The sequence below is a fragment of the Rhinatrema bivittatum genome, chromosome 13, assembly GCF_901001135.1.
Source record: "Rhinatrema bivittatum chromosome 13, aRhiBiv1.1, whole genome shotgun sequence".
Taxonomy (NCBI): Eukaryota; Metazoa; Chordata; class Amphibia; order Gymnophiona; family Rhinatrematidae; genus Rhinatrema; species Rhinatrema bivittatum.
Genome location: NC_042627.1, coordinates 2,202,540 through 2,325,399, shown reverse-complemented (window position 1 = coordinate 2,325,399; position 122,860 = coordinate 2,202,540). Strand labels below are relative to the sequence as shown.

Below are 122,860 nucleotides of genomic sequence, written 5' to 3'. Positions count from 1 at the left end.
TATATATATATATATATATATATATATTTAGTGACACCTTTTCATTGGACTAATTTATTACATTTCCTGTGGTTTGCTGAGAGTGTATGTATATATATATATATAGTGACACCTTTTCATTGGACTAATTTATTACATTTCATGTGGTTTGGTGAGAGGTGTCATTATATATATATATATATATATACATACATACATCCATACATACATACACTCTCAGCAAATCACACGCCCTGAGTCCAGCCTGATGCCTCTTGCCATCTCAGCGGCAGGTCCGAAAGGGCTGGGAATGGTTGGAGGACTGTTCATCACCAACCGTCCATAAGTTGGTTCCAGAGGCATGCAGGTCCGGCTGAGGGTTGGGCTGTCTCTCGCCGCCCACGTTACACCTACCCTTGGCGCGGGGTCGTGCCAGGGGCACACTGCCTCTAAGGGGGACCGCTCTCCCAGTGCTCCCCGTAACACATCAGTGTTAATCCCTTCATGTACGTCCCCCTGCATTTCTGTACCCCAAATGCACAACCCTGCACTTTCTTGCATTGAATCTTAGCTGTCACACATTGATATTGCCTCACATTTTCTTAGTTCAGTCCTTGTTCTGTCTTCTGTCACTGGGGTATCCACTCAGTTTCAGATATTAGTGTCACCTGCAAATAGCGTAATCCTTTCCTACTAAATCTGCTGCACGTTCGCTCACAAAAATATTGAATAGAACCAATCACATGATAGATCCCTGAGGACTGATCATCTTTTTTTCCTTGGAGTGAAAACCATATTTTACTTTTTTGTCTAACACAATCGACTATCTTATGACCCATCTCTAGGCAGTTCAGCTTTATTTATGAGTCCCTTAAATGGAAAATGGGAAATGTTTTGTTGAATTCCAAGTATACCACTTCCAGTGTGCATTCCTAATCGAATTCTCTGTGCACCCAATGAAACTGATCATATTTTTGGACACAATTTCCCTTTGGTAAGACTATGGTGTCTTGAATCCTTCAACCTGCTGGACTGCAATATCCTTTAGTTTGGTAAAGCTTCTATTATTTGCAACAGCAACTGAGGCCAGACTAACTACCGTAGCTTATATTGTCAATATTCTCTCTAATATCTTTTTTTAAATGAAAAACTGACATCCGTCCTACTCCACTCTTTAGAACCACTCCTGTCTCCAAGGATGGATTGAATAGATTCATCAATGGAGTTTTCAGGACCTCTCTGATGCCCTTAATATCTGAGGATGTATCACATCCAGCCCCATGGCTTTGTTCAATTTCCGTTTTTGTAGCACTATTCACATTCTTTTTGTTTTTTTGTAAATGAAGTGACATCTGCCTTATGTACCCCTACCAAAAATCAGTGGTCCTTCTCCAATGCCTAAAAGGCTGTTTATAGAGTTTCTGCTTATTCCTTCTCAGGGGTTTTAGATATAACCTGAGGTTGTGATTCATGAAGAGGCAAAGAAAACAGTTAAGTGTTAGTTGAGATGCTGTTTATTGATTGTAGAAATAACAGAAGTGAAGTTTATAGTTATACAATTATAAATGATTACATAATTGTCTCATGAGTCCATGAATGAAAGGTAAATAATAAGGTAAAACAATCAGTCAAAAAGAGATGTCTAATGTTACTCTAAAGTCTATCAGACACTAGAGGATCATCCTATGTGTCTCATCTCCTGCATGCAGTACTAATAAGCATAGTAACATGCGACAATGCTGCAATGTTTGATCTCTGTTTGAGTAGCAATTTGCAGAACCAAATGTCAGGGTTTTTGAAAAATATCACCTATTCATTAAGCTAGCAAATCTGAGCCGACTCTCTCCTTTTAGTACAAACTGCTTATGCACCCATGTTTTTGGCTGTCATAATTGCCCACCTAAGCAATTTTAAAGGAGCTGAAACCCCCTATGCTCTAATGGAACAACATTTAGATCTTTTATGAAACCTTTTTGATGGTCACCGGTGTGAGAAGAAATGTGGAAGGAAGACAGAGAGCTAGGATCCTCCAGGCCCTTTCTTGGCTCTCAATTAGCTTTCTTTGACTGGATGCATTTTAGAAATGATGGGGGCTCTGCTCCCACACTGTGCTTTTCTGCTATGAATGAGGCTCAGCTGCCTACATTATCTGCAGAGCCATTTGGACAATGTGAAATTACTTAAAGCCAGAGCCCCTCATAGTGCCACAGTTGTGTTTTATCCCCTGGTTGATATTACGTTTTGTAGTGTTTTAACATTAACTGGTCAAGTAGTATTTAGAAACAACGTTCACTATTCACAATTTCCAGTGGAAAAATACCTTGGTATAAGGTCAAGAAAGGGATCCTTAAAGTACTGCTTTAACAACTCCACTTATACAGTGTTAAGCAAGCACAGTCTAACCTCAAATCTCCAGGTTTGGAACAAGGGAGGTAACTGCAGGGCTGGAATATGTAAATAATGCATGGAATATAGAGGCTGGTGTTCAAAAAAAGGCTATTCTTAGGAGCCTAAGTGTAGGCATGCTATGCATTTGCCTATGCAGAGACCCTCTTGGGATCTCCCTTCAAATCTGGCCCTGGTATATGGCCGGGAGGGAAGTAAGAGTTGCACTTCACCATTCCCTATTTGGCTTCTGCCTGCTCTGGTGCAGGTGGGGTTAGAGATCAGTGTGGCATTTCTGTCTAGCTCTTGAAGGACAACTTTACCTGAATATTTTGTAGAAAGCTCCTATGGAGGACTTTAAATGGATAACTTTAGAGCAGCAATTTGTGCGGAGCAGCCTGACCACATAAATCTAGTTGGAAAGCACTCAATGTGCCACTACCTGGCTGAATATTTTAGCCTGCACTCACCATGCCTCCCATTCCATCCCCTTTTCTCTGGGTAACTTTTTGTCCACCCAAAAATAGACAAACTTACCCATAAACAGGGATTGTATTCATAGGGTAAAAGCTGATTTCTGAATATGGATCTCCAGGCTATTCTTCCCCTGCTGGTATTTGACTTTAATCTTATTTCTAACTTCATGTTTTGGTATTGTCGGATTACATTTATTATCTGTATCTAGAGCACCCCCAGTAAGACAGAAGGTAAAATTAACAGCAGAATAGGCAGAAGACCCGGAGAGAACATGGAGCAGGAGACACTGGGAGAGCCTCAGTATTAATATCTACAGCAGAATAGGCAGAGGAGCCAGAGGGGACATGGAGCAGGAGACACTGGGAGAGCCTCGGTATTAATATCTACAGCAGAATAGGCAGAGGAGCCAGAGGGGACATGGAGCAGGAGACACTGGGAGAGCCTCGGTATTAATATCTACAGCAGAATAGGCAGAGGAGCCAGAGGGGACATGGAGCAGGAGACACTGGGAGAGCCTCGGTATTAATATCTACAGCAGAATAGGCAGAGGAGCCAGAGGGGACATGGAGCAGGAGACACTGGGAGAGCCTCGGTATTAATATCTACAGCAGAATAGGCAGAGGAGCCAGAGGGGACATGGAGCAGGAGACACTGGGAGAGCCTCGGTATTAATATCTACAGCAGAATAGGCAGAGGAGCCAGAGGGGACATGGAGCAGGAGACACTGGGAGAGCCTCGGTATTAATATCTACAGCAGAATAGGCAGAGGAGCCAGAGGGGACATGGAGCAGGAGACACTGGGAGAGCCTCGGTATTAATATCTACAGCAGAATAGGCAGAGGAGCCAGAGGGGACATGGAGCAGAGGACGCACTAGGAGAGTCTCAGCACTGGAAAGGAAGACGTTTGTTGAGCTAAGCCTTGCAGCTGAATGCGCTGATGTGCTCGAGCAGTGGTCCATGTCCTTCCTGTCTGCAGATAGAAAACTCAGTGATGTCTGTTTTCAGATTTGGCAATAAAACTCACGATAAGAACAAAATTATATGCCAGAGTTCAGGATGGGGAGGAATCGGAAATAGTGAAAAGTTACAGGATTTTAGGTTGCAGCAGGCCCAGGTGCAAGGGAGCTGTTACATCCTCAGACCTCATCCAGCCCACAGGACATAGAGGGTGTGGGGAGGGCCCAGTAAAGCCACTTTACGTTTATGCAGATGCTAATTTTAGCTCTTACACATTAATATGAGGAGGGATTTCTGGAAGATAATGTTAAAGGCTTGCGGCAGAGCACATTAAACTTTATTACACAGGCCCCTTAGTCCAAGCTTTCATTTAATTTTGGAAAAAATGATGGCTTTAATTCTAGCTTGAATTCAAATCTTTTTGGTTCTACTTCATGAAAGTTTGCAGTGTGCGTCTGCTCACATGCACCACATCTCCTCTGGCTCAGCGGGAATGGTCAATTACAGGCAACTCCAAGCACTTTCTTCATAGCTAATCTGGCTAATTCCCCTAGAAGTAGATCTCAGGGCTCTTCGTCGCTTCGTAATTGTCTTTGCAGCTTTCGCAGAAATCCCCCGCGATCCCCGCAGCACACTGGCAAACCCCGTTAAAGTTACAGAACCCTCCGTCTGTACAGATGTAGGAGCACAGAGCTGCAATAAATCACAAAACAAATATTGACTCACATGAGGTGAAAGAACTCCCTTTCCTCTGCATGCCACTTACTGAATGTATTTTTAGGTTTAAGAGATCACTGGGCTGCCAGTTAGTCCACTTGAAGGCACAGAAATAAAGGTTAATAAATAAAAACAAACACATTGCAGAGATAGACAGATGTCAGCTGATCCCTTTTTATTGGACCAACTGAATACACTTCTTGACTGCCTTCCGAGAGCTAATGATCAGATCCTTTGGAACGGACAAAAAGGATTCCTATCACATTATGAGATGTAACATCATCTTCTGATCACCCACCAAACTCTCCCTGCTCCTTCCCCCTTTCCTGGAAGGCCTTTTATGATTCACTTTTGGCAGCCACTATATTTCCCGCTAATGTCTTCTTTTGCTCATTTGTTTTCTGACCTGAAGAAGAGAGTACGAGCTCTTGAAAGCTACTCAAGAAATGTAATAAATTAGTCCAATGAAAAGGTGTCACTATATATATATATATATATATACACACACACTCTCAGCAAAGCACAGGAAATGTGCAGGAAAGATCTCAATGTCCACACAAAATTCAGTAATATCATCTTTTCATTTTAGACGGCAACTCCACAGTGTATATATATTACAGCATTTAAAGGTGCAAAAAGGGTTTGATTTTCTTTGCTAATGTTTATTTTGGTTTTAGAGATGAAGGATGAAGCACGTGGGTATGTATTTCTGGGCTCATTTTATAACAGCTTGCATACATTTGTGGGCCCTTGACCAAGTTCTGTGTATAGGTTTGCTTTTGAAAATGTATTCCGGCAAAAGTGCATGCACAGAATTACATCGGCTGTTTGTTATGTGCTGGTTTGATGAGAAAATGTGTGTGCAGACGTTTTATTAAAATGAAAAAGAGGTTGACAAGTCCCACCCTTGCCCAGACTGTACCCGTTGGAACACCTCCTCCTCTGGAGCATTAAAGCCCACGCAAACCTTGTGTACACGCGTGCTCGCTTATGCATGCAGCACTTGCAGAGTTTTCCTAAGAGCCACTTTGAGTAAAGCAGTCCCTTTGCAAATGATCCTCGTAGACTGGAATTTTAAAGAGAGGAAAGTCTGTGGGTACATTTTACTTGCAGACTCTCCCCACATTTTCAAAGCAAAGAATGCGCATACTTTTGCTTAAAAGTTCTTAGCAACTACATGCACAATCTTCCCTGCAGAAAGTTACACCTTCTCGTAGCGCGGAGTCATGTGCGCACCCGGATTTACCTGTTTACATTTTAAAAGAAAAAGTCTCCATCTCTTCCATGTACATCTGAACTCCATACCTGCAACTCTTATTTTTTTCTGCACTCAGAAATGTACACATGAAATTGAATTACAGTACATGCCTACTTTTTGCAAACAAGCAATGGACATTTTTCTAACAAGCTATTTACGTACACACAACAGTGTTGTATGTGTGAAAATGTCTTTGAAAAGTACCCCCTTAAAGGACAATTTTCAAAGACTTTTAAATGGGCAAAGATGTTTACCCGTGTAAAAATGGCTTCTTAAAATGACCCCGCAGTGTGGATAAAATTATGCCTACTCTTTCACAACACACACAGTTTTAGCTATGAGTAAAAGGAAGGGGATTAGGTTAGAGATAAAAGGTATGCATGGTGATTTAGAAATATAGAAGATGGTAGCAAATAGGGACCTCATTAGCCCTAGGCAAACAGACCCATGCCCAGAGTCTCCTCCTCAGTGTTCTGAGTTTCCTTCAGCAACTGTTGGGCCATGAACAAAAGGAGAAGCATAGTGAGGCCACAATGGATATCATCCTGCGGGAGCTGAAGAAAAGACTTAACAGGCCATCATGGACTCCATCTACGCTTGCTGAAGAACTGGTCCAGAAGAGAGGCGAAGGTCCAAAGTGAGACCCTGTATGACCGTATGTGTGGGAATGAGGGAGAACATGTGAAATCAAGTGTGTTTATGTGTGTCAGTGGAGTGTGTGAGAATGAGAGAGAGGAACTTTTTGAGGGAATCTGTAGGAATGTGTGTGTGTCAATATGTGGGTGTGTGAGAGGGAATCTGTGGTGGTGAGAGCCTGTGTGTGTGTGTGTGTGTATGTGTGTGTGAGAGAGAGCTTGTGAGGTTGAAAACACATGAGTTTGTGCAGGTGAGAGGGAACCTGTGGGATTGAGAGCCTGTGGGTGTGTATAGTGTGTGTGTGTGATGAAGCCTGAGTGGTTGAGAGTAAATGTGTGTGTCTGTGAGAGTGGGAGCATGTGGTAGTGAGATCCAATGTGTGTATATATGTGTCTATGAGAGTGAGAGCCTGTAGTAGTGAAAGCCAATGTATGTGTGTGTGTGTGTGTGCGTGAGGTATCTCTGGAGTTGAGAGCATATATGTGTGTATGAGCATGTGTGTGTGTGTGTGTGAGAGAGAGATAAAGTGTGTATGAAAACATTTGTGTGTATGTGTGTGTATGTGTGATTAATAATTTGAATAACATCCAATAATTTAAAAATCATACAAATTTGTAAAAATTTGCCAAACACTAATAAAATATTTAAAAACAGTAAACACATCAAAAAACACCCAATAATTAAAACTCATAAGGATAAAAATCCCCCAATGTTAATACCTAGAAACGTTTTGATTTCCAGTCACCCTGGGGGGTGGCAGGGGGAGGAGGGCACACAGACTTTATCCTTTCTCTGTCACATACACACATTATGGTGTAAGCTAAATACATGAAATAAATAAATACATATGTATAAAGGCATGTGTGTGTGTGTGTGTGCGTGATAGCATGTGCATGAGATGAGTACGTGTGACAGTATTTGTGAGTGTGTTTGAGAGAAAGAGAGAGAGAGGGATTGTGCGCGACAGAATGAAAGTGTGTGTTACACTTTTGTTTCAGTTCAATTTGTTTTTGTATTTTTTAATTTTGTTTTTCAATTTAATTTTTTTGTTTGTCTTTTAGCAAAATAAAAAAAAATAATGAAACCATAAAAAATACCACCATAATAAAAAAAAACAAAACAAAACAGTAGAACTGGACCGGTGGTGGCCCTGCAAGCAATTTCTAGCCCTGTAAAATTGAACCCAGGACCTGGGACTGCCTGGCTGGGCTGAGTCTGGTCCTGCTAAGATTTCCCTGGGCCTCTCCTATAATTAAAGAGAGCATGGGGCCCAGGCTTACCCGGCTAGACCTCCTTGGGCCCAGCCAAAACCTTGCTGGGTATTTCCCACCTCATATTAAAATGATCTGGAGCCATAACGTTGGTACCATCCTCGGGCATCATTGTTAAAGTTCTAGGAGCCGGGGCAGGAGTGAGCGGGCTTTGCTCTTGTACTTAAGGATCTTTTTAGAGGAACCGTGGAAAAGGGTAAGTAGTGGCTGGGAGGGACGTCCCTGGCAGAAAGTCTGCAGGAGGGCGCTGGGCTCCATTTAATTTTAGGGGTGGGAGTGGAGATTGAAGGGGGCTGGGCTGTCCTCAGCTCTGCCCAGTCAGGCAGGCCTGGGACCTGGGTTCAATTTAACAGGGTGGGAGTACGGGTGGAGCTGCACAGAAGGCCTGTTTTTTTCTTTACAGTGAGCACCAAAATACCCAAACGTTATTAAGTGTTTTCGTAGGAGGCCATTTTTGGTTTGTTCCATTCAGAACAAACTGGAAATGGCCTCATCTGTTGCACTTTTGGCCTTCATTTTATAAGAATGAACATCCCTAATGTGTTCACATGTCACAATCCAAATGAGAGAAACATTTCCGAAATATCAACAATTTGAGCAAGATGCTTCTCTTCAAGACGTTTAAACTCAAGCTGCAGTAATAAAGTGTTTTAAACGTTGCACTTCCTGCGAAGGGGACTTCAACGTGTGGGGCTATGTCTATAAAGAGGTCTTGTATGGGGCCTATGATTAGCTTTCTTACGGCAGCTTGAGGAGAGAAGTGCGTTGCTCAGATTCTACACGGTACCTTCCCTAATGGGTGCCAGTGGATTATCACAACGAGCTTGCAGGTTTGTACCCTTGGACTGCTGAGGAGTCTGAAATGTGTTCCCCTCATTTATTTTTCCTTTAAAATAATTCTTAAAATCTTTCTAGTCCTCAATGCTATTTTCAAGCTGCCACGTTTCATCAGAATTCTTCGGATTTGCCCGTTCATCTCTGCTCTCACCTGTCTCGCACTTTTCCCCGGTGTAGCCGGGATCACAAAGGCATCGATCAGGGTAGACGCATTTACCATGTTCACCACAGTCCTTGTTGCAGGTTACTAGAGAAAGCACAGAAACACCCAGTTTAGTCATAGCTTAAATACAAGTTTGAAACAATACTTCCTATCTCATGAACCGTGATTTGCGATGAATTAATTCAGTTCCAAAAAACCTGGAACTAAAAGCATGAAATGCTAGGATTTGGGGGATCAAGGTAAATGAAAAGTTCAGTTAATTGCTATTTGTATTGATAATAATAATAAAAATAAACCAAAAATCTGTTACAGGTTCCAACTGGCACAATACAGGGAATGGGCCAATGAATCCTGGTGCTGAAGAGAAGATGGCTGGGAACTTAGCCACACCTCGTCTCCCACTTTGAATTGTGGAGCCAGCCTGTTGCATGTCTTTTGGCTTGGGATGCTGTATTGGTAATCAGGCACTGGTCTGATCTCATCATTTTTTAAGTTTACAAACAGCCTGGGATGCCACAGAAATGGGAAGAGGAAGAGCACCTCGAGGATGTTTGCCATAAATTTATTTATTTATTTATTTTTAGTTTTTATATACCGATGTTCCTGTATAATATACATATCACACCGGTTTGCAAGGAACTCAAACTAAACTCAAACTCAAACTAAACTCAAATTAAACTCAAACTAAACTCAAACTAAACTCAAACTAAAAAATTACTAGAAAGAGAAAGGAGCTGGTCATATTGCTAACGTGATTGTTTTTATTTTTTATTTTTTTATTTTTATTTATTTTTTTATTTTTTATTTAAGCAGTTTTAACAGATATATAGACAGTAATCACACATGTCAATGATATGGTCCCTATTAAGGTAATTACTGTTAGGAAATAATATACAAAGATTTCTAACTACATAGACCATTTATAAAGAAATCTGGAGATCCTAAATATTCATTATCAAAAGGAGCAATTAAGGAAATGTAAACTTCTTTTACAATAGCTGAGTCTAAATGAAATTCTCTATACCCAATAACAATCTGCAAAGTTTATTTTGGAATTTTAGCATCCAAAAACTTTCTAAGTTCTGAAGGTTCTAAAAACACATGTCTCTCACTCAGATATTTTAAAACACATTTACAGGGAAAATAAACAACCATCTGAGCCCCCAAGCTTATAACTTCTGGTGTCATCTGTAGGAAATTTCTTCTCCTCATTTGGGTAGTTCTGGTTACATCCACACTTTTTGTGAGAGGTAAAGTTTTTCTCGGTTTTGGAGGAAAAGCTTAATTATGTTATCTCTATCTTCTGTTTTTTGGAATCTTACACACAAAGTTCCTCTTGACTCTATTTGTTCTTCCATCGATTCTTCTAAGAACTCTGTGAGATTATTCAATTGCTGTGATTGATTTATCCGCTCAGCATTTTCCTTCTTTTTTGACACTATATAAAAGATTTTTTCTATTGATGGATTTTTTTCCTGGGGTAATTGTAAATTTTCCCTTAAAAATCTTTTAAATTGTTCTACAGAAGGAAAATTCAAAATTCTGATATTATTATATCTTAAATTATTCTCAATAATCTCAATCCTTCTGGAATTCGCTACTTCCCCTTTTATTATTCCTGCTTGTACTTCCTGTACCTGTTTTAACTGTTTTTTTCAAGGCAATCAAATTTCTCTGAGTGTTTCTTTACCTTATCATCTGTAGTTTTAACCTGTACTTGTACTTCAGACATTTTTGTTTCCAAATTATTCATGGATTATTTCAAATCCATTAGAACTGCCCATATACTTTCTAAGGTAACTTTTTGTGTTAATCTGACTTCAGAACTTGATTTTTGGGCTATAACTTTTCCAGTTTGAAGGCAGCTTATACTTCTCATTTCTGAGCTTGCTGCCTCACCTCTACCACCTTTTGGAGTTGATGTTCGAGGATGCGGGGTCAGTAAATTACCTCTGCTATCTTTCTCCACCACCTCCAACAGGATATCCCCACTTCCTCCTCCTTGTATATCTGCAACATTATCTCCGCTTTCTTCCCCGATGTTAGACGGCACTTCCACATCGCCGGTGGATAATGCCATCTCAGAACCGGAGTCTAGTGCAGGTATAGGCGGGTCAGGTTTCATGGGAGCACCAGGGCTTAAAGAGGTGTGGTGTTCCTGTGGCGCTATCGCCTGCTCCTAGCCAGCACCAACCGCAGAACCTTGTCCCGGTGCTGTAGCATTTAGTAAGGTGCGAAAGCTTTCAATCAATGGCGGGGAAAGGGGAGGACTAGGTACAGTCTGATCGTAGCCTGCCCTTTCTCTTTATATGTGGCATTTTTTACAAAAAAATAAAATTTTTCCATAAGCTCTCCCAATTCACACCCACATTAGCTATATTAGTTCTCCAGATGAAGGCTGAGAGAGGGAAGTAAAGTATAACTTACTAAGTTTGTATCTGAGGCAATAGAGGGTAAAGTGACTTGCCCAATGTCACAAGGTGCGACAGCAGGACTCATACACTGGTCTCCTGGTTCGTAGCCCACTAGGCTACTCCTCCACTCACTTGTTTTGAGAGAATTCTGTGTATGGCAGTAGACGGGCCCAGTTCTCTTGGCTTGGGTTGACATATAGTCGGAGAAAGATCTTATGGACTTGGTTCATTCATTCAGCCTGCCCATTTCCTTGTGGGTGGTATGCTGTGGTAAAATATAGGGTGATACCACATTTTTTAAAAAGGCCTTTTCAGTAGTGAGTGGTGAATTGGACACCTCATTAGAGAGAATATGAGATGTCAAGCCATGTAACCTAAAGACATGTTGCAAGAAGATACAGCCCAACTCAAAGTTCCCAGGGATGCCCATGGATGCTTGGGAAGACAGATCTCCCCTTGTTGTAGGCAGAAGTCAAAGTAGAGCTAGGGGCATCTGTTTCTTGCCCAGCTCTTTTCCCAATCTGTTTTTATTATTAATTAAATAATCCTCAGAATTTACGCACTCAAAGCATCTCCCAGGATGCCCTCCCTCCATTGTCATGGAGAGACTCACAGGAAGTTGCAAATAAAATTAATAAAATAATATTTATGACAGTCAAGTCTCACGTTCTCTGTACTCAGAGAGCAGATTATCCCTGGTAAGATGCGTTTGCGGTTCTTTGCATATTAATACTTATAGCCATCAAGTCATCCTGAATCTAGCATCTCCATCCAAACTCTCTCCGTATGTTTCTGGCTTTGACATGCCACACGGGTCTTACCAACTGAGCAGTCCTTTCCTTCGTATCCGTAGTAGCAAGTGCAGGTGCCGGGCGAGCTGCACCAGCCATTGTTACAGCAGCCACAGCTTGCTATACAAAAAACAAAACACAGAAAATGAAGCTCCGCAGCTGTTTGGAAACAGAAATTATTTGTCACTGTTCTCCGCTATTGATGGGATTATTCCATGTAATGACATGAAAAGCCATTACATGCTCATTTGGATTAACACTTTGTTACTGAATCATTTTTTGGCACTTTTACAATGTTTTACCTGGTTTAAATACTTTGTTACTATATGTGCCTCCCTGTAATAAACCGTTGCGATGGTAAATAACTTAACGATGGCATAGAAAAGATTTTAAATAAGTAAATAAATAATAAATTAAATTAAAACACGAGTCCAGTTAACGAATGTGGGGCTTATGTAATTCAGACCCGTAGTTATTAGCATCTGCTCACAAAAAAATAAAATCTAAACACGAAAACACTACCAATCATGGTTTGCAAATAGTGATATTTTGGGCACCCCCGTCTGGCCAGCAGAGTAATCCTGCAGAAACCTAAGCGGCGTCCTTGGCATCAATAGCAGAGAAGCTCTGTGATCCCTTCTGCCAGTGAAGAGGCACCTCCTTCTGCAGGGATGGGGGTGGGAGGGCGAGAACGGGAGGTGCCCCAGAGAGGGTAGTCTCTTTGAGTCATTTATTTATTTAATGCTTTTTTTTATACCGACATTCATGATGAAAGTCATATCATATCGGTTTACAATCATAATTGTAAAATAGCATTATTTGCAGGCACTTGGTAAAGGCTTATTTGCATATTATAGTCTCTCATTTGCATTCATGGTCATGGTAGCCACTAACTCCATTAGGGTCCCCTTTAACTTACATAGTAAGGCCTTACGGCCTAGCAGGCAAAACAAAGTCTTACTCTGCTCATTCAAATTTATTGCACAGTCCCTAATAACCAGGATTTTCCAATGGCAGGACATGGTGAAAGCCTTTTATTTTTGGTGGTTGGTAGAGTTTTCAGCAGCAGGTGCCTTGGTGACACCCATAAAATGACACGCCTTCTTTTTTACAACATAAGAACTGATGTCACATATAGCACATTAACCCTGATTTTTCCAGCAGCATTTCAGCAGCTAATCTCTTATGCATATCAGTTGTAGAAAAGCAACCCTCTTAACCATTGACATGCTGAACGATATACAGTCCGGCTTTCTAAGCATATGCCAGAACCTGCCAGGCAGTCTATCTGTTGAGGGATCCTATGCAGGCCCCTCTCTCAAAACATATACATTTGGCTTCTTGCTTTAGCATACAAATAGACAATTTATTATTCCCGCTTTTCAGCTACTTTCAAACTGGATTACATTCAGCTACTATAGGTATTCCCCTATCCCTAGAGGACTTACAGAGATGGTAACTTTAATACTGGCACATAGGCATACATGCTAGCTTGTGTCCAGAGTTTCGTCCCTTTAATAACATAAGTGCGTATATGCATGCATGTTTTAAAATACGCTGGATGTGCGTACATGTGTGCACGATTTTATATTGAAGCAGGCATGTGCGTGCAAATGCTGCCTCTACTGCTTAAATGGGGGAATTTTATAAGGGACACGTGCCAACATAAATGGCCATTTTCCAAGTTGCCCAGGTAAGGGATAGGATTTCCTAACATCCCTAGTTAAATAGCCTCCCTTCTCCCTTCTTAGCCAAGACCCATAAAACCCCACTCATCTTTGTAATGGGGAGTTGGTGCGTGCTAACCTGAAAACCACATTTTCCCGAAATTTTGGATATAATCCCTTTGATTTTCGGGGTCCCCGAACCAGGATGAATTAGGCAATTTTGTTGATTTCTGAGCATAAAAATTTGCATATTGGATGCACATTTATTTTTTGCATTGGGAATGAATAACTAATAGCCTCATTCCCAAGCATTTGCATGTGATGAGAGCTATTAGTTTCCCGGGCGTTGGACATGCGTTGTTGAGGCGCTATTCTCCTTATTACATAAGGGCATTAGATTGCACCTTCACAACCCGCATCCAACTGCGGGTTAAACAGTGCGCTTGGCTGAGTGCACTGTATTGCATCGGCCCCTACGTAACTGAGACTCTAGTGCTCTACTCTTAAACTAGCACCAGACCTTCTCAAGTTTTATGTACCCCATTCTGCACTCGGGCTGTCTGCTGCCGGTATTCAAAATGGCCCCGATAGCCTTTGCCCTCACTATGTCACAGGGGCTACCGGTGCCATTGGTCGGCCCCTGTCAAATGGTAGGAGCACAAGCTGGCGCCGGCCGTCCATTGCTCCTACATGTGAAAAAAAAGCACCAGTCCAAGAACAGATCCCTGAGGCACTCTACTGTTTACCCTTTTCCACTGAGAAAATTGACCATTTAATCCTACTCTCTGTTTCCTGTCTTTTAACCAGTTTGTAATCCATGAAAGGACACCGCCTCCTATCCCATGGCTTTTTAGTTTCCTTAGAAGCCTCTCATGATGACTTTGTCAAATGCCTTCTGAAAATCCAAATACACTACATCAATTGGCTCACCTTTATCCACATGTTTATTAACCCCTTCAAAAAAAGAAGCAGATTTGTTAGGCAAGACTTCCCTTGGGTAAATCCATGCTAACTGTGTTCCATGGTATCTGAAATAGCATTTTTTTGAACTAAATGTTATGATTCTCCAGTTTTTTCTGTCCTTTATTTCCTGGCTACTCTAGCCCCCAAGTTCATTCTCCCTGTTATTTGTACCTGCGCTTCGGCCTTCCTGTTATATGGTTATGTTCAGTTAATCCCTAAGTTTGATGTAAACCGGCCTGATATGAAGCTTGTCATGAAGTTCGGTATAGAAAAATGTTAAATAAATAAATAAATAAATAATGTGATAGGGGCCGACCAATGGCACCGGTAGCCCCTGTGACATAGTGAGGGCAAAGGTTATCGGTGCCATTTTGAATACCAGCAGCCAAACAGCTCGAGTGCAGTAGATCACGCCGGGACCCCTGCTGGACCACCAGGGACGTTTGGTAAGTCTTGGGAGGGTCAAGAGGCTGATGGGTTTATTCGTGGGGGTTTATTCATGGGTGTTCGCCATAAGTTTCGTGACCCCACGAATACAACGAATAGGGACATATACGTTGCGGATTGCCAATATGTCGAAAACAAATGCACACCCCTAATACTGGGCTTGATGGAGACTTGGTCTGACTCAGTATGGCATTTCCTATATTCTTATGTTATGTACTCCCACCTCAGCGTGGAGTCTCTTCTCTGCCTTTGGACATCTGATCATTTTCGTTTGCCTGTGCAACCTTACTCTGCTCTTGGTCCTTGCTTGTTTATCCCTGTCCTTGTTCCTTGTCTTGGGACCTTTGTCTGTGTAACTTTGTCCTTGTTCATGTTCCTTTGCCTGTCTATTTTTGCCCTTGTTCTGTGCCTAACTCATGTTCAATTTAAGCCATGTTGTCGTTTATCTGTCTTGCCCCTCGCCTTGTCCTTGTCTTGTTTGAGCCTATCCTATCTGCATGTATTGTATGCCCTGTCTTGTCTAGGCCCTCCAGTGTCCTCCATTATCCATGTGTTTCCTTGCCATGCTCCTATCCTGTTCCCTGTGGGATTCTCTGTTCCCTGTGGCCCTTCCAGTTACACTTCTTGCTCCTTGTAGGCCTCTTTTCGGTCCTTGCCTTGTACCTTGTCCACGCCTCCCAGTGGCCTACCCTGTTTGTGTATATTCCTTGCCCTGCCTTTGCCTTGACCCCAGCCTGGCCTTGACTTATCCAGGCGTGTCTAGCTTGTTTAGACCCTGCCTTGTGCCCCTGTTCCTGTTTTGCCTGTGTTTTACCCTGTTCCTGCTTGTGTGTTCTCTCACTGATACACAAAATGATTAACAATGATGAAATTATCGGTATTGTTGCAGCCCTGCATTTATATGTTCCCCAAAGAATGCTCAGGTCATTGAATAAAGGTTTACTCAATGTTCCAACTTTAAGTTGGGCTCATCTGGGAGAGGGTCTCGTGCTAGAGCTGTCTCTGTGGCTGGACCTATTACGTGGATTGAAATGCCTGAAAAATGAAGACTATCTCCTGATGAAATGAGCAATCTATTGTGAGGCACAGGCCTTATAGTGCGCATGCTATGTCATCTGCAAGTAGTATTTACTAATAAGGGGATTTTTATCATTGTTGTCATGGATTTAATTTTTTTTAACTATGTTTGTTTTATATTTGTTTACTTTTATCTTTTGTGGAATTTTACAATATTTTAGTTATGTTCATTTTATTTCTGTTTAATTTTATTATACACAGATGATTATCCATGCTTTATTTTGTAAACTGCCCTGATCTTCTTGGAAGTATATAAATATTTCTTGCCCTTCATATGGTGCTGTTTACCTCCATCTTTCCTTATGAGAAACATAGGGGTAACCTGCACAGCACGGCAGACTGGATGGACCATTTGGTCCATTTCTGTCATCATTACTGTGTTACTGTGTTTTGTAAATAAATAAGCAAAATAAATAAGTAAATACCCTGTTTCTGTCTGATGTAGCCTGCCTTGTGTCTTGCGGGTGAAATCCCTTTTCCAGTGCATAACTTGTTCATGACCCAGTGCTCAGACTCTTGAAGTCCTGCCAACCAGCAGAACCTGCAGGCTCCACCCTAGTCAGGTAGAAGATCCACGTATGTTCCTGCCTTGTCCAGCCTTACCTTGTTGTGTTCCTGCCAGGGCCTGTGCAAGATTATTGGATGCCTTAGCTGAACCTTCTGCCTTGCATTTACTCCCCCCCCCCCCCTACGGTGCTGCTCCCCTGGTCTCAGCCCGACTCCTACCTCATTTGCACCCACTCTGGGCCGCAAGCAGAATGGGCACTGCTTGTGGCCTGCCAAATCTCTACTCCTCTTTGCCGCGAGTGGGATAGGCTCTGTTCATGGCCCCACATGGCTGCTCTTTGGCACCCCCCCAGGAGGGATCAGTTCCGATCTATCCATCCCTGAGATGGAGGCATGCTGGCCCTGGTTCCTGCCCTGCTTTGCTTTGTGTTGCCCTCTGGTCAGCATTTCGTCTTCTGACCTTGCTTGATCTTTCCTGTCTGGACCTCTGCCTGAACACTGACCATGCTTCATTTCTGCCTCGATTGCATGCTACAGAAGACCATACGTATGACCTGTCTGCTCCTGACTCCTGCTCCCCCCCTGCTTGGGGGCATCCCCAAATTGGCCAGACTGACCATGACATGCAGGAATCTGGGGGACTCTAGTCCTGCTAGCCCAAGACTGTAGGGCATGTAGTAAATATAGGGACCAACGGAAGTATTGCTGAGAGCCTGGTTATATAAGCAGTAGCTTGCTGCTAAGTTACTTCTAATCACCTGACTGCATGTGGCTAGTGCTGGTCGAATAACAATATCCCATATTACCCTGCTCATTTTCAAAGCCAACTAGATTTTATATGCATGCATTGCTCTGCTAAAACAGACCTGATCTCAGTTCATGCAAAAAGTGTGCATAGAACCCAATTTTGCTTGTGCCTTTCTGTGACCTGCAAAGAGGCGTTTTGGGAGAGGGGCGAAGTTGGCATTTATACGTATACATTCCTATTTTTAATGAGAATAAATTTAATTGCACAGGTTACACTTTCTGAACAGTCAAGGTAGCTTTGAGCGATGTAATGCTCGCATGTGTTGGGCCAATTATCTGTGTTATTTCAAAGCAAACTTATACCTGTAAATTCACTTCAAAGGTACTTGGTAAAGTCTGTGTGTATAATGCACAGTACCTTGCCTGCTTGAAAATGGGTTTCCTAAATGATTCATCTTTCCTTTCAATTGCTTTTCCTCCCTGTGTTGTTACAAAGTTTTTGTTCATGCACCTCATGTACCATTCTCCCCCTCTCTCACCAATTGAGCAGTCGTCTCCGCTGTATCCCTGGTAGCAGGAACAGTTGTTTGGGCTCTGGCACCAGCCATTATTACAGCCGGAGTCACAGATCGCTGCAAGAAAACAGAATAAAAAAATGTAACTTCTGTCTTGTGTAGAATCTGGAAGCTCTTTTATTACTATTCAAACAGTGCTTATTTGCTTAATCCTTTCAAAAAATAGGATTATAGAGAAGACATTTTTCTATATTTAAAGACAGAGAACAAAATATCTTTTACTAATGGAAAGCCCATTAGGTTTCAGCATGGGATAGAAAGCAGAAACATCTCGCAATAACCTGCTTCATGAGTGCAGTGGATATTTTGAGTGATGGGAAAGGTGGGTCAGCAAGCAGAGGTTATATAAGTGATTCAGGGAGTCACCAGGGGTCGGAAGGTCTTCCAGGGAGCACTGGCAGGCAGCCATGTGCCTGTGCACTCAGGTCAGCAAGCAGAGGTTATATAAGTGATTCAGGGAGTCACCAGGAGTTGGAAGGAATGTCTTCCAGGGAGCACTGGCAGGCAGCCATGTGCCTGTGCACTCAGGTCAGCAAGCAGAGGTTATATAAGTGGTTCAGGGAGTCACCAGGGGTCGGAAGGTCTTCCAGGGAGCACTGGGAGGCAGCCATGTGCCTGTGCACTCAGGTCAGCAAGCAGAGGTTATATAAGTGGTTCAGGGAGTCACCAGGAGTTGGAAGGAAGGTCTTCCAGGGAGCACTGGCAGGCAGCCATGTGCCTGTGCACTCAGGTCAGCAAGCAGAGGTTATATAAGTGGTTCAGGGAGTCACCAGGAGTTGGAAGGAAGGTCTTCCAGGGAGCACTGGCAGGCAGCCATGTGCCTGTGCACTCAGGTCAGCAAGCAGAGGTTATATAAGTGATTCAGGGAGTCACCAGGGGTCGGAAGGAATGTCTTCCAGGGAGCACTGGGAGGCAGCCATGTGCCTGTGCACTCAGGTCAGCAAGCAGAGGTTATATAAGTGGTTCAGGGAGTCACCAGGAGTTGGAAGGAAGGTCTTCCAGGGAGCACTGGCAGGCAGCCATGTGCCTGTGCACTCAAAAGCTGCATGAAGACAAGTTGAAGTCATTTCTACAAGGGAGCCAGTTGCATCCAGATTCAGGCGTCTGCCCTGCTTCAGATTTAAGGAACAGAGGAGTTTCTCTAAGAAACTGGATCACCAACCAAGTAGCAATCTTATGTGAGTGGGAGAAATTGATTTTCCTGGCTTCAGGGGGATCTGAGGGAGAAAATACCCTTTCTGGGAACCAGAAGTCCCTGAAGTTCTGCTCAAGAACAAGAACCCAAGTTTGAGAAAAAAATTATGGCATGGATTCCAGTAAATGTCACAAAGAGCTAAATTTTTTTTTATTATTAATACTTTGCAATCCGCTTTAATATTTTTGTACTTTTGAACTGATTTATTTAATTTCTTCAGTGCAATTAAGTCTTTGATTTGGAACAGAACACTTGGGTCTGGGCTGTTTTTTCTTGATTTACAGATTAGTCTGTCCCTCATAGCTGAATCACCAAGTTGGAAAGTGCTTAGCAGTCTCTGAAGCATAGCCCCTTGTGAAGTGAGTGGGGGTTTACCCTTATAACCTTCTATATGTACGTAATCTGTAAGAGGCTGATATTCAGAGGCATTTAACCAGATAACGTTTGAGTTTTCTGAAAGTTATCTGGGTAAATGCCGACACTGGAATATCACCAGCATTTTTCCAGATAAAACTTACTTGGATAACTTGGGAGTGTTCTGAGGCCATTCCAGGTTAAGGAGGACTTAGCGAGATAACTTATCCGGATATCTGCGATATTTGGAGTTAGCAGAACCTTGGGTGTGGTCAGATCATTAAAAATTTTTTTATTTACCTAACTCCTTTTTGTTCCTCTGATTTAATATCGCCACAATATTAAGTTGAAGGAAGTACATAAAAGTGTTATTTTCTGCTTTTCTGTACAACGTTTTGAGGTGCTGAGAAATTAACACCTGCTCCAGGAAGGCATTCATTTCTGAGCACATACATTTGCATATAGGATGCACTTTTTTTTTTTTTGCATTGGGCATGAATAACTAATAGCCTCCTTCCCAAGCATTTGCATGTGATGAGAGCTGTTAGTTTCCCAGGCGTTGGACATGCGTTGTTGAGGCACTATTCTCCTTATTACATAAGGGCATTAGGTTGCACCTTCACAACCCGCGTCCAACTGTGGGTTAAACAGTGCGCTTGGCTGAGTGCACTGTATTGCATCTGCCCCTACGTAACTGAGACTCTAGTGCTCTACTCCTAAACTAGCAGCAGACCTTCCCAGGTTTTATGTACCCCATTCAGGAGGGATTACACATGAACCCTCTGAGCCTTCCTCTCCTCAACATCACATAATGACTCCTTGTCCATGAATGTCACCTTCCCAAACTTTATGGGACCCTTAATAGAAGTCACTTATCTGAAGGTTTCTATCATTTCCCTCCTGTCCTTTTTTCCCCCTATAGTGAGTACATTTTGAATGTTTTAATTGTCTCTTTTTAATGCTTTTGTTGCAGTTCCAAGTTTATTTTCCATAAATGCTTCCAGTTCCAAGTTTATTTTCCCTGTTTCATTTCCCTGTTCCAGTTCCAAGTTTATTTTCCCTGTTTCATTGTAACTTTCTCACACCTTTCAATTGATTCTCTGTATTTAAAGTTCAAATTTTTATTGGAAATTTGTATTACGTTACACTATATTTTGCACACATTGTTATTTGTAAACCGGGTTGATGTGATCCCTATCATGAAACTCGGTATAACAAAAATAATAAATAAATAAATAAATAAATAAATAAATTTACATTTGTAAAATGCATTCATTCATAGAGACATGAAGCAGTTGTTAATTAGAGCTGGTTGGGATCAAGTTCTTTCTTTATAGATCAGTTGTGTACAATTTTCTTCTATTTGGGCACCAAATGTGCCCGCCTCTGTCACTGAATCTCCAAAATTTGTATTCTCCAGTGAACCTGAATAGCTATTCATCATGTTCTCCAATTTGGACTTAAACATAGTAAAGTTAATTGTTTGCATAGTGCTAATGTCAAGGTCCTCGCTCTGAAGAGATTATAATATAAATTTGCACAAAGGTAGGTTAAGTGACTTGCTCAAGGTCATTTGGGGGTCTGATTTAATAACCTTTTTCCCATATACACCTGGAAGAGAATTTTCAAAAGACATTTAGCTAGATAAATACTGATTTCCTGGGATAGCTTGGCTGTGTGGAAACTGTCTGGCCTTTACATGGCTACAGGCACATGCACACTTTTAGCTGGATAAACCCTAGGCAGTCCCTAGGAGGGTGGTTAGATATAGGAAGGGAAATAGCACTCGTAGATTAACATTTTCAAATCTAAGTACATTATCTTCAAAGGAAAGGCGCCCACAGAAAAAGCAAATGCAAATCTCTGTGAGGCTTTTATACCTGGAGCAATTTTCAAAAGGAAAGCACTCAGGGGCGTTTGCATCAATGCCCTCCAGTTTAAAAAAAAAAATTGTCCCACATTAGGAGAAAAGCCTTAGTGAATTAGGCAGTAAGTGGCACATTGTACAAACTCTGACCCTGACTGCAGTATTTTAAAGCCAGTCCACAAAGCTAAATTACCGTTTTGTTATAATAAACATTTTCAATTATGCTTGCAAGACAAGTAAAAAAAGCAGGAAAGGTGATATTTTCAGCAGCAGCTAATATGATCCTATCGACCATCTTTACTAGTGTATTTAGCATTGACAGCCATTGGATTCATGCTGAGGCCTTCCTTCCTGATTAAAAGGGAAAGCAGTATGTAGAGTTCCTTCTTGCAAATCCTTCATTTCTCTGTTTCCCTTTAATGCTAGAAAATAAGAACATTTGTCCTTGGAACTCACCGTATTCACAGAATTCCCCTGAGTAGCCTTCTTTGCACTCGCATTTCCCATCCAGACACTCCCCATTCTGACAGCGGGCTGAACAATTAACTGTAAAACAATAATTCAACAGAAACAGTGGTCTTGGGTTTTCAGTTGTTAAGATTATTGAGCCAATACATGTAGGAAAATCGGTTCTTACCTGCTAATTTTCCTTCCTGTAGTACCCACAGATCATTCCAGACTCCTGGGTTCCCCACCCCCCCAGCAGATGGAGACAGAGAAAGTTTTACAGGCACTGCCATGTAACCTAGTTTGCCACCTTGTTGGGATTCCCGGCCTCGAGCCACCATGGCCGTGCCCCTTTACCTGTCACAGATGCCCACGCTGACTCCTCTTCTCGGCGGATCGAGATGGCTCAGCTCCGGGCCATGCGGCAGTGGCCTGCCCATGCGGCCCTGGATGCCGCCGACTCCATCTCTGCATGCGTCTCCTTAGGGCGCGCGGCTCTGTCTCCTCCTCTTAAAGGGGCCACAGCAGGAAACCTCTGCACAGCCCTGGAAGATGACATCACTGAACCTGGGTATTTAAACCCAGCTCAGACTTCAACACCTTGCTTGGAACAGGTCCTGCTCCGTGGTGACTGCATTGTTGCTAGTTCCTGCCTTTCAGTCTCTGGTCCTGATCCTGCGATCCAGTTTGTGTTCCTGGTCCTGTGTTTCAGTTTGTGTTCCTGATCCTGTGTTCCAGTTTGTGTTCCTGGTCCTGTGTTCCAGTTTGTGTTCCGGGTCCTGTGTTCCAGTTTGTGTTCCTGATCCTGTGTTCCAGTTTGTGTTCCTGATCCTGTGTTCCAGTTTGTGTTCCTGGTCCTGTGTTTCAGTTTGTGTTCCTGATCCTGTGTTCCAGTTTGTGTTCCTGATCCTGTGTTCCAGTTTGTGTTCCTGGTCCTGTGTTCCAGTTTGTGTTCCTGGTCCTGTGTTTCAGTTTGTGTTCCTGGTCCTGTGTTCCAGTTTGTGTTCCTGGTCCTGTGTTTCAGTTTGTGTTCCTGGTCCTGTGTTCCAGTTTGTGTTCCTGGTCCTGTGTTTCAGTTTGTGTTCCTGGTCCTGTGTTTCAGTTTGTGTTCCTGGTCCTGTGTTTCAGTTTGTGTTCCTGATCCTGTGTTCCAGTTTGTGTTCCTGGTCCTGTGTTCCAGTTTGTGTTCCTGATCCTGTGTTTCAGTTTGTGTTCCGGGTCCTGTGTTCCAGTTTGTGTTCCTGGTCCTGTGTTCCAGTTTGTGTTCCTGATCCTGTGTTCCAGTGTATCTTCCTGTTCCTGTGTGTTCATCCCATCTCCACTCCTGCACCCGTCCTTGGACTAAGTTCCTGGCTTTCACTTCTGCTTGGTTTCCTGACTCCGCTTCTTCGCTGCCTGCCCTGACCTCCGGCCTGTCTCTCCGTCCTGCCACTTCGCTGCCTGCCCTAACCTCCTGTCTGCTCCTAGTCTCGCCTGCCTGCTGCCAGCCTCGACCCGGTCTGCCTGACACCGCCTTGCCTACTTCCGGACACCTCTTCAGGCGTGGCCTGCACCTTAGTCCTGCCGGTCCCAGCACCCAAGGGCTCAACCTGAGGGGAACGTGGGCTGGTATAGATGAAGCTCCTGTTGGGTCCTCCCCATCTGTACCACCTCCTGATGATGAGGATCACTGGGGGCTTGCCCTTGGTGGAGACTACACCCTCGTCGCAGCTCAAGGGTCCATAGGCACAATACACCTGTAGTCCCTCAGTATTGACCTGTACCAAAACCAAGATAGTAGAAAACCACTACTACCAACCACTAATAATTGACCCCAGAACGAGCAGTGGGAAGTGAAAACTTAGAACAGATAAACTTGTCCCCATTAAAAAAACATGAAGGATTAGAAAAAGAAGGACCAACAAAACCTATGTCATTCTTCAGATTAATTGCCATAACAGATCGAGTGGACTCCAAATCTCCCTTCCCCAACTGGGCAGGACTCTGTACTGATCTGTGGTACTACAGGAATGAAAATTTACAGGTAACTAATTTTCCTTTCCCTGTACGTATCCAGATCAGTCCAGACTCCTGGGATGTACCAAAGCTTCCCTAAAAGGAGTGGGACTATGAGAGTCCTGCCTGAAGTACAATCTCAGCAAAGCCGATGGCCTCTGGGGCCCGGACATCCAAACGATAATGTCAGTAGAAAGGTTGGAACCATGCTCAAAGAAATCCCCAAATCCGAAATTCTCAAGAAAGGCTCCCTACATGACAAGGCTTGAAGCTCTGAAATCCATCTAGCGGAACAAATCACCACCAAGAAAACCACCTTCAACATCTGATCCTTTACGGTAGTCCTTTTGAGAGGCTCAAATGGCACCACACACGTGCCTTTCAGAAACAGGTTAAGGCTCCAGGCGGGACAGTTTCTGAACCAGAGGATGCAAATGCTTGGCTCCATGGAGGAAATGCACAACATCCGGGTGTGCAGACAGTGCCACTTCATGCACCTTGCCCCGGAGACATCCCAAGGCTGCCCCTGAACTCTGAGGCAATTGAAGGACAAACCCTTCAGCAAACCTCTTTGCAAGAAATTAAGAATATTCGCTATGGTAGCTCACATAGGAGCAAGACCTTGCTTCAAGCACCAATCCTCAAACACCTTCTAGACCCTCACATATGCCAAGGAGGTGGAAGACATCCTAGCTTGCAAAAGAGTAGCAATAACTTACTCAGAATAACCTTTGTCCCTTAAGTGTTTCCTCTCAAAAGCCAAGCCGCCTGATCTGAAAATATGGGATCTTGATGCAGAAGGTTCGAGAGATGAGTGAGCCTCAATGGGCTGTCTAGCACTAGACTGACCAGATCTGCAAACCAGGGCCTCTGAGGCCACTCCGGAGCCACTAGAAATCACAACTCCCAGATACACCTCCATGCACTGCAATATCTTGCCACACCAGCAGCCACAGCAGAAACACATACAGCAGAATGTCTCTCGGCCAAGGGAGAACCAAGGTGTCGACTCCCTCTGCTCCATACTCTCTTCTGGGACAGAAAAAGCAGGCCACCGTGGCATTCTGCTACATCGCCATTAAGTCCAAGGAGAGCTTGCCCCACCTGGAACTGATGAGAACCACTACATAGTCCAACAGCTCCCATTCTCCGGAATCTAGCTGTTGACAGCTGAGGAAATCCGCCTGCATATTGTCAGTCCCAGCTATGTAAGAAACCGCTATCAACGTCAGATGCTACTCTGCCCAGTGGATCAGTTCCCAAGCTTGTTGAGCCATTGCACAAATCTTGTACCACCCTGCTGATTGCTATAAGCCACTATCGTCGCATTGTCGGACAATATTCTGACCTGATGGCTGTGCACAAGGGGATCATAACATAAGAAGATAAGAAATTGCTATATTGGGTCAGACCAAAGATCCATCAAGCCCAGCATCCTGTTTCCAACAGAGGCCAAACCAGGCTACAAGAACCTGGCAATTAACCAAACACCAAGAAGATCCCCTGCTATTGATACCAGTAATTGCGAAGGCCATTTCCTAAGTCAACTTGATTAATAGCAGTTAATGGATTTCTCTTCCAAGAACTTATCCAAACCTTTTGTAAACCCAGCTACACTAATCACATCCTCTGGCAACAAATTTCAGAGTTAAATTGTCCATTGAGTGAAAAAGAATTTTCTCTGATTAGTCTTAAATGTGCCACTTGCTAACTTCATGGAGTGCCCCTTAGTCCTTCTCTTATCCGAAAGTGTAAATAACCAATTCACATCTACTCGTTCAAGACCTATCATGATTTAAAAGACCTCTATCATATCCCCCCTCAGCCGTCTCTTCTCCAAGTTGAACAGCCCTAACCTCTTTAGCCTTTCCTCATAGGGGAGCTGTTCCATCCCCTTTCTCATTTTGGTTGCCCTTCTCTGTACATTCTCCATCACAACTATATCTTTTTTGAGATGTGGCGACCAGAATTGTACACAGTATTCAAGGTGCGATCTCACCATGGAGTGATACAGAGGCATTATGACATTTTCCATTTTATTAACCATTCCCTTCTTAATAATTCCTAACATTCTGTTTGCTTTTTTGACTGCTGCAGCACATTGAGCCAACGATTTCAAAGTATTATCCACTATGATGCCTAGATCTTTTTCCTGGGTCGTAGCTCCTAATATGGAACCTAACATCATGTAACTACTGCATGGGTTATTGTTCCCTATATGAAACACTTTGCACTTGTCCGCATTAAATTTCATCTGCCATTTGGATGCCCAATCTTCCAGTCTCGCAAGGTCCTCCTGAAATTTATCACAATCCGTTTATGATTTAACTATTCTGAATAATTTTGTATCATCTGCAAGTTTGATAACCTCACTCATCGTATTCCTTTCCAGATCATTTATTAATATATTGAAAAGCACTAGTCCAAGTACAGATCCACTACCTGTCTGCAGTGAGCCTCCGATTTTTCCCGAATGAGCCAGTCATCTAGATATGGATGCACTAGTACCCCCTATTTCCTGAGGGCAGCTGCTACCACCACCATCAGCTTGGTAAAAAGTCCTTGGAGCCTTCACCAGCCCTAACGGCAGGGTGAAAAATTGAAAATGCCTGCCAAGGATCTTGAAAAGCAGAAATCTCTGTTGGTCAGGCTGGATGCCTATGTGCAAGTACACCTTGGTCAGATCCAGGGATGTCAAGAACTCTCCCTTTTGCACCACTGCAATGACTGAGCAGAGAGTTTCCATGTGAAAATGAGGAACCTTGAGAGTAACATTTACTTTCTGCAAATCCAAAACTAGACGAAAAGTTCCTTCCTTCTTTGGAACCACGAAGTAAATGGAGTAATGTCCTGTCCCTTGTTCTTCTACAGGAATGGGAACAATAGCTCTAAGTATCCGTAGACAGTCGAGGGTCTATTGTACCACTTGTCTTTTTTCTGGGAAGGAGCAAGTGTGAGCAGAACAGGTCCCGAAGTGGGCGAGAAAATGCTAAAGCATAACATTGTTCTATCATGCCTAAGACCCACTAGTCCATAGTGATTTTGGCCCATTCCTCGTAAAAAAAGTGAACCAACCCCCTATAACCAGGACGGAGGAGTGGGCTGGCCTCACTTCATTGTGCGGATTTGACTCCAGTGCCACCCTGGCCAGAGCCATCCCTGTTTGGCTTTTGCCCCGAAAGGATTGGTTCCAGGACTGTTGCCTTCCCAAAGCCGGTCTCTGAGCCCCTGCCGATGACTTTCCTTGACAAAAAAGCCTCATCCCCCGGAACCAAAAGTGTCCAGAAGAATTCTTTGCTCCTCTATTTTTTATTTTTTTATTTTTATTTAAAAGTTTTTTATATACCGCACATGGGGTCACTTACGTGTCCGTCTAGGAGGACCTCTAGGCTTGCCTTCGGGTAACTTGTGAACTTTATTCTCACCCAGATGCTTTTTCAGCTCTTCCAAATCTTCTCCAAAAGCAGCTTGCCCTTAAAAGTTAATGCCCCCAAGACTTGCCAAAAGTCCCTGGTGGTCCAGCGGGGGTCCTGGCGTGATCTCTTGCACTCAGGTTGTCGGCTGCCGGTATGCAAAATGGTGCCGATAGCCTTTGCCCTCATTATGACACAGGGGCTACTGGTGCCATTGGTCAGCCTCTGTCACATGGTAGGAGCAATGGAGGCATGCTGGCCCTGGTTCCTGCCCTGCTTTGCTTTGTGTTGCCCTCTGGTCAGCATTTCGTCTTCTGACCTTGCTTGATCTTTCCTGTCTGGACCTCTGCCTGAACACTGACCATGCTTCATTTCTGCCTCGATTGCATGCTACAGAAGACCATACGTATGACCTGTCTGATCCTGACTCCTGCTCTCCCCCTGTGTGGGGGCATCCACAAATTGGCCAGACCGACCATGACATGCAGGAATCTGGGGGACTCTAGTCCTGCTAGCCCAAGACTGTAGGGCATGTAGTAAATATAGGGACCAACGGAAGTATTGCTGAGAGCCTGGTTATATAAGCAGTAGCTTGCTGCTAAGTTACTTCTAATCACCTGACTGCATGTGGCTAGTGCTGGTCAAATAACAATATCCCATATTACTCTGCTCATTTAATGGCTAATTTTCAAAGCCAACTAGGTTTTATGTGCATGCATTGCTCTGCTAAAACAGACCTGATCTCAGTTCATGCAAAAAGTGTGCATAGAACCCAGTTTTGCTTGTACCTTTCTGTGACCTGCAAAGAGGCGTTTTGGGAGAGGGGCGAAGTTGGCATGTATACGTATACATTCCTATTTTTAATGAGAATAAATTTCATTGCACAGGTTACACTTTCTGAACAGTCAAGGTAGCTTTGAGCGATGTAATGCTCGCATGTGTTGGGCCAATTATCTGTGTTATTTCAAAGCAAACTTATGCCTGTAACTTAACTTCAAAGGTACTTGGTAAAGTCTGTGTGTATAATGCACAGTACCTTGGCTGCTTGAAAATGGGTTTCCTAAATCATTCATCTTTCCTTTCAATTGCTTTTCCTCCCTGTGTTGTTACAAGTTTTTATTCATGCACCTCATGTACCATTCTCCCCCTCTCTCACCAACTGAGCAGTCGTCTCCGCTGTATCCCCAGTAGCAGGAACAGTTGTTTGGGCTCTGGCACCAGCCATTATTACAGCCGGAGTCACAGATCGCTGCAAGAAAACACAATAAAAAATGTAACTTCTGTCTTGTGTAGAATCTGGAAGCTCTTTTATTACTATTCAAACAGTGCTTATTTGCTTAATCCTTTCAAAAAATAGGATTATAGAGAAGACATTTTTCTATATTTAAAGACAGAGAACAAAATATCTTTTACTAATGGAAAGCCCATTAGGTTTCAGCATGGGATAGAAAGCAGAAACATCGCGCAATAACCTGCTTCATGAGTGCAGTGGATATTTTGAGTGATGGGAAAGGTGGGTCAGCAAGCAGAGGTTATATAAGTGATTCAGGGAGTCACCAGGAGTTGGAAGGAATGTCTTCCAGGGAGCACTGGGAGGCAGCCATGTGCCTGTGCACTCAGGTCAGCAAGCAGAGGTTATATAAGTGATTCAGGGAGTCACCAGGAGTTGGAAGGAATGTCTTCCAGGGAGCACTGGGAGGCAGCCATGTGCCTGTGCACTCAGGTCAGCAAGCAGAGGTTATATAAGTGATTCAGGGAGTCACCAGGGGTCGGAAGGTCTTCCAGGGAGCACTGGCAGGCAGCCATGTGCCTGTGCACTCAGGTCAGCAAGCAGAGGTTATATAAGTGATTCAGGGAGTCACCAGGAGTTGGAAGGAATGTCTTCCAGGGAGCACTGGCAGGCAGCCATGTGCCTGTGCACTCAGGTCAGCAAGCAGAGGTTATATAAGTGGTTCAGGGAGTCACCAGGAGTCGGAAGGAAGGTCTTCCAGGGAGCACTGGCAGGCAGCCATGTGCCTGTGCACTCAAAAGCTGCATGAAGACAAGTTGAAGTCATTTCTACAAGGGAGCCAGTTGCATCCAGATTCAGGCGTCTGCCCTGCTTCAGATTTAAGGAACAGAGGAGTTTCTCTAAGAAACTGGATCACCAACCAAGTAGCAATCTTATGTGAGTGGGAGAAATTGATTTTCCTGGCTTCAGGGGAATGTGAGGGAGAAAATACCCTTTCTGGGAACCAGAAGTCCCTGAAGTTCTGCTCAAGAACCCAAGTTTCAGAAAAAAAATATGGCATGGATTCCAGTAAATGTAACAAAGAGCTAAATTTTTTTTTTTTATTATTAATACTTTGCAATCTGTTTTAATATTTTTGTACTTTTGAACTGATTTATTTAATTTGTTCAGTACAATTAAGTCTTTGATTTGGAACAGAACACGTGGGTCTGGGATTTACAGATTAGTCTGTCCCTCATAGCTGAATCACCAAGTTGGAAAGTGCTTAGCAGTGCTTAGCAGTCTCTGAAGCATAGCCCCTTGTGAAGTGAGTGGGGGTTTACCCTTATAACCTTCTATATGTACATAATCTGTAAGAGGTTGATATTCAGAGGCATTTAACCAGATAACGTTTGAGTTTTCTGAAAGTTATCTGGGTAAATGCCGACACTGGAATATCACCAGCATTTTTCCAGATAAAACTTACTTGGATAACTTGGGAGTGTTCTGAGGCCATTCCAGGTTAAGGAGGACTTAGCGAGATAACTTAGCAGAACTTTTCTTAATAACAATGCTGTTGTACAAAGTATTTAGTACAATAGATGGTCCACATTGAAACAACCATATTTACAAATTGTTATTAAGAAAGGTTCCCCCTGAAGAAGCTAGAAAATAAGAACCTTTCTCCTTGGAACTCACGTGTGTCACAGAATTCTCCTGAGTAGCCTCCTTGGCACTGGCACTTCCCCTCCAGACATTGCCCTCCGTTCTGACAGAGGCCTGTACAATCAGCTGTAAAACAACAATTCAACAGAAACAGTGCTCTTGGGTTTTCAGTTGTGAAGATTATTTATTTATTTATGTAAGGTTTCTTATATACGGGGCGGCACGTCAGTAACATCACCTCGCTTTACAGTGGAACATGATGCAGCAACAGGCTTTACAATGAATTATATATACAACAAGGATTGAAAGAACATGGCAACAGTGATCAACATAATATATTTGGTTAATATTTACACCTCAAAATTGGGAGCTAACCTGAATAAAGGATGTATAGGAGTTTCTTTGGGCTTCTTCTTTGGGAATATATATAATATTACAAATAAGAAGGGAATGGAGGGTTCCTATTGATAGAGGAGAAGAAAAGAGAATATTGATTGGGCGTATATAAGGAGAGAGATGGAGTCTTATCGAGTAGTCATGTATTGAGCCAATACATGTAGGAAAATTGGTTCTTACCTGCTAATTTTGGTTCCTGTAGTACCCACAGATCATTCCAGACTCCTGGGTTCCCCCCCCAGCAGATGGAGACAGAGAAAGTTTTACAGGCACTGCCATGTAACCTAGTTTGCCACCTTGTTGGGATTCCCGGCCTCGAGCCACCACGGCCGTGCCCCTTTACCTGTCACAGATGCCCACGCTGACTCCTCTTCCCGGCGTTCGAGATGACTCAGCTCTGAGCCATGCGGCAGTGGCCTGCCCATGCGGTCCTGGATGCCGCCAACTCCATCTCTGCATGCGTCTCCTTACGGCGCGCGGGTCTGTCTCCTCCTCTTAAAGGGGCTGCAGGGGAAACTACTGCGCGGCCCTGGAAGATGACATCACTGAACCTGGGTATTTAAACCCAGCTCAGACCTCAACACCTTGCCTTGGCAACAGGTCCTGCTCCGTGGTGACTGCATTGTTGCTAGTTCCTGCCTTTTAGTCTCTGCTCCTGTCCTGCGTTCCAGTCTCTGTTCCTGATCCTGCGTTCCAGTCTCTGTTCCTGATCCTGCGTTCCAGTCTCTGTTCCTGATCCTGCGTTCCAGTTTGTGTTCCTGGTCCTGTGTTCCAGTTTGTGTTCCGGGTCCTGGTCCTGTGTTTCAGTTTGTGTTCCTGATCCTGTGTTCCAGTTTGTGTTCCTGATCCTGTGTTCCAGTGTGTGTTCCTGATCCTGTGTTCCAGTGTGTCTTCATGTTCCTGTGTGTTCATCCCATCTCCACTCCTGCACCCGTCCTTGGACTAACTTTCTGGTTTTCACTTCTGCTTGGTTTCCTGACTCCACGTCTTTGCTGCCTGCCCTGACCTCCGGTCCACTCCTAGTCTCGCCTGCCTGCTGCCAGCCTCGACCCGGTCTGCCTGACACCGCCTTGCCTACTTCCGGACACCTCTTCAAGCGTGACCTGCACCTTAGTCCTGCCGGTCCCAGCACCCAAGGGCTCAACCTGAGGGGAACGTGGGCTGGTATAGATGAAGCTCCTGTTGGGTCCTCCCCATCTGTACCACCTCCCGATGATGAGGATCACTGGGGGCTTGCCCTTGGTGGAGACCTCACCCTTGTCTCAGCTCAAGGGTCCATAGGCACAATACACCTGTAGTCCCTCAGTATTGACCTGTACCAAAACCAAGATAGTAGAAAACCACTACTACCAACCACTAATAATTGACCCCAGAACGAGCAGTGGGAAGTGAAAACGTAGAACAGATAAACTTGTCCCCATTAAAAAAACATGAAGGGTTAGAAAAAGAAGGACCAACAAAACCTATGTCATTCTTCAGATTAATTGCCATAACAGATCGAGTGGACTCCAAATCTCCCTTCTCCAACTGGGCAGGACTCTGTACTGATCTGTGGTACTACAGGAATGAAAATTTACAGGTAACTAATTTTCCTTTCCCTGTACGTATCCAGATCAGTCCAGACTCCTGGGATGTACCAAAGCTTCCCTAAAAGGAGTGGGACTGTGAGAGTCCTGCCTGAAGTACAATCTCAGCAAAGCCCATGGCCTCTGGGGCCCGGACATCCAAATGATAATGTTTGGCGAAAGTGTGCAAAGACTTCCAAGTAGCCACCCTGCAAATCTGTTGTGGTGACACTTACTGACATTTGGCCCAGGACGCCGCCTGGGAGCGAGTAGAACGAGCCCTTAAACCTTCTGATACTGGACGCCCCTGACAGATATACGCAGAGTCAATAGCCTCCTTTAACCACAGTGCAATTGTGGCTTTTGATGCCTTATGCACTTTCTTTGCACCTCTCCACAGTACCAAAATGTGATCCCATAACCAGAAGCAATTAGTTACTTTAAGATACTGCAACAATGTGCGCTTAACATCCAATAGCCGTAACTCCCTCATATGAGGCGCCATAGACTCCAAGTTCGGGAAAGCCAGGATCTCCACTGACTGATTTACGTGAAAAGACAAAACCACCTTCAGCAGAAAGGTTGGAACCATGCTCAAAGAAATCCCCAAATCCGAAATTCTCAAGAAAGGCTCCCTACATGACAAGGCTTGAAGCTCTGAAATCCATCTAGCGGATCAAATCACCACCACGAAAACCACCGTCAACATCAGATCCTTTACGGTAGTCCTTTTGAGAGGCTCAAATGGCACCACACACGTGCCTTTCAGAACCAGGTTAAGGCTCCAGGAGGGACACAGTTTCTGAACCAGAGGATGCAAATGCTTCACTCCATGGAGGAAATGCACAACATCCGGGTGTGCAGACAGTGCCACTTCATGCACCTTGCCCCGGAGACATCCCAAGGCTGCCCCTGAACTCTGAGGCAATTGAAGGACAAACCCTTCAGCAAACCTCTTTGCAAGAAATTAAGAATATTCGCTATGGAAGCTCGCATAGGAGCAACACCTTGCTTCAAGCACCAATCCTCAAACACCTTCCAGACCCTCACATATGCCAAGGAGGTGGAAGACGTCCTAGCTTACAAAAGAGTAGCAATAACTTACTCAGAATAACCTTTGTCCCTTAAGTGTTTCCTCTCAAAAGCCAAGCCGCCTGATCTGAAAATATGGGATCTTGATGCAGAAGGTTCGAGAGATGAGCGAGCCTCAATGGGCTGTCTAGCACTAGACTGACCAGATCTGCAAACCAGGGCCTCTGAGGCCACTCCAGAGCCAATAGAATCACAACTCCCAGATACACCTCCATGCACTGCAATATCTTGCCACACCAGCAGCCACAGCAGAAAGACATACAGCAGAATGTCTCTCGGCCAAGGAAGAACCAAGGTGTTGACTCCCTCTGCTCCATACTCTCTTCTGGGACAGAAAAAGCAGGCCACCGTGGCATTCTGCTACATCGCCATTAAGTCCAAGGAGAGCTTGCCCCACCTGGAACTGATGAGAACCACTACATAGTCCAACAGCTCCCATTCCCCGGAATCTAGCTGTTGATGGCTGAGGAAATCCGCCTGCATATTGTCAGTCCCAGCTATGTAAGAAACCGCTATCAACGTCAGATGCTACTCTGCCCAGTGGATCAGTTCCTGAGCTTGTTGAGCCATTGCACAAATCTTGTACCACCCTGCTGATTGCTATAAGCCACTATCGTCTCATTGTCGGACAATATTCTGACCTGATGGCTGTACACAAGGGGATCATAACGTAAGAAATTGCTATGCTGGGTCAGACCAAGAGTACATCAAGCCCAGCATCCTGTTTCCAACAGAGGCCAAACCAGGCTACAAGAACCTGACAATTACCCAAACACCAAGAATATCCCATGCTACTGATGTCAGTATTGCAGAGGCCATTCCCTTAGTCAACTTCATTAATAGCAGTTAATGGACTTCTCCTCCAAGAACTTATCCAAACCTTTTTGAACCCAGCTACACTAACTACACTAACAACATCCTCTGGCAACAAGTTCCAGAGCTTTATTTTGCATTGAGTGAAAAAGAATTTTCTCCGATTAGTCTTAAATGTGCTATTTGCTAACTTCATGGAATGCCCCTTAGTCCTTCTATTATTTGAAAGTGTAAATAACCGAGTCACATCTACTCGTTCAAGACCTCTCATGATTTTAAACACCTCTATCATATCCCCCCTCAGCCCTCTCTTCTCCAAGCTGAACAGCCCTAACCTCTTCAGCCTTTCTTCATAGGGGAGCTGTTCCATCCCTTTTATATTTTGGTTGCCCTTCTCTGTACCTTCTCCATCACAATTATATCTTTTTTGAGATGTACACAGTATTCAAGGTGCAGTCTCACCATGGAGCGATACAGAGGCATTATGATATTTTTCGTTTTATTCACCATTCCCTTCCTAATAATTCCTAACATTCTGTTTGCTTTTTTGACTGCTGCAGCACACTGAGCCGACGATTTTAAAGTATTATCCACTATGATGCCTCAATGTTTTTCCTGGGTGGTAGCTCCTAATACGGAACCTAACATTGTGTAACTACAGCAAGGGTTATTTTTCCCTATATGCAAAACTTTGTATTTGTCCACATTAAATTTCATCTGCCATTTGGATGCCCAATCTTCCAGTCTTGCAAGGTCCTCCTGTAATGTATCACTGTTCGCTTGTGATTTAACTACTCTGAATAATTTTGTATCAGCCGCAAATTTGATAACCTCACTCGTCATATTCCTTTCCAGATCATTTATAAATATATTGAAAAGCACCGGTCCCAATACAGATCCCTGAGGCACTCCACTTTTACCCTTTTCCACTGAGAAAATTGACCATTTAATCCTACTCTCTGTTTCCTGTCTTTTAATCAGTTTGTAATCCACGAAAGGACATCCCCCTCCTATCCCATGACTTTTTAGTTTTCGTAGAAGCCTCTCATGAGGGACTTTGTCAAACGCCTTCTGAAAATCCAAATACAAGACATCTACCGGTTCACCTTTATCCACATGTTTATTTACCCCTTCAAAAAAATGAAGCAGATTTGTGAGACAAGACTTCCCTTGGGTAAATCCATGTTGACTGTGTTCCATTAAACCATGTCTTTCTATATGCTCTACAATTTTGATCTTGAGCATAGTTTCCACTATTTTTCCTGGCACTGAAATCAGGCTCACTGGTCTCTAGTTACCCGGATTGCCCCTGATTGGACTCCTCTTCCGGAAGCTTTATTCCTAGTTCCGCTAAAATACAGGGGATCAGGGGCCCCAACTGTTCCTTGCTGAACAGACAAACCACCTTAAGATCATCCCCATCCCAAGGTGGGCCTTCCCCGTGCCCCTCGTCGGGATCCTGCTCCACCAGGGAAGGATTCACCTGAGGAGGATCAATTTGAGGCGGAACGCAGATATCAGAATCCTCCGAAACGTAATCCACCCTGGCACTCTGCAAAGGCTTCCCTAGTGTCCTAGATCTCATCTTGGGTAGGGGAACAGAGGAAGCCTCATGACTTGGCCCCTGCCACCCCGCGGCTTTCTGGGCCACATAAGCCTTATGTATTAACAATACAAAATCTGGCAAAAACGAGGCAAAACTATCAGAATCCTCTCCCAGCAGGTCATCTGTCACCCCCACCTGGGCCCCCCAGGACCCCCATGTCACCATGGAGCTCAGATTGGCTGGGGATAATGGAGGAGGAAAATCATCCTCCCCCACTGCGGTCTGAGTACCAGCCACCAATGTGGCCCAGATGGCCACCATTCCCACGCTGACTGGATATGGGCTGACTCTTCGTGCAGCCCCAGCAAGGGCCTCCCAGACCTGCACTGCCACTTGGACTCCTTGCACACAATCCTGAAATTCCCTCTCCCTCTGAGAGACAGAGAGAACAATGGCCAGTCCAGGCGAGCCGCTGGCACGAATCCCCACACATAGTTCATGTGCTGCCACGCGGCATGCCAACAAAAGCACCCATACTGAGGAAGTCCGTCACCTGAGGGAAGGAGCAAAGATTAGAAAAAGAAACAAAGACTCACTTCCCTGCACCGAAGAGTGGCAGAAGGCTCCTTGCATCTCTATTGGAGGAGGTTGAAAGCTGGAACCACCAGCTTTCAACCTCTGGCAACTAAGGACCTAGCAAACTCAGGGTCCCCAATCCCCTGCTTGACCACCTCAAGACCCGGAAGGATGGCCCCACTAGGGCCTAACAACTTCCTGGGAGGAATCTCCAAGTTCTTTTTTTTCTTTTTTTTCTTTTTTAAACTAAGTTCAGACTGCAGGTTTTGCACCTCTACCATCTGCTGGAGACAGAGAAATACTGAGGGACTGCAGGTTTTGCACCTCTACCATCTGCTGGAGACAGAGAAATACTGAGGGACTGCAGGTTTTGCACCTCTACCATCTGCTGGAGACAGAGAAATACTGAGGGACTGCAGGTGGCACCCTAGGTTATATGGCAGTGTCAATAAAACTTTCTCTGTCTCCATTTGCTGGAAGGGAGGCAAAACCCTGATCTGGGTACGTACAGAGAAATTGCTCTTTTGGCTACATTTAATTGTACCCAACGCAATTGGGTACAATCCTACAATCCTAAGACCACAACATATATAATAATATTTATTTATTCATGTATTCATTCACATTTATTTATAGCCTTGTTTTCATGGCAATTCATGATGATTTACAATAACAAACACTTTTACAAAAAACAATACCAAAGCAGCAATATATAATTTCATTTTTTAAAATAATAGTAACAATCTAACAATCCATCACCCCCAATAATATCATCACAAATCATAAAAACACTTCCTAAAATTATCATCAGTATCAACCCCTTCCATGAAGATTCCTTCCATCAAACTCCCCATCCCCCTGTCCCATAGCAGCCACTCTGCTATTTCTAATCAACCTTGACCCAGAATTTCTTAAAAAAACTGTCAGACCAAGAGTCCATCCTGTTTCCAACAGTGGGCAATCCAGGTCACAAGTACCTGGCAGAATTCTGAATAGTAGAAAGATCCCATTTTGCTAATGCCGAGGGATAAGCCTTTACCACATCCTCTGGCAATGAATTCCAAAAACTGAACTGAAATTGCTTTCACTATCAAATTGCCAATATATGTTATGTTGAAGATAGGCCTATAATTTCCCTCCTGCTGAAGATCTAATGAGAACTTTTTTTAAATCAAGGGATAAATTACAGTTCTTTTAAGTGAATGAGGAACAATTCCATCATGAAGAGAGGCAATGCTCACTTGGTTTTCTAATTAAAAAAAGATGTATAAAGATCAACCTTTGGGCATTCATATGACAGATGAAATTTAATGTGGATAAGAGCAAGGTGATGATTATAGGGAAAATAACTCATGCTGTAGTTACATGATGTTATGTTCCATATTAGTAGTTACCCTGTAGGAAAAAGATCAGCTCAGTGTGCTGCAGCAGCCAGAAAAGCAAACAGAATGTTAGGAATTATTAGGAAGGGAGTGGCAAATAAAACTGAGGATGTCATAATGCCTCTGTATTGCTCCATGGCGAGACTGCATTTTGAATACTGTGTGAAATTCTGATTGCTGCAACTCAATAATATAGTTGCACTGGAGAAGGTACAGAGAAGGACAGCCAATGTGATAAAGGGAATGGAACAGCTCCCCTATGAGGAAAGGCTGAAGAGGTTAGGGCTGTTCAGCTTGGAGAAGAGACGGCTGAGGGGGGATATGATAGAGGTCTACAAATTCATGAAAGGGCTTGAATGGAAAATGTGAATCGGTTATTTACTCTTTTGGATAATACAAGGACTAGGGGGCACCCCATGAAGTTTTAGCAAGTAGCACATTTAAAGCAAACTGAAAAATTCTTTTTCACTCAATGCACAATTAAGCTCTGGAATTCATTGCCAGATGATGTGGTTAAGGCAGCTAGTGTAGCTGGGTTTAAAATAGGTTTTGATAAGTTCCTGGAGGAAAAGTCCATAAACTGCTAATAATCAATAGGGAATAGCTATTGCTTGTTGCTAGCACTAGTAGCATGGGATCTATTTGTTTAAGTACTTGCCAGGTCCTTGTGACTTGGATTGGCCACTGTTGGAAACAGAATACTGGCGTCGATGGACCCTTGGTCTGACCCAGTTTGGCACATTCTTATGTTCCTATGTTATGTAACCTCCCAATAAGTCATATTGAGGTTAATATTCGGTCATTGGAAGGAGTGCAAAGTTAGCTAGATAAACTTAGCTGGCTAACTTTGCAGAGATATTCAATAGTGCAGGTGGATAAGTTTCTCCCTTGGTTTAAATATTCGACAAGAGTAGGGCCCAGAATTTCAGCAAATTTTTCAGGTATCAAATCTGATCTACATCACTCTAATTTAGAGCAGGTATTAAACAATTTCATACCCTGCCCAAAGTTTCCAATCCGAATGTTACCAAACAATGTTAAATGTTCATGGAGCTGGCCTGATGCGCACCTCCTAAAAATCTAGTGTTACAATAGTGCTCCAGCCATACAAACATATCTAAAGAGTGGCTCTTGCACAACCTGAGAATGATCCAATGTCTGGAACAGACCCCCCAAAGAAGCAGGAGTTTGATAATCTGATCTTTAGGAAGAACATTAACATTTCCCAAGATTAATAAATCACCTCTTGCAATGTAGGGAAGATGGAGGTGTTGCTGAGTGACTGATTACATAAACAGGTATCTTACTGCTTCATAAAGAAATTCTGAGAGCCCGAGATGTGGCTTCTGCCGTTTCTTTCCTCTAATAAACAACAACTCACTATCGCACATTAATCTGTTTATTTCAATATTTCATCTCATCCTTTCGAACGCTTTCTGTTCATGCCCTACCCCCTCTCCCTCACCATAAGAGCAGTCGGGTCCTCCGTATCCCGAGTTGCAGGTACACATGTCCGGGCCTGAGCAATAGCCATGGTTACAGCTGGAGTTACACATTACTGCAAGAAAACAGAATGCAAAATGTAACTGGTGTGTGGGATGCAGTCAGCTTCTCTGGAAGCCATTTTATATTACCCTTCATGAAGTAATCCTTTCAGGAAGATAAGAAAAGACATGATTTGTCCCTAATCATGTCCCTAATCATGTCCCGTCTATATGTAGGGAGGTTTAACAGTCCCATACTGTGTGGTGTGTGTCTCTGCAGTGAGGTCAGAGTGGCTATAGTCTTTGTCAGACATTCAATAGGGGGGGGGGGGGGGTGCCTGAAGGTTTTGGAGGTTGGATAAAAGTCAGAAGTTTTTAAGCTTTTTCTGGTGATGGGATCTGGTGCCTCGTTTGGAGTCTCTGCATGCTGACAGAAGGCGAGAGGGGACAAGTTGGGATCCTATTTTCCACACTTCATCTACTGGAGATTGCCCATCTTCTTGTTCAAGAGAAATGTGTCCACATTCAGCAGCAAGGCAGGCCCCAGCAGGATCTTAGCCTATTAATGTGAGATGACAGAGAAACGTTCTCACTGGAGAAACAGACAGAGGCCTGAAACGGCTCTCGGTCTTGTGTAAGGAGGAGAAACCAAAAGGTGAGTTTCTAACTTTGGACTACTGGAGAAAGGAGTTTGGGGAGTCAGAGAAAGCTCTTGCTTGCATAATTATGGAGTTTATACCTGACTGTGGATTTCTTTTCTGGATATGATTTGGATCACGTAGCCTTGCAGCTAGAGCCTTTTCTTTGCTGCTTTGCAAACTGTGGAATAGGCTTAACACTTGAATATCTTGGCTTTTGGGAAAAGATTTCAAGAATGTTTTTCCCATATGGTGGCTGACATTTCTTTCTTTCTAAGGCTTGTTGGGGTAGGTGGGTAGCTAATGCAGATTGCTCTAAATAGGAAACAAAGGCTTGGGAAGGCCTCTGGACTTGAGCATTTTCAAAGGAGCAGTCTATGGCAAAGGATGTTGGTGGATAAGTGCTTTTAATGTATTTTTGCTTGGATGCTATTGAATGTATTTTACGAAGCTAATTTTATGACAGTCTGCTTTAAAAATTCAGGGAATCACACAGATGCTGGCATGGCATGCGTGCACACATGCACACCTGCCAGGGAGTAGGCGCATTTGTGCATTTAGACACGTATTTTCCAAAATTGAAAATAAACACATAAATGATTACCCTGTCCCCAACTCCTAGCCTGGAAAAGCCTCTTTGCTAAATGTGAAAAGCACACGTGGAATCTTTTCCTTTCACACTTTTATATCAACCCAGTCAAATTTTACCTGCATAAAACTGTGTTTTACATGTGCAAATGATTTTGAAAATGCACCCCTATATATGTTGTTTAGGTGTAAACTGCTTCAGCCATTCTGTTAAAGCTGGGGAGGCAGAATAAAACATTAAAAAAAAAAACCAAAAAAACATACAATTTGTCAAATGATCAACTTTGATCGAGCGCTTGAGCAAACTGTTATTTTGGAACAGCCTCAATTAGTGTGGATATGTCTCGCTAGGGATTTCCCAAGCCCCCCCCGAAACCCTGCAGAAACCCAGGGAGCCCATGGACGTATGGTGGTCCCACAGCTTCCCAATGAGAGATGGAAAGGGGGATACACATAAGGACAGAGAAAATGCACATACGGATAGGAAAGACACATCTGTGTGACAAGCACATCTGTAGGTGTTTCTGGGTTGCTTCTGCACAACCGCTGCACCGATTATCATACGTGAGCTGCCATGTGAAGGTCCAGGATACGTTCAATGCTGGAATCTAGTTTTGCAAGGCCTTCATTTCTCTTTTGTTATAATATTAATTAGTAAGATTATCTTCGGAACTTATGAGTTTGACATCTTTCACCACTGTAGCCTGGTAGGGATGTGCAGAGGGACAGCACAAGTTATATTCGGTATTCGTGGGGGGGGGGGGGGGGGGCAGATACATTGCATTCGGCAAGGGGGGCCCCCGATCCGTTCATTCTTATTCGTTTCCCGGCTAAAATTCAATTAACTACAACCCCCCACCCTCCTGACCCCCCTCCCCCAAGACTTGCCAAAACTCTCTGGTGGTCCAGCGGGGGTCCGGGAGCCATCTCCTGCACTCGGGCCGTCGGCTGCCAGTAATCAAAATGGCGCCGATAGCCTTTGCCCTTTCTATGTCACAGGGGCTGTGAGCGCCATTTTGAATACCGGCAGCCGAGGGCGTGAGTGCAGGAGATCACTCCTGGACCCCCGCTGGACCACCAGGGAGTTTTGGTAAGACTTGGGGGGGGGGGGGGGGTGTTTGTTTAAATTCGCTCCTTTAGACGGCCGAATAATTCGGTGAAGATTCTTTGCATTCGTGGGGAATCGCGATACGTTTCGCTTCCCCACGAATACAACGAATATGGCCCTGTACGCTGCGGATTCCCAATACATTGCAAACGAATGCACACCCCTATGGGGCACGCGAGCAAACCCCGTTGGGTTGCCACGTCCCTCCATTTTCGCAGAGACCTTTACAGGTGGCTGCATAAAGAATCACAATTAGTGTGATTAGTAATTATGTTATTAATTATGTAATTATGTTATTAACCCCCATATATCTTAATCCAAGTTAATTCAACCTGTTCATTGTAAGACATTGACTTGTCATTGTTATTGTTTAGAATGTAAACCGAATTGATCAGTAATTCTGTTATTGGAAAGTCGGTATAGAAAAATGCTAAATAAATAAAATAAATAAATTAGTGGTTCCTTTACCTATAACCTTCAATAAATACACCGATTTCAATTAGTTAACTCAGCACTAATCTGCCTAGCGAACCCTCTCTCTGCTCGTGCATCCCAAGCTTTCATTCTCACCAGTCTGGCAGCTCTCTCCACCGTATCCCAGGCAGCAGGAACATATTCCCGGGGAGCTGCAATACCCTCCATTCTGACACCCATTCTCACAAATCGCTGTGGGGAAAACAAAACAAAACATTGCATGTAACTGTTGCATTATTTGTAATCAGAAACTCTTACGTTATTCTGTCACTCTTTACTCGTAATCTAATTTCTGATTTATATTCCGCCTTTCATGACTGCTCAGTCACTTACATTCAGGTACGCTAGGTAATTCTCTGTCCCCAAAGCATTTGCAATTTAGGGCTTTATGTACAGGGATGGTAACTTTAATTTGGCTGCACGGGTGCATATGTGCGTGCATATGCTGGCGCGTGCCCATGACGTGGCCATTTTGATATCATACGCGTGTATATGTGCAGATGGTATAAAATAAGCTGTACACACATACATGTGTGCGCAATTTTATGTGAACATGCGCATATGCTGCCTCTACTACATGAGTGGGGGAAGTTTAGTAGACACTCACGCGGACGCAATTACCAGCTCGTTCCCAGTTCTTCCAGGTAAAGGATAGTTCTTCCTAACCCCCCTAGCTAAATAGTTTCCCTTTTATACTGTTAGTCCTGATCCTTAAAACTCTGCTGACCTCGTATTGTTTTGTTTTATGACTTACACGCCATCCATAGCGGTAAAAAAGTTACGCGCACATTTCATGTTAAAGTCCCGGAACGCCCATGCCCTGCCCAGGCCACGCCCATGCCCTGCCCCTTCACAAAAAATGCATGCGTGTGCTGGGAGGTACGTGTGTACGCACGTGCTTTTTAAAATTGGCGCGAAGCGCTGACCCGACTTGGGTGTGTATGTCCGTGCTTTGGCACATGCCAGGCTTTTAAAATTGACTTCTAAGGCTTTCCCCCCCCCCAAAGACACAGAATGTAAACCAAGCCCTAACGTTTGTAGTAGATCTCTGCAGACCCAGGTACTTGTGCATATGGGGCCACGTGGCGGTATTTGAAAGTTACTCTCAGTGCATGGACTGGGACAGGTAAATGCGAATCAGTTGTGTGGCAGACCTCCCCCCCCGGTGTAGCCACAAGATGTCACTATCCCTTTGGCATAGGACACTTCTAAAGGAATCGTCCCTAGCCCTTAATACCTCCCACCCGGAGGCTCTGGATTGGATGCCCAGCCCTTTTTGGACTCATGGGTTTCAGTTTAAGGAAGCAGTTAGAGAGTAGGGATGCATGCTTTTATACTCCAGTAAGCAGTTAGAGAGTAGGGATGCAAGCTTTCACACTCCAGTAAGCAGTTAGAGAGTAGGGATGCATGCTTTCACACTCCAGTAAGCAGTTAGAGAGTAGGGATGCATGCTTTTACACTCCAGTAAGCAGTTAGAGAGTAGGGATGCATGCTTTCACACTCCAGTAAGCAGTTAGAGAGTAGGGATGCAAGCTTCCACACTCCAGTAAGCAGTTAGAGAGTAGGGATGCAAGCTTTCACACTCCAGTAAGCAGATAGAGAGTAGGGATGCATGCTTTCACACTCCAGTAAGGCCTCCCGGCATCACTCAGAAGAAGTTACTTTTAGAAGCAATTTCTCATCGTGAACTCCTTGCCAGAGGGTCCTTCTTATTCTAAGTTACAGTGAGATATGTTTTGGGGCGAGAAGGGGACTGAAGACCTATGAGTCCACTCTGAACCCTAGGTGGGCAAGAACCAGTGACAGATCCCCACTGGGAGACACTGTGAAGGCTGAAGATGGATCAGTTTAAGCTTTGAAGTATTTTTTGGACATGAGAGTAGTTAGGAGGTTTTCGGATCCCCCTTCCCCACTGTTAGCCGGCATTTGGACGTGCGTTTTGGATGCGCTAGCTTTACCCCTTATTCAGTAAGGGGTAATAGTGTGTTCAAAATGCACGTCCAACCTCCCCGAACCTAATAGCGCCTGCAACATGCAAATGCATGTTGCAGGCGCTATTAATTATTCCCGCGTGATTCAGAAAGCAAAATGTGCAGCCAAGCCGCACATTTATTTTCAGAAATTAGCGCCTACCCAAAGGTAGGCGCTAATTTCTTTGGGCACCAGGAAAGTGCATAGAAAAGCCAGTAAAAACTGCTTTTCTGTGCACCCTCCGACTTAATTTCATGGCGATATTGAGTCAGAGGTCCCGAAAAAAAAATTGAAATAGGCCTCGGCTCGTGGGTTGAAAACCGGATGCTCAATTTTGCCGGCGTCCGGTTTCTGAACCCGTGCATGTCAACGGGCTTGAGAACCGACGCCGGCAAAATTGAGCGTCGGCTGTCAAAGTCTCTGACAGCCGCCGCTCCCGTCAAAAAGAGGTGCTAGGGACACGGTAGTGTCCCTAGCACCTCTTTTTACCGCCGGGCCTAATTTTAATAAATGAAAATACTGAATCGTGCGTTTTTTACTGTATACGGCCCCGTTTGACAGGTAGAGTCATCCCCCTCTCTATGGTTGTCTGTGTATTCCCATGCCACTCTGCCTAATGCTACGTCTCTCATCCTATTCCTTCAGATCCTTGTGCCACTGAGCCTTATGCAGATTTTTTTTTTTTTTTTTAAATTTTTTATTTATTGAATTTTTCAAATATTTCAAAACATTGAAACTTTAACAAGTAAATAGGGAAGAAACAAATACACCATTCTCAAGTAATACATTCCCAAAAAGCAAATAATTCCCATATTATAAGTAAATGGGAGACCAGGAAAATATAGCAATAATAGAGGAAATTTCCAAATAATATTAACGCACGGTTATTTGCTGAATATACTACTTCAAGCTAACACTTCAGGATATTAATCAGAGTGAGAGTCTAGATATACACGCAATTGATCCAATTCAGTAAATACATATCTGTTATTATTGTGTACCAAAATACACCGGCAGGGGTATTTCAAGAAAAATTTTGCTCCCCTAGCTACTATTTCATTCCTCAAGGAAATGAAGGCTTTCCTTTTTTCTTGAATTTTTCTTGTAACATCCGGGAATACTCTAACTTGGTATCCATAAACAACTCAGACTGCTTCTTAAAGGATCTCCTCAATACTTCATCTCTATCTGACATTTGTAGAAAGTTAAAGAAATAGTAGCTCGTTCTGTAATTCTTGCTTCATAAGATTTTTCAATAAAATCTGTTAAGTTTATCAGGGGAAATAACTTCTTCCGACAAGGCTTCTTGATGTTCTCTCTCTTTCACTTTCCCTCCAAAAGTATAATACATTCTTGTCAGAGTTGGTATTTCTTCCGTAAAAAGTAAGACATTTTTAAAGTAACTTTTAATTAAGTCCCTTAATGGCAGCCATTTTGTTTTTGGGAAGTTCAGTATTCTTAAGTTGTTTCTTCTTAGTTGATTCTCAAAAAATCTATCTTTCCATTAACATATGAATCTGACTTTATTAAGTTGGTATTCACTTCCTTCATATTTCTAATATCTTGCTCCAACAATAAAATATGTGAGTCATGTTTCTGAACTTCTTTTTCCAAGCTCTTAGATGTTTCTATATTCTGTTTCACAACGTTGGTTAAATCTACTATAGCTTTATTCATTTGCATCAAAGCCTTCCAAATTTCTTCAGATGTAATCTTTTTGGAGTTATTAAAGAATGTTGCAATAATACGTGTAATGTCTTTTCCTCACCTCCTGTATCCTGAAGATTCCCCACATCTCCTCTCACTACTCGTTCTGAACAGACGTTCCTCCCCTGGAGCCTGCACTTTCTAGGCTCTCGAAGCCGGTATGATATTCAAACTGCTTCTCTGGGGGTCCTCCGATGTTCCTAAGGTTGGTTCAGTGAGGTTTCTTGCAGCTGTTCTCCCCCTTCACAATCCGGGGGCTTGCATGATAGAGAGGGGGTAGTCGGCTCGCCGGGACTTAGTGAGATCTCATCGGCCTGGCGTATGGCGTTCGCTCACCGCCATTACCGCCAGCGGCCCCCCTCACCGGCTCAATCAGCAACCAGGCAGACATCCTCGATTCTCGTCTGTCGAGCGGAAATAACAGGGGTAGAGGCATCGCCTCTCTAATTCTGGCCTTACGCTTGTATGTGGCATAAAGGCGAATAAAATCCAAAAGAAAACACTTCAGGTTTAGCACAGCAGGAAAAGGACGCAGAGCTCGAGAGACTGCTTGTTCACCGTGCGGCGGCCATCTTGGGTGCCTTATGCAGATTTTTAAACCTTCCGGTTCTTCCTTCCTCTACCTTCCTGGCACGCTCCAGCTCTTATTCTTTGAAGACTTCTTGCCAATCTGTGGTGCTGCTGTGCACATCTCCCATGCTTTTGAAAACTTGATGCCGCCTCTTTTTAATTCTTGGTTCTTTTATTTTGCACCTTGGGATTTTTCTGCTTCACTTCCCCTTCCTGGTGCCTTAGGGTCCTGACGCCTGATGCCACTTTGCATTTCATGATCCCATCAACAGTTCATGACACTATTGCTGTGCTGCCATCCTTTTTTTAAACTTTGAGTGTTTTTTTCTTCTCTTACTGCTTCTTTGCTTCGCGTAATATTGCATTAGAGAACTCCTGCCAATCCTGAAAACATGGCACCCCTTCCTTAATCCTCTTCAAGCTACTTTTTTTTATGCCACTTTGCCGCAGTCTAAACTACTGTGCAGCTCTTCACCTTATCAGGTTTCATTACAATTGGTATAAAAAGTAAAAACTCACTACAGTGTTGCGCTGGAAGTGGACCCTAGGCCTGGTACAGGATTGGTGCGGCACTCCGGTCGGGCCCAGAGAGCGCCTGCTATTTCATATAAAACAAGATGTTACCCCTGTCGAGGGCATTGTGATGCCAAAACCTGACTTGCCTGGGCTATAGTTTTAACTGCATATTTAGAAACATTCTAAAAATACTTCTTGGGGCTGTGATTCTATAGATGGCAAGATATTTTGATATTGACCCTATGCCTCTTTCTTTTTGCCCATTGATTATGCATTTAGATTTATTTGAATCCAGATTCATTTTCAGGTGCAATAAAAGGCATGTGCCTGCAAGTGATTGCTGCAGCATAGCTCAGTCTGCTATTATGGACTGAGTGATTAAAGAAGAACATTTAACAATAGAGGAACTTTGCCTCCTGGATAGGAAAAAGAGTAAAAGCTTTGTGCTCCTCCAGACCGGAATAGGATTCAATGGCTCTTACCTGTCTCGCAGTATTTCCCAGTGTATCCTCTAGTGCATAAGCAGCACCCTGAGTGCTGGCACACTCCCCCATTTTGACATAGATCTTCACAGGTAGCTGCAGAAAAAGAAAGATAAAAACAACGAGCGGTAGGGTCTATATATTTTCAAACACTGTTCTACATGCAAAAATGGACTTTTAAATAATTGTCCACCCAATATGCAGATAGATTTATTCACACGTGTCCTGCTTGCTCAAACGTTTATTCAGATGGAGTGAAGGCATTCTTGGGGGTAGTCAAAGTTAGGGCAGATTGCAACATTCAACTGTACGGGGCAGGGCATACATTTACATACATTTACAGGACAAATTTGTGTGCAGCAACCAGCAGGTGTAACATGTGCAGCGTTCATTTGGTGGGATGATTTTTAAAGTGAGCCTATGCATGCAGGTCCACTTTGAAAATTGGTATAACTTATGCATGTATTTGCCAGCATAAGAAATGTGGGATGTTTAAAATGATCCTGTCCATAGTGAACCAGAAGGATTCTCAGATAGGGACGAGCTTTTAAAATTCAGCTTTGAGGCATTATGATATCCTAAAGAGCTTCAGCTTGGGAGAGCAGAATTTGCCTCAGGAATGTTAAAATGCCATGTACGTTTACAGCACCAGGCAAACGTCATCTGCTGCTTTCTGGAAGGAGAATTTTGAACATCCTTGTTTCTTTTGTATTTACTGTCCAAGGTCCTGAAAATGGGCAGGATGGATGGACATTGCTGTCTTTATCTAGCAGGGGCAATGGCTCATGCAGTTGCCAAATCATGTGGATGTTTTTTAACACATGTTCTTAATGCAAATTCTCAATGGGAAAAGGGATGCCTTGTAGACCTGCTAAACACATCTATTCTATGCACTGCACCTCCTATCTGTGGAGGTTGCTGAGTGAGCCTAAATACCATGGGCCGGATTTTAAAAGGGTTACGCGCTTAAGCTAAGCGTGTAACCCTTAAAAAAAACCCCTGTGCGCGCCGAGCCTATTTTGCATAGGCTCGGCGACGCACGCAAGCCCCAGGACAAGTGTAAGTCCCGGGGCTTTCCTGGGGGGGTGTTCCAAGGGTGTGTCGTGGGCGTGTCATGACGGCGCGTCATCCGGGGGGGGGGTCTGGGGGCGTGGCTGCGGCTTACGGACCATCCCCCGGACCGGAACATGGCGCGTGGCAGCCAGCCCGGCGCACGCAAAGTTACACCTGCCTCGAGCAGGCGTAACTTGTTCAACAAAGATGGGAGGGGGGGGTAGATAGGGCTGGAGGGGGGTGGGTTTAGGTAGGGGAAGGTGGGGGGAGGCCGAAGCAGCACTCAGAGGGAATGGGCAGCGTGCGCAGGGCTCGGCTGCGCGCAAGGTGCACAAATGTCAAGGCATGGCCCCTAATTACAATATTGCTCCGGTGCCCCCAGGAGGGGATTGCATCGGCCCCCTACTGTTTTCCCTGAGACCCTGCAATTCTTGACATTCTCTGAGTTTCCAGGTATGGGGAAGTGGAGGAGGGAGGTGGCTCGTGATGACAGCAATGTCCATGATTCTGTGGCAGGAGGCAAAATCTGCCACACGCGCTATAGGTGAGGAATAATGGCAAAGCAGGGGCCCTAACTATAGGTACCATAATGGAGCTCCAACGTGATCTATAGCAGCAGATCAGAATCTTTTACCCATTTGGCCATTCTGGGTCCTAATTCTGTTTTAAAGAGATGCATCATGCGAAGTGCCTGAGATGGTCCCCCTGGCGGGCAAAGTGACCATTTCGGAGGAGGAAGGCAGCCACATTTCTCCTTAGTTTGTGTGAAGAGCCCTGCATGTCCCAGCAGCCTCCTTCCTTACCTTCTGTGCAGTCGCTGCCACAGTAGCCACCCCAGCACTGGCACGTGTCTTTGGCCATGCAATAGCCATTAACACATTCGGGGGAACAGAGCGCTGTAAGAAAGCACAAGACAGAACGTGACTGCCAGTGCAGTGAATCATTAGCATCTTTCCCTCCAGTAACCATCTATCCAGATACTCCGCTCCCCTGCTGTGTCACAGAAGAACGATTGCTATACAAGGTCATATGGGGATCCCCTGTTTTTTCAAAAATGTTATATGTTACAACAGTGTAGGAAAAACATTTTGAAAACGTGGACTTATTGAGACTAAGTTTTAAAAATAAAATGGATACCTTAACTGGCTAAAGAAGGCCAGATCAGTTATCTAGGATATTCAGTGTAATAAATATTTCCCTGAAGAAACTGTAGCAGATAACTTCAGATGTAACTGGCTGTCTTTTGAATATTGCTGATTAGGTGTAGAGTTATCTATCGTCTTTCCACCTTCATAAGGTGAAGACTATCCCATCAGAATACCCTCCCCTTCTCAAAAATATTTTCCAGTTCCTAATAAATCTAAACTCAAATCTCCCTGCATCATTGTCTCATGCAAGCATTACGATTCTGGAGCTAAGCCTGCTTTTGGGGTCCCGCATGTGGACTGGGATCATTTCAAAGAATGCAACCATGGAGGTTCTGCATTTCAACTTCCTACCTAAAAGCCTAAATGTGACTTCCAGAGTCTCCCTCCTCGCCTTCATGTGTCATTGACTCCCACATGTACCAGGGCAGCAGGTTCCTTCACAGTGCTCTCTAAACTCTTACCTAGCTGATGCATGAGGTCTGCTATCTCTACACAGAGGAGGGGGCCAAGGCCCCTGGGCGCTATGTGGTAGGGGGCATCCAGGGGCAGGGGATCCCGCCCCCACACAACCAAGTCAAAGCCCTGCACCTGCAAGGGGATTTCGCCTGGTGGTAGAGATGGAAGAGGCCCATGTCCAGGCCTGACACTACCAGGTGTGTACGTCCGATGAGGGCAAACGGTGGCTGAGAAGAATTGGAGGCCCTCGAGGCCACTGGTGGACCCCCATCCCACCGGCAGCTAAAATGAAAGGAGATCTGGGAGGCTGGTGGTGGAGGAAGAGGAGGCCTGAGAGGAGGGATCCCATTCTCCTGCTCCTTCACTGTGCCAGTGATCTGTAGCCACAACCATGAGCAGTTAGCACTACCCTATGCTGATCTCCAGTGCATGAGATTGAAATAGCACAGGGGCTGGCGCACAAGGAGGAGCAGCAGAGTGGCCTCCCCTATCTGCACCTGATGATGAGTGAGAGATTGACTGGATATGCTGACGGGTGGATGTGTGATGTGTGAATGGGGTTGAATGTGTATGAATGGGAACCTGACTGGGGTGTGTGTGTGAATGGGGACCTGACTGGGGTGTGTGTATGAATGGGAACCTGACTGGGGTGTGTGTGTGAATGGGGACCTGTCTGAAGTAGGTGTTTGTGTGAAAGTAAGCCTGCCTCTCTGTGTGTGTGTGAAAGTAAGCCTGCCTCTCTGTGTGTGTGTGAAAGTAAGCCTGCCTCTCTGTGTGTGTGAAAGTAAGCCTGCCTCTCTGTGTGTGTGAAAGTAAGCCTGCCTCTGTGTGTGTGTGAAAGTAAGCCTGCCTCTCTGTGTGTGTGAAAGTAAGCCTGCCTCTGTGTGTGTGTGTGAAAGTAAGCCTGCCTCTGTGTGTGTGTGTGTGTATGAATGGGAACCTGACTGGGGTGGGTGTGTGAATGGGGACCTGTCTGAAGTAGGTGTATGTGTGAAAGTAAGCCTGCCTCTGTGTGTGTGTGAAAGTAAGCCTGCCTCTGTGTGTGTGTGAAGAAACTTTCTGCTGCTCCATTAATCCACGACATACTCAGAGTGACTGGAAATTAAATTTTCAGGTATGAAGAGCAGTGAATTTTCCATTATTGCTGTTCTAATTATTGGTGATCTGTATTTTCCATTGTGAAATATTTTATTGTTTGGAAAATATTTTACGTTTTGTATGAGCTCTTAATTATTGGATGTTTTTCTGTTCCTTAGCTCATTGGAAATATTATTTTTATCAGTTTGGATAGGATAGGATTTGGATTTGGATAGGATTTATTTATATTCCTTGATTTACTGTTTGATGGTAACTGGTGATGTTTGTTTCTCCATTGCTGCATTACAAACAGAGTCTTGTTGCAGTTTCCAAGTTCAGGTTCTGTCTAAATGTTTCTATTTATATTTTATGGTCTCTGTATTTGGTGAGCATGTGTAACTGAGGTGGGGGTACTCTGCTAGCTTAGTTTCTAGGCATGGATTTATAGCAGCCTGGTTTGTTCTGTTTTTCCCACAGGACATGTATTGGTGTTTTAAGGCCTGGTGTAATATTCTTAGGCCTTACCCGCGTCCTCTCCTCCGCTTTCTTCTCTCCCAGTCTCTTTGACCTACGGACCGATCTTGTTTCAGACTCCTGCCCTGGTGGACTCAGGGGCAGGAGGCAACCTTCATTCTCAGACATCTAGTGCAAGACCTGAGGAGTCCCCTCATCAAATTGGAAGATCTACTATTGCGGCTACAACTTGAAGTGGGCTTTGGACGTTCCCCAACATCGCCACTTTCCACTGAGCTCAGTGACGTCCCCAGCAGCTCAACCATTGCTGCTGGTATTCTTAACGCTTTCTACGTTTCATTCTGAAACCACTCATACTCAGCGATTTGTCTTCCAAATCTCAAGATCCACTTGTCATCATTGCAGAAGATGACTTAGAGATTGTAGTCGAAGAGACTTTGGATGTTCGTAATAAAGGCAATACTTTTGAATACTTTCTAAAGTGGGAAGGTTTTTTGCCCCGAAGAAAACTCTTGGGAGCCTCAGACAATATCTTGGACAAAGAGATGCTTCATCAGTTCCACCTCGCGCATCCTTCTAAACCCAAGCCTGGTACCTGAAGAGGAGATCGCCCTTTGAAGGGGGGTACGTTGTGACCATCGCTGCCCGCTCTCCGCTCCCCCCACCTTACCACTTTGGTGACCTCCTTCCTGGGTTTGATGGAAGGCTGGCTTGCTGCGGTGTCTCCCTGCCGTTCTCCTCCGGCGGTTCCGGACCAGCTTGACGCTGCCATTTGTCCCATGTTGACACAGATGCCTAGGGGGGCATGCGCGTGGCCCGACTGAAGTTACCAGCAGTGGCGGCAAACATCAGGGGCGTCCACCTTGAGATGATGTCCTCCGCACCAGATCATTTAAGGTCTTAGAATTCGCTAACAAGCCGATTAGCAAAGGTTAAGGTTTACATCCGCTATCTCTGGGTATCACTGCGGATGGGATTCGTTCATCCGAAAACCCTAGCTACTCTGTCTCCTCAGATTTAATAGAGGTACCCGCTCCTCGGGGGCCCTCCGCTCTCTCTTTTACTTTTCAGATAGCAGTCCGGAACCGGTACTCGCTCCTCGAGGGCCCATGTCCCGACCTGATCCTGAATACCCACTTCTGCTAAGAAATTATCGCTGCCTAACAACATCAGTGAGTTTTCCATCTCTCTCTCAGAGCTTTCCTTGAACCAGGTATCGCTCCTCGAGGGCCTACTGCATTCCAACACCTGGGCTGCTTCAAGATTCTATTGTATGAGTGTTACTATCAAGGACTGTTCCTGAACTCTGATTTTCCTGCCTACTCACTTTCTTTAGTTTCTCTACAGCTCAGCCACCTTGGGATAGCTGTTCCAGTATCTGAGGGACTACAGCCCAGCCGGACACTACAGCTCACTTACTGCCACCTCTGGTGCTTCAATATACTGTCTAAAAAAAGAACTAGTGTGTGTTTGTCTCCAACACTAAGCCTGACCAGTGGTCCCTCTCCAGGATATTCCCCCGGGGACGTGGTCATCTGCCCACTGGTCTAAGGATCCACCCACAACTATCCCAAATAATAACAGACTGCTAACTCCCAGCACTCTGACAGTAACAAGCTGCATGCAGTGGCAGTTGCTACCCTTAAGAGAAAACAGGAGGGTACCTGCATGGCATGACATATACTCCCAAAGAAGCTTGCTAGGCAGGACGGATGGACCATTTGTTTTTTTTCTTTCCCATTAATATGTTACTACAATATTTCAATATAAATTATAAAAATTCATCTTTAAAACTTACGAGTCTCACAGAATCTCCCTGTGTATCCTTCGGGCATATGCAGTTCCCCGAGGTTCACATGTCCCACCATTTTTACATAAACATTCACAGGTAGCTGCAATGAAGCAAAATGTCACTAGAAAATATCCACCCAAGTTCGTTTCAGAGAAAATGATTTCCATGTACATACAGAAGCTAATTCTGAAACTACTGGGAAAGCTTGCAGGTCTGTGGTTCAGGGGACCTGCACTTTAACTGTGAAGGAAAACTCACCACAGTGAATCTGATAATTCAGGGCCAGTAACAAAGTATGCACAGACCATGCACTTCTTTAGTGTAGGTGCAAAGTCCTCACACTAAAGTATGCATGGTGATTTCAAAATAATCCCTCCCTCTGCGCCAGTGGGAGCACTGAGACAATCCAGTGGAAGAACTGAGAGGAGAGGCTGAAAGGAATCAGTAAGTTTTTCTTGGGAAATTTTGTTTTTTAAAAGTATTGGGGCAAAGTTAACTATTTGTGCTTGTGTGTTTGTGCTTTTAATACTCAGTAAGGCAGCAAATAAACAGAAATTAGACTGTATTTTAAATAGTCAGTCAGTAAGGCAGCTAATAAGCAGTAGTTAGTGAGTTTATTTTCTATAGTCTGTAAGGCAGCTAATAAGCAGAAGTTAGAGTGTTTGTATATTAAAAACAAACAAACAAACAAAAAAAAAGTAGCCAGAAGCTAGAAATAAGATAAGAGTAGTGTATACCTAAGTAAAGAGGTTGAAAAGTTCAGTTCCGCTACTCACCTTGGAAAGGTGTTAAGGTTGAGTGATTGATTTGATTATGTACCATCATTTGTTAATCAGAATAGCAGTGAGTCACTCAGGACAACTAACTTTAGTGCAATTCTCAAAGGGTTTGTTTTGCACTAATTTACCTTAGAAACACAATATATATTGCAAGGGAAGAGCTCAGTAACCCACAATCCAGTGGGAGCACTGAGTGGAGAGGATCACCTTGCTGGTAGCTGAAAGGAATCAGTAAGTTTTTGCTTGGGAAATTTTCTTTTTTAAAAGTATTGGGGTGAAGTTAACCATTTGGGAATATTATTTAGTGTGTTTGTTTGTTTGTGCTTTTAATAGTCAGTAAGGCAGTGAATAAACAGAAGTTAGACTGTTTGTATTTTAAATAGTCAGTCCAGTAGGCAGCTAATAAGCAGTAGTTAGTATATTAATTTTTAGTAGTCAATAAGGCAGCTAATAAGCAGAAGTTAGAGTGTATATAAAAAAAAAAGTAGCCAGATGCTAGAATTAGGCTAGGAGCAATGTACACCTAAATAAAAAGGTTGAAAAGTTCAGTTCAGTTACTCACCTTGGAAAGGTGTTAAGGTAGTGTGATTTAGTTTGATTAGGTACCAACATTTGTTAATCAAGACAGCAGTGAGTCACTCTGGCTGACTAACTGAAGTTAGACTGTTTTTTCCCAACCTTCTCACCCCTCACCCACCCACCCCTAGCTCATCCTTTAATTTATAGGCAGGTGCCACTTTCACAGAAAAAAACCCCTTATTGAAGTTTGATCATTCCCCTGTAGGCCACTACCAGGACATATAGTGAATTTACTGATACATTTAAAGGACATTAATTAGACACATTTCTACTCCCATAGCATCCTAAACCTTAAATTAGGAACTGAACAAATTTGAGATGAAGGCAGAAGTCCATCAGCAAGAGGGGGCTTCCCAGTCTTTTGCATCGAGTTATACATGTAAGATTTTTTTACCTGCTGGTGAGAAATTGTACATGTGCATGCGATGCAGAGAACAAGTCCGATCTCTGGAGGCTTAGAATGGCAGACCTGGAGTAGCTGAAGCAGACAGAGAGATATATAGATGGAGACCTTCAGGGACATAGTAGCCAAGTCCCAACTTCAGACTGTCAGCCCTGGTGCTGACTTGGAGGAAGAAGGTCTCATGATTGGAGATCATCAACCTGGTACAGCAGGAAAGGATCCTGTAGCCAAGGACCTGCTGTCTCAGGTGTGCATTGTCCTTTCACACTGAGGATGTGTCTCCAAGGCCTACTGCCCAGGAAGGAAGGGTTAGATCGGCTGTCATAGTTGCTGATTCGATTATTAGGAATGTAGACAGTCGGGTGGCTGTGGGCATGAGGATCGTCTGATAACATGCCTACCTGGTGTGGAGGTGGCGGACCTCAAGTGTCACCTAGATAGGATTTTAGACAGTGCTGGGGAGGAGCCGGCTGTGTGTGATACATGTGGGCACCAACGACATAGGAAAATGTGGGAGGGAGGTTCTGGAAGCCAAATTTAGGCTCTTAGGTAGAAAGTTTAAATCCAGAATTTCCAGGGTGGCATTCTCTGAAATTCTCCCTGTTCCACGCGCAGGTCCCCAGAGGCAGGCAGAGCTACGGAGTCTCAATATGTGATGAGACGATGGTGCAAAGAAGAGGGGATTCAGTTTTGTAAGGAACTGGGGAACCTTTTGGGAAGGGGGGAGTCTTTTCCGAAGGGATGGGCTCAACCAGGGTGGAACCAAACTGCTGGCACTAACCTTTAAAAAGGAGATAGAGCAGCTTTTAAACTAGAACAGATGGGACGCTGACAATTTGCTCAGCAGCGCACATGGTTTCAGAGGGAAGTATCTTCAAAGGACACTAATGAAGCATTAAGAATTAGGGGCATCCTGACAGTGAGGTTCCAATGATAAGAAAAGTAGTCCAAGTGCCTGTAACTAAAAACTCATCCGAGATAAAATATTCTAACGTATCCCTATCAAGTAAAAAGCAGAATGAAAATACAAAACAAAAAACAAACTTTGAAATGTTTGTATGCCAATGCCAGAAGTCTAAGAAGTAAAAATGGGAGAATTCGAATGTACAGCAGTGAATGATGACATAGACTTAATTGGCATCTCAGACATATGGGTGGAAGGAGGATAACCAATGGGGACAGTGCTATACCGGGGGTACAAATTATATCGCAATGACAGAGAGGAGCACTCGGGAGGAGGGTGTGGCACTTTATGTTCGGGATGGCATAGAGTCCAACAGGAAAAACATCCTGCATGAGACTAAATGCAAAATTGAATCTTTAGGGTAGAAATCCCTTGTGTGTTAGGGAAGAGTATAGTGATAGGAGTATACTACAAATCCACCTGGTCAAGATGGTGACCATGGACCAATGAATGCTAACAGAAATTAGGGAAGCTAACCAAATTTGTAGTGCGGTAATATGGGAGATTTCAATTAGGGATGTGCAATCATTTTTTGATGATTAGGAAATTCGTTACAATATTTCCTAAATCATCATGGATCGGGAAACCGATAAAATGGTTGCATTTCCCCCCAAATTTTCATTACAAAATCGTTTTTCGGCTTAGTGCGCGCTAACGGGGTTAGGGTGCACTAACAAAAATAACAAAAAGTAACAAAAACTAATGTTTTTTGTTAGTGCGCGCTAATATTAGAAGTATTTCATGACCGTCTCTGCAAACTAATCAACCAATCACTAGAGTCCGGGATCTTTCCAGATGCCCTAAAGCAAACATTCATTCTCCCTATACAAAAAAAACAAAGCCCTAGGTTTCACAGATCTTGCCAACCTCCTACCTATAGCCTCCCTTACTTCACTATCAAAACTCATTGAATCCACGTTTTACATCAACTAAATGATTATCTCTCAGAACATGAAATCCTACATTCCCTGTCAACATGGTTTTGCAAAGGTAATTCTACTGAGACTCCAATCCTATCATCTTTTGATACCTATCTATGTGGCTTTGATTCAAATACTGATTTCATATTGGTATTTCTAGACATTTCAGCTGCGTTTGATACCTTAGATCACCAAATACTTATATCCAATCTTCAATCAACAGGACTAAACTCAACAGTAACTCAATTGGTTTAAAAGTTACCTATGGAACCGAACTTATCAGATCAATATTGGTTCACATTCCTCAGCTCCATACACAATTCATTCTGCTGTCCCCCAAGGATCTTCACTATCACCTATTCTATGACCCTGCCCCCAACTCGCCCCCCAGACTGCCCCACCCTACCCACACCCCTCCCCTTCCCTTCCATTTAGTAAAGCCCCGGGACTTACATGCGTCCCTGGGCTTTACGCGTGTCACCGGGCATTTTGAAAATAGGCCCGGTGCATATAACCTTTTGAAAATCTGGCCCAATATATGCTGACGATATACAATTATTCATTCCTTATAATAACTCTTGGTCAGAAACTCTATCCACTGTAGCCTTATATCTCATAGCCGCTTTAAAATTAAATCCCCCAAAAATGGAAATTCTATTCCACAGCTCAATCACTGACTTGTCCAACGGTCCCCCCTCACATTTACTATTAAACGGTATTTCTATAATGATCCTTTCAAAAGCCCGTAATTTAGGAGTTTTACTAAAATCAGACTTGTCATTGTCTCAACAATTTCTTAACAGTTAGAAATTCTTTTTACAATTACATCTCTTAAAACGCCTACGTCCTGTTATGAGCAATGAGGTGGTAAGGTATCAGCGGCCTTTTTGGAGAAGACATCGGAGAAGGATGCATATGGTGGTGGAAGGCTGGGCAGAGAGGGTTAGGTCGTCATGCAAGGCAATGGTGAGACAGATTCCAGATAGTTCTGGTGACAGGCCGAACCCCCACTGGGAGAGCTGTAGGGTAGTCCAGTCGAACTGCTGAGTGTGCTTCTAAAGCCAGGGTAATCCCAAACAACCGGGTGGATGGCCTTGTCTAAGATGTGGAATGAAATGGATTCCTTATGCAAGGTTCCGGTGCATAGCTGGATTGTGAGCAGTGGTTGGCGTGACTTCACCAGGCCGAGGTTCCCCGTGGATAGACGAGAGAAGCAGGGGAACCGGAGAGTGAATGGTGGGGATCCGCAGGTGCTCAGTGAGCTGCTTCAAGATGAAGTTCCCTCCAGCCCCGGAGTGGTGTTCCTGTTTGTTCATACAGATGGAGATGGGAACGGTCAGTGGAGGAGATGGTGAGGTCAGGCCTAGGAGAAGTCCTGCAGCAGATCCTAGGCCCAGCAGTTTCCCTGACAGACTGGACATGAGGCAATGGCATGCCCGGGTTGACCACTGCTTGTCGACGATGACATTCCTTGGGAGAGTCTACTTCTACCCATTTGCAAGGGTTTTTCCTCTGTAGGATTAGGTGGGGGTAATTGGTCTAGGAGAGGATGAACGTTGAGCTCGAGATGGTCCTGAAGTCGGTTTCCGGGAAGCTCTGGATTCAAGAGAGCTTTCTTCTAAACGATGGTTGATGCGTCCCGTGAGGTCAATGAGAGAGTCCAAGGAGGTGGGCAATTCGCAAGCAGCCAATTCATCCTTTATGTGAGGACTCATACCCTCCAGGAAGATAGAGTGCAGACAGTCAGAGTCCCAATGCAACTCTGATGCAAGTGTTCGAAATTCAATGACATAATCTGTTAAAGGGCGAGAGCATTGCTGAAGCTGAAGGAGAGTTGACCTGGGGACGGCACGCAGGCTGGGGGTCTTCAAAGACAGACCGAAACAGGGCCAAGAACCCTGAAAGGTCCTGAAGGACGGGATCTGCTTGCTCCCAAAAAGGTGATGCCCAGGCCAGGGCTTTGCTTTCCAAAGAGCCAGAATGTATGTGGTCCTGGTGATCACATCTGGGAAGTAGAGTGGAGGAGTAGCCTAGGGGTTAGAACAATGGGCTATGAACCAGGAGACCAGGGTTCGAGTCCTACTGTCGCTCCTTGTGACCTTGGGCAAGTCACTTTACCCTCAGGTACAAACTTAGATTGTAAGCCCTCTGAGGTTAGGGAAATACTTACAGTACCTGAATGTAATCCACTTTGAAGCACTGAAAAAAGTGTGAAAAGCGGAATATAATTCTAAATAAAAGTACTGAGGTTGCAAGCAGAAATGCAAATTACATTGAATCCCATGATAATGCTTCCTGAGAAGCATGGTGGTGCCAGCAGCGGCACGGTCAACTGAGGAGCCGGTGAAGAGGTATTGAACTTGATAGATGTAGTAATGGCTGTGGCATCTAAGCAAGAGCTCAGGTTGCCTATGGCAGTGGCCAGTGACTCCAAGAACTTCTGCTGTTTGCTGATCCATTGTGCCAGGCCAAGTATGGCCTGCAGAGCTGAAACCTCTGCCGGGTCCATGGACTTGGCAAACTGTTATGATTGGTGAGTATGTGGACCCTTGGCCCGAGGTGCGAGTTGATACAGCCCGTGAGGAGGATCCCCACAGGTCCGCACCGTGGGTGTAGGGGTGCGAGGTGTTGGAGTAGCGGGAAGCTCTGGCACAGTAGTGGGGAAATCCCCAGAGACCAGGAGGTGACCCCCGTGAGACAGCAGAGTGTAGACAGTACTTGGAGAGAGAGAGAGTCTGAAGAGAGAGGGTGCCAGGCAGACCAGTGGGTGCAGGAATAGCCGTGCAGGAGATTCTGTGGTAGGACAGCCACGAGGGCAGAGCTGCAGTGTAGTGGGCGTAGACAGGAGAGTGCAGACTAATCCACAAGGCGGGGAAGCCCGATCCCAGCAGCTCACGCAGGCAGGTACCCAGAGATTGGAGATCGGAGGCGAGTCAGCTGAGCAGTACAGAAGCAGGCCCGAAGAGTGGGACAGCTGGCTGTGGTAGTATATCCTGAAGCAGACCCCATGGAGCGAGGAGGCTCAAGATAGTCTCTAATATGGTAAATGCAGCCCGAGAATAGGAGAGCATGGACAGTTTTTGATGAGCACAGGCGCAACTCCGAGGAGTGGAGAAGGCTAGCTGAGGACTCACTAGTTGCCTGAAGTAGTTCTAAGGGAGACCCGAGTGGTAGAGCTGGTAGCTGGATAGGACCCAAGAGGTGCGGTGCCAGCCCGAGGAGCGGGGTAGGCCAGGGAAGCGAGCCCTCGTAGGAGTACACACTGAGCCCTGAGGAGTGGGTGCCAGACAAGGTCCAAGATGCAGGCAGGAAGCAGCTTCTCAGGAACAAGAAGCAGGCTTAGAGGTCTCGCACAGAACTTTATTTATTTATTTATTTTTGCATTTTTATATACCGACATCCGTTTGCACATCATATCGGTTTACACATAACTTGAAACTCTGACAGGAAACTGTCAGTTAGGCATTAGCCTTTACAAGGAACCAAGTTAAATATGAGATAGGTAACTTATATACAGGAGCAGGATAACAATGAGATATGAGAGAAGATTAGAGAAATTATCTGGATAACTTGTTGCCAAATCGGCTTGCTGGAGCCGAAGATGGAGCTTAAATACAGGAGTCCGATGACATCATCAAATGGGGTGCCCCCGAGGTTACCGCCAAAGTAGCTTCAAAGGCGGGGCTTGTGACGTGCGTGCCTAGGAAGGCCCGACATTGGAGTAGGAAGTAGCGGCAACAATGCTTCCGCGAGAAGGCCCGAGGAACGCGGCAGACAAATCCACAAGGCGGGGAAGACCCGGGGAGGGCAGGAGCATAGATCAAGCAGTGAGTCCTCGTGGTCGCAGCCATCTGTGACCAAGAGGCATAACACATCCACTTCTATCGGGATTTCCGCTTTGTCCTTCAATCTTTAAATTTTTCAGGACTTGACTACTTTAATGGCCTTTACTTTGGACTACCAGACTCAGCAATCAAGCCGTTACAACTAATACAAAAAACTCAGCTGCCCGTATCCTAACTGGTTCAACTGTCAAAAACCACATTTCTCTAGGGATGTGAATCATTTTTTGACGATTTAAAATATCGTCTGATATTTTTTAAATCATCATTAATCGTTAAAGAGTGCGATACAATAGAAATTCCACCGATTTATCGTGAAAAAATCATTAATCGGGTTAGTGCACACTAACGGGAGTTAGGACACAACCTAAAAACCCACCCGACCCTTTAAAACCGCTCCCTTAGCCTCCACCACCCTCCTGACCCCCCAAAAAATGTTTTAGAATTACCTGGTGGTCCAGTGGGCCCCGGGAGCGATCTCCCGCTCTCGGGCCGTCGGCTGCCACTAATAAAAATGGCGCCGATGGCCCTTTGCCCTTACCATGTGACAGGGTAACCGTGCCATTGGCCGGCCCCTGTCACATGGTAGGAGCACTGGATGGCCGGCGCCATCTTTAAAAATGGCGCGGGCCATCCAGTGGACAGCCGGCGCCATTGCTCCTGGGGCCCACTGGACCACCAGGTAATTTTAAAACATTTTTTGGGGGGGGTCGGGAGGGTGGTGGAGGCTAAGGGAGTGGTTTTAAAGGGTCGGGGTGGGTTTTTTGTTTATCGGATTGGGCGCAGCCGATAAAAAAAAAAAAAAACGATCGGGCCGGACGAAAAAAAAATGCACGATTTGAATCGGAACCGAACCAATTCCGTTCCGATTCACATCTCTACATTTCTCCCACATTATACACTTTACATTGGCTGCCTATTAAATTTCGAATACAATATAAAATCCTGACTATTGTACATTCACTATTACACAATCCATCCTCAATCTGGCTTTGCACTATTCTTCGAATTTACAAACCAACCAGACATTTAAGGCCTCTGAACAAAAACCTATTAGATATTCCATCAGTACGTCTAGCACGTTTAAATATTACAAGAAACAGAGCATTCTCAGTAGCTGGCCCACAAATATGGAACTCATTATCTACACCGCTTCATCAAATTTCAAACCCAAAAGAATTCAAGAAATCAATAAAAACCTATCTTTTCTCAAAAGCATTTTATTTATTTATTTATTTAAGGTTTTTATATACCGGCAATCATGAGCACATATCTTGCTGGTTTACATGAAACGGGAGTGCATTAAATACATCAACTAGAACTGTGGTGATCGAAGAAGCAGTTACAAATAACAAGGGTAGCAGAACTTGGATAAGAAGGAAGAGATAGGAAAGAATAAACGGTTGAACGGTATACAGATAAATTAAATGCTATGTAAAAATGGCATGATTAGTGGCTGAATATTTGAAGTCCTTGGTTTGTATCTATGACGTGATATTAGATTGTGTCTGGGAAAGCTTGCTTGAATTTGCCATCCCAGATACAGATCTATTGTAACCTTAACACATCCATCATTTTTCATTTTATACAAAGTCATGCGGAACTGATCTTTTTTTTATCTCTAGTTTGTAAAGTTTAAAGTTAGTTATTATTTTAAAATTTTGTTTTATAACTTTTAATCTTTATTGTAATTCATGATTGTATTTTTTCTATTTTTTTCATTTTTGCTTGCTTATGAACATTGTACACAGTTTTGATCAATATTTTATTGTTAGATGGTATATAAATAATTTAAAATAAATAAATAAATAGTGTGCAAGAGGCGTGGTCATTGTTAAAAAATACCATCCTAGAAGCGTAGTCCAGATGTATTCCACACACTAAGAAAGGTGGAAAGAAGGCAAAACCGGCATGGTTAAAAGGGGAGGTGAAAGAAGCTATTTTAGCCAAAAGATCTTCATTAAAAATTGGAAGAAGGATCCAACAGAAGAAAACAGGATAATGCATAAGTATTGGCAAGTTAAATGTAAGACATTGATAAGACAGGCTAACAGAGCATTTGAAAAGAAGTTGGGCGTAGAGGCAAAACTCACAGTAAAAACCTTTTAAAATATATCCGAAGCAGAAATCCTGTGAAAGAGTCAGTTGGATGATTGAGGGGTTAAAGGGGCACTTAGAGAAGATAAGGCCATCGCAGAAAGATTAAATGCTTCAGTGTTTACTGAAGAGGATGTTGGAGAGATACCCATATCGGAGATGGTTTTTATGGGTAATGTTTCAGATGGACTGAAGCAAATCACGGTGAACCTAGAAGAAGTGGTAGGCCTGATTGACAAACTGAAGAGTAGTAAATCACTTGGACCGGATGGTATACACTTCAGGGTTCTGAAGGAACTAAAAAATGAAATTAAGACCTATTAGTAAAAATGTGTTACCTATCATTAAAATCATCCACTGTACCTGAAGACTGCAGCTAATGTAAACCCAATATTTAAAAAGGGTTCCAGCTGCGATCCGGGAAACTACAGACCAGTTAGCCTGACTTCAGTGCCAGGAAAAATAGTGTAAAGTGTTCTAATTATCAAAATCACAGAACATATAGAAAGACATGGTTTAGTGGAACAAATTCAGCATGGCTTTACCCAGGGCAAGTCTTGCCTCACAAATCTGCTTCACGTTTTTGAAGGAGTTGATAAACATGTAGCTAATGGTGAACCGGTAGATGTAGAATATTTGGATTTTCAGAAGGCATTTGACAAAGTTCCTCATAAGAGGCTTCTAGGAAAAGTAAAAAGTCATGGGATAGGTACAATGTCCTTTTGTGGATCACAAACTGGCTAAAAGACAGGAAACAGAGAGTAGGATTAAGTAGACAATTTTCTCATTGGAGGGGAGTGGGCAGTGGAGTGCCTCAGGGATCTGTATTGGGACCCGTACTTTTCAATATATTTATAAATGATCTGGAAAGAAATACGACGAGTGAGGTAATCAAATTTGTGGATGATACAAAATTTTTCAGAGTAGTTAAATCACAAGTAGAATGTGATAAATTGCAGGAAGACCTTGTGAGACTGGAAAATTGGGCATCCAAATGGGAGATGAAATTTAATGTAGATAAGTGCAAGGTGATACATATAGGGAAAAATAACCCATGCTATAGTTACACAATGTTAGGTTCCATATTAGGAGCTACCACCCAAGAAAAAGATCTAGGCGTCATAGTGGACAACACAATGAAATCGTTGGTTCAGTGTGCTGCGGCAGTCAAAAAAGCAAACAGAATGTTGGGAATTATTAGAAAGGGAATGGTGAATAAAACGGAAAATGTCATAATGCGTCTGTATTGCTCCATGGTGAGACCGTACCTTGAATACTGTGTACAATTCTGGTCGCCGCATCTCAAAAACGATATAGTTGCGAGGTACAGAGAAGGGCAACCAAAATGATAAAGGGAATGGTACAGCTCCCTTATGAGGAAAGACTAAAGAGGTTAGGACTTTTCAGCTTGGAGAAGAGACGACTGAGGGGGGATATGATAGAGGTGTTTAAAATCATGAGAGGTCTAGAACAGGTAAATGTGAATCAGTTATTTCCTCTTTCTTATAATAGAAAGACTAGGGGGCACTCCATGAAGTTAGCATGTGGCACATTTACAAAATCAGAGAAAATTCTTTTTCACTCAACGCACAATTAAGTTCTGGAATTTGTTGCCAGAGGATGTGGTTAGTGCAGTTAATGTAGCTGTATTTAAAAAAAGATTGGATAAGTTCTTGGAGGAGAAGTCCATTACCTGTTATTAATTAACTTGACTTAGAAAATAGCCACTGCTGTTACTAGCAACGGTAACATGGAATAGACTTAGGACTGGATTTACTAACACCACCAATCTCTCTGTATCCCGCGGTACAGGGGGCGGGGGGTGAAACCGGGGGGCGGTCCTGGGATAGCTGGCAGCGATCGCATCTCCCCGGTGAGATTGCTGCTGGCGTCGCGCCGAATAACTATACCATAAAAGGTGTAGTTATTCGGCGCGAAATAGGCAACGATACGGAAGCTTACCGTTTCGCCGTCAGCGCCGTCTTAGAGGCGTCCGCCCCAACTCCTCCTCTTCCTGTCTTGACGCCACCCACATTTAGTGATCACACGCGAAAAGTCCCTTTTGTGCGTGATCGCTTTAGTAAATGACCCCCTTAGTTTTTGGGTACTTGCCAGGTTCTTATGGCCTGGATTGGCCACTGTTGGAAACAGGATGCTGGGCTTGATGGACCCTTGGTCTGACCCAGTATGGCAGGTTCTTATGTTCTTATTCTTTGCATACTTTTCCTTCCGTGACGCAACCTTGCTCCCTTCTGCCACTGACTGGAACGTAGTTGTCTGCCCTGGTAATTTATCTATGTAACTGACTAGTAACCTGCTCATATTTATTTTAAACCTCTTTTCATAAGGCTGGGAATTGTGATTCCTTTATTATACCATCACTTTTACTCCAATTTTATCCTTTTATTAATGGAAGAACTCATCCCTCTGCTCCTGAACTTAGGCATCCACACAGTCACATCTGGTCTCTATTACCACAAGGGATATTCACCCCTCCAATTCCCCTCTCTTACCTGTGCCACAGTCATCTCCTATGTATCCTTGTTCACAACCGCACTTCCATTTTCCATTGTAGCTGCACCAACCATTCTTGCAGATTGGATCACACATTGCTGCAAGTGGAAGAGGAGAGTAAGAACATTAGTTACACCATTTAACAATTTAAATACAGAATATATATGTCAGTGTCAGAGGCCCTGGTTTCCTGTGGAAGGATTTTCAATATTCTACAACTTGAGTTAATATATTCTATGGAAATTCTGTGACAAATTTGCATCATTTTATATAAAGATTTGCATCTCTAACTGTGCAAGAAAAATTAGTTTAAATAAAAATCATTCACATTGTAGTAAATATTCAACTGCTAAGCAGTTAGTGAAGTTAGCTGGATACCTATATTTGGCTAACTTAGGATATTCAGTGGCGCCGTCATACTGCTGAATATACCTAGTTAAGTTAGAGTTAAGCCGGATATGTGGTATCTGCTAACTTTACACTTGGCCGTGGCACGTCTAGTGCTAGCCGGTTAAGTTATGTGGCTAGAATTATAGCCGGGTAAACATTTTAAAAATGCAGCTAAACCATCAAACGGATAACATTTTCTGTTATCTGTTTAAATGGCTTTTCAGTATGTGTCCCATTGTTTATATTTAAACAAATGAAAAGTGAATCCAGTACAAAAATAAACCATTCCTTCTTAAATGCAGTAGTTGTATTAGCCTTTGATGCTTGATGTATATGTATTCTGCAATACAAGTTTTGTCTTTAATTTCTTTATGTACATAATTGAAAAAAAGAAAGAAAAATTTTAAAAAACTATTTTTTAAGTAAAGACATGTAAGTTGGAAACTTTTAATTGTGAAATGGCACTTTTGCTTTGAATTGAAATACAATGCAGCCATTCTTTCTAGGGTTAAATTATCCTTACCTGATTATTGTCTTTCCTTGAATCCTGCTAGACCAGTCCATTACACTAGTGCAGGGGCGGCCAAGTCTGGTCCTCGAGAGCCACAAGGAAGCCAGAGTTGCAGGATATTCCCAATGAATCTGCATGAGACAGATTTGCTTGTACTGTCTCCATAGTATGCAAATCTTTCTCATGCATATTCATTGTGGATATCTTGAAGACCTGGCCTGTTTCTGGCTCTTGAGGACTGGAGTTAGTCAGCCTTGCACTGGGGATCTCTCTATCACTAAGCTGCTGGAAACAGGGGGATACCCTCTTGATGACGTAGGCCTTGCCAGTAACTATTCGTCTGTTAGAGCAATCAGACAAGATCCTATTGTCTGCCTGTGTATGTATGGTGTGGTTATAATCTTTTTATTTATTTTTTTTTTGAGTCCCATGAGGTCAGTGCCATTCCTCAGGTGAGGGAACAGAGGATAGAAAGAGTAATAAAGAATAAAGAATGAAAGTGGCTTGTCAGCTGCTTCCTCATCATGGCTCCTATCTTTCTGGGTGGGGCTTGGACTAGTCTAGCAGGACTCAAGGAAAGAATAATTTAATGTTCCTTATTGCCTGCTACACCAGTCCATTACACTATGGAGATTAAAAGGCACCACTTAAGTCGGGCAGGAGGAGGACAAGGCTGTTTTGAGAATCTTAGACCCAAAGACCGCTTCCTCTTTTGCCTTAAAGTCCAGTCTATAATGTTTAGAGAATGAGTGCAGGGTTGACCAGGTAGCAGAGATTGATAAAACTTCTGTCCACTCGAGGAACATGCATGGAGCATCGCTGGTACCTGCTTTTCACTGAGGGTATATGCTGAGGAGATGGTCTTCTTGATCCATCTTGCTTTTGGCACCTTGGAATCCACCTCTCCCTTCTGAGGTCCACAACGATCCTGCGGGCTTTCCGGAATGGATTAGTCATCTTCAAGAACCGCATCACAACTTGACGGGTGTCCATACCATCCCTCTTCAAGAAATTAGTGTTATGGCCGCCCGCAGCCGGCTCAGCTCACGTCATGTCATGCTCGGCTCACTACCCACGGTACATTGGCGGAGTTAGTCAGTCACTGCCGCCGCGTTCCTCCTGGCTCCTTGTGCTCCACATGGCGGCTGGGACACCGCTGACCTACGTTCCGACCCTGGGCCGCCCTACACAAGCGCTCGCGCCATCTGTCCTCCCTTTAAAGGGCCAATGGCGGGAACTCCAGGCTCGTCTCCGGCTGATGACATCACATGCCCAGGATATTTAAACCTTAACTCCAGCCTCCACTGACCAACTTGGCAAAGAGTTCCCTGGTTCCTATTGGTGCCTGTTCCTTCTCTACGGACCTGTTGTTTCTGCTTTTCAGTTCTCTGCGGTTCCTGTCTCAGTGCTTCCCACTCCTCGGGACCTGGCTCAGCGCTACTTCACCCTGAATCTCTCTCAGCGCTTCCCACTCCTCGGGGCCTGGCTCAGTCCTGCTGAAGTGAGGGATGAGATGGCGCCCCTCCCCCTCCATAGGCTCCTTCTCTAGCACCAACACGAAAGCATCATCACACATGCTCTCTCACCCCCCCCCCCCCCACAGGCTCGCAGTCTCTCACACTCAGACACACACACAAGCTGCCACTTTCACACACGCAAGCAAGCTGCCTCACACACGTGCACATATACACAAGCTGCCTCTCACCCAAGCACACACACATGCATATACACACAAGTTGCCTTTCAAACTCACACACAAGCTGCCTCTCACCGAAGCACACACACGCAAGCAAGCTGCCTCACACACGTGCACATATATACAAGCTGCCTCTCAAACTCTCACACACACAAGCTGCCTCTCAAACTCTCATACACACAAGCTGTGAGTCACCCAAGCACTCTACTGTTTACCTTTTTCTACTGAGAAAATTGACCATTTAATCTGCTCTCTGTTTTCTATCTTTTAACCAGTTTGTAATCCACAAAAGGACATCACCTCTTATCCCATGACTTTCATGAGGGACTTTGTCAAACACCTTCTGAAAATCCAAATACCCTACATCTACTGCTTCACCTTTCTCCATATGTTAACCCCTTCAAAAAAAGGTGTGAATGGAGCATTGTGTGAATGGAACATTGTGTGAATGGAACGTTGTCTTTTTGAAGAAAAGAAAACAATTGAAAAATGAGAGCACAACATCAGGGGCAGGTATTTATACATTTAAAGTAAAAAACGGTACCTGCTCCTGTTGGAGTCTCAACCGATGTATGGGTGAGACCCCGTGCAGTGATACCGGACACCAGAGTTTACCTAGCAACACAATAGAAATATCCAGCCAAGTCTGCTTCAGAGCACACGGTTTCCGTGCACATACAGAGGCAAATTCTGAAGGTACTGGGAAAGTTTGCAGGCCTGTGGCTACTCCATACCCCGGGACCTGCACATTAACTGTGACAGGGAACCACGCCACAGAGATTCCCTCTGATATTTCAGGGCCCGCAGACCGTGCACCTGCGTTAGTGTAGGTGCAAAGTCCTCACGTTACAGTAAACATGGTGATTTCAAAATAAATCCTCCCATCCCCCCTTATATACTTTCCTAGGGATGTGCATTCGTTTTTCATGAATTAGGCAATTTCAACGAAATTGTCTAATTCGTCATGGTTTGGGAGAACCAAAAAACGAAAGCAATTTTTCCGAAATTTTGGAAAAATTCGGTTTTCAGGTTAGTGCGCGCCAACTTTAAAATGTTAGCGTGCACTAATCCGAAAATCGGGGTCCCCGAAAAAAAAAAGTCCAAACTGAAGGAAAAACGAAATTCCCCCGCGGCAGGCTGAAAACGAAACCCGAACTGAATCCTTTCACTGCTGCACATCTCTCCTTCCCCGACCCAATCCTACCCCTTTCTGCCGCTGAGAGAGAGGGCAGTTCTCTGCCTGGGCAGTTTATCTAAGTAACTGAAGAGTAACCTGTGTAAATTCATTTTAAACCTTTCTTCATGAATTGGGAATTGTGATTCCTTTATTATATCATCACCTCCAGAATAACCATCGCTTTTACTCCAATTTTATCCTTTTAGAACTCATCCCTCTGCTCCTGAATTTAGTCATCCACACCCTCATTCCCCCTTTTTACTTGCCCAAAGGATGTTCACCCCTCCAATTCCCCTCTCTCTTACATGTCTCACAGTTGTCTCCAGTGAATCCAGTGTAGCAGGAACATTTTCCTGGCGCTTGGCACCAACCATTGGTGCAGGACGGTTCACAGATTGCTGCAAATGCAAGAGGAGAGTATTAATAATAACATTAGTTACTGTATACAACAATACAGAATATAATATATAGCAGTGTCAGAAGGATTGGTTTCTTGCATCAAGTTTTTCAAGGGTTTGTGAATTCTATGGTAACGCTGCGGAAAATTTGCATCATTTTGTATAAAGATTTGCATCTAACTATGCAAGAACAGTCAATTTTAATGAAAATATTTCACATTGTTAATACCTAAAGAAATACAAAATTTAAAATAAACTATTCCTCAAGGAAAGACAGATAAGTTGCAAACTTTTAATTGTGAAGTGCCACTTTTGTTTTGAACTGACATAAAGTGCAACCATAATTTGTATATTTTCATGAGAAAGTCCTTGTTCTCTTGCAGAGTACATGCTTATTTTATTTTTTAAATTTAATTTTGTATTTATATGCCACTACATGCAGCTTATAAAGGAGCTTACATAATAAAACAACTAAAATAAAATACGGACAATCTAACGATGCCACAAACAAGAGTGGAGCACTTATTTTCATGCTGTGATAGTGTGAGGTCCTAGTTCATTCCTGATTTCTGCTCAAACTGATCTTATCCAGTCAGCAAATCGAAGGCTTTCTGAAAGTGTTAGTACAAGTTTCTGTTTGTAATGGAAAAACGACATCTGGTTCCGGCAGGTAGAACCCATCCCATGAAGAAGTCTCTCCTTGAGTGCAAGCCTGATTAAATGATGACTTGTGATGTCAAGATAGCATTGATCTGCTGAACTCAAATTTTGTGTCAGATGCAGGTAGCTCTGTGCTGGCTCCATTCGTCTGGGAGCCAGGGCCGAGAATGCAATTCTGGGGAAATGTGTTCATATCTAGGAGAAGTGGAAAGAACCCTGCAGGCTGAATCTTGAATGATTTGCAGGGCCTTTAGGATATTTTTAGGTAGCCCAAGATAGACTGAGTTAGAGAGGTTTAATTGTGAAATAATTGGTGATTTGAGGATTGTTCTAAAATCCTTTAAATCCAAATATGGCTTTAATTTCCTTAAGATTCAGACTTTACAAAAGAGTTGTATGGTCTTCTGGATGTGGGATTTAAATGAAAGAATTTGGTTGAAAATAACCCTAAATTTCAGGCTTCTATCACAAAAGGTATAGTACAGCCATGAAATGAAAAGTATGATGGACAGTATGAAGATTTGGTTAGTGCAGTTAGTGTAGCTGTATTTAAAAAAGGATTGGATAAGTTCTTGGAGGAGAAGTCCATTACCTGCTATTAATCAAGTTGACTTAGGGAATAGCCACTGCTATTAATTGCATCAGTAGCATGGGATCTTCTTAGTGTTAGGGTACTTGCCAGGTACTTGTAACCTGGATTGGCCACTATTGGAAACAGGATGCCGGGCTTGATGGACTCTCGGACTGACCCAGTAAGACAAATTCTTATGTTCCTATGATGGTATACTACTAAAATGAATAATTTCTGTTTTTGATAGATATAATGATAGTCTATAGCAACTTAACCAGCTGTTTTATAGAAGTCTACACATTTTAAATAGATAAATAGACAGGCCCAGTGTAGTCTGAACATCGGCTATTTCAGGAAAGAAAAATTAAATGTTATCTGTATATAGTGGATAGCATAAAAATTTACAAATTGGCGTCAGGCATATACTGAGTAAGGTAGCTGACAGAAGAAGAACGTTGAGGTACACCAGTTATTAAGGAGTGCCAAGATGAGTATTGGGACCCACTTCTCACCTGTTGTGAATGGTTTGATGTATAGTTCATAAACCACTTTAATACTGTCTGTTCCAATTTGGTTGAGTCGAGCATGAGGTATCTTATAATCCAGGATATTGAAAGCTATGCTTAGCATCACCACAGTGAGTGTGTGCACATATATTGGGTAAGTGATGGCTCCTGAATACCCAACTATGTTCAGCAGTCACCACTTAGTCAGATAAGCATTTACCCTGCTACACAGGTAGCCAGATATCATGCAGCGGGCAATGGGCAGACTGGGGCAGGGCTACTTAACTTTTCCAATATTCAGACATCTCCCATTCAGTTAACTGGATAAGTTAGGCCTGCCATAGATCAGGTCTAACTCAGCCAGATAGAACTTCTTGCTTATTGATGACTTTGCATAGTTACGTTGCTGATTATCACATGTAAGTTAGCAAGATAATTCTTATTCGGCTAACTTAACATAGCCATTCAGTTTTGAATATTGAGGCCACCAGTGACTAAGTTATCTATTTAAATTTAAAGTTATTTAAATTTAAAGTTATCTATTTAAATTTTCTATCGCTTTCCTTACTTTCCAAGTTACTTTATGTCCCTGTTTTATTGTAACTGCTATTTCTTCTTATATCACATGTTAATGTTCTAAGTTTTTCTCCTCTTGTCACACCCTGTTAATTGTAAACCGACATGATGCGACTCCCATCGCGAATGCCGGTATATAAAAAATTAAAATAAATAAATAAATAAATAAATGTCTTTTCAATATTTGCCCCACTCATCCAGCAAAAGATTAGCCAGATAACACATTATCTGGATACAATGTAGCCAGTTTATTTTGTAAAATTCCAGGGGCATTCCAGAGGGGAGTTAAGTTATCCATTTCACGCAGGTATTAAGAGTTAGACCGTAAATGCATTCAATAGCAGCTCCTCCACTGAATATCACTTCCGATATGTTCTCTGCAGTAGTTGCATTCATCAAGGCTTCTATGAATAAAACCTTTTTGTTTTATGATATTTTTTTATTGGGCTGACATTGATTATATATATGCACATTAATAAACATTAACACTTGGGGTATTTTTCCTCCTTTTTTCAGGGGTATAAGATTTTATTCATATTATCAGTGTCTCTGATAAGAAGAACAGATGCACCATTCTTTAAGATTTTATTTGTTTTATTTGTTTGTGATTTGATGAGATTGTGATAGCTGTTTATTTTATGTTACCTCATTGTGTATGTTTAGTTGTAAACTGCTTTGATGTCCTTCCCTGTTTGGAACAGCGGTATACAAAAGTTTTTAAAATTAAAAAAAAGAAAGGTCAATGACAATAAAAGCCACACTAATACTAAATTTAACTTGGGGAATTCATTCCTTCAAAATGTTGTAGATGCTAACAGGATAACTGAATTTAAAAAAGGGACTGGATAAATTAATGGGAGTTTGATCAGTCCCAGGTTATTTAACCCCACAGTCAGATTTGTCACCCTGGATTCAGTCTATCCCTAAACAATGACTGTAGAAAACCAGAAGGGTTTGACAGCAATTAAACATGGATACACATCTCCGGATTTTTCCTAAAGCATAAATCCAAACCATATTTTCTGTTTAACTGAGTCGTCAGGATCCATTTGAGAACCCATTTGTCAGTTAGTGTAGCTGGGTTTAAAAAAGGTTTGGATAAGTTCTTGGAGGAGAAGTCCATTAATGGCTATTAATCAAGTTTACTTAGGGAATAGTCACTGCTATTAATTGCATCAGTGGCATGGGATCTTCCTGGTGTTTGGGTAATTGCCAGGTTCTTGTGGCCTGGTTTGGCCTCTGTTGGAAACAGGATGCTGGGCTTGATGGACCCTTGGTCTGACCCAGTATGGCATGTTCTTATGTTCTTATGTTCTAACGTTCAAGTGTTTATTCATATAATTATTTCATAATTAAATTAGAAAATTAATCTTTAAAACTTACGCATGTCACAAAATCTCCCGCTGTATCCGACAGGACAATTGCATTCACCACAGGACGAACAAGTCCCTCCGTTCTGACAGAGATTGTCACAGGTACCTGCAAAGAAGCAAAATGTCAATAGAAATATCCAGCCCAGTCTGCTTCAGAGCACACGGTTTCCGTGCACATACAGAGGCAAATTCTGAAGGTACTGGGAAGGTTTGCAGGCCTGTGGCTACTCCATACCCCGGGACCTGCACATTAAGTGTGACAGGGAACCGCGCCACAGAGATTCCCTCTGATATTTCAGGACCCGCAGACCGTGCACCTGCGTTGGTGCAAAGTCCTCACGTTACGGTACCCAGAGTGGGGTAGATTTTAAAAGCTGCACGAGCGCTACCCGGCACGCACACGTGGACACGTGATTTTATAACATGCCCGGGCAGGCGCGCGCATGTTATAAAATCTGGAGTCGGCGCTCGCAAGGGGGCGCACAATTAATGTGCACCTTGCGTGCGCCGAGCCGCGCTGCCTTCCCCCGTTCCCTTCCCCCTAGCCTGACCTTTCCCCCCCCCAGCCCTACTCTAACCCCCACCCCAGGCTTTTATCTTACCTTTTGCGCCTGCCTCCGGGGGCAGGTGCAAGTTACGCGCGCTGGCAGCCTTCCAGCACGCGATCCTGCGACACAGCCCCGCCCCCACCCTGCCCCGCCCCCTTTATAAAGTCCTGGGACTTACACGTGTCCCGGGGCTTTGCACGTGTCCCGGGGCTTTGCACGCGTCGCCGGGACTTTTAAACATAGTCCCGGCGACGCGTAGGGCGTTTAAAATCCGGCCCATTGATTTCAAAATAAACCCTCCCCTCTCCCCTCTCCTACTTTCCCTTCCCCGACCCAATCCTACCCCTTTCTGCCGCTGAGAGAGAGGGCAGTTCTCTGCCTGGGCAGTTTATCTAAGTAACTGATTAGTGACCCGTGCAAATCCATTTTAAACCTGACTTCATTAGGCTGGGAATATTATATCATCGCCCCCAGAATAACCGTCGCTTTTACTCCAATGTTATCCTTTTATTAATGGAAGAACTCACCCATCTGCTCCTGAATTTAGTCGTCCACACCCTCATTCCCCCTCTCTACTTGCCCAAAGGATGTTCGCCCCTCTCGCTTACGTTTCTCACAGTTGCCTCCGGTAAACCCCTGGTAACAGGAGCATTTTCCTGTGTAGTCGCACCAGCCGTTGGAGTTGCAGTTACAGCACCTTGAGTAATCTGGAGGAGGATAATAACATTAGTTATGGTCTCTGAGCCTGTGAATACGGAACATATAGCAGTGCCAGAGCCCCTGCTTCCCAGACTCTAGGACAAGATAGTGAGGTCTGTGACGATCCTTTCACAGATGTGCAGGAAGATTCGTATCTCTGACTGCGTAAATAATTCACTTTTAATGAAAACGCCTCATAGTGTTTCTGTTTAAACACATAGAAAACCCACCAAGTAAACTTTTTCTCAAGTAAAGACTTATGTTACAAACTTCTGTCAAGTGACACATTGTTCTTTGAATCGAAATAGAGTTTGACCATATTTCCCATATTTTCTTGAGAAAGTCCTGGTCATGTTTCCGGGAATATGAACTTATGTGTGCTGAAGCTGCCCTCAGAATCAACGGTTTGTCCTGCTGTTAATTATACTGAAAAAAACATGCAGCACATGGTAACGTACACCAGAATGGGCTGCATTAACCCAAGATGAAACTTGTCAGCAGCAGTTCCTGTCATCAGGGCTTCTAGGAATTGCAATGAACGTGTTCTTTGCCAAGATTGACAAGAATCTTTATATAAAGATGAAATTCCTCTAAAAAGGCCTCGATTCATCTAGGAATTATACCAAAATCATCTTTGGTTTGATTTAAGAATTTTTTGATGGGGTCAAACATTCTGACTGCTTACTCTGTCCGCTCCAATTTCACCTCTCCCCTCCTTCATGTGGTGGGAGGTGGGCAGTGGCGGAGAACAATGGAGCAGGAGGGGCTGGATCAGGGAGCAGATGTGCTTCTTTTCTCCTTTACTCTGCTCCAGCCTCACTGCCTCTCATCCTGTACCTTGCAGTCCATTTGTTAAGGGAGAAAGAGCGAGAGAGAGAGCGAGAGAGAAAGAGAGAGAGCGAGAGATAGAGCGAGAGAGAAAGAGAGAGAGAGCGCGAGTGAGAGAGAGAGAGAAAGAGAGAGCGAGAGAGCGAGAGAGAAAGAGAGAGCGAGCGAGCGAGAGAATGAGGAAGAGAGGGAGAGATAGAGCGAGAGAGAACGCGAGCGAGAGAGAAAGAGTGAGACCCATGGCTGAGACTGAAGGCAGGCACCTGACAACTTTCTTCAGATGATTGGAGTAGGAGGGAAGGGAGTTTTCAGGTTTGCTGTTTGAGCAGCAGCAGGTTGTAAATTTTGCAGCAACAAGCTAATTATGCAGTTTTTTAACCTCCTTACGGCTTTATTTTTAAAAGGTTGAATATAGTAAACTATTGTTTAACTAGGGATTTGGATATTTACTACATAGAAATTCTGCATTCTTATAGAAAATGAAATAATCCATCCTAAAACGTTCCTTGTGTCTCAGGCCACAGAATCTGAGGAGCTTGGGGGCACTGACGATGATGTTCCCAGTTACCTCTCTTAGTCTACATATCGGGGGGACAGAGCCCATGCACACTTTCTAACTGAAACGATTGCTGTACTTTGCAAACTGAAAACATAGGAGGACTTTTGGTATGAAAATTGCTGTGGGACAATTCTGCCACTCCCTCCCCTCCCCTCCCCCCCCCCCTTACATTAGCGTTTTCTGCAGCAAATGTTTTGCTTGCAAAGTAACATGTGTAGATTTGAAAATGCAAATTAAGCGCAAAATCTTTCATCCCCAACCTAGCCTCACCCCTAGGAATGCCTCCTGGCAAGGCAGCGAAATCTTCTGCATCTATTGAAGGTGGGAGGATTTCAGAGAGGTAAATGCTTTTTAATCAATGCAATCAATTTGTAAATTCCCCTCCAATGGGGCCCATACTGCAGGCAGGTTTTACTCAGGGCCGTTGCACCACTTCTGAAAGGGAAAGTTTATCTGGACTTATGCTGTGAAATATCCTGTGGGTATGCGTGGCCCTTTGCACCTTCTTTACCTGCAGAGAGAATTATGCCATAAAGGTGCAGCCACAGATTTGAAGATGCATTTTACAAGCCTGCGTTTCCCTCTTCTGACGTGCGTGTGACCTGGGAATGCAGCCTCTCAGGTGGCTAAAAGTCCGTGTATTTATACCATAATACCCAGACCCTAAAGCACCAGAGAGTGAGTAATTTTAAGCATTTTGCCTTCATAAATTGGCTTTCAAAATTGCCTGCTTAGAATTCGGTTTCTCAGCCAGTTCTAAAGTGCACTAGAAACATGTGAAAATAGCTTAGAGATTTTGTTGTTAGCTGTTCCTGTTAGAATCCCCGTCCTCGGCCTCCGCCGGAGGCAACCAAGCCCGTCTCTCCTCCTTTGCTGCTTGCCATGGCTGACGCTGACCGCCGCTACAGTGGCCTGCCCTCACTGCCTGGCATGCTGCCGCCGCCCTGACCTCCGCGTCTGCCTCCCTAGGGGAGCGCGCGTGCCGTCGCTCCGGATTTAAGTGGCTCATGGCGGGAAAGTTCCCCGCGGCCCGAGAAAATGAAGTCAGGCAGGGTGGGTACATAAACCCTACCCTGGCTCTAGTACTTTGCCTCGGCAATGGGTCCTGCTCTGTTTAGAGTGCGAGTTCTGCACTGATTCCTCTTCCAGTGTTCTTACCTTGATTCCTCATCCAGTGTTTCTTACCTTGATTCCTCATCCAGTGTTTCTTACCTTGATTCCTCTTCCAGTGTTTCTTACCTTGATTCCTCTTCCAGTGTTTCTTACCTTGATTCCTCATCCAGTGATCTTACCTTGATTCCTCTTCCAGTGTTTCTTACCTTGATTCCTCTTCCAGTGTTTCTTACCTTGATTCCTCATCCAGTGATCTTACCTTGATTCCTCTTCCAGTGTTTCTTACCTTGATTCCTCTTCCAGTGATCTTACCTTGATTCCTCATCCAGTGTTCTTACCTTGATTCCTCTTCCAGTGATCTTACCTTGATTCCTCATCCAGTGTTCTTACCTTGATTCCTCATCCAGTGTTTCTTACCTTGATTCCTCATCCAGTGTTCTTACCTTGATTCCTCTTCCAGTGATCTTACCTTGATTCCTCTTCCAGTGATCTTACCTTGATTCCTCATCCAGTGTTCTTACCTTGATTCCTCTTCCAGTGATCTTACCTTGATTCCTCTTCCAGTGTTCTTACCTTGATTCCTCATCCAGTGATCTTACCTTGATTCCTCATCCAGTGTTCTTACCTTGATTCCTCATCCAGTGTTTCTTACCTTGATTCCTCATCCAGTGATCTTACCTTGATTCCTCATCCAGTGATCTTACCTTGATTCCTCTTCCAGTGATCTTACCTTGATTCCTCTTCCAGTGATCTTACCTTGATTCCTCTTCCAGTGTTTCTTACCTTGATTCCTCATCCAGTGTTCTTACCTTGATTCCTCATCCAGTGTTCTTACCTTGATTCCTCATCCAGTGTTTCTTACCTTGATTCCTCATCCAGTGTTCTTACCTTGATTCCTCTTCCAGTGATCTTACCTTGATTCCTCTTCCAGTGTTCTTACCTTGATTCCTCATCCAGTGATCTTACCTTGATTCCTCATCCAGTGTTCTTACCTTGATTCCTCATCCAGTGTTTCTTACCTTGATTCCTCATCCAGTGATCTTACCTTGATTCCTCATCCAGTGATCTTACCTTGATTCCTCTTCCAGTGATCTTACCTTGATTCCTCATCCAGTGATCTTACCTTGATTCCTCTTCCAGTGATCTTACCTTGATTCCTCTTCCAGTGATCTTACCTTGATTCCTCTTCCAGTGTTTCTTACCTTGATTCCTCATCCAGTGTTCTTACCTTGATTCCTCTTCCAGTGTTCTTACCTTGATTCCTCATCCAGTGTTCTTACCTTGATTCCTCATCCAGTGTTTCTTACCTTGATTCCTGATCCTGCGTTCTTGCCTTGCTCCTAGATTCCTGTGCCTTGCCTTCCTGCTTCTTGTCCCTCCAGATTGACTTCCTGGTTTTGACTTTGCCTGCCTGACTCTTCCTGATCTCTGCCTGCCTGACCTCCGCCTGGTAACCCGATTCTGCTTGACCTCCCCCTGCTCTGACCTCCAGCCTGTTTCTCCGTCTACACCTGTTCGCTGCCCGCCCCAGTTCCTGGTTCTGTCTGTCTGCCCAGCCTGTTTCTCTGTCTACACCTGTTCGCTGCCCGTCCCAGTTCCTGGTTCTGTCTGTCTGCAGCCTGCCTTGACTTCTGCCTGCCTAAAGCCACTTCAGCCTCTTCCTCTGGTCCCACGCCTTGAGAGACCCCTGCCTAAGTCCTGCCGACCCTGGTACCCAAGGGCTCAACCTTAAAAGTTTCAAATAAATAATAAATAAATAAATAAAAACCTGTGGGGAACGAGGGCTGGCAGAGGTGAAGCTCCAGTTGTGTCTTCTCTGCCTTTACTACCTCCCGACAATGAGGACCAGCAGGGACCCTCTCCTCTCCTGGTGGTAGCACCAACCTCATCGTGGCTCAAGGGTCCACATCCCTATCAGTTCCACACTTACACTTCTATTCATCCCTGCAGTTTTGGCCTTAAAAGTATTAGAGTAGCTTAATGTCAGGACTTCTCCAATTGCTTCTGTCATAAATGGGATATTTAGCCAGTATTTAATCTGTTTTCAAGCTCTCCAAAAGACATTTACAAGTGACAGAATGAAGCTCTTTCTTGCATATATTGTGTCATTGTTTCCATGTAAAATTGCTATTTGATGGATTTGTGTATTTTTTATATGAATATTTTTTATATGAAGAATTATTTCAATAAGCTTACATTGTTTGAATTACTTCTTAACTCTTAGTACTGTCTTTTATAAACTACTAAATTCTACCTTGGGTTGATAGTGTTGATGTGACAGATGAGACCATCAATAAAGCTTCAGAGTGATTCCAGGGGACAGATATTGTGGATGGTACATTGACTCAGGAGCAAGAAGCCACATGACAAGCGATGAGGTGTTCATTACAGAAATTGACTTCAGCATGAAAGACAAAATCTTTCTGGCAGATGGAAAAGTGTCATAGCACAGGGTGTTGGTTATGGATGGCTGAGTTACAGCCCAACTTTTATGTGAATACATAAGATCCTCATAAAGGAGGTCCTATATGTTCCAACCCTAGAAGGAATCCTAATGTTTGTAAAGCACTGAACCAGCAGTGGTCTCACAGTACAATTTCAAAAGAAGAAAATGCACCGTTAAGAAGAGGAATTGTGGATGTGCACCAGCAGCATCCCAAGTGAAAAGCACACGAAATTAGAGAACAGGACCATGGAGAGCATGCTAGTGGTCCACAGTGATCAATGCACAGGATATAAAATCCTGAAGCAAAGGGGAATACAATAATGTGGTACATTTTGATCAAGAACATCCAAACAAACAGAAGCACCTTGATCAGTATGTCTAGTAAGGCAGTAGTGAGGTGATAGCAATTACGGTCTCTTACAGAGCCATTTTCACAGTTCCAAGCTTGTTTAAAGTTCCTCAATAGGTATTTATTGTAACTCAAAATTCAATGACATAGTAACGATGGCAGAAAATGACCAAATGGTTCATCCGGTCTGCCCAGCAAGTTTCTTATGATTGTAACTGCCGTGCCGTTCAGGTTACCCCCAGTATGAATACAATTCGGACCTCCAACACATACGTGTTTCACTGAAACAGCTGCATCAGGAGGGACATAGTGCTGCAAATTCAAAAACAGAAGAAATTGTCAAAATTACAACTACCAAACAAAACCACCAGCCAGACAAATCTACGTGTGTCGGCAGATCAAGCATACTGTCAAAGTGTCTGTTAACAGAGTAACAGAACTGAATAGAAAGATTGTACAAGCCTGAAATACACTTTCAAAAAAAGCAGCAAAAATATTGTATTTGTACAGCAACCAATCAAGTAAAAGAAGAAGGCAGCCAATGAAAATGCAGGGTTAGAAAACTTCACAATCAGAGGAAGCTATTCTGTGAGGAGCGGCACATCACAGTGCAGGAATAAAAACAGACGGGCTATAAATTTAGAAAAATGGAGACCATTCAATCTCATGACTCGTATTCAGGCAGGCAAGGGTCTTAGAGGCGGCGTATCTTGTAGTCAGGTGAAGCAAGGATCCAGGCACGGAACAGGCAGGCGGAGTCGAAGTCAGGCGAAGCAAGGGTCTTGACACGCAGCAGACAGAAGGCAAGGAACTGGGAAACCAGACGACAGGGATTCCAACAGGAACAGGAGCCAGGAGTAGCCAAAGCAATGCCTGAGAAGCAGGCCTTGCCTTAAATAGTTGCAGGACTGGGAGGAGGAGTCTTGGTCCCTCCTACGGTGACCCCTGAAAAGGGGCAGCTAGCGTGCACACACGTGCCTGGGAAGCTGGGGGTCAGGAGGAAAGCCAGAGCAGGAGCCGGCAGCTTACCATCCTGATGCAGTGTTGGCGCAGCTGCCCGAGAGGAAGACCGCGGTGGAGCACACCAACCACGGCTGCTGGTTGCAGCGAGGCTCCTGGGGCCCAGGAGGTGGAGCTGGCCACGCGGGTAGGAGAGAGAATTATGCTGTGGGTCTCCACGGCTGGCTCTCACAACAGTGCCCCCTTCTCTAATCCCCCTCCTAGGGGGTCTGGATTTCTTGGGATGATCCTTGTGGAATCGATGAATCAAGTTCTTATCGAGGATATTGGTAGAGGGCTTCCAGGAGTTCTCTTCTGGACCAAAACCCTCCCTAGTAAGCAGGTATTCCCACTTATGCCCCCGCTTCTGCACATCGAGGATCTCTCGTACTTGATAAGTGGTCTCCACTTCAGCAGCGACTATTGGGGTCTCAGGTACCGTCCTAGAGGGCCACGTCAATACCAAGGGCTTCAGCAGGGAGGTGTGGAAGGCGTTGTGGATCTTAAGGGAGGATAGTAAGCGGAGCTGGTAGGTCACTGTCCCCAACTGCCGGAAAATAGAAAAAGGTCCAATGTAGCGGGGTGCAAGCTGCATAGATGGCACCCTCAGCCGGATAAAATGGGTGCTGAGCCAGACTTGGCCTGGTCGGTATTGGGGACCAGGATGACGATGGTGATCTGCGAATATCTTGGCTGAGCTGCCCGCTTTCAGAAGCATTTTGTGTACCTGGGACCACAGGCTCTTCAGATTCTCGGTGGTAATCTGGGCGGCAGGAGAAGGAATAGGAAGAGGCAGCGGTACTGGAGGAAGTGGTTGCTTGCCATAAACAAATTTGGAATGGGGAGGCCCCTGTGGCAGTGCAAGGATGGGAGTTGTGAGAGAATTCGGCCCGTGGGGGCAATTCAGCCCAGTCATCTTGGCGAGCGGGCCTGGCGGGAGTTGAGTCGTTGAGCTTGTTGTAGATGCTCTAAATTCTTATGGTCTGTGTAAACCATTATGCGGTGTTGGGCAACCTCGAGCCACTGGCGCCATTCTTCAAATGCCATTTTAACGGCCAGGAGTTCTTGGTCGCCAATGGTGTAGTTCCGTTGAGCTGGGGTGAATTTCTTAGAAAAGAATGTGTTAGGACGTAAAGACCTGGCTGAGTCAAATTGAATTAGAACTGCCCCGACTCCTTTGGAGAAGGCGTCTGCTTCAATAACGAAGGGGAGCTGGGGATCCGGGTGGCGAGGACAGAAATAGTGTAAAAAGGCATGTTTTAAAGCATGGAAGGTGTCTTCAGCCTCAGCTGGCCAGTCCTTCATGGGAGCTCCCTTATGAGTCAAGTTGGTCAGCGGGGCAGCCAGTTGGGAGTAGTTTTTGATGAAGCTCTAATAGTAGTTGGCAAAGCCCAAGAAATGTTGAAGGCTACGCAAGTCTGTGGGTTGAGGCCAGCTCAGAATGCTTTTGTGTTTGGCGGGGTCCATTTTAAATCCTTGATTGGATAGTATGTAGCCCAAAAAGGGCAGTGAGCTCTTTTCAAAGAGACGTTTTTACAGCTTCGCATAGAGGTTATTCTCCCTTAGAAGCTGCAGAACTTGACAGACATGTTGACGGTGAGTTTGCAGATTCTTCGAGTATATTAGGATGTCATCCAGGTATATGACTACGCAGACGTATAGAAGGTCATGAAGGATTTCATTCATCAAGTTCTGGAAGACGGCGGATGCATTACAAAGACCAAATGGCATGACTCGATATTCATATTGGCAGTCCCTGGTGTTAAACACAGTCTTTCATTCATCACCTTCCTTGATTCTAACGAGGTTATAAGCACCTCAAAGGTCCAATTTCGAGAAGACCTGGGCCCCTTGTAAGTGTCAAATAGCTCTGTTAGAAGCAATGGGTAGTGATCCTTGACCGTAATCACATTTAAGCCATGGTAGTTAATACACGGCCAGAGAGAGCCATCCTTTTTCCCCACGAAAAAGAAGCCTGCCCCAGCTGGCGAGTTGGAATGGTGGATGAAGCTGTTCTGGAGGTTCTCCCGGATATAGTCAGACATAGCTTGGGTCGCAGGTGCTGACAGTGGATACACCCTCCCATGTGGAGGAGTGGAGCCTGGAACCAGATTGATCGTGCAGTCCGACTGCCGGTGGGGTGGCAAGGTGTTGGCTGCCCTCTTGGAAAATACATCCGAGTATTGGGTGTATTGCGGAGGCAGTTCCACAAGAGCTTTGGGGGTTGAGAGACACTTCAGCAGAGGCCACAAAGCATCTTGGGTAACAAGAGGAGCCCCAGTGGACAAGTTGCAGAGAAGTCCAGTTAATTTGCGGATTATGTTGCTGCAGCCAGGGGATACCCAGGACCATGGGGTGAATGGCCCTCTGGATGATGTAGAAGGTAATATGTTCACAATGACCAGGTTCATGTGACACTCCAGTGGAACGGTCATGTGCGTTATCCTTCCAGGCAGAGGGTCACCGTGGATCGAGGACAGAACTAGCAGGACAGGAATTGATAGCTGATCAACAATTTCCTGCATGAGGAAATTCTCACCAGCCCCTGAATCCACCAGCGCCAAGGTAGGGAAGTTGCAGTCTTGTATGACTAGAGTCACTGGTAAGGTTAGTGGAAGGACTGGCAAAGTCAGGCCTAGGGTCACCCCCAGTGTACCCTAGGCCATGGAATATAATGCCCACACTGGACATTGGGTCAGGAGCTATCCATAAGCTCTGCAGTAGACAGAAGCCAGCCCGATGCCGTCTTTGGTGTTCTTCAGGTGACAACGGGCCTCGGACCAAGTGTATGGGCTCCTCAGATGAGTCCTCTGCTGAGGACTGTGGGTGAGAGCCAGGCGAGGCGGGTCATGGGCGAGTGGGGCCGTTGGAGCGTTGTCTAGAGCCTGCTAGCTCGAGGAACCTCTCCTGAAGGCCGCGGTCGATTCTTCCAGCTAGGTCAAACAACACGTCCAGGGACGCCAGAAGATCGTGGGCTGCCAGTTCATCTTTAATTGTAGGTGAGAGGCCATTCAAAAAGATGTCATGTTCCCAAAAACTAAGTCTATCCCATCTTACTGACGCTAGTAATAGCAGTGGCTATTTTCTAAGTCATAAGACCATAAGAAATTGCCATGCTGGGTCAGACCAAGTATCCATCAAGCCCAGCATCCTGTTTCCAACAGAGGCCATACCAGGCCACAAGAACCTGGCAAGTACCCAAATACTAAGAAGATCCCATGCTACTGATGCAATTAATAGCAGTGGCTATTCCCTAAGTAAACTTGATTAATAGCAGTTAATGGACTTCTCCTCCAAGAACTTATCCAAACCTTTTTTGAACCCAGCTATACTAACTGCACTAATCACATCCTCTGGCAACAAATTCCAGAGCTTTATTATACGTTGAGGGAAAAAGAATTTTCTCCGATTAGCCTTAAATGTGCCACTTGCTAACTTCATGGAATGCTCCCTAGTCCTTCTATTATTCGAAATAACTGATTCACATCTACTCGTTCAAGACCTCTCATGATCTTAAAGATCTCTATCTTATCCCCCCTCAGCCGTCTCTTCTCCAAGCTGAACAGCCCTAACCTCTTCAGCCTTTCCTCATAGGGGAGCTATTCCATCCCCTTTATCATTTTGGTTGTCCTTCTCTGTACCTTCTCCATCGCAACTATATCTTTTTTGAGATGCGGCGACCAGAATTGTACACAGTATTCAAGGTGTGGTCTCACCATGGAGCGATACACAGGCATTATGACATTTTCCGTTCTATTAACCATTCCCTTCCTAATAATTCCTAACATTCTGTTTGCTTTTTTGACTGATGCAGCACACTGAGCTGACGATTTTAAAGTATTATCCACTATGACGCCTAGATCTCTTTCTTGGGTGGTAGCACCTAATATGGTACCCAACATTGTGTAATTATAGCATGGGTTATTTTTCCCTATATGCATCACCTTGCACTTATCAACATTAAATTTCATCTGCCATTTGGATGCCCAATCTTCCAGTCTTGCAAGGTCCTCTTTTAATGTATCACAATCCGCTTGTGATTTAACTACTCTGAATAATTTTGTATCATCTGCAAATTTGATAACCTCACTCGTTGTATTCCTTTCCAGATCATTTATATATATATTGAAAAGCACCGGTCCAAGTACAGATCCCTGAGGCACTCCACTTAATTATCGTAGTTTATGTGGACAAGTGCAAAGTAATGCACGCAGGGGAAAAACAATCACAAACCACAGGTACACGACGCTGGGCTCCATGCCCGCAGGAACCACCCAGGAAAGAGACCTCTGAGTGCCTGTGGACAATACCCCAAAATCTTCAGCCCAGTGGGTAGCGGCGGCCAAAAAGGTGAACAGAAAACTAGGAATAACCTGGAAAGGAACAGAGAACAAAACCGAGAAAATGACAATGCCCCTGTATAGATCCACGGTGCGAACGCACCGACGATTGTATGGAGTTCTGGTCACATCTCAAACAAGAGACTGCAGGCAGAAACGTGTAGAGAAGGGCGACAAAAATGTCAAACGGGATGGAAAAGTTCCCCCCATGGAGAAAGACTAAACAGAACAGGGCTCTCCAACTTGCCAAAGAGGCGACAGAGGATATAACTAAAACTTACAAAATCATGAGTGGGGTGGAACAGGGGAACAGGGAACGGTCATGTACCCTTTTGATTTAAAACCAATCGCAGGAAGTATTTTTCTCACTCAGCACAAAAGCAAGCTATAGAATCCGCTGCCAGAGGACGGGGCTAATTCATCCAACAGACAGGCCAACGCAATATCGGTGCGCTCCCTAAACACACGTCCATCCAGCTCTCTCGGGCACGCGGGGTAAAAAGGAGGCGCTAGGGGAAATTGCATGCACCTAGCGCCTCCTCTGCAGCGGACGCCTGGGAGAGGTGGCTGTCAGCGGGTTAGGAAAACGGATGCTTAATTTTAGAGCATCCCCTTTTTCCTAACCTGTGACGCTCGTTCAATGTCCCTTTTCCTAACCCGACTGCCAGCACCTTTTTATTTTTTTTTTTATTTTTTTTTTTCCCGGACATTCTAATTTTTTTAGTTCCTCCGACTTAATATCACTAGGATATTAAATCGGAGGAAGTACAGAAAGCAGTATCTTCTGCTTTTCTGTACACTTTTTTGGCTCCTCCAAAATGAATGCTTGCTCGGGGCAGTCATTAATTTTGGCGAGTAAAAATGTGCTCTTCAGGCACACTTTTTTTTTTTTTTTTGCATGGAGGGGAACAGACAGTAGCCTCATCATCATGCATTTGCGTGAGTGCTATTACCTACGTGTGCGATTGGATGCGTGTGTTGGATGTGCATCGGGGGTTATGGGCTCGCTTCCAAAACGTGCCATCCAATCACGGGTTGAGCCTTGCGCTGCAGCCAGTGCATGGCACTGCATCCGCCTGATAGGAGGGTTCAAAAGAAGGTGGGACAAGACCCTGAAGGAAAAGTCCATTCTCCCAAGTCTGCCTGGACAATGGCTGCCTATGGACGTCCTGCTGAAACAACTAAGATTGATGGGAGAGTAATTACAATTTGGGAAGAAATGTAAGCCCTGTCGTTTTCAATACGGCATGTAGTAATTAGTTTATTTGTATTTCTTCTACATTCGGAATTGTAATATTAAGAACAGAACTGGAAGGGTTAATGTATTTTAATTCAATCTGATTTGATGATGCACTTGAGTGATTTTTAGATTCTGCTGTTTTTCCTTTTTATTTTTTTTTATTGGATAAGGATTAAATAATAATGTAAGAATAAATTTATATGATGTATAAGATGTTTGTCTTGGGATTGTTATTTTATGTGAAATTTTGTGAGCCGTTCATTCTTTTGAAATTGTGTGCCTGAAAAATTGAAATAAATAAATAGCAAAATTAATGAAAGCTGATAAGACAGAAATTTAGGAGTGGGTTTTTTTTTTTTTAACTTTTTTTGAGTTTTAAACTACAAATTCAATCAAATGATTTTCATACCCTTGTCCAAGCTTCAGACCTGTCTGCTTTAGACTATTGCAATGCTCTTTATGTAGTCCTTCCCTCATCTTGTTATAAATTTTACAGAATTCCACAGCTCGGCTAATTGTACGTGGGTTACTGTGGGAAGTTAAATTGGTCCACCATGGAGGCAGGAAGAAGAAGTATGCAGGTGAGCTGACACCGTCCCTGTACCTGATCAGTGTGACAGAAGCCCAAGCACAGGTGGGATGTGGTGTCCTCCAGGTCTTATCACCAAGGTAGTGGGGAGAAGATGCAGATGAGCTGTAACCCTGTCATTACCTGGCCAGCATAATAAGACCATGACGACCCTGTCAGTGCTTACACGAGGTTTATCACAAGACGTCTGCAGTCAAAATGATCAGACACTTTGGAAATGGCAAAAAGGACTGAAAGGAAACCTAGGTTTCCTATAACATCATGAGCCATTAACATTTTAATTAATAGTATTAATTAATTTTAATGAATAGTATACAGCACACTTTTGAAAAGGACAAGATTTGTGACATTCACTCAAATACCTTTTCTTTTGAATTTTGTTGTAACCGAAACCTTTTGGCAGCATTATACACGTCTTACCCAGTTCTCCGATGAACATATCCATTTGTGCCTTTTTGTAAACCGTTGTGATGGTATTTAACTTAACGACGGTATAGAAAAGATTTTAAATAAATAAAATAAATAAATTATACTGCTTATCACCTTCTGATCACGCATCAAACCCTCATCACCACTTCCCCCCGCTCCTTCCCCTCTACCCTGTCCCCAGAAGGCTTTTTAGGATTCACTTATTGCAAACGCACTACATTATATTTCCTGGTAATGTCATCTTTTGTTCATTCGAATTTTGATCTGAAGAAGAGAGCATTAGTTTTCAAAAGCCAGTCAAGAAATGTATTAAGTAAGTTATTCCAATAAAAAGAAGTCACGGATAATTGAAAAGGTATTCGTGTAAATGGCCAAGCCACAGTAGGGCAGGCGGGATACGTTCCAGTGTGGAGTGGAGTTAGATGGTTAAGTTAGACAGCTACCTCCGGTAACCTGACTCACTGGATATACACACACCTACCAGCCGCTTCATGGCTGAATATTGACCCCATTATTTTATTTCTGTGCCTCCACGTGGAATAATACGGCAGCCTAACTACTTTATTTACTACAGCGAGAGGTACCTTTTGCCACAGAACAGAAAGGGCAGTAGCAGTGCACGTTCTGCCCAACCTAGAACAGGGGTCATGCAAGCTTCCTGCAGTCATTACTCCATTTCACAAGGGGCTTAGCGAAGGCAGCAGCAAAGCATTGTTTTCCTCACACACTACCCCGTCACAGAGCAGCAAGAGCACAGGCAGCAGAAGTGCAAGCTGCTCAAACACACACACACACACACACATACTCACACACTAACACACACACACTCACACAAACACACTGTCCAGCCAGATACAGCACAGGCAGTAGCACTGCAAGCTTCCCTCACACACACACACACACACACACACACACACACACACACTGTCCCACCACAGAACAGGTAGAGCAAAGACGCACACACACATACACACACTGCCCCATCAGATACAGCACAGGGAGCAGCACTGCACGCTTCCTTCTCACATACACACACACACACACACACATTCACATAAACACACACACGCACACACACCCATTGCAGAGGAGGTACAGAAGGGACTGCAGCAGTGCAAAACTCCATGAGTTGAAAATAGTTACTCTCAGTGATTAATTGCTGAATGATAAAATGTTTTACAATTTGCTTATTTATGTTTCTGCTTTATTCTTCATCTGTTTTTATGCTTGAAGTCTGTTAGAATACTGTACTGAATCCCTTTTTCAAGTCTAATGAAGCTAAATTGTTTAGTGAAGGCCTCACTTCCTGTAGGACTGTAATCCACATGCAGAGTGAAAGTGAACGTAGGGAGGAGATTTCGAGTGCACCCTTCACACTTTCCTGAACTCTCCGCTAGTCCTATGAACCTTGACGTGACTGGAAGCATTTTACCTGTGCTGATCGATCATCTGAAGCTCTCCCTCCCTCAGTGTGGTTAAAAGCCTGCACATTGCTGCACAGAAGAAGACTTTTAACAGCATGGAAAGGAGACATTTGTCAGGCAGGAGGAAAGGTACATGCGCAAATTGCATTTTCAAATCTTCCCCACACGCTTTTCCAATAAAGTTACCTAAAGGAGCTGCAAATCTCTGCAGCTTTGTTGTTTCCCTGGCAAATGTGAAAGGCAAACTGGTAAATCCGCCCCCCCGCTGCCAGGCTGTGCCAGTGTGTGGGGGGGGGGGGGGGGGGTGAAACCTGAACCCAGAGAATATGACACCAAGTGAAATGGAAAGAAACATTACCTGGATACGGCCAGGGTCTGATGAATGGATCTATGATCTTTTGACCATGGACCAAGGTATTTCTGTGAAATGAATCAGGAAAAAACAGAAACATTTCAAAAGACATTCAGCAAATATGAAAACACCTGGTTAAAGGTCTTGTAGTAAAGTGGAGTTTTCAAACGTTTTGCCTTATGACCCAGCCGATGAGAAATGCTCATTTCCCCCAATTCCTTTCCCCTTCTCCCCCTGCCCACCCCCACCATTCTTTTACCCCCTCTTTGCTCACTGCGACCTCTAGAGAGTCCCCCTAATTCCCCTAACCTGACGTTCTCTCTCCGACGCCCTCTTTCCCATCTTCACCCATCGCTGCCTCTCTCTCACTTTCTTCCCCGTGGCTCTTTGAGTGCGTTCGAGCCGCGCGGTGCCCGCACCCCTGCCCTGTTCCTCGGGAGCTAAGCTGGCAGCGGCGCCGGCATCCTAGGGAGACGAGGAAGAACAATCCCCAAAGAAAAATGCGAGAAACACCCCTCCATGGCAGAAGGGAGTTAATATTCAAAGCAAATCCGGAAAGGGAAAAGTGAGCGAAGAAAGAGAAAAAAAGAGGAGTCGGGATGAAAGGAAGAAGAGCGATATGGAAAGAGAAGGAGAAAATATTCAGTCAGAGGAAGTAAAAGGAAAGAAAAAGCATTAAGGAGAGAGTCAAATTGAGAAGGAAGAGTTGGAGACTATTTACCCAGTGAGACCCAGCTGCCATATTGGGACCCTGGAAATAAAAGGAAAAAGTCATATTTCAGAGGGAAAAAAAGAGAGCACAGTTCTTATGTCCTATGAATGTGAGATGCTTTGTCCTAGTTCATTTCTCTCTTACTCTTTTTCTCTGTTGTTATCGGTTTCTCTCCATTACTTTTGCGGTTGATGCAAGCTTTAGCCCCATCACGTACAACAGTTTTACAGCTATGGCTCATTCCTTTATCTGCCGCGAGCAGACGCAGCCAAGGAATGAGGAAAAGATGCTGCTCTCATAGCCCAGTTAGACTTTCTCATTATTGCGTTGGCCTAATTTTCCTAAGATCTCATCTGCACATTTTATTTTTAGTTCCTTTCTGCCTTAGTTCTCTTCTTATTCTTCAAAAGTTTCTATTTTTTGTTCTTGAGACATCTCCTAAATGCTTGGATAGTGAGAAGACCTTCATGATGCTAACACATTTATTAACTTTCCAGGCTACTGAGAAAGGGGCCACCTCTATCAATCTTCAGACATTCATCAGCCTCAGAAGAATCGCACTACCAGCTTCGTTTTTCTTTTCTTACAGCTAATTTTATTTTCTTTCTCTGTGGTTAATTTCTATTATCTTTTTCTTCTTAGCTTTTATCTGGACAAGGGTTTTTTGGTTTTTTTTTAGATTTAGTTATAATGCATTAATCTAAACAAACTTTAAAAGTCAAATGCAATGAAGCGATCAAAGTAGAGCCAAGCCAAAATATCTTCCAGTACCCAAGATCCTCAAAACACAATCCCGTGAATTCCTGATTACAAATCTACCAAAGTGTCTGAAACCCAAGGAGCCCATAAATACATTGATTCCAAAGAAAACCACTTTTGTCGTTCTCACCAGAGAAATGTAAAGAGCAGAATCCAGTTAGAAGAACCCATCCTTTCTCGCCCTCTCTGCGTGACCAGCTGCCTCTCTCTCTCTCTCTTTCTTTATCCTTCCTTTGCTTCTTTTCTCATGAGTCTTCCTCCTTTTATGAAGGCAAAGAGGTGAAATTTTCCTCCCCTCTAACAATGAACCAGGAAGTGAAGGGCTTGCGTGTCCTGAAATGGTCCAGTTAGATCGAGATTGCTGTCACCTCATAATTGGAAAAAAAACACTAGGACATTTCTGTTCTTGCTTAAATCTCCTTAAATTATGAAAGAGATGACCCAATTCAAATTCAATTCCACCTAACTGTATAATGGTGCGGGGAGTTTACTTTGGCTGAAGATATCGGTGTGGATTATAAATCACAATCTGCATTAGTTATGAGGCTCATTGGCAAGGAGGAAGGTACATCAGATGTCCATTACACTGAATGCTATTCTGATAGCTCTTAGGCAATTTCTTTTTGGTGAGCCAGGGGAAGGCAAACCACTCCAAAAAATTGTGCAACTAGGAAAGGCTGTAGCCAAATTTAATTAATTTCTTTTCCAGCCCCAAATAGACATGATTGAATAAGGGAGAGTAAACATGCTTATTGCAAAAGGAAGTCTTGATTTACCAATTTACTAGATTTTTTAAGGGTGTAAATAGGCATTCAGACAAAGGGGAGCAGGCTGATATGGGGCCGGATTTTAAAAAGGTTACACGCGTAAATGGGCTTACGCGTGCCAGGCCTATTTTTAAAAGTCCCGGCGACACGCGTAAAGCCCGGGGACACGTGTAAGTCCTGGGGCTTTACTAAAGGGGCGGGAAGGGGGGGCATAGGTGGGGAGGAGCGGTCCGGGGTGGGGCGGGGGTCAGAGGCCATTTGCTGCTGTGCTTGGGATCACGCACCAGCAGTTGTCCGGCGCACGCAACTTGCACCTGCCCAGAGGCAGGCGCAAAAGATAAAATGAACATTTTTTTGGGGGTTAGAGTAGAGCTAGGGGGAGGAAAGGTTAGGAGAAGGGGTGGGAAGGTCAGGTTAGGGGGGAAGGACCGGGGGAAGGTAGCGCGGCTCGGGGCACGCAAGGTGAACAATTGTGCACCCCCTTGAGCGCGCCAACCCCTGATTTTATAACTTGTGTGCACCTTTTTAAAATCCACCCCATAGTATATTTAGATATTCTGAAGGCATTTGACAGACTCCCCCATGGAAGGCTCCTGAGGAAGTTGGGAGGTCATGGGATCAGAAGCAGAGTCTGTTGTGGAAGAAGAGGGCAGGGCTCCATGCTCAGCTTTCTGAATGGAGAAAGTATAGTGCTCCAGGGTCTGTTTTGGGACTCTGCTTTTTTACTTATTGGTAAATGGGTCCTGTGACATTTAGCATATTCATAAATGACATGAAGAAAGAAACAAATGAGGTGACCAGATTCGCAGATGATACAAAATGGTTTTCAGTTATTACAATGGCAGTGGATTGTGAAAAAGAACAGAAAGGCCTTGCGAGACTAAGCCACTGGGATGGAAAAGCTCCTTTATGGAGAAAGGATAAACAGATTTAGTAAAGTCCGCGGGAGAGCTGGCGAACGCCCGCTCTCCCGGCGCGTGCACAGGCCACTCGCCTGTGCGCGCGATTCTGTATTTAATTGAGGCCTGGCGGTAAAAACGGGCAAAAGGAGGCGCTAGGACACTAGCGGGTCCCTAGCGTCTCCTTTTGGACCGGAGCGGCAGCTGTCAGCAGGTTTGACAGCCGATGCTCAATTTTTCCGGTGTCAGTTCTCGAGCCCGCTGACAGCCACGGGCTCGGAAACCGGACGCCGGCAAAATCGAGCGTCCGGTTTTCGACCCGACAGCCACCGGCCAACTTCAAATTTTTTTTTTACTTTTCGAAAGTTTCGGGACCTCTGTCTTAATATCACCATGATATTAAGTCAGAGGGTGCACAGAAAAGCAGTTACTGCTTTTCTGTGCACTTTCCTGGTGCCCGAAGAAATTAGCGCCTACCTTTGGGTCGGCGCTAATTTCTGAAAGCAAAATGTGCGGCTTGGCTGCACATTTTACTTACTGAATCATGCAGGAATACCTAATAGCGCCCACAACATGCATCTGCATGTTGTGGGCGCTATTAGGTTCGGCGGATTGGACGCATGTTTTTGGCCCCTTACTGAATAAGGGATAAGGGAAAACGCGTGTCCAGTGGCGGGTTAAGAGTGTGCTCCATCGGAGCGCATTGTAGTGTATCGGCCCGTAAATGATTTACTGGCTATATTTAGCTGGAGAAGTTGGGGTGTTCTGGGAAGAGCGGAGTTAGCCAGATAAATAAATTGCTAACTCTGATATGTATAACCGACTGTCTAGCACAGCAGCTGAATATGGACCCCCTTATGCTCTTATGTTATATGGTAATTAGTTTAAGCAGCTAGATGAGTATAAGTCCCTGGCATTGTCTTAAACAGGGCTCCCATGTACCCCTAACTGCTCATTGACTGTCACAGACAGCAGTTGCCTAGATGTAAAGAGGGCAATTTTCAAACGCCATTCACCATAATCCCGGCTGCTGCACAATGCACGTACGTACGTTTAGACACATTTAGGAGAGGTGTTTCGGGGGGGGGGGGGGGGGGGGGGTTTGGCAGGGTTAGGTTGGGGAGGAAAACAAAGCAAGTTCCTGCAGAAAGTGGGGGAGCTCAGTTCAGAGGGAAATGCTTTTCTCTGAAATGTTTCAAAGCAGATGAATAGATGCGACATTCACTTTGAAAACTGGCGCAAAGACCACAAGCAAAGGTGCCCTCAGGCTTTGCACTTTCCCGGAAAACTATAAGCTCTGTTTAAATGCACCCCAAACTGAGAATGTTTAATCACACCGAGACGGATATTCAGTGCCTCTTAGCTGGATATCTAAGAGGCAGGCAATGGGTGGATTGGGAAGGTGCTACTTATCTGCTTAACTTAGTGGGATAAATGCTGATATTCAGACTTACCTGGATTAGTTAGACCTGCTCTGTAGTAGATGTGCTTCTGAATATCCCTTGTAAGGTAGCCAGAAAACTCATCTAACTAACTTGGTTTCTTTTGAATATCGAGGCCACTGTAATTACAATGCAGCAAAAGCCAATTGCTACCAGATCTTTTTTTCTGTGACAGTTTTATTTAAAATCCAATTCAGGAGTCAATAGGTTCTGTAAGAAAGTCAAAAACTTAGCAGGTTGCTTTTATTTTAATTTCGAAAGCTTACCCTAATTAACATAAAATTATATGCATTTTTGCAGCAGGGCAGTGAAGAAATAAGAAATTGTAACAGTAACATTATCATAGAATTTATCTATAATACAATCACGTAGGCGAAGACGCCAACAGAGCTCAGAACAGATCCCTGTGGATTTGGATCTAAGATTGAACAAGTTATTGCATAGATCGCTACTAAATACAAAGAAGGGGTACCCCCCCCCCCCAACTCTGACTCTCTATTATTCCTTCTATTTTCTTTGGTGCCACACCAAGTACCAAAGGATCTGTTTGCTTTTCAGTAGTAGATATTACACCATTTACAAAATCACAACAAAGGGACATTTAAACCAACATAAAGACTTCCCTATTCGTGCTTGTGATGCCAGAGGAGCTGTTATCCCCTGGGCGAGTGGCTTCTGATTAGAAACAGTTTCCTGGCACGCAGGAAAGAGATGAAGAAACACCAATCCACCTCCCCTGCTTCATTTTCCCCTTTCCTTCACATCTCCTTCCTTTCTCTCTTTCATGTCTATGACCTTGCGCTCTTCCCATCTCGCTTGCTAACTTCTCGCTGACTTTTCTTTTCTCTACCTCCCCAGCCTATATTACTCCTCAGTTTTCCATTTTCCCACTTCTGTCTACCATTTTCTCCAGTCTTTCTTTTACTCACGTATGTCTTCCCTCCATTGCATTTCTCACTCTTTAAAATATCTCCCTCTCCAATTTCCCCCTTATTTTTCTGTTAATGTTTCTCTTCCATAAAAACGTAGTACATGATGGCAGGTAAAGACCCTACAGCCATCCCACCTGCCCATCTACATCTCCTGTTCAGCTTTATAGTCCTTTCTTATGCATCAGAAATCTTGCTTCTCCCGTGTTTTCTTGATTTCTGATATGAGCCTCATCTTCACCACCTCTATTGGTGGAGGCTGCTTCATGCATCTGTCACCTCCTCTGTACGGAAATGTTTCCTAACCTTCATCCTGAGTCTTATCCTCTTTCAACCTCATTCCATGGCCCTTCCTTTTATTGAAAGAGGCGCACACTTCCTGTGCATTTAGAGGTCTACATTCAAAAGCATTTAGCTGGCTAACTCAGAAGTTAATCAGCTAAATACGTCTTTGGACACATTTCTGAGTAAATTCTAGCTGGCTTATAAGATAGGAACCTAGAATTTATGCGGGATAAGTTAGGGGCATGACTGTGAGGAGTTGAGTTAGCAGCCTAAGATAACCAGCTAACTCCTATATTCAGCGTTAGCCGGATGAATCACTCAGCTAAATCTAATTAATCCAATAAGCTGTCCTAAAGTTAGCCAGTATAGTTAGCTGGCTATATTCAGTAGTGTGGCTGCACTATTGAATATACCTCAAAGTTAGCTGAATAAGTTTATCCAGCTAACTTTGCTATCCAGACAGTGTCTGAATTTGGATGTCTTATTTTTTGGAGATATTAAATATTTCTATTATATCTTCCTTATCCCACCTTTTCTCCAGGGTATACATGCTTAGATCTTTAAATCATCCCCATATGTTTTAAAATAAAGACCGTTGACTGTATTCAAAGCTGCCCTCTTAAGCAATTCTATTTGGTTTTTGAAGGTATGAGCCCCAGAATTCTCTACTCCAAATGAGGTCTCAACAGAGACTTATACAGAGGCGTTATCATATAAACAAAGTAAACAATATTTAATTACCTGACTGATAAAGAAGTGACGATTGTCAATGGCCTGATGTGATTTGGTAGCTAGAGAGGCCTGGGATGGAAAGTCCTGGTGGTGGTTTGGGCCTGGCTCGACGCTGCCGGCCGCCATGTTGACCAGATGCCTAAGGGCGCGTGCGCGCGGCCCGACTGATGTACCAGCGTAGGCACGAACCTCAGGGGCGTCCCCCTGAGATGACGTCACCAGCTCCAGATATTTAAGGTCTCAGTTTTCGCTAACAAGACGAGTTAGCAAGGGATTCGTTACCTAGCTTCCTCCTGGTCACTGCGGATGGGATTTGCTCTCCGCAACCCTAGCTACTCTGCCTCCTCGGACTTCACTAGAGGTACCCGCTCCTCGGGGGCCTCGCTCTCTCTTTTTCTTTTCAGGTCGCAGTCCGGAACCGGTACTTGCTCCTCGAGGGCCTAATGCAAACCATCTCCTGGGCTGCCTCAAGAGACTATGGTGTGAGTGTTACCATCTAGGACTTGTTCCAGAACTCTGCATATGCTGCCTACTCACTTTTAGTTTCTCTACAGCTCAGCCACCTTGGGATCTCTGTTCCAATACCTGAGGGACTACAGCCCAGCCGGGCGCTTCCAGCTCACTACTGCCACCTCTGGTGGTTTACCATATTGTCTAATAAAAGGACTAGTGTGTGTCTGTCTCCTACACTAAGCCTGACCAGTGGTCCCTCTTGGGATTTCCCCCGAGGGCATGGTTACCTGCCACTGGGCCAAGGATCCACCCACAACTATTCTAAATAACAACAGATTGCTAATTACCAGCTTTATAAACAGAGCTTTCTGACAGTCTTTCAGTATTGAACTGTACCCAAGTCAGAGGAAAAGAATACAACTCACACTAGCTATGTACAAATTTCCCCCTGAACAAGCAGAGGGAAGAAGAAACCTTGGAAATTGAATAAGAACTGTTAATCGCACAACATACCTGTGCAGACCAGAACCTGAAGCCAAGCACTGAATGAGCGGACTCTCCAACTACCCTAACCCAACCTGGGCGGGAGTCTGGACTGATCCGGTGTACTACAGAAGAGTCCGTGAGTGGAAGCGGTAGTGAAACTGCTCAGAGAGCAGATCCCAGTGGGATAGTAAGGCTGACTGTAGAGGTCTCATATGAGCAAAGGCCCATGGGACCAAGTCGGGGAAGTGGAGCATGAGCATGCGTGATAGGACCCGAAAGATGGTGAACTATGCCTGGGCAGGGTGAAGCCAGAGGAAACTCTGGTGGAGGTCCATACTGGTTCTGATGTGCAAATCGGTCATCCGACTTCGGTAAAGGGATGAAAGACTAATCGAACCATATAGTAGCTGGTTCCCCCCGAAGTTTCCCTCAGGATAGCTGGTGCTCGAGCCGTCCCCCAGTTTTATCTAGTAAAGCAAATGATTAGAGCTCTTGTGGCCAAAACGATCTCAACCTATTCTCAAACTTTAAATGAGTAAGGCACCCAGCTTGCTGGCATGGAACTGGGCATGGAATGTGAGTGCCTAGTGGGCTACTTTTGGTAAGCAAAACTGGTGCTGCAGGATGAACCAAACGCCAGGTTAAGGCACCCAATGCCGACACTCATCAGACCCCTGAAAAGGTGTTGATTGATATAGACAGCAGGACAGTAGCCATGGAATTCAGAATCCGCTAAGGAGTGTGTAACAACTCACCTGCCAAATCAACTAGCCCTGAAAATGGATGACGCTGGAGTGTCGGGCCCATACCCAGCCATCGCCTGCCGCGAGAGCCGCAGGGGCTAAGCTGTGATGAGTAGGAGGGCCGCCGCGGTAGGCACGGAGGCCTGGTGTGAGGGCCCGGGTAGAGCCGCCATGGGTGCAGATCTTGGTGGTAGTAGCAAATATTCAAACGAGAACTTTGAAGATCGAAATGGAGAAGGGTTCCATGTGAACAGCAGTTCAACATAGGTCAGTCCAGACTCCTGGTTTTTGCCTCCCCACCAACAGATGGAGACAAAGAAGTTTTGACTGACTGTCCTATACCCTCAGGTGCCACCTACAGTCTGTCAGTATTACGTGGTATCAAAGCAGAATATCATACCGGCTATGACTGGTGATAAATACTAGATCACTAACCCCAAGTAGGATCAGAACCCTTGAAAACTTCGAAAAACTTTGAAGAACATGTCTGCAGAGAATATAAAGAAGTATTGAATGAGTGGACTCTCCATTATCTTCACGCTGAAAAGGGCGGGACTCTGGACTGATCCATGGTACTACAGGAATGAAAATTAGCAGGTAAGAACCAATTTCCCTTTACCTGTATGTACCCGGATCAGTGACATAAAGCACAAGACAGACAGGCACAGCGCATGAGGTCAGGCCTCTGTGGTGTTGATAGGGGCAAGATAAGGAGACAGAGTAAATTAAGTCATGTCCATGTGCTGCTATATCTGGAGCATATGAGGCAGGCAGAGCTGCTGCAAGGCTTTAAAGTGCTTTTATTCATCTTGCCATTCACAGGGAAAATCCTGAAACATAGCAAAGGCATGTTTATTTTCAAAAACACTAGCTTGTCCATCAACTCTGATTCCAGCCTTGAGTGATGAGGGCTCATGATATCCCCTGTCATTGAAAAGACACGTTCACTGGGCACATTGGTTGGTGGAAAGGACAGATATCACTGAGCCACTTTGGCTAGGTGTGGCTAGACAGTGGACTTGTGTGCCCAATATGCCAGCGGATCTGTCTCCATGTCCTCAGTGGGCTCTGTGAGATACCGTGCCACTGACATTTGTGCTGGTGTCTCCTTTGCTTGGGTGGGCTCAGAGTCCTTCTTGCTAGCTGCTTTCGGTCTAGCCTGGGCCAGAAGAGATGATTTTTTAGGGGCAACATGGCTTTAGCATACTGAAGAGGAGGAGGAAGTACTAGCTGTCACTGACAGAGTGCTGCTCTTGCTTGGGCTAGCACTACTCTCTGAGGTGCCCGCTGTTTCCTCCTCTGCTTCATGCCTAATCTGTCTCTGCCTATGGCGCTCCTGTTCACAGACCTTTTCTAACAGCAGGTTCTTCACAAATGTGAGACAATCGGACTGCAGATTCAGTTTCCCTTTCACATGGGGATCACAGACTGTGGCAAACATGTATGTGTTGTGTTGTGTTTTGTTAAAGGTCCTAATCTCTCTTGCACCTACTTCTGGAAAAAGTCCAGACAATGCAGCACCTCTGTTATCATTCCCTCTTCCTGTTTAAAGCTCTCCAAATTTTCCTCCAGAAAATTAACTATAGGGATGATGTCAGCCAAGGTGGCACTTCTGGAACTCAGCTCCTCCGTGGCATCCTTGAAGGGCTGCAGGATTTTTACCAGCTGACTCATGACTAACCAATCATGATGCCCTAGGGAACTATGCATACCTATGTCCATTGCCGCAGAAAGTTCATGAAGGGGTGTCTACTGCTCCACTAACCTCTGCAGCATCATAAAGGTGGAATTCCACCGGGTGGCAATGTCTTGAATGAAACGCTTGTGAGGCATCTCCAAATCAGTCTGCTTTTGTTGGAGAACCTGCCCCGCCTTCACACGTCTGTGGAAGTGCACTGCTATGTTCCTGCACTTGTGTATTAACATATGCAGGTATTCATTCTCTTGGTGATTGGAATCCAACCCCAGAGCTGACTTCACTACCAGGTGCAGAGTATGTGCAAAACATCGGATGTTCTGAAAGCCCCCGTCGCATATTGCCTTTACCATGTTTGCACCATTGTCTGTGAAAAAGAACCCTGCCTGAGGATTCCTGTCTCTCTGGTGTAGCTGCCAGCCCGCCAGCATCTATCTGATGCATGCTAGAATATTGGCTGAGGTATGGGTCTCCTCCATCAGGTGGGTGTGCAGTAAAGCCCACCTCCACTCTGATACTTGTTCACTAATAGATCTGCTGCCTGCCCCTGCCTCAGCCAGGTCCCACCAGTGTGCTGTCAGGGAGAGGTAAGAGTGTGCAGCATTCATAAGAACATAAGAAATTGCCATGCTGGGTCAGACCAAGGGTCCATCAAGCCCAGCATCCTGTTTCCAACAGAGGCCAAAACCAGGCCACAAGAACCTGGCAATTACCCAAACACTAAGAAGAACCCATGCTTCTGATGCAATTAATAGCAGTGGCTATTCCCTAAGTATAATTGATTAATAGCCATTAATGGACTTCTCCTCCAAGAACTTATCCAAACCTTTTTTGAACCCAGCTACACTAACTGCACTAACCACATCCTCTGGCAACAAATTCCAGAGCTTTATTGTGCGTTGAGTGAAAAATAATTTTCTCCGATTAGTCTTCAAAGTGTTACTTGCTATCTTCATGGAATGCCCCCTAGTCCTTCTATTATTTGAAAGTGTAAATAACCGAGTCACATCTACTCGTTCAAGACCTCTCATGATCTTAAAGACCTCTATCATATCCCCCCTCAGCTGTCTCTTCTCCAAGCTGAACAGCCCTAACCTCTTCAGCCTTTCCTCATAGGGGAACTGTTCCATCCCCTTTATCTGGGCTGTAACCTTCCCAAAATAAGGGATACTCCCATCTTTTGCTTCGCCATCGGATATTGAGGGTGTCTTTCACCTGATAGGTAGTATCAGTCTTGGAGGAAATCTCTGAGACTGATACTACTGGGTTTCCGGGTGGGCCAATAAAGAATCAGTGGCTTAAGGTTATGGACCCCCAAGAAATTAGGTAAACATAGCTGATAGGTCATGGGACCAATCTGCCTGGTGTTGGGAAAGGGCCCGATGTATCTGGGAGCTAGGCACATAGATGGTAGTCTAAGCCAGATATGGTGAGTACGGAGCTAGACTTTGTCTCCTGGTTTAAATTGTGGTGCAGGTCTCCAATGGGCATCCACAGATTTTTTTGACTGGTTGGCTGCCCTCTGCAACATTTCCGAGGTGTGAACCCATAGTTTTAAATCTTAAACCTTTGTCTCATTATCTAATTTTTAACAATTGTCTATTGACCTGCAGGTTTGTCTCGATTAGACTGTAAGCTCTATTGAGCAGGGAATGTCTCTTGTGTGGTGTTATTTGTACAGTGCTATGTACATCAAATAATTACTATAGAAATGTTAAGTAGTAGAGGTAGTAGTAGTAGTAGTAGATTTGTTGCAGATTAATGAAGGAGAGGTGAGGAAGGAACAGACAAATGTTCTCCTCTTTCTTTCATTTACACATAAGCTCGTTCACACCCACACAAACACCCACACTTTTCTGCCTTTCTTCTTCTTACTCCCCTTTTCCACTTCTTCATTCACTCTTCCCCTTTCTTTCCCAATCATTCACCTCTCAGTCACTCAACCCTCCCCTTCCATCTCACTATCCTTCTATCCCAGTGACTCACTTCCCTCACTCCCACTCACCCTCTTCCCTTCCCTCTCAGTCACTGGCCTTTCCCTCCCCTCACATTCACTCACCTCTACCTTCTCATCTCAGTCACTCACCCCCTCCCTTCCAGTTACTCACAACTCTCCTCTCTCAGTCACTCACCACCCCCAACCACTTCCCATCCCTCAGTCTCACCTAAGATTGCCAACTGGCTCCAGATTTTTTGGACAGTCCTGGTTTTACCCTTCTGCATGCTGGGACTTATTCTGAATTACCTATTGCATTTCTTCAGAAAATCAAGACTGTTCAATATAGTTAAATTTAGCTTATAATAGTTTTTACTGATGCTTACTATGAATACTATTTTAAATTATAATAAGAATGTAAACAATCTGAACAAGGATGTACACTATTAGACTTTTTAGCTCCATGGACAAGATAAAAGATAATTATAATTGGTAGAAAATAGTTATAATGATGTGTGATCCTTTCTTATCAGTAACAAAATGTGCTCTGCTTGTAGATGAATTATAATCAGAATTTAGGCCATGCTGACCTATTAATTCAGTGATTCTCAACTGATGTGTCGTGTGCTACGCACAGCCAGCGGGGCTGAAGGCCCAAAGATCAGTGCTGCTGGACGCAACTGGAGACCAGGCTGGAAGGGCTGAAGACCGGAGGTGCTGGCCACTGCTGGAGACCAGGCTGGCGAGACCGAAGATTGGAGCCGCCCAAGACCAGGAATGTGGGGTCAAAGATGAGCTGTTCAGCTGGGGCCAGTGTGTGTGTGTGTGTGTGTATGTGTATGTATTTGAGATCAGAAGGGTACTTTTGTGTGTGTGTGGTGTGTACATGAGACAGGGAGGGTGCTTAAATGTGTGGTGTGTATGTGAGACAGGGAGGGTGCCTCTGTGTGTGTATGCGAGACAGGGAGGGTGCCTCTGTGTGTGGTGTGTATGTGAGACAGGGAGGGTGCCTCTGTGAGTGTATGGTGTGTATGTGTGACAGGGAGGGTGCTTCTGTGTGTGTATGTGAGACAGGGAGGGTGCCTCTGTGAATGTATGGTGTGTATGTGAGACAGGGAGGGTTCTTGTGTATGTGGTGTGTATGTGAGAAGAGAGGATGCTTGTGTGTGTGGTGTGTATGTGAGACAGGGAGGGTGCCTCTGTGTGTGGTGTGTATGTGAGAAAGAGAGGATGCTTGTGTGTGTGGTGTGTATGTGAGACATTGAGCCACTCAGCCTTCTCCTCTGGGATAAAGTCATTAACCTGATATGTACTAGAATCTTACCTAATGAATGCCCTCTGGATGCTGATCCAGAGAGTTGACCTTTCGACCAGGTTGCTCCTGCGAGGGCCAGGAACAGAGAGCTCCTTTACATGTGGTAGCACCAGCGGGGCCAGCTTCTCCTTTTTGTCTTCCAGGAAATGTTCATTGTTGCTTCTGACATCCATTTTGGATTATGCCTGCACAGTTAATAATAACGGTTTCCTGCTATGGCTGTGCCATGTGATCACAAATTTAACCAGCTAACTAGCGATATTTGTAGTGTAGATGGAAACAAATGTGTCTGCTAAACAATGATATTTCTAGTATAATTGGATAAGATAGATATCCAGGTAACTACTGATAAGGCTAAGTGTCTTTATTTCTATCTTTTATTGTATTTAGACTTAGCCGGACAAGTTTATTAAGATAAAAAATGCTAGCTATTTTCTGATTGTTTATATTTAGCCAGCTATATCAGCTCCAGCCGGCTTACTCAATATGGACTTCTATGAACCGCAATAGGTGCTACAGCAAATTGACATATTAAATAGTAGCAATTCAGTGAACTTGATAGTATTAATCTGCGAGTTCTTAAGGAACTCAAATATGAAATTGCTGAACTGCTGCAAATAATATATAACCTATTATTTAAATGTGTCACTGAAACGTGGTACGTTATTTACAGTATTTCACCTTAACTTGTGACCTGGATGGGCCTGATGAACCCTCGGTATGACCCAGTATGACAAGTTCTTATGTTCTTATATTCTCACCCTACAGTGAGAGTGTATGTCTGTGATAACCAGATGAGCTGTATGTTATTCCACGTGAAATGGGGTTAGGATGGGCTCGGAGGAAAACTAAATCAGAACATTGTGGTTGTGAGATAAATCCCACACCACAGGCGCATAGCAGAACATTGTGGTTGTGAGATAAATCCCACACCACAGGCGCATAGCAGAACATTGTGGTTGTGAGATAAATCCCACACCACAGGCGCATAGCAGAACATTGTGGTTGTGAGATAAATCCCACACCACAGGCGCATAGCAGAACATTGTGGTTGTGAGATAAATCCCACACCACCGGTGCATAGCAGAACATTGTGGTTGTGAGATAAATCCCACACCACAGGCGCATAGCAGAACATTGTGGTTGTGAGATAAATCCCACACCACAGGCGCATAGCAGAACAGTGTGGTTGTGAGATAAATCCCACACCACAGGCGCATAGCAGAACATTGTGGTTGTGAGATAAATCCCACACCACAGGCGCATAGCAGAACATTGTGGTTGTGAGATAAATCCCACACCACAGGCGCATAGCAGAACATTGTGGTTGTGAGATAAATCCCACACCACAGGCGCATAGCAGAACATTGTGGTTGTGAGATAAATCCCACACCACAGGCGCATAGCAGAACATTGTGGTTGTGAGATAAATCCCACACCACAGGCGCATAGCAGAACATTGTGGTTGTGAGATAAATCCCACACCACAGGCGCATAGCAGAACATTGTGGTTGTGAGATAAATCCCACACCACAGGCGCATAGCAGAACATTGTGGTTGTGAGATAAATCCCACACCACAGGCGCATAGCAGAACATTGTGGTTGTGAGATAAATCCCACACCACAGGCGCATAGCAGAACATTGTGGTTGTGAGATAAATCCCACACCACAGGCGCATAGCAGAACATTGTGGTTGTGAGATAAATCCCACACCACAGGCGCATAGCAGAACATTGTGGTTGTGAGATAAATCCCACACCACAGGCGCATAGCAGAACATTGTGGTTGTGAAGTAAATCCCACACCACAGGCACATAGCAGAACATTGTGGTTGTGAGATAAATCCCACACCACAGGCGCATAGCAGAACATTGTGGTTGTGAGATAAATCCCACAGCACAGGTACATAGCAGAACATTGTGGTTGTGAGGTAAATCCCACACCACAGGCGCATAGCAAGCCTCAGCGGGGGAAGCGGCAGGGCTCTACCTAAACTGAATTTGATTTCAGAAATGAGCAGCTTCTGCACTCATTTCAACTATAAAACTGCCTTTGATTGAATTTTGAAGGTGACCTGTCCCAGCACCAGATTTGTGAATGTGCTTTGTTGATTTTGGCAGTTCTGGATCTGCTACACTGAATGCAATTGTGAACTTGTTTTGTTTGTTTTTCTGGCCAGGAGGTTGCAGGACCAAAGGAAGTCTGAAATTGTTTGCTTTGGCCCTGAGGTCTCAGCAGTGCTGAATAAGCTTTAGGATTACTGTTCATTGTGTTTGGTGAGTTAATCCACTACAGTGCTGAGTGAATATAAAACTTCTATATTCTGTTTTTGAAGTCTATCCACTGCAGCCCTTACAAGCAGACGTTACAGTCACCTTTCTATATTTGCTTTATCCCTTCTCACTGCAACCTGTATTACATGCAACATTGGTGTTTTCTCCTGCAGAGGAGAACTGACAGAAGAAGTTCATGCTGTGTTCTGAGTTCCATCAGAGGCCTTTCCCACATGGGGTTGTCACAATTGTAGTTCTATATTTGAGAAATATGATATAAAAAGGAAACAATTATATACTGCATTGTATTTTTCTCTTTATACTGTTAAAAAAAGATTTAAATTAAAATCTGTTAACGTAAGTGAGAACTGGACGATAGCCAATATCATTTTTATAGAGCTCCAAGCATGATCCAGGAAATTAAAGGCAAGTGAGATTGATATCAGTGGCAGGTACATTTCTGAAAGCTATTGTTAGAAAAAAACATTACTGGGCATTTGTATAAACTTGGCTTAATGGGGTTGAATTAGCCTGGATTTAGCACAGGAAAGTCATATCTAAATAAATTATTAGAATTCTTTGAAGGTGTTTGAGTTATAAACTGCTTTGTGTTGAAGTGCATTCAAGAAAAGTGGTATAGAAGTATATAGCATATGTGTCTACCTTAGTCCCTCACCAGAATGTAGACTGACACAACTGGTGAAAGGATAAGAAATATCAGATTAAACCAACAATTTTCCCAATGAAGAGTGATAAATAGTGGATCACTCTGGGGATCTCAAACTGGATCAGTTGTTTAACATATTCATTATTGACCATTAACATGTATCAATGAATGAGTGATCAAATTAAGAGATGGCACAAAGGGGCCAATTTCCAGAAAGCTTGTGTTACCACTCGACGATCCTCGACGCTGAAGGCTCCTCGCAATGCCGCTCCTCGCAATGCCGTTTCCCAGCTCTAGGACAGCCCGGCGTGAGTCGCATCCTGCCCACCATGGCGCGTCATCACCCCTCCCGGAAGTCCCCACATTTACGTGAAAAATTCTGATATTTAAAGCCCCGGTTCCAGCACAGCAGTGCTTCGGCTACAGGCTTGCTTGTGCTGGTGCTCTCGTTGGATTCCTGTGATTCCTGCGCTCCTGACTCTGGACTGTACCTGGATTTGTCTTCTTGCTACCTGCCCTCTGCTTGGATTGGATTTGGTTCTTCTCTTGCCTGCTGTCTGCCTTGACCCTGGATTATACCTGGATATTGCCGCCTGCTGCCAGCCCTTGATTGGAACTGGATTGGACCCTCTCGCCTGTTACCAGCCTGGTCTCGACCCTAGCTTGTTTGCCTCGGCCTAAGGTAAGTCTGTTGCTCTACTAAGGGATTCAATTAAACTCTGGAATTTGTTGCCAGAGGATGTGGTTAGTGCAGTTAGTATAGCTGTGTTTAAAAAAGGATTGGATAAGTTCTTGGAGGAGAAGTCCATTACCTGCTATTAATTAAGTTGACTTAGATAATAACCACCGCTATTACTGGCATCAGTAACATGGAATAGACTTAGTTTTTAGGTACTTGCCAGGTTCTTATGGCCTGGATTGACCACTGTTAGAAAGAGGATGCTGGGCTTGATGGACCCAGTATGGTATGTTTTTATGTTCTTATGTTTTTATGGTGCAAAGGTTGTAGATCTCACATGTCACTTAGAGAGGATTTTACTAAAATGCTGGGGAGGAGATGGCTGTCATGGTACATGTGGGCCCCAACAACATAGCAAAATGGGAGGGAGGTTCTGGAAGCCAAATTGAAGAGTAGCTAATCACCTGGATGGAATGGTTTTGAAAGGACTTAAAAATGAAATTCCATACCTTTTAATAAAAATGTTTAACCCATTATTAAAATTGTCCATTCTACTTGAACACTGGAGGATGGCCAATGTAACATCGGGGATCCCGGGAGCGATCTCCCCCTCTCAGGCCGTTGGCTGCCAGTAATCAAAATGGCGCTGGTGGCCCTTTGCCCTTACCATGTGTCAGGGGCTACCAGTGCCATTGGTCGGCCCCTGTCACATGGTAGGAGTAATGGATGGCCTGTGCCATTTTGATTACTGGCAGCCGACGGCCTGAGAGGGGGAGATCGCTCCCGGGACCCCTGCTGGACCACCAGGGACTTTTGAAAAATCTTGGAGGGTCGGGACAGTGCGGTTTGTAATTAAATTTTAAGGGTTGGGGTAGTTTGAGTTTTTTGTTTTTTTAAATGTGCCCTTTCTCCCTCCCCCCAAAAAATGATAGGAAAACCACACGAAATTTTGTGGATTTTCCTTTCGTTTTGTCAGCCCCCCCTGAAATGAAACGAAATAGGAAATAAAGATGATATTTCCTATTTTGTTGCAAACAAATGCACATCCCTAATATTTGTAAATGATCTGGAAAGGGATATGATGAATGAGGTAATGAAATATGCAGATGACACAAAAGTATTCAGAGTAGTTAAATCACAAGCAGATTGTGATAAATTGCAGGAAGACCTTGTGAGACTGGAAAATTGGGCATCCAAATGGCAGATGAAATTTAATGTGGATAAGTGCAAAGTGATGCATATAAGGAAAAATAACCCATGCTATAGTTACACAATTCTAGGTTTCCTGAGTTAAAACCCAGGAAAAAGAAATAGGCATCGTAGATGATAATACATCGAAATCGTCGGCTCAGTGTGCTGCGGCAGTCAAAAAAGCAAACAGAATGTTGGGAATTATTAGGAAGGGAATGGTGAATAAAATGGAAAATGTTATAATGCTTCTGTATCGCTCCTTGGTGAGACCGCACCTTGAATACTGTGTACAATTCTGGTCGCCGCATCTCAAAAAAGATATAATAGCGATGGAGAAGGTACAGAGAAGGGCTACCAAAATGATAAGGGGAATGGAACAGCTCCCCTATGAGGAAAGACTAAAGAGGTTAGGACTTTTCAGCTTGGAGAAGAGACGGCTGAGGGGGGATATGATAGAGGTCTATAAAATCATGAGAGGTCTAGAACAGGTAAATGTGAATCGGTTATTTACTCTGTCAGATAAAAGAATTAGGGGGCACTCCATGGTTAGCAAGTAGCACAATTAAAACAAATCAGAAAAAAATTCTTTTTCACTAAATTAACAACTAAGCTCTGGAATGCATTGCCAGAGGATGTAGTTAGGACAATGAATATAGCTGGGTTTTTAAAAGTTCGGATAAGTTCTTGGAGAAATCCATAAACTGTTAATCAAAATGAAGCCTACAACTTTATAATAAAAATACAATAAAAGCCAGTTTAAGATCTTTAAATTCTTTTTTTCAAAATCTGTCTTTTTTCTCCAACTACTAGCTTGGTCAATTATGTCACACTCTCATCTTCTTCTCCAAATGCTTGTCTGAACAGCCATGTTTTCAGTTTTTTTTTTTAAGTTGAAAAAAATGGGTTCCAATCTTAATTCTATTGGCATTGAATTCCATAATTTTGGCCTGGCTAGAGATAAAGCTCTCTCTCATACCTTATTGAGTTTCGCCGTTTTCAAGGATGGGATGGTTAAAAGTCCCTTCTGCCTGATCAGAGGTTTCTTTTCAGAGCATGAATATGTAGTAAAGCATTTAACCATTCTATATTCTTATTATTCAGCAATTAATGGATTATACACAATGCTTTGTATTGTACTCTGTATAAGTTGTTTTAAAATAGGTGTGATATGATCACTGTTAGGAAATGTCTGTATGTGGGCCCTTCGGCCGAGATGAGAGGTGGTACCGCCCAAGAGGAGGAGCCCTGTTAAGCCTCACCATTGGGAGGCGGAGCCTCATCTGTGGGACGATATACAGCAGAAGTTATGTAAGGAGAGTAGAGGGTGACCCCAGGAGGCGGGCCACAAAGCGCCAGTGCAAGCTGATGTCAGACTCTGTTGATGACTAGAGTCAAGCAATGGCTGCGGCACTACCTGAGGAGCGGGGGTGCCGGGAAGTAGTTACAGTCTTTGTAGTGCACTGGTCAGTAGAGATGGTACACAAGAGGGTTCCTCGGTAGTAGGTCACTGTAGTGGTCCGCAGAGCAGGATACACCGGCGAGGGTTCCTCTTAGTGTTGTCATGGTGCGGGTCCGTAGAGCAGGGTAGACCCGGAAGTGGCTCCTCATGGCAATGGTCCGCAGAGTGGGGTACACCGGAGAGGGATTCCACGTAGATGGCAGACACAGCGTGGTACTCACAGTGACTGGAGAAGTGTAGAATTTCTGTAGAAAGTCTCGGGGAGTGAGGCAGGCAGGAATCCGGGTGCAAGGCCCTCCGAGGAGCAGATAGCCAAGAGACAAGGAAGGGTCGCCGAGGAGCGGGTACCCAATAGTCTCACACCATGGAAGCAGGAACGAAACAACGCTGAAGAGAGAGGTAGGACCAGCAAGTGAACTTGTTGCCAAGTCGCCGGCTATCTGGGCTGGCGAGCTTAAATATCGGAGTTGCATGACGTCATCTGATGGGGACGCTCCTGAGGTTCCCGCCAAGATGCGGTTAAAGCAAGTAGGACAGCACGCGCGCGCGCCTAGGGAAACCCGAGGTCAAGATGGCGATCGGCGGCATCCATCCTGCACGGGTAGGCCTGGGAACAGAGGCAGGAAGGCCTGTGGTAGCTGGCAGAAGCCATGAGTTCGCCCAACAGAGCCAAAGTATTAGAAATAGAGGTGAGCAGAAGTGGTCGTGGCCGTCTGCGACCGCGGAGCGTAACAGTCACATTTTTTAGTTCCAGTCAAAACTCTGGGAGCTGCATTCTGCAGTAATTGAAGAGGCCTTATGGATGACAGAGGCAAACCCAATAAAAGTGCATTGCAATAGTTGTTTTGAAAAAAAATCAGAGATTGCAGTACAGTTCTAAAATCACTGAAAAGTAAAAGTGGTTTTAATTTTTTTTAAATATGTAATACCATCATTAGGAACTTGTAATAAATTCTGGCTTGATGATGGCCACAGACTTATACAGACTCTTGCTTGACCAACAATTTAGCCAGTCTGCAGTGATTTTCTGATTACAACAACTTATGAGCCACTGTAATTATTTTAAATTGCACTCTTCAATATATTTTGAGCCAGTACAATGAACGCAACTCAACTTTAAACCAGTAAGCAGCCATGTGGCTGGATTTTGTAACAATTGTAGTATTCTTAATTGATTTTTTGGTAAATCAACCTGCAGACTATTATAATCCTCCTAAAGTCCTCCTTTGATACCATTTTCTGTAATGGCTTTAACAACTTTAATTTAAAAAACACTACTTTCGCATTTTGTCTAACCTGCGGTGTTCAGCTGAAGGCAGAGTCTAAAAGGACATCTACATTTTGTACCTCCATCTTTATGAGCATAGACACGACAGTAAATGAAAAATCATCCACCCTTTCTTGGGAACTGCCTGCCAGTCCACAGTGGCACTGTTATATGTAAATTTAGAATTAATGTATGCATTATTTTTTACTGATTACGTGGTATATACATTTTATAAATACATATATTAGAGAAATTATTTCTACTATTTCCATGCACATGAAGCAGGCCTTTTCCAAAAGAAAGAAGAACCTATAATGAGGGTGAAAGGGGGCAGACTCAGGAGTAGCCTGAGGATGTATTTCTTTACAGAGAGGGTGATATAAGCTTGGAACAGGTGGAGGAGAGAAAAACAGCATTTGAATTCAAGAAAGCCTGGGACAAATGCAGAGGATCTCTAAGGGAGTGTTAGGGATGGTAAAGCTGTATAGTTTGTATGGATGGGCAGACTACAATTTTCAGTAGTTTACAACTTACATTCATAAAAGTATTTTATATAAAATGAAAGACATAAACACCACCCTTTCCACCTCCTCTCACTCCCTCTCCTTCCCATTCTTCTCCCCCCCCATCCATTTTCTCCCTACTCACCTTGTATAGGTATTGCACATCTGCTGGTCTCTGCCAGGATTATTGCCTCATCTGTGCTGCAGCCGGGCTCTTACTTGGCTGCTGGCGTGGGTTGTGCACCTCACTAGCATTACAACCTTGAGCTCCATGACCATTCTTCTCTGCTCTTGTAGTCTGCTTCCTATGTGCTGGCCCCGAAGCTCCCTCTCTGATGATGATCCGACTGAGGAGGTTCTGCACAGATGATCCTAACTACACTAACAAAGCACTCAGATTGCAGCTGCTCTAGTCAGTGGTAGAAGGTGTCGTTTGTGCATTTGCTCCTGATCAGGCCACATGAGACTGGATGCTGTTATAAGTGAAGATAGGCAGGCCAGGAAAAAAGCTTTGGTGGGCAAGATTTGAGCCTGTGGGTCATACTTTAGGGACCCTTGCTCTAAGGAGTGAGTTTCCCAGATAGGGAGCTGCAAAAGAAAAAGCTGTCTTCTGAGTAAAAACTGGTCTCTCTTCTATTACAGAAGGAAAATTAAAGAGGTCTGCATTCTCAGACCTTAGTAATCTATCTAGAACATACTTAATCAGTCTTTGAAATATAATGTACCTACATTAATTATAGCAGGAGTGTGCATGATATAGCCCATGGGCCAGAACTGGCCGGGCTTCACCTTCTTTGCAGCCTTTCTGCCTCATATGTATTTGCTATTGAATCCGGCCCACTGCACCTCTGTTATCCTCCTGCAGCCTGCCAGGTTCCCATGCCACTGACATGATGCCAGCATCTTCCAGCAGCCTGCACAAGCAGCGCGACGTCATCAGCAATGGCCCCTAATAATGTGCTGACACGCATCGCATTGATCACGTCAGATGGCTCGGGCACGGTTCTCTGTGTTGTCAGTGTTGGGGGAGGTGGCAAAATATTGGTAAGACAGGGTAAGAGAGAATTTGAAATGAAGTTGGCTGTAGAGGCAAAACTCATAAAAAAATCTTTAAAAAATTTATCTGAAGCAGGAAGCCTGTGAGGGAGTCAGTTGGACCATTAGATGACCGAGGGGTTAAAGGGGCACTTAGGGAAGATAAGGCCATCGCGGAGAAACTAAATGAATTCTTTTCTTCAGTGTTTACTGACGAGGATGTTGGGGAGGTACCAGCTCCAGAGATGGTTTTCAGGGGTGAGGAGTCAGACGAACTGAACCAAATCATGGTAAACCTGGAAGATGTACGAGGCCAGACTGACAAACTTAAGAGTGGCAGTGGGAGCAGTGCAGGCTGGGTCAGTGTCAATTTCTTTGTGGAGTTCATGCCGTCTGCTGCCAAAGAGGAATATATTTATTTGATTTATATTCCACCTTTCAAGCACTTCAAAGCAGATTGCATTCAGATGCTGTAGGAGTGAAGACCTCCTGCGATGGCAGAAGAAGTGAGTGAGTGGCATGCATGTATGAGAGAAAGGGGTCATGTGTGTATGAGAGAAAGGGGTCATGCGTGTATGAGAGAAAGGGGTCATGTGTGTATGAGAAAGTGAGAGAGAATAAGTGGGAAGGAGCTCTGAAGGTGGACTCCATCTGGCCCCCTTCCCACTCCCTGACTGAAACTCCAGACCATGGTGCAGACGAGAGCCACAAATGTGTCCCAGCGTAAAAAAAATACTCACTCCTGATTTATAGCCTTAAAAGTCAATTCAAAATCTTAAAATGGTCTGTAGGATGTGCATTCCTTATTAACCTTGCAGCTGAGTTCTCTGAATCAGCTAAAGTTTCTAGTGAATCTGAGTGGTAAACCTCAAATGGAGTAAACTGCAATCATCTAAACCAAATCCTGCAGGGAAAAGGACGGTCATAATTAATTTATGAGGTGATGGTAAAAAATAATATATTTCATTTGTTTATAGACATTTAATATTCTTCCTTTCTCCACACGTAGCCTCATGGCAGATTACAAAACAAGATGTAATTTCAGTTACAGTAGAGCGAGCCACAGTTTGAAGCTCCATAGAGCTGCAAGTTTTGAATTCCCCAATGTGCTAATGCCCGCTGATTTATGGGGGTTTAGCCAGATAAATCTTACCGAGATAAATCAGAACTGTTTCAGGAGTGTTCTGTACAGATACGTTAACCGGATAAAGCTGATATTATTTAATGCGGCTGAAGCAGACACTTTTACAGAGCGCTCCTTCAGAGATATATGGGCTGATACAGTAAGAGTCGCGGGAGAGCGGGCGCACAGGCCACTCTCCTGAGCATGTGATTCTGTATTTAAATGAGGGCCCGCGGCAAAAAGAGGCGCTAGGAACACTAGCGCGTCCCTAGTGCCTCTTTTTGGACAGGAGTGGCGGCTGTCAGTGAGTTTGACAGCCGACGCTCAATTTTGCCGGCATCGGTTCTCAAACCCGCTGACAGCCACGGGTTCGGAAACCGGACGCCGGCAAAATTGAGCGTCCTGTTTTCAACCCGTGAGCCGCGGGCCGATTTCAAATTTTTTTTTAACTTTTTTAAACTTTCGGGACCTCCGACTTAATATTTCCCGGTGCCCAGAGAAATTAACGCCTACCTTTGGGTAGGCGCTAATTTCTGAAGTAAAATGTGCGGCTTGGCTGCACATTTTGCTTTCTGAATCGCGCGGGAATACCTAATAGGGCCATCAACATGTATTTGCATGTTGCGGGTGCTATTAGGTTCGGGGGGGGGGGGGGGTGTTGGATGCGTGTTTTTGACGCGCTACTACCCCTTACTGAATAAGGGGTAAAGCTAGCGCGTCGAAAACGCACATCTAATCGCGGGTTAACAGTGCGCTCCACCGGAGCTCGCTGTACTGTATCGACCTAATAGTTGCGTAGTCCCACGCCTACTGCACTGCTTTGGAGGAACAAGTTCTGCAAACAAGGAGGGCATCCATTTCGAATGGCAGGAAGTGATAATGTAGCTGGAACCTGCCTGCAGGGGATGCTTTTCCAGGGATGGTTAGCCTCTAGGATGGGATATGATGGCTTTGGTTGTTTGATGATTTGATCATTAGGAATGTAGTTAAGTGGGTTTCTAGTGGCCACAAGAATCACTTGCTACCTTGCCTTCCTGTTACAAGAGTGTTGGATCTCACACATTATCCAGAGAGGATTTTAGAGCATGTGTTATGAGGAGATGGATGTCCTATTTTTGAGGACTGCAACCTCATACTGCTAGTAACTGGGAGTGGACACCAGAGAATATATGTTGGGTGCCTGTATCATGCGAGATGGAGTGGCTACTGTTTGAGAAAGGGTGCTGAGCTCCATGGATGATCAGTCTGTCACTTCTTATGTTCTGAGGGTTTATATGAGGGCATGTTAGACACGGAGTTACAAAATTCAATGAAATATTAATGTGAGGGGTTCATTGAAGTCTTTCTTTCCCAATCAGATTTTCCAACCTCATAATAATTTGACATTTAGACCAGAGCCAAGAAATAGATGACAAAGAACAATTAAAGGTTATTCTTACAAAACAGTCATCTTTCTGCTAAGGCATCTCCTAAGGCAGACAGAGGTTTAATTAACTGTCCCTCTGGTCATCCAAAGAAATGTCATTCTATTACAGCAGAATACAAGTTCAATAAAATGAATCTTTTCATAAGATGGAAGTTTGTAAGCACATTAACGGTTTATCACAAACCACAGTCTCTTGTGGCAGCTCTGGGGTAGATTCTAATTAGAAAATTTTGCAGCAGTCTTATTGAGTTTAAGAAGTTGGGATGTCATTCTAAAACGACTAAAGCTCTTTTATTTCATGGGGATTGCCTCTGCCATAAACCAATGAAATCTCACTTATGTTCCTAGATGCTCTTCTCCTTTCAGTATCCACTTTGGGTAAGCATTAGGTTTTACTGCAGACCACCCATCCTCATCAACTGTTAAACTACTTCTCCTTCTTCCAAAGGATCACAATCTACAACAAACAGGTTGCCCAGGATATCTGGCCATATGGGTTTTTGGGCTCTATAGCTGAAAATTAATTTCCTGTTCTCCTTCCAAAGGTCCATGCTCTATGGCAGTTATGTTGCCCTATATTTCAGGCCATCTGATTCTTTGGGGCTAGAAAGCCAACATCTGCCAGGTTTCAACCACCATCCTCTGTCAAGAGGCATGATTTTCTGACCAGGTTGGAGTGGGAGACAAACTCTTGGCTCAAGGGATGATTTTCAGTAGATTGCAGCAAGGTAGCTTGCTGCAATCTACTGAAGCAGAGTCATATCATCTATGAATGATTTAGTTCCAGGTTTCCCACAAACATGCAGGGTGCTAAGGTAGAGAGGTAAACTCCTCCTGTTCATGCTCTGATATTGAAACTAGAGGCTCTGCTTACTGGCTGGGCAGCTAGCCAGGCAAACCAAGGCTCTGTGGCACTATGGTACCATTTAGGGGGGATTTGGATTTAGAGGCATTCAGTCTTAATCCCACAGTTGATTGCTTCACTCCATTGGCTCCTCACACAGCCTGCTGTTTCTCTCATACCGAGCAGGGTTATTATTTGCAATGTCAGTAGGGTAAAACTAACCTGTCTCATGACGATCTAAAGCCAGTTCGTGTTCCCTACTGTTGGATGAACAATTCAACACTTAGTGAGTTCTACTTCACAATAATAGGAAGAGCCAACATTGAAGGATCAAAAAGAAATGTCACTATGAATACTTGACAGCTACAAATTAGGGGATGGAACAGCTCCCCTACGAGGAAAGGCTGAAGAGGTTAGGGCTGTTCAGCTTGAAGAAGAGGTGGCTGAGGGGGGATATGATAGAGGTCTTTAAGATCATGGGAGGTCTTGAACGAGTAGATGTGAATCAGTTGTTTCGAATAATAGAAGGACTAGGGGGCATTCCATGAAGTTAGCAAGTAGCACATTTAAGACTAATCGGAAAAAATTCTTTTTCACTCAGCGCACAATAAAGCTCTGGAATTTGTTGCCAGAGGATATGGTTAGTGCAGTTAGTGTAGCTGGGTTCAAAAAAGGTTTCGATAAGTTCTTGGAGGAGAAGTCCATTAATGGCTATTAATCAAGTTTACTTAGGGAATAGCCACTGCTATTAATTGCATCAGTAGCATGGGATCTTCTTAGTGTTTGGGTAATTGCCAGGTTCTTGTGGCCTGGTTTGACCACTGTTGGAAACAGGATGCTGGGCTTCACGGACCTTTGGTCTGACCCACCAAGACAATTTCTTATGTTCTTATCCCTATGGTAACTCTTCTGGCACTTCCTGCTTAAAATACCGAGTCTGAGGGATCTGCACTGCTTTCATGGTCCATATTTGTACTAAAAATCAAGATCAAGCAAGTTTTTTGTCCTTCTACTTCATTGGAGGGTTCTGTCAGTCTTGAACTCATCTTAGGACATCTGCATTACTGTTTATTTATTTACACATTTTTATATTACACAACTTCCCAAATCAAAATATTATATGTGGCTTACTCCTTAAAACATTCACAATTGTAATAAAACACAAATGCATGGCAAACTATGGATACATTAAGGCATCACCAGTAATAATTCTTAGCATAAAATCCATTATTATTTATTTTTTTTAGCAGTCAAAAACTTGGAAATGAATAAACCTTCAATTTCTTTTTAAACTTACAGGTCAGATTATTCTTCTTGTTATGCTTCAGAGAGGTGGATCCCTTGTCCGAGGTAGAGTTGGCGCTACCTGTGAGGATAAACCCCCTCAGGTCCCTACTGTCGAGAGGTGAGGCTGAACTGATGCAGGGGCTGGCTGGAGCTTCACCAATACCTACCCCGTTCCCCGCGGGTTGAGCCCTTGGGTGCGTGGGGCTAGCTGGTCTTAGGTGGGCCCCTGTGATGTTGGTGGAAGTGCAGCTGGAAGTGAAGAGAATCAGTCTGGGGTCAGAAGCCAGAAGAATCCGTCCGAAGGAATTTGAGGATAGGAACAGGAGCAGGACTCGGAGACAGGAAGGGGACTCAAAGGCAGGAACCGGACTCGTAAACAGGAACAGGACTCGAAAACAGGAACCGGACTCGAAGACAGGAACAGGACTAGAATGCAGGAACTGGAAAACGGACCAGGAACCAAGAAACCAAGGGAGGAAGTAGGCCCGAGACGCGGCCGAGCTCGACGGCAGCTGGGATGGCTGCGAAGAGAGATGTCGGGGACGGCTGCCAGTTGCAGTCAGTGCCCCTGGAGCGGCCTGTCTGTGCTGGTAAGTGGCTGGAACCAGTCGCGGACCGCCATGGCCGGCAGCCATAACAGTACCCCCTCCTTTAGGCCTCTCCCTAGAAGGCTTGGGTTTACCCAGGTGATCGGTGTGAAATCGCCTGATAAGATCCTTGTCTGGGATGTTAGTAGCTGGTTCCCAAGAGTTTTCCTCAGGTCCCAATCCCTCCTAGGCTAGGAGGTACTCCCACTTGCGGACTTGCTTCCGGACATTGAAGATCTCAAGAACTTGGTATAAAAAAAGTGTCGACCGTTTTTCAAAGCTGGCCCATTTCATGGCTCTACCTGGACTTCCTTCGGCACTGCAGCTGGCAAAATTGTTTATCTGCCATGTCTTCCATCTTCATGGGCTTCCTAAACATATCCTCTCGGACTGTGGAGTCCAATTTATTGCTCGGTTTTGGAGATCTCTTTGCAAAATGTTTGACATCTCTGGATTTCACTTTGGCTTATCACCCCCAATCCAATGGACAAACAGAACCAATTGGACCTTGAAACAATTTCTATGGGCATACGTGAATCTATGGCAGAATGATTGGGCTGACCTTTTTCCCTGGGCAGAGTTCGCCCTAAATTTTCATCAGTCCGTATCCAGTGGCTCATCCCCATTCCAAGTGGTTTATGGATGCCAGCCTCTGCCACCACTTCTGCTTCCACTATCCATTCCTTCCCCAGAGACCCAGGAACTGCATCAATTGTGGAATACCACGAAGCAACTACTACAACAAGCAGCCCAAAGGTCAAAGAAATTCTTTGATGCGCATCATCATGAAGCTCCCCAGTTTAAACCGGGTGACAAGGTGTGGCTCAGCACTCGGTTTATCCAACTCAAACTGCCATCGGCTTTCTTTGCTCCCAGGTACATTGGCCTTTCTCCGGTGTTCCGCCGGTTGGGTCCGGTCACCTACAAACTCCAGTTGCCCTTCTCTCTCAAAATCCACAACGCCTTGTATATTTCATTGTTGAAAACCTTGGTATTGTCCAACTTCTCTAAGAAACCACCAGCTCCTCAACCATTGTCATCGGAGGGCGTTGTGACAAACCAAGTTCAAGACATCCTTGATGTGAGGAAACGTGGAAAAAGGTGGGAGTATCTCCTGTCTTGGGAGGGTTTTGGACCAGAAGATAACAGCTGGGAGCCTGCCACCAATATCCTTGTTAAGGATCTCATCAGGCAGTTCCATGCCACACATCCTCAAAAACCGAAATCTCTGGGGGGGGGGCCTTAGAAAGGGGGTACTGTTATGACCGTTGGCCATGGCCAGCCCAACTCATGTCATGTGCTGCCCTGTTTTCACTCCCAAGCTTCTCATGCTATTCACAAGTCTATGCATGACTGTATCAAATGCTTTGCTGAAATCCAAGTAGATCACATCAAACACTCTTCCTTGATCCAATTATCTAGTCACCCAATCAAAAAAGTCAATTAGATTTGTCTGACAGAACCTTTCCCTGGTGAATCCATGCTGCTAGGAGTCCAGCAACCCACCAGATTATAGAAATGTCAGTACCCTTTCTCTCAGCAACATCTATATTAATTAACCACTCTTCTCCAAGTAAAGACTTTTACTTTGTAACATCACATAATTGTAGGGAGCAAGCTGTAGTTTTATTTTCATTCCCTCAGCTACATTGTATTCCTTGCATTCTAAATTGAGATAAGCTACCCAGCTGCCATCTTAGCTTATTAAATTCTCTTTATAGCAATTATTATTTCTTTATACAAGCAGGCAGTTCAGAGTTATGATTGAATATAAGCTAATTATTAACTGAAAACAAGACAAAAGTAGCACAATTATCAGTAGCATATTTTAGTGGTTTTTCATTTTTTTGTATGCATATTTACTTTTAAAAGAAGTAAATTGTTTGGTTCTCATGTCTTTAGCAATAAGATTAAGAATATGAAATAAAAATACATCTGAATAGTTCTTCAGCGCAAATATATAAAGCAGGAAACAGAGACAGTGGCCTATATTTAACACCAGTTAGTAACATATATTTCATTTTTTAAAGAAGTAAAGTATTATGGTTTGAGCTAGGAATAGATTACAGAAACAGTAGAACACAGAACATTTTCCAAGTCAGAGCTGCATCCTTGCTTAGATGAAGAACTGAGCAGATTAACTAAATAAACATCTGAGAAATATGAGAAAGGAATGATTGTGCTAGAAGGTTAGAAAGAAAAGCGATAGATTTTGGAAAATGACAAACAGGGCAGCAGCAGCACAATGAGAAAAGGAATTTATTGAAGGACAGGGGTTAATAGAAGGAATGAAAGAAAAAGCATAGAGGAAGATAGAGTCAATAACATCGTAGTTTTTCTTCAGTATTTATAGATGCATATAGATGCTGGTACAGATAAGAAACAGAGACAGAACTGAAATAAAAAAGATCTTATTTCTTTCTTACCAAGTAAAGAATATAAAAACACTCCATATTTTAAACCAATTAATGCAAGAATAAGCATTATCTGCCTAGAAAAAGCATTCAAAGTCCTCCCACCAGGACCCCACCATTTGAAATGTAAAAAAAAAATTAATCTTTTTTTTATATCAGCGCATTGGCAAATAGACAGGAAATCAACTTTAAACTTTGTTTAAAGGCAGTTTTTCAGAGTTAAAAAAATAACTCTTACCTGAAAGCAGGAAAAGAAAGAGAAGTGAACTAATCCTAGAGGTTTTATATACATATTTTCTTTCATCATTTGAGCTAATCCTTGGATAAGAATGGGTTTGAACATTTGTAACATATTAGAAAGAGGAAAACATCCTTAGTTTCACATTTACATTTAACACTAGTAATACAAGAAACAGAGAACAATGAATATTTCTATAAATACAGATATGGAAAGGTAATATACAAGATTCACAGTTTTGATAGTTTTCACAAGATGCAAAAAAATAATTATAACATGAGAAAATATTTGCTTAAAGAAATAAAATTTAAATTTTTCAGAGTTGCAGTTACACAAATAGATCACATGATGGCAGAGTAGGCTATAATAAGGATTTCAGCCTTACTCAGAAGTAACCACATAAACTTCAATACTAGCCCAGAGGAAAGAATCTCATGTTTTTTCTCAATAGCGCATTGCCTGCAATCAATCTGAAAAAGCCTAAGAACATAAGAACCTGCCATACTGGGTCAGACCAAGGGTCCATCAAGCCCAGCATCCTGTTTCCAATAGAGGCCAATCCAGGCCATAAGAACCTGGCAATTACCCAAAAACTAAGTTTAGTCTAAGTCAACTTAATTAATAGCAGTTAATGGACTTCTCCTCCAAGAACTTATCCAATCCTTTTTTAAACACCGCTATACTAACTGCACTAACCACATCCTCTGGCAACAAATTCCAGAGTTTAATTGTGCATTGAGTGAAAAAGAACTTTCTCCGATTAGTTTTAAATGTGCCACATGCTAACTTCATGGAATGCCCCCTAGTCTTTCTATTATCTGAAAGTGTAAATAACCAATTCACATCTACCTGTTCTAGACCTCTCATGATTTTAAACACCTCTATCATATCCCCCCTCAGCCGTCTCTTCTCCAAGCTGAAAAGTCCTAACCTCTTTAGTCTTTCCTCATAGGGGAGCTGTTCCATTCCCCTTATCATTTTGGTTGCCCTTCTCTGTACCTTCTCTACCGCAATTATATCTTTTTTGAGATGCGGCGACCAGAATTGTACACAGTATTCAAGGTGCGGTCTCACCATGGAGCGATACAGAGGCATTATGACATTTTCTGTTCTATTAACCATTCCCTTCCTAATAATTCCTAACATTCTATTTGCTTTTTTGACTGCCGCAGCACACTGAGCCGACGATTTCAATGTGTTATCTACTATGACGCCTAGATCTTTTTCTTGGGTGGTAGCTCCTAATATGGAACTTAACATTGTGTAACTACAGCATGGGTTATTTTTCCCTATATGCATCACCTTGCACTTATCCACATTAAATTTCATGTGCCATTTTGATGCCCAATTTTCCAGTCTCACAAGGTCTTCCTGCAATTTATCACAATCTGCTTGTGATTTAACTACTCTGAACAATTTTGTATCATCTGCAAATTTGATTACCTCACTTGTCGTTTTTCTTTCCAGATCATTTATAAATATATTGAAAAGTACGGGTCCCAATACAGATCCCTGAGGCACTCCACTTCCCTCTCCCTTCCACTGAGAAAATTGTCCATGTGACAGGGTATCTTTAAAAATGGCGCGGGCCATCCAGTGCTCCTACCATGTGACAGGGGCCGGCCAATGGCACGGATACCCTGTCACATGGTAAGGGCAAAGGGCCATCGGCGCCATTTTGATTAGTGGCAGCCGATGGCTCGAGAGTGGGAGATCGCTCCCGGGACCTCCACTGGACCACCAGGTACCTGTAAAAGGTTTTGGGGGGGGGTCGGGAGGCTGGGGGAAGCTAAGGGATTAGTTTTAAAGAGTCGGGTTGGGTTTATGGGTTATTTTTGTGTGCCGTTTTTCCCGTTCTCCCCCAAAATGATAAGAGAACCCCCATGAACAATTTCGTGGGGTTTTCCTATCGGTTTTGGGGAGCCCCCGATTTCTGACGATTTTGAAAATATCGTACGATATTTTCAATCATCAGAAATACGATTCACATCCCTAGGCTACCGAAAGCATTATAAAATCTTAGTCTGTACACTCAAGGCATTAAGTGAAAATTCCCCATGCTGCATCAACTCCTTGCTCAAGATTTACAGTCCAATTAGAAGTTTATGATCGTAAGATATTTGCCACCTTGACATCCCAAGGTTTAAGTTGGTTAGACTTGCAGAATATACAGAGAGAATGCTTTCCACTGCAGGCGCAGTAAATGGAATCAGCTACCAGTGAATTTTCTGAAACTAACTTGTGGGAAGTCCTTTAAAAAGCAATTATGAACCCATCTTTTGAAACAGGACTTTCATTAAGGCTACACATGAAACAGCCAACTGATAAAACCATCTTAAGTCTTCTAATGTCTGAAATGTCTTTGGCCAGCATTCATCGTTCTGTATGGAATGATGAAGCCTGCACTAAAGGGGTCAGAGGGGCAAAGGAGCGGGAGGGCAGGCGATAGCCCGCAGCCAATCTCACCACGACAGTGTGATTTCGCCTGCCGCGGTGCGGCCAGCTGCAGGCTATCGTGGGCATAGCACCACCATAAAAGGTGATACTATGCCGACTCCTCCCTAACTCCGCCCCCACTCTTCCCTCCCCCCCTTAATTTTAATGTTACCACTGTGAAAAGGCCCTAACGCATATGATGTGGTTAGAAAATAACCCCCTTTGTTAGCCAATTTTATAATTTTACTTGTAATATTTCTTTATTTGTTCAAATTTTTTGTATGTTTTAAATTGGAAAACACCAGGGCATGGGATTGTGTGGCATATTTGAAAATATATAAATAAAGTTAGCAGCGTTCCATGAATGGTATTCTATCATTAAAGAATTGGTTCTTCTATAGTATGAAAACCCTGATTCAGGAAAGTAAGCTTATGTAATTTATCACTTATTTTTTCATTCAGCATCCATGGTAGATATTTGAGATTGCAATGGCATCCATTGTAATGAATTCTTCAGTACTTCATTTCAATTTATTTTTCATTATAGTCTATCAAGTTATCATAATAAAAAAATCACTTTAGAATATAAAATCTAACTTAATCAAAAAATAATAAAGAATTTAACATATTTATTTATTTATTTATTTAATTTATTTATTTAAGTTCTTTTAATATACCGATGCTCAAGACAAGGTCCTATCGTACCGGTACATACAACAAAAGAATAACAATCAATAAATTAAATGGTACTGTGTGGCAATTTGCTAGAAGTAGAAGATCATGTGGTTTTCAGTGAAGTTGGCAGAATATACCTGTGATTTTCCATATCCTCTGCAAAAGAGGAACTTCAGGTTTAAAAAATTAAAATAAATTTATAGACAGACAAATAAAATAAACTATGGGAAGAATCAAAATTTTCATCTGTTCTTATTGCTAAGTTAAATGCTTAAAAGTAAACATATTAATCACTTGAAAGGGATTTGTGCATTTTATAGTGAAATTTTGTCTGAGAACTTCAGACTGAGAGTTTAGAGATGCTTCTGGGACTCTATACCTAAAGGACCTTTGACAAAATATAATCATTTCTGAAAAATCCTATCCAGAATTCACAAGAGGGAAAATTCACTTATCTAAACAGGTGGGATAAACTACTGGGATCACTAATACTTCAGATCTCTGCTGGTAAGGTGGGATGGTCTTGAGGTATCTAATAATGCAGATCTGCTGATAAAGTGCAATTGTTCTGAGCTCTTTATACTGTAAGTCTGTCAGTGTAACGTGGGATTGTTCTGGGGTCAGTAGTACTGGAGGTCTGTGCTGATAAGGTGAGATTTTTCTGGTCTTTATACTGTAAGTCTGTCAGTGTAAGGTGGGCTTGTTCTGGGGTCAGCAGTACTGCAGGTCTGTGCTGATAAGGTGAGATTTTTCTGGTCTTTATACTGTAAGTGTCAGTGTAAGGTGGGCTTGTTCTGGGGTCAGCA

General features: G+C 43.9%; 1 protein-coding gene across 3 annotated transcripts; it reads right to left on the bottom strand.

Annotated features, from left to right (window-relative positions):
- Nucleotides 1–1,477: 1,477 nt before the first annotated feature.
- On the bottom strand, nucleotides 1,478–69,193 carry LOC115074838 (tenascin-like). Of its 3 annotated transcripts, XM_029574741.1 has the most exons (14): nucleotides 69,101–69,193; nucleotides 65,021–65,119; nucleotides 52,930–53,023; nucleotides 48,780–48,872; nucleotides 46,924–47,019; nucleotides 41,774–41,869; nucleotides 38,851–38,943; nucleotides 30,049–30,141; nucleotides 28,297–28,389; nucleotides 21,742–21,831; nucleotides 17,834–17,926; nucleotides 11,917–12,006; nucleotides 8,670–8,765; nucleotides 1,478–4,492 (listed from the first exon to the last, which is right to left on the bottom strand). In XM_029574741.1, exons 2-14 carry the CDS (start codon nucleotides 65,033–65,035, stop codon nucleotides 4,350–4,352), a joined length of 1,185 nt encoding a protein of 394 aa, XP_029430601.1. In that variant the 5' UTR covers nucleotides 65,036–65,119; nucleotides 69,101–69,193; the 3' UTR covers nucleotides 1,478–4,349. The 3 variants fall into 3 exon arrangements, with proteins under 3 accessions (XP_029430601.1, XP_029430602.1, XP_029430603.1); XM_029574743.1 differs by lacking the exons at nucleotides 1,478–4,492; nucleotides 8,670–8,765 and adding an exon at nucleotides 11,311–11,360; XM_029574742.1 differs by lacking the exons at nucleotides 17,834–17,926; nucleotides 21,742–21,831.
- Between the last annotated feature and the right edge of the window lie 53,667 nt (nucleotides 69,194–122,860).

What these genes read in the sequence shown, in the direction of transcription:
- LOC115074838 (XM_029574741.1), bottom strand. An exon ending in AGGACCCGACTGCTCTTATG is followed by an intron (nt 30,142 to 38,850) that starts GTGAGGGAGAGG and finishes GTTGTTTTACAG; the next exon opens with CTGATTGTACAGGCCTCTGT. An exon ending in AGGAGAATTCTGTGACACAC is followed by an intron (nt 28,390 to 30,048) that starts GTGAGTTCCAAG and finishes GTTTTCTTGCAG; the next exon opens with CGATCTGTGACTCCGGCTGT.